The 121,896-nt window shown below is 41.2% G+C and overlaps 4 protein-coding genes across 8 annotated transcripts; all 4 read right to left on the bottom strand.

Moving 5' to 3' along the window:
• Window positions 1–15,789: 15,789 nt before the first annotated feature.
• ctnnbip1 (catenin, beta interacting protein 1) lies at window positions 15,790–41,322 on the bottom strand. 2 transcript variants are annotated; one of them, XM_030423517.1, is made up of 4 exons: window positions 41,164–41,322; window positions 31,378–31,492; window positions 29,078–29,168; window positions 15,790–18,643 (listed from the first exon to the last, which is right to left on the bottom strand). In XM_030423517.1, the coding sequence occupies exons 2-4, from the start codon at window positions 31,471–31,473 to the stop codon at window positions 18,585–18,587; spliced, it is 246 nt and encodes an 81-aa protein (XP_030279377.1). In that variant the 5' UTR covers window positions 31,474–31,492; window positions 41,164–41,322; the 3' UTR covers window positions 15,790–18,584. The 2 variants fall into 2 exon arrangements, with proteins under 2 accessions (XP_030279377.1, XP_030279376.1); XM_030423516.1 differs by having other exon boundaries at window positions 41,104–41,315.
• Window positions 41,323–42,427: 1,105 nt separating this feature from the next.
• On the bottom strand, window positions 42,428–65,905 carry pik3cd (phosphatidylinositol-4,5-bisphosphate 3-kinase, catalytic subunit delta). 3 transcript variants are annotated; one of them, XM_030423577.1, is made up of 23 exons: window positions 65,578–65,905; window positions 64,096–64,270; window positions 63,093–63,321; window positions 60,805–61,037; window positions 60,317–60,493; window positions 58,374–58,529; window positions 57,790–57,879; window positions 55,725–55,946; window positions 53,351–53,447; window positions 52,891–53,021; window positions 52,755–52,805; window positions 52,503–52,670; window positions 51,705–51,826; window positions 51,436–51,579; window positions 51,250–51,349; window positions 50,992–51,158; window positions 49,488–49,597; window positions 49,322–49,400; window positions 49,043–49,210; window positions 46,802–46,925; window positions 46,289–46,434; window positions 45,496–45,628; window positions 42,428–45,405 (listed from the first exon to the last, which is right to left on the bottom strand). In XM_030423577.1, exons 2-23 carry the CDS (start codon window positions 64,234–64,236, stop codon window positions 45,268–45,270), a joined length of 3,126 nt encoding a protein of 1,041 aa, XP_030279437.1. In that variant the 5' UTR covers window positions 64,237–64,270; window positions 65,578–65,905; the 3' UTR covers window positions 42,428–45,267. The 3 variants fall into 3 exon arrangements, with proteins under 3 accessions (XP_030279437.1, XP_030279436.1, XP_030279438.1); XM_030423576.1 differs by having other exon boundaries at window positions 65,602–65,905; XM_030423578.1 differs by having other exon boundaries at window positions 57,790–57,876; window positions 65,602–65,905.
• Window positions 65,906–72,847: 6,942 nt separating this feature from the next.
• Window positions 72,848–84,005, bottom strand: tmem201 (transmembrane protein 201). 2 transcript variants are annotated; one of them, XM_030423360.1, is made up of 11 exons: window positions 83,779–84,005; window positions 83,103–83,223; window positions 82,796–82,990; window positions 82,518–82,697; window positions 81,887–82,251; window positions 81,599–81,799; window positions 77,198–77,418; window positions 76,183–76,245; window positions 75,787–76,077; window positions 75,437–75,565; window positions 72,848–74,858 (listed from the first exon to the last, which is right to left on the bottom strand). In XM_030423360.1, exons 1-11 carry the CDS (start codon window positions 83,886–83,888, stop codon window positions 74,761–74,763), a joined length of 1,974 nt encoding a protein of 657 aa, XP_030279220.1. In that variant the 5' UTR covers window positions 83,889–84,005; the 3' UTR covers window positions 72,848–74,760. The 2 variants fall into 2 exon arrangements, with proteins under 2 accessions (XP_030279220.1, XP_030279221.1); XM_030423361.1 differs by lacking the exons at window positions 72,848–74,858; window positions 75,437–75,565; window positions 75,787–76,077; window positions 76,183–76,245; window positions 77,198–77,418 and having other exon boundaries at window positions 77,949–81,799.
• A 666-nt stretch (window positions 84,006–84,671) lies between these two features.
• foxl2l (forkhead box L2-like) lies at window positions 84,672–86,196 on the bottom strand. The gene has a single exon (XM_030423615.1). It carries the CDS (start codon window positions 86,069–86,071, stop codon window positions 85,301–85,303), a length of 771 nt encoding a protein of 256 aa, XP_030279475.1. The 5' UTR covers window positions 86,072–86,196; the 3' UTR covers window positions 84,672–85,300.
• Window positions 86,197–121,896: the final 35,700 nt, after the last annotated feature.

Below are 121,896 nucleotides of genomic sequence, written 5' to 3'. Positions count from 1 at the left end.
CAGCGCAGTGAGCAGTCTGCCTCCCTCATTACCCTTGAAGGAGGCTCATATGGCGAGTGGGTGATATTAAAGTGGAGGAGGTTCAAAATGGCTCGGAGCCAGTGTGTACTCCGCCGTCTCTCCGAGTGTGCAGCACATGGGAGCACGGTGACCCAGATGCTGAAACTGGCCCGGACGACAGAGATCTTGGTAGTGATGTGATAATAAATCTTATCTGAGCAAAATCCAATGCGGGTCAAACAGGCACATCACATCACTTTAAAGATTAACTTAAGCTCAACACATTTTCTTTCAACTCAAATGAGGTTTTGCACAAATGTCCTTCTTCCCCCAAATTTGTTGGAAGAGTTCACTTTCTCTACTGATGGTTATTATGTGTTCGACATCCGATCTCCTCGTGTGATACGAAGCCGCAGGTGAGAGCAAACTTACCTCCGGCCTGTGGGTGTGTTCCTGTTCATAGAAAAACTTAAATCTGGTGTTGAGATCACAAATAAAATCACAGGGTCTTATTAGGGTCGCTCCAGTCGGCTTGACTATACCGTAGCTGAGCTCCCATTATAGCGTTTATATCCTCATCCCTAGCTGCCTGTAATTATGTTGTTAGCCTGCCATTAACTGAGATCGGTGATTGTTAACTGACCAGGTCAGCCGCAGACTGTGGGAGCAAGTGAAGTACCTCTGGTCACACTCAGTTCCTGATCCCCCCCACAACAAAGTCTGAAGCAACCGGAGCTTTGATAAACCACGATCCTCAGGCTTGTCATGAGTATTTTAAAAAAAGCCTCTGACTAAGCTTATCAGGATCAACACATCAGTGCTGTGCGATGCTCAGGAAGGTGGAACGCTGCTCCTAATGCATCCATTTGGTTAATTATGTTCATTCATTATAGATTTTGTTGAGCTCGGGCTTTTCCCAACAAAAGTCTGACTCTTGTCCAAGTTGGGCAGACAGCTAGGGGATGCACTTACTGATTACACTGCCTGCCTAAATGCACAGCGGGGTAGTTGACTCATTGAATTTATCTGATAATTAACAAATGCGCCAACTCTGCACAATGTGTAACAAACGACACAAGAGCGTCAGATAAGGACGTAAACATTCAAAGGCAGAGTTTCTGGGCTCGCGTCTTCCATCTTTTCAAGGCCAGTTTGAATATTCGCTCTGATGTGATCAACTAGACTTGATTATTTTGTTTTGCTGCAGCTGAATATAGAAACGTAGCTTTAAAAATCAGACTAAGCCATGCATAAGATCTGATGAAAGCAATCCCAAATCAGTATCAACTATCAAGCTTTTTCAGAGTTTCAGTCGAGTCAGAAATCTCATAACTGTTCATCCATAGAACTTTTAGGATTGCTCATCCATGCTTGCTTGAATTAAATGAATGAACTTATGCTGTCACACTTCTATTTCCACGGTCAAGAAAGGACTTCCATGTTTTGCATAAATCAAGTTTTAATATTCTTATGGATTTGCTGTGAGTGACCTTAAAGAATGAGTCTGGTGTTTAATATTTATGTCTCATTTTCATCAAAGAGACCAAAACCAAGACCAAAACCAACAATGAAATGATTCTACTTTGCTGTTGCAAAAGACGCTATATAATGCACCAAATGTGCAATAATCCTGTAAACAATAGTCTGCAGCAAATACACTTTTTACTCATGTTTAGAGCTGTGTTTGCTAAAAACACAGAGCCCTGCTGAGTGCTGGCTGCTTCCAGTTTACTCCTGCTGTATAAGAGTCATGGATCCTCAGCTTTGCCAGTGTTGTACCAGGGGCATGGAATTACTGTACATGAGTCACATCCACAGAACAAATGTGCGTAAATGTGTCATTTTACATGTGTTTGTACTTGAAATAAATAACTGGATTTACTGTTTACTGCAGCCGTCCTGGTGAATAAAGTTCATCATCTTTTCTTACATCAAGCATGTTTTCATGTCAGGAAATGAATTCAAATGAGACAGTATAGGTTAATTAATTATTGTACATTATGACACTTTGGGCCTTATTGATTGAACATCATCCAGAGGACAAAGTCATCATCAAAATACGATAATTATCATGCATCTGACCACTCTGTTGATCCTCCGTGTGACCATTAAATAAAGACGGACTACCACTGACGCTCAGGTGGTCGTCACCTCCCTGCATTTGCATTTGCAAAATAAGAAATTCTTTATATATATATATATATATATATATATATATATATATATATATATATATATATATATATATATATATAATTATTATTATTTTTATTGATAGAATGGCTGAAGACTGAGCTAAACGGCGCCCTGCAAAATAAGAAATTCATTAAAATTTGTTGGCAATTGTGTGAAATTCACTGGCATCTCGTGGTGTGGTTTCAGATTGCCACCAACAAAATATCGCTCGCCTACAGCTACTGTAGAAACATGGTGGTAACATTTTGGTACGGTGATGGAGTCCCATTCATGCCTATGAGAGCTGCCGCTCAGTGGTGCACGAAAACTCCCTGGGGAGGAAAACACCTGAAGCATCTGCATTGACCGGCTTACAGAGGTTAACTTCCAGTTTAGCCCCCGGCCAACTTGAATCCCGTAGCTCTTTTGGACTTTCCAAATGTTTTTGGACTGAATGGAGCAGATTATGAAAGTGAAACGAGTCATGTTTCTAATAATGATTTTTGTATTCAATTTCTGACAAGGGATCTTCCAAATATCCCCTGAATCTTAAACACTGGACATTAAATCATTAAAGATTAGTTACATAGACCTATGTAAGTGGATGAAACATGCTGAATCAAACAAACCCTGTCTGGAATATATCTATAAATATAATCCAGCCTCCATCAGTATGTATCAGCCGCAGTCTACCTCAGTGTGTGTTTAATACAATGGATGTGTCATCTGATTGAAGCACACTCCAGGATATATTATTCAGCGATTACAGTGTATCACCGGCACGTATCATCTCAGAACACATTCAGTTTCTTTCATATAGCAGGACTGAAGTTTAGTATGACTAAATCCCAGGATGCATTAGTGCCACGATCCCCTGTGACCTCACATGATGAGGAAGCATGAGAATTTGGCAGCTGCATGTTAGTGGAGGATTAAGGTTCGGTTAAAGGGCCTTCTCTCTCTCTCTCTCTCTCTCTCTCTCTCTCTCTCTCTCCCCCCCTCTCTTTTTCCACATGACCTTTTAATTATTGATTTTCAACTGGCATGGCCTCATCTCTCCTCTCATCTCCATCCTTCCTCCCCTCTATCGCATTGCCGCTCCCTGTCTTTTTATCTTTCTGGCTCTTTTTCTTCCAACACAAAATCCCTCCCAGCAGCCGCATGCACACACAGACACAGACACACACACACACACACACACAGACACACGCACACACACACACACACACACACACACACACACACACACACACAGACACACACACACACACACACACAGACACACTCACAGACACACACTTCTTCTCATCTTTTCTCTGCCGCCCACCTCTTCCGCCTCTGTTTCTCCCTGACTTGTCTCCATATTAAAATGCATAGCTGCTGGCCGCTAGCTGCAGTGTCAGCAGGGGGGGAATGGGGAAGGTAATTCATACCCGGCTGTCACCCAGGCTGGAGGTGAGTGAGCATGCCTCCTCCCTAAGGAGACAGCCAGAAATGAGCCCAGCAGAGGAGCTCGGAGGCATCAATAATCCAGCACCTCTGGCTGTACTAACGACAGCCTCACGCAGTCTCATTAAGCACAGTGTGCTCCTCCTGCCGCCATATTTGTACAGTTGGAGCTCAGATCGAGATGAATGGAATATCTCTCTTCTTCATGTGTCACCCCTGCATTTAAAGGGTGCGGATGAATAGCATTATTCGGTCAAAACTGCATATTTCATTGTGGAGATAATGCAACAGTCCTCTTGATGAGATGCGATTCTTGCTCGGGGATGTCAGTGTGTGGAAAGCTCTCGACGTGTTTACACCCACGAGAGGTTTGGGTATATTTTCCATAGAGCAGAAGCCCAGCCCTGTGGGGTGCTTCTGTAAATAGGCTGTCACAGCTCTCACTGGGGCTCTATTAGGAAACGTAGGCACACACACACACACACACACACACACACACACAAACAGAAATACAGCTACACTCCCAGAGACAAGTACACAAACACACACAGATAATTGCACACAAACCAATCCACGGATAACGTAGCTTGATTTTTGGCCTGCTGGCAAGTATTTTAAATTCTCAAAATTGTTTTTGGGAAATGTTTATATAAACCCCAGATATGTAATTGGTTTTCAACCCCTGGTGAGGCATGTAAACTGTGATTAAAAACAGAACGGAATCGGTTACAAAATGCCCATATTTTAAGGGAGACCTATTATGATTTTAGTTCTTTTCCATTCCTTCAGTGTTTTGTATATATATGTTATATGTAATGTCATATGTAATATGTATGTGTGTTATATGTAATATATACACATATTCTTACATGTAAAATATCTTGAAATGTTAGAAAGTCAGCACCAACAGAAGCTTGCCTCTCCCACAGAAAACACTGCTCCAGAAATGCCTCACCAGAAGTCTCGCCTTAAATTCTGACTGTGACTGACTGTTCTAAATTCTGTCACTATGTCACTATTTAAAACATTTGTATAATTAATGTCTAGCAGCTAGTGTGGCATATAAGAACTGACTTAGTTCAGCTGCTCTGTTGTTGTGGTCTTGGCTCAGGCATGTGAGAGCTGACCAATCAGAGCAGACTGAGTTTTCAGGAGGGGGCCTTAAAGAGACAGGAGCTAAAAGAGAGTGTTTCAGACAGAGAGGGAATACAGTGCTGAAGTACTGAACAGTGAGAAAACTGATTCAACATTAAAGCATGTGAATCTATTCTTGTTGTAACCCAAAATGAAGTTATCACCCTGCTATATTTCTGCTTTGACACACAAACGGGTTCACATCATTTCCCCAGCCTCTAACCCATGATTTAAAGTGTATTCTAATTCTAAAGAGGCACATTGAGAGAAGAGGTCAAGTGCAATGCCCTCACTTTGGCAGATTTGATCAGCAGTATTCATGCCCGCCAGGCTGCCAGGGTCCTCACACAGTTCAAAATAGGCATTTATCCACCGCCCAAAATGGCTTCCAGCTCCATTCCTACTCCCTGCATCGCCTCAGGATAATTCTGTCCGGGGTATTCAAGGAATCTGTCTCAGGAAAAAATAATCCAGAGACAGCTGCGCTCTAATTTTAAGTGGAGGGCCCGAGGATACGGGTGTCATAGAGAGCGATGGGAGCCAGTGGATGTTAAAGTCAGTAAAGTCAGCGTTGCACGTGCAGGGCGGAATCTCTCATTTTATTGGCTCCTCTGACACACTATTCTCAAGGGCCCTGAAGAGGTCAGGATCTGATCTCGGGGCATAGAGTGAACCAGCGGTCAACCCATGATTCACTCTGAGAATTTCATCTATTGTTGCCACGGCAACAGCACCTGCAGACAGATGAAACCACAGGCAGCGTCACCTCAGAACAGCCTCCTCTGTATTGTGAGTGCATGATTGAAGAGCGATTGAAGGATTGAAACAGCATGTGAAGAGAGAAACACTTGCTTTTGTGTGTCTGTTTTTTGGTGTGGTTGTTTATGCATATGGTAAATAGTCATCATTCACTAATACGTGCATCATCATCTGATGATAACAGGTGCAGCTGGTTGGAGCTGCTGCTGTGTCAGCCATCAATTATAATGTTGCATAAGATCCAGTTGGTTGATTATCGTGCATCAGCATCAACCTACTGATGCTCTGAAACGCTTTAGCAGCTGCAGCAGCCGTTCTCTTCCATTCATGCCAATACAGCTTTCGGGGATAAGTATCGACATATGCATTTGCAAATTCTGACACAGAGGTCATGCACGCCACCACAGAGCAGCTCCAAAGGCTGCTGTGTAGATTCCTGTGTCTGCAAACAGCCGCCATGTTTAAAGGTCTTTAAACAAGAATCTGTAGGGTGCTGCTCTGTAAAGATGACCCTGACCTCTGCGGGCAAATGGGAGGAGATGTTGATATCAGCAAGAGCTCAAGAATAAAAACTGTGTTTATGTCCAGACAGAGAAAAGGCAGATGTAACAGTGCTGTATCATAACACACCTACAGGAGGTTGACACAGCAAACCTGTAAGATGTGACGCAACTAAATGCATCCATGCAATAAAATATGATGCTAGCAAAATGCTGCTGATGCTTTGACAAAGAGGTCAGCAGAGTGACCATATGCTGTAATGCTGTAGTCTTTGTATTTGGATCACATTTATTTGTACAGGTGTTTCTGTTATTTTCTTAATCTAGTGCATTTTAAGTTGGAAAGAGCAAGAGCCGACTCCACAGCCCATCTTCCCCCCATGTTTTTCAACTGGAGTTATTGTCAGTGGAGACTCTGGTTTCTCTTTCTCTTCATCAGTCGACTTCTCTCAGTTTAATTACTCATCATCAATGTAAAATGCTGAGAGATAGGAGCGTGTTTGCTAACAATTTGCCATGTCTGGGCAACTATGCACTGTCCCGGGGCCTCAAAGATCCCCAGATCATCATCTATGTTATTATTATCTTTTGTAGTAATTTGACTAATTTCAAACCTGTTCGTTAATATGTGCTACTAAAGCACAATGCAACCATCAGTTGCCCCTAATTTGGGAACACTGTGTGAAAAACCCCCCCAGAATGTAATAATTTGAAAACAAACTGTGTTGATTGTTGAACAGTTTCACAAAGTGTTCCCAAGCCTATACCAGTGTTTACACCAGGGCTGCCCAAAGAAGAGCCTGCAGGACAAAGTTGTCCCACCGTGAGATTTTATTAGTCAGTAATTTGAAATAAAATACAATGAATCTACAACCATGCAGCATCACTTACTTTTTATTATTCTTCATAATCTGAGAATGGTAAGCACCTTTGCTCAGAGAACTGAGGTCCATTGTACCTCTTAAAAATACAGTAAAATAGGTGTTTGGTTTTGGCCTGTTGTCCACCATTAAGTTTCAGTTTTGGCCCTCCAAGGATACATGACTGTATAAAGCAGGGCTTTATACAGTCATGTATCATTTCATGATACCTTGCACCATCCTTGCTGGAGAAAGACTGAGCCTTTCACAGATGCCCATTTCACACCCAATCATGACATTATCACACGTTACCAATCAACCTGTTTATCTGTAGAATGTTACGAACAGGTGTTTTTTTCACTGATGTTGATGAGGTAAAACATTAAATCATATAGAATTATATTTTGTACCGTTTCAGTAGTTTAAGTCAAAAAGGATGAGCATATTATAGTTTTCTTTTGTGTGTGTTTTAGACAGGCTCCCAGGCTTTTTCGGAACCTGGGTTGTAAGAACAGGTAGTCTTTGTGTCCAAGGTACATCAAAGGGCGAGCCGAAATGTCAGGGGACACCTGTACTTATATCAACGCAAAATAGACTCTTTAGAGTTTTATCTAATCACTTTGTTCATATTTATTTTCTCAATCCCTGGACAGTTTTTAGAGGATTTTCTATGGTATAGAATTTGTCTCTGTATTAGGAAATGAATGTGTACAAATTACTGATACGATACAATCAAAGATAATACATTACTTGCTGTATACTTGAATTTTGCAATAATAATCCAGGGTTGTAACAAACTCCATCATCTAGACTTTCCTCACAGAACATCATGTGGGAACTAAAAGGTTGTTCCTAAACTAAAATGATGAAAGCTGAAACTGTATCTTTTCTGTGGGCCTTCTCATACAGATTGGCCTTGTATCAAAATCTAAAGTAATGCATACTATTCTATCGTATTATGTTGGTTGATATCATGCTATCATGGAGGATTTTGTTTCAATATGCAACTGTTCTTACTTTATTGACAGCAAACCTGTGTTAAGGTAGAAGAGTGCTGGTTCCTTTCAGGGGCTGAAGGTAAAACATAATGAATCCGGCCTACAGCTCATGTCGGCCCCAGGGGCCGTGCAGCAGGTTAATCTTCAAGTCAGTGTTGTTTCAGACATAATCATGGTTTACATTTTGTCCACTTCCAATAATCACCTCTTCCTCCGCTGCTCGCCTCAGATTGGTTTGACCCCTGGGCTGAACAAGGTCAGTAACGTTTCCTCAGCAGCGCCTGTCAGCAGAGTCTGCTCTGTGAGCCAACAGCCACAATGTGAGAGCAGGCGTCAGGCTCCTATAGGCCGCCGACAAACTTTAGTAGTGGCGTGATGGACATCCACTCTGCCAACTCCTGCTGAGAACGCTGAGTCATTCTACGCATTCCCAGCATTCAGCAGGATGCTGCACTGGCTTCACTGCTCCAATTTTTTTCATCTGGGGGTCGAAGTCCCACAAATAGCTCAGCCCGCAGCGGGTCACAATGTGCTCCATCCTGAATCTTAACGGTCTGACTCGGTGGTTCATCTTGTGCACTTGAATCAACAGTTCATCCCTTAAATAACAAGAGTATCAGATAGAGGTCCGATAAGACCTGTAAGCCTCTTATAACATATCGAGGCGATCAGGTTTATGTTTTTGTGTTCCAGACTCCATCATCCGCTGAAAAGAAAACAGAGCAATAAATAGAGCTTTCATCTTGAGAGCGTGGGGTCTGTTTCATTAATCAATGCCAGGGGTGCTGCTGGCTGTGCATCTCTCTCTTCTCTCCCCAACCTCCTCAGGGAGGAGTTCATCACTATAAGGCTCTTTTTTGAGATTCCCCTGCCGCATCGGGTGATTTCAAACGAGAAGGGAAGAATTTTGTTTAGAGAAACTTTTTCAAAAGTCACATCGGACGAAGATCTGAATGATCCTTTCTACCTCACCTTCATGCTGCACTTGTCTGCAGCACTTGTGTCTGTCGTAGTTGGATCTTCTCTGAACGCTGGTCTAAGTATAAGCCGCTCCTGCAGCAACAGCCGTCACTCATGCTTATTTCAGTCAACATGATGCCTACTTCCAATCTGTTTGTTGTGACAGCCAGTAACAGGCCTGTCTTGATATTTTGAGACTGAAGCGAAAACGTGTGGATATATTCATAATCAGCAATCACATTTACAACATTTGGTGAGCTTATATTTCACATATTTGTAGCATTTCCAGAATGTCTAGATTGCTTATATTCATATTTCACATATTTGTAGCATTTCCAGAATGTCTAGATTGGTCTTTTCAACACCTGTTACGGATGGGAAACATAATGACACAATTTATATACATTTTCTGTATGAATCTGCATTATTAGAAAGTATAAGATCTTTTCAAATGTCACTGTAAGTCTGAGGAAATAGGAGTCAAAAGGAAGACATGATTTGTTATCTCAACACTTTTCCATCCTCTCCCACAGTGTTCTCCTCTTCTCATGTCTCATATCCAAAATCCAGAGATGACATCTCCATGCATTTTGCCCACACACTGTATCATGTACAGGAAATAAACCTCACACAATGAGAGCACAGTAGTGGGATTCCTGGGGGCGGACAGGTATGTTGAGAGCATTGTGGAAATAAGCTTCTGTCAAAGCAATGTCTCAGCTCTAAAGAGCTCGAGCAGATGGCTCAAGTCAGTACGCCTTCAGGGGAGCAGCGTGCCATAACACTCAGGTGGGAAACAGAGTGGAAGCTGCAAATCTTCATTCCAGCGGAGAGGGTCAGCGGTGGATGTGTTTAAAATAGGAGGCGTGTTTTTCTAATAGCAAATTTGGGATTGCTGTAACACAGGTGGTCCGCAGGAGCAAAGTGAAGACCCCGCAGCAGCTAAACACACACATGGTGGCCAGGTGCTAAGGGGAATCCGGTGGAGCTGATAAAATGCTTCTCATAACGAAGAGGGATCCCTTTTAAATGCAAGGTGGACTAAAACTTAGGCGGCGAAACGAAATGCTGCATTATGGGCTTTCAGAGGAAGCAGAAGAAGTTTCAAACCAAACTGTTCTGTCAGCAAAATATAGTTGGAGAGCATCCAAACCCTCTAAAAATACAGTGAGAGCATATTGTCTTCTTGTTGACCTCTTAAACTCAGCTGACCCGCCAAGGTCACCACGACATACTGTGCAGCCAAACATTGATCACGCTCACAGAGCTTTATTATGGATTCTAGTGTAAATTCAGAAGCTTCCATAAACAGTAAACATGTCAGGATGAATGTTAAGGAAATACAAGACATGGAGTGGTGCAACAAAAACAAAACAAAGAATGAGAATAAAAATAAAAATAAAAATAGATAAAACATATGGTCTTGCAAACAATAAAGCTTCAGTTAAATTGTTACAGAATAAATACAATATTGATTGACAGCTGGAAAGATTCTTTTAGGACCATGAGTAAGGAGAGAAATAAAAGAGGAAACTGCACATGAAGGAGTAAATTGTTGAACTACAACATGGCCGACGTTATAATGAGGACAGCCATGCTGGCGAGGCTGCACTCAGGTACAGCTGTGGTTTGAGCTTCATGCTAGCATGACGACATCACGTTGACATTGGTAACGTGCTGGCAGAGCGTTGCATTTACCTCAGAAGTCGGAGGACGGATTTGGGAATGACGCCATATCCATGCTGACCATATACCAGTTCAAGAAGTCGGAAAAACAATTCTTGCCTTTGTTAGCCGGTGTTAGCAGCATCCGGTGTTCCACTGTGCGGTATTTTGTGCATACAAACACCACAGCTGATGTGTGTGAGACTGATATAACGACACAGACAAGACAGAAAGGCTAATAAACGTTACATTCTACAGCTCTCTCAGCTGTGGTAGCACAGGGCATTCATCTTGGATTTTGAGGTGAGGTGCGCAAATCAACTTAAGGGGAGCATTCCAGTTGAAATTTCCAATAGGGAACTTGGAAAGTCCAACTTCCCAGTTCAAATCGAACACACCAGAAACATCCATTATATTTAGCAGGTATAATGTTCACTGTGTTCAACCTCTTCATTTAGATTGTTGGCATGCCAATATTTGCAAAACCCAAAGAGGAACTGAAGCTAATGGAACAGTGATGAACTAAGTATCGATCAACACAAACTGTTGAGAGGATGTTGCTACATGAAAAGTCCGGGGGGTCCCTGATCCTGACGAGGGCCGACAGGCTGCTGACACTGATATCACTCGATGCTAATAGCCTGGCTGAAACACACAGCCTATTTTGGGACCTCTCAGTCTCTGTAGTCTACAGCTGCTTTACATGAAGCATTGTTCATCATGTCATATATTTGCATCATACTGTTATCCTCAAACATTTGCAGGTTTTGCGTGTGGTGCATCGCTAATGATATAACTTGCCATGAGACTGAGCTGAACTACGCACTCTTGGACAGCACGACTCATCCGCCTGTGGTCTGTCCGGCATTATATTTATAAAATGATAAATTCAGGTATGTAACCGTCAGTCTTTGCTAAGGCGAGAGACCGGTGATAGTTGCGTCAGCTGGATTACAGATGAGAGAGGGATCCAAAGAAAAACAGAAAAAAGCTGAGCGCCTGATGCATGAAGGGATGTTTTCTGTCGGCGAAGCGAGCTTCAGACGCTGCAAGATGAAGGGAACTGAGAGCAAATCTCATCTATTAGTCATGAGGTTTAGTGTGGACTAGAGTGTATCTGCAGAGCTTTGTGTTGGGGCTGTGAGTGATTGTGCAGTGCTGCATTACTCCACAGCATGCGCCCTCCCCGCGCCTGCATGCCTCTCCCTCCTCTTCTCCAGGTTCATCCTGGCTTGGCTCGATAATGTTGAGTCACAAGGTGGGAGGGAGAGTCGCCTCCCTCGCTCCTGGAGCTTTGAAGATGAAAGGTGGAGCTGATCACATTTATTTTGGGCTGCGGAGTTATATCCTTCCTCTCAGATTTATGGGGTGGAGTTATATCAGAGCGAGGTCAGGAGAGTCATGTGGTTTCGGACCCTCTGTAATATGGGCCTCCCTTCCAATTATGTTGAGTCTAAACTCTTTCAAGATGTTAAGAGATACTGAGGCCGAAGTCCGAGCGCCCGATTCTCACAGGAAAATGTGGCCAGAAACCAGGAGTACTGAAAAATGTCTGGAAATGTTTTAACATTTCATTTGAAAACCACGTATCTGCAAGACATCGCCCTTTTCATGAGCAAAGAAACAGTCCTATTTTCAGCTTTGTGACAAAGCTTTCTTCCACATTATCCAGTGGGTATTGAATAGTTCATTCAGCCTGAGAAAGAGAAGAGTGCGAATATTTTATCTGAAGAATTCAAAACTGCCAAATTTGGAGATGCATGCATCTCTGCACACTGTCAGGAACACAGCTCTGATGGGGAAATAATGAATTCATTAATTTAAAATTTTCATTAACTGGCTTACAGGAAGTAAACTTGAAATACATTGAGACTAAACCATCCTGGAAATGGCCAGTGTGCAACACGACCTGCAAATGAAATCTTAACATCCTGTCTCACAGGCATAAAATGTAGCCAGGAGGTTGAATATCTCATTAACCTTTACACTGATGGAGCTGCTATAGCTGTATCTGTATGTTTAACTCCATGTATAGAGCTATTCTCTTATGAACTGGCAAACATTGCTCTGTATATAATAACAACTCCATTAAGTGGATAATTCACATTCATATAGTGCTTTTATACAAAGTGCTATAACAAGGTTCTTTGCTGCTCGATGTCTCTCCCAGGGACACTTCCACATTTTTTTCTTTCACTTGATAGTTATATTCAATTTATTTATTTGCTGTATTACGATCTTTGATAGACAGTGAATCGTTATGAATGGTTCGACGCGAGCGACAGCACTCTCCACCACCATCATCAAGACGTCAGAGGACTTACTGTATGTTTGCCTGATGATTATTCCCGTCCATTGGCAGGTGTGAATTGTTTTGGACGACTTGCCAGCAGGCTTGCATCCACTGTTTGTGGTGTCACGTCACTCATTCTGAGGCGCAGTCACTCGAATCCTCACTCGAATGATCTCCTCCCCTTTTATTTGTTTGTAAAATGTGACATTGTTGTGTTCCGAGGTCTATTAAAGCTGCATAGAGATAAAAGAAAATGATGAAATCACATTAACATGTCTATGCTACGACACGGTCAAAGGATATCTGGTGATATTAGGAGATAGCATCGCAATAACTGTCGTATTTTCTCCAACCAGCTCCAAAGATCTCTGCTCTCTGCAAGTGATCCATTGTGTGCAGTGCTATTTATGCCCAAGTATGGCACTGCAATGTGTGATGCTGTCACCCTCCACTGAGCTCCAAGGCTCTGTCGGAAGTCGCATGTTTGGTTATATTTAGACAAAATAACAGTTTGATGTATAGTGAACGGGTAAAGGAGAAGTAGATGATGCTACAGGAGAGGTTTGGGGTGGGTTTGATTATTTGTTCTAGTCTTCGTGAGAATCCATTGTCACTGAAAACACTTGAAGCAGCCCACAGGCACCATTGTGTGTGAGGGAGCAAACCTTTTCTTCTCGTCTGGAAGGAGTGTCTGATACTCAAAAGTACAGTGGCCCCCGAGGGTCGAAACACAACACAACAATGTTTATAAAAACACAATTCGGAAAAACACAAAAACATCTTGGGAAAACGAATGAATGTCCCACAAAACTCAAAATTTCACACAAAACTCGATGAGACTTTGGAAAAAGCAATTCAGCATTTCACAAACACATTTCATATAACACAACATTTTAGATCACTTGTCGTCTCTGATCGGACAGTCCCTCATGACGTATACATGCGCTCCTGTTTCTACCGTGTACAACTCTCCGTCCTGATTCCTCCAAGTGTGCTTTCACGGTTCCACGGGCCATTTTTAAAGGGACGGTTTGTATATTTTGGCTGGAGATCCACCTTGGACACCCATTGAAAGTGATCACGCTGTGTCCTCAGCGTGTGGACACTGGGCACGGAGCAGCCACAGTGTGCTGTCCAGGCACACTCACGCACACGCTGTTGCATAACGTGACGCGGTGGTGCCTGGGGGCAGTTATCGGCTGGCTGGTGCACAGACGCTGCTGCTGTGGCTCTGATCTGTCTGACATGGGATAAACACGGTGTCAAGCCTCACGTGTACAGTGAGAGAGGGAGCTTATGTGGTCGGGAGGAGAAAATGTGCTGCTGTCACATGCTGCATGTCTTTGTTTACATCTCAGCCAGCGGCACACAGATTGTGTGTGGCGACGGCTGGGCAGCATTGTTCCTCCATGTGCTCCAGAGCTTCTGTTAAAATAAAAGGAGTAATGAACGTTTATGCGCAAAAGAGATCTGTTTTGTGACGAGGAAGACGAGGTTGAAACGTGATCCTCGCACCAGGATCTAATGCCGGTGGTTAGAGTTCTGCTGCTCTGCAGGGTGTTCAACTTGTTATGGTGAGAAACAGAAGTTTTCATGTCGGTAAATGACAGCTACAGTCTGAAAGTCGTGCGCGAACACTTTGCCAGCAGCTGGCGTGTTATTCCCAGAGCTCGCTCCATTCTAAATCGCAGGATTCTCGTGCATCTGTGAGGAGACAGCGAGGGAACAGTGAGCAGATGCTGATCATTAGCACAAGAATAACATGGAGGCCCTGTTTCCACGTTGATGACCAGACAGCACCGAATCTAGACATCTGCCTGAACACCTGACAGGAGCGTGCACGAGGCGGTGGCTCGTCATAGTTATGTGACGAGGTAAACGTTTTTAAACCGACGTGTAGACTTACAGCAGTTAAGATGTCACAGTGCCACAGAGTGAGCTGCCAGTACTGTAACTGTCGGTCTGAGATAATGATGCCGAGTCTTTGAATGTGATGTGTTTGAATGTATAAGAGCTAACGTCGCGGAAATAGGATCATTAAATGACGACATTTTTATGGTGGTTTTCAAACCGGGGTCTGGGGACCAACTGAGACCCTTGAATGGGTTGTAATGGCTCCATAGCAGAAAGGAGGAATAGGATAGTTGAACTTTTATCACATTTTTTTCATAGTCTGATCACGGTTGACTACTTGAACGTTTTTTTTAAAACGTCTGAACATCAAAATGACACCGAGAGGATTCTTAAAGACATTATCATTTCAAAATTGAGTGGGGACATGAAAAAAGTTTGGAAACAACTTCCCCCAAAGGTCCGGTTACTTGCTATTGTTCCTCATCAGCAGATGTTTTGCTCAGTCGTCACTGAATTAGAAAGGTTCAAACGTATTGTAATTCTGAGGTGTTTTTTCGGCGGGGCCTCTAGAAAATGTCCAAGATTTCCTAACAACTGAGCCACATCAGCTCAGAACAAGCAACTGACTTTAATGAAGTGGCTTCTACAAGCCCCCCAAGAAGTTCTTGGGATAATAACCTTTCCGAAACCCCCCCCCCCCCTTTAAGAATCGGTCAGGTGAGAGCTGAGGTAACAGGAAAAACCCTGATTTCCAAAATTGGATTGACCTTGTATAAAATATACAATGGCTTTACTTGATTCATTGGCTTTAAATTGCTAATTTGGATTTTACTTTTAATCACCATTTGTGTAGATGGATTTAAAATAAAAGTTAATTAATGAGTATAGACTTGTCTTTGCATACAAACAGCATTTTTCACTTATCAGACTGAACAAAAGGATAATTTTCTTCTGTAGATGGAGATAAGAGGAACAAAGAAACCATGATTTCAGCCTTGTGATTTTGCTAAATTCTTTGTTTCACCCCACTGAGTGCCCAGCATGAGGCCGTGTCTGAAGACAAGCAGCTATTCTGAGTTTCTCATTTGTGAGCTCGTCTGTTTGAAGAATTCATTATGAAGAAAAGAAGAAAAAGCAGCGTGTCACTGTTTAAAATATCTTTAATGGTTCAGTTGGTATAGGATTTGGAAGCATTAAGTCAAGACATGGTCAGCAGCCATACAAAACGAAACCAACTAGTCGATGTCGACCGAGAGAAAAATAAAAATACAAAGGCAACACACAAAAAAAACTCAAAAAGAAAAAAAAAAGAAAAAATCAACAAAAAAGAACAATTAGGCAACGTCAGGTCATCACAGTAAAAAGATACATCGATCCTACTCAAACTCAACAGCATGCTGAAAATAAAACCGGTAGCATTTCCAATGATGATCACACACATGCGCGCACACACCCACACACACACACATTCATTCATCCACGACTTGAGCGAAGGCTGTAGAACAACCCTGATAGGTCAAATGTACAGTAAGACGCCTTTTAGAGGACAAAAAAAAAAATGCATAGACAAATAAAGAATGTTTTAAAACAAAAGTAAACATGAAAAGACAAACGTCTTCGTCAGCGTGACACACCTGTTGGCTGTTTACATTTGCGATGATTGCTGAGGACATTCAAATAGAAGTTATTGCCAACAAGATAAAAATGGATAACGGTTTACCCATTTGAAAAAAAACCAAAAGAAAAAGATTTGTATTTTTTTTTTCTGAAACATTTCAAAAGAGCTAGTAGCTTCCACGAACGTCAAGAATGTACAAACAATGGTCATTGTGGCGAGGCTTCAAAGATCCTCCACTCGAATGAACATTATAAACCACGAGGCAGACATGCTTGGCTTCAGAACATTACGTTACAATTATTTTAAGTTATACAAGTTAACAAACTGTACTTAAAACACATTAAATATTGAGCATGTCACTAGAAAAACATGTCGATTGTTAACAAATATTTCATTTGAGCTATTCCAGTTGAGTCAATTAACACAGAGAAGGTTTCTTTTTTCTTTTTTTTTAAGTCACAGAGGGAATAAAAACAGGGTTACAAAGGTTTCTTTTATCCATTGAAACAAACATAGAATCTCTGTGCTAAATATCAAAATGTATTTTTTGCAGATATCCCATTGATAATAGTGCAAGAGATACAGTACAGTCAGAAATAGCACACAGTTCTTATGTTTAGTTACAGGTAGAAAAAAATTAGAGTTTGTGTGTTTTAGTGTGAACAAAGAGCCGCTGATGACATGAAGGAGCGACTCATGTTAGGACTTCACTATCTACTGGTTCTCCATCTTTAATGATGCGTTGGAGGAACTGGGAGTCAATTCAGTAAACAATAAATTACAACTACAGCTCGTCTCTTATCAATTGTCTTGATCATTATGTTAATTTTATCTTACAGATAAAAAACAACAAAAGTACAATTGGCACAATCAATTCATTATTGTATTTTTCCAACTATCTGTACAATAATAATAATAGTAAAAAAAAAAAAAGGTTTTACATGTCACAATAACCCAAAACCAGTGTGTGTTTGGGGAGAATGTGTACACCTGTGTTTCATGTGATTATATCTGCTAGTGTCTTTTTAATTCTTGTGCTTTCTTCAGGAGAAAAGCACTGTTGCACTCAACAGCCTCAGGTTTTAAAATAAAGCAGCAGAAGAACAAACGAGGCCTCATTTATAAAAGTGTGCGTAGAAAGAAAAACTCAGAGCGCTCATCTTAACTTAGAAAATCACATCAGTCATGACACCAGCGTCATTATCCCGCCCTGTTAATTCATACAATTAAACATGAAGGATTAATGGCGGGCCTGTTGTGAGTGTTAATACACACATCAATCAGTACGACATTCTAGTGTTTGTACTTGAGAACAACACTGCAAATGCAGAGGGAGAAATAGAGAAAAAGTTGTTGAGTACTTTAAACTTTTCTCTTTTGCTGTTGTTTATATTTCTAGTATGCCTCATAAAAAGATGATCAGAAAGCCAAATGATTCTAAAATGAAATAGCAAGATTGATGCAGAAAAGAATATCTTGTAGCTGCAAACTGATTAAGAAAAACAGATCGATGTCACCGGAACGTCTGGCTTCTACAGCTGACTCTCTGCTGCACAAAGACAATTAGATAGACAGGCCAGAATTTGATCCAAAGTGAAAATAATTATCTGAGAGGAATCATTAACACATTGGCTTTTATTTGACTACTTTGCCTGTGTGGGAGACGTACGCTTCTTTTTATACACATGAAATGTTTATAAATGAGGCCTCTTGTGTGACAGAATACAAAAAGCCTTCATAACTAAACAGCTAAATCAAAAACAATTTCAGCCCCATTAGGGTAAGCAGAAATAATTAAAATCTCTCCCCTAACAATCATCACATTCGCTGCTTGACCAAAACTATATTTCTCTTTGCTTCAATCAGCTGCTGACTGGTCAATTCCTCCAGTGACCACAGCAGATATAACACGTAACACTGCCTAAAGTCTCAACACAGACGAAATAATACAAAAACCATCAAAAAGAAAAAAAACTACATTTGATATTCATCCACACAATCTGTGAGTGTTTTCACTGACTGCCTTGTTGCCAAGGCTTCAACCCACAGTGAAGCACTTGAGTGCATCTCAGGTAATGGTGTGCCAGCTTGTACGAGGAGGAGTCAGGGGGTGGGGAAAAGGTTGGGGGAGAGCGAGGCAGCTACCTCCTGGTGTCTCTTCCCCTCCTCTTCCGTCCCTCCCGGGTGCTCCTCTTCTCCTGAGCTCATCAGTGACGTGATTGTGGAGTTTGGGTTGTTGTGGATCACGTGCGGGGCGGGAGGGGGGGGGGGCGGGGCGAGATGCAGTGGGGTGGAATGAGAGGGAGGGGGGGCCGAGGGTCACTGGCGCCGATCCTCCGTCTCTGACCGTGAGAACGCCATCACCACGTCCTCTGCACCTGAGAAGTGACGGCAGAGGGACAGGTAAGTCCTCCAGACAAGTACAAACTACACGGATGGTGAATTTTATCTAACATGCTCTTCGACAAAGTGACAAAAACAGGCATAATTAAAAAAAACCAAGTACCATCTAGTTTTCTCTCACTGTTGTGGATGTTGTGAATGGAGTTTTAAACCTGCAGTGTGAAACCTCTGTCGCCCCCTTTGGCAGTGGGAGTAATTACACAAACACACATATTCCTATTTGCTGTAACCTGCTGTCACTATTGTTTGTCTCCCTTTCAGCTTTGGCAAACAAATCTTAGCTTCGTTGTGTGGGAATGTCGCCACAGACAGAAGCTCCATTATACATCGAAATACACACCGACTGATCTGGTGGTGATTGGCTTAATCAGCATTATGTGGACTTGTTGAACAAGGGCTCGCATTTAAAAGACGTATAGGGCCGTCCAAAAGATCACTTTTGATTTAATGCCTTACTTAAAATGTGATTTGACACAAGAGAAGAGCTACATTTCTTGCTCATTTTGGTGCAGCCAACGCAACGCCTCCTTCAAAAAACAAAACAAAAACAAAGCATTTGAAAACTGTTCTGGGACGTCGATCACCGTGGCAACGGTCGAAGCTTTGAAGCTTTGACGCATTAGGGTCAGGCCTCCGTTGGTTCATTTGTATATAAAAGTCTTGCACCAAAGATTTCCGGAGAATTAAGTGTTACAGTTGATTATCGAAGCCAAAATCTGTTTCATAATGTTTCCATCTCTACTTTCGTTTCAGTGCTATTGTAAAGTCATGCACATTCACAATTCTTATCCTTTTTATTTATCATCATTCTTTACAGTCTTTGTTCAGTTTTTTGTTGCCCTCGTTTCTAGCTGTGTGTCTGTTTCTGTGTTTACACTGAGAGGAAACTTTGATCCCAGTTGACTCAATAATTGTTCCTGATAAGTTCAGTTTAGTTTGAGATAAGGCCAATGTGTTGCTTGTCTAGCACAGACAAGTTATATTTACTTGAATGACTAACAGGAAATGTCTCATCTCTTTGCTTCACATCGATACTGGGTGTGACCTGTAATAGAGAGCTTCTCTCTGAATGTAGGACTACCAAGTGACTGACACACACACACACACACACACACACACACACACACACACACACACACACACACAGAAGAGAGATGTAATGTGCTGAAATGTATTGTAAGTAATCAGCTACGATCAGATTTTGCTTTTCTACTCATATTTATTGTCTGTATGACAAGTGCTATACAGAAGAGGACAGTGTGGGACATTTGCTGTGTACAAACAAGGCTGCTCAGTGTGATCATGGACGTATTTGCATTCAGAGCACCCTGCTTTTCTGTCTACAGGCATCCCAGACCTGTCTGAATTATCCACTGATCAACCCAAAACGAATTTTAGCTCAAAGTGTGAATCGAGCAGGGTTTTCTCCAAGTCTTTGGATCCTGTCAGTATCATGTAAATCCTGTCAGCTGTGACTCTAAAGCTGAGAGGGCATACACTGCCATGGAAATCCTTTTGGTGCATTCAGGTAATTTCATAGACTGGCATGTTCACCTGTTGTGGAGAAGCCATCGCCTGCCATTGCAGCATCCTGACAGGAGATACTGTAACACGCCGAGTGGCCTGCTGACGGCAGCATCCTGCTCTGCCATGATAACACTTAACAGATCTGAGGCTTCAATACTGTTCAGTCTCCTCTGCTGCTGCAGCTCAGCACCGTGAGGAGCAAGATTGTCTGTCTGATTTCTTTCTACTCCTTTAGTGCTTCTTTCACTTTTACCAAGTTAATGAGGACAAATCGATAATTACAGCCTATTCTGGGTTGAGTCAACTAATGGATCCTGCCTGCTACACAAATAAGACTTCGTCAGCTGGCTGTTGTTTAAAAAGGAATCGTTCGTTAGTCTTTTGCCAACTGTGATTCATCAAGTCATCTGGGGCTGCCAACACCTGCTGAGACAGTTTTTTTTTTTTTTGCACGAATATAGATTTTCCGATTCTATTTGAGTAACATGACACAAAATACACAGTGCTCTTTCAGGGCCCCATATTTCCAACTGTTCCTCTGTATAGACCTAATTATTTTGGCAAGGACTTATAATTTGAGCAAAGCGAAAGAGAGCTTAAAATGTGTCAGATAAAGTAGGAAGTATTAAAATCCCTCTTGCACTGTCATGCTTGGCAGCATGGTGAACTGCATTTGCTTCTTGGTAATGGAAACTGATTTGAATATACGAGAACACAGAGCACATACAGCAGAATTTCTCGTGCCCTCAAACCCTTAATTAAAAACGCATCTCTGACAGGAAAGAAGAGCAAATGACAACGAGGTGCAACAGCCGACGGTAAGCACGATCGTGTACTGCATTATAACATTTGACAAGCTATGATCACATAAAGATCATTAACACCACGTTCACACTTTTGCAGAAGGTTGAGAAGATTTCCGAACGGCGCCTTATGCATGTCAGCTATAAATTTTTTTTTTTGAAAACTCTTCATCACAGCCCTCAAGTGCTTGTTAGATTTAATTATTGTAGAGATATGAAAGTAGGCCAGGGACTGTATTTGGCACAAAGGGCGGACCCTCCACATCAGACAGCACAGACCCTCCAAACACTAAATTTTGCGCTTCATTTGGCTATCTCCGGGAGGAAGATAATAAGCGTGTTTCTATTCAGGTCGCCGAGAGCTTGCTGAGATCGAGGCTTTTTGGGGGGGAAGAGCGCTTTTTAATGGGAACTTTCATGTTTCTCTTCCCATGGGATCTTATTGGCTCACCAAATGAGGTTATGGCAAAGAGAAAGCCAATCGGTGAAAGTAGCACCGGGAGAAAAAAATAAGGCAGCGAGACACGCTGCTCGACTTCAGTTAATAACACAAATCTCATCTGCTGCGAGACAGCATGTACCGATAATGATGCTCGAACAAGAGACAATTATGTAATACAACACAATAGGGACTCAACCCAAACTGCGCCACAGCTGAGTAGCATGGCTGCTTGAGATGTTTTGGCGCATGAACTTGCAATAACACCCATTTATCACAATAACTGCCAGTCCAAATCATTTTGTGTGAAGGAGTTCACCCTTGTATAACGGGCAGTTCGGAGGAAGGACATGTCGGACTGTGTGTAACTGGAGCCCAGTGACCAGCAGAAACGCTCTCAAAATACATCCACAGAGCTGAAGATGGCAGGGCTATATATGTTTTACTTGAGCACTTTGCCTGAGAGTCATGTTTGGACCTCGCCCTGCCACACACACACGCATGCACACACACACACACACACACACACACACACATGCACACTCTAGCCAAAACGATGGAAACGCCAGGTCCCTCAAAGCAGTTGCCTAGCGACAGAAAAACATCTAATGTTGCTGCCTATGAGCAAAGATCATTTAGGTTGTTAAGATGCGGCTCTGGCCCCTCCCTCCACTGTGCACTGATCCCCTCCTCGCCCGGCCTGATGGGGGATAAACAGAGTGGCTCGGGATGGTGGATTACATAAAAACCAGCAACAACAGCCATGTCATCTGATTTGTCCTCCATAAATACTTTCAACGCAAGAAGAGCCCCCTGCTTCATTACAGAAATGGACTTTCTAGGAAAAGAAAGGTTAAAGTGTTTCATTGTAAAAGTGTTTGTGTGTAAGAAATAATACACAGTGGTTATAAATAGAAAGCAGAAAGAAACAGATCAAGTTTCTTTTCAGCTTTGTGCTTTATAATGATGAGGAACTCTCAGCAACATGAATCAGAGGACTACGTTACGATTATAAAACAATAACTGTCGCATCTCGATTCATCATAACTTTTTTTTTCTGTGTGACTATTTGGTGCATTTAAAATATTGAGTATTTTAAATTCATTTAAAATATTGAGTCTCTTAAATTATCCAAAATGTAAAAAATTTACTTGAATCATCTTTGCTCGAGCTCTGCCACCCTCACCAAAAACTGAGTCAACAGGACTCACACTTAACATTCGTTACATTTCGCCTTAGATTAATTCAGCCTTGAGGAATGGAAAGGCACCAAGTCTTAAACTGTTACAGTTGGTCATAATGTTAAGAATTAATTTATAAAAAGGAGACCTGCCTTTAATTTCATGACTTTGTTACATCGCACTACATCACAGAGTCACACATTTGCATTATTTGTGTCTAGTTATTGGTTTGGCCAGAACTGATTCAGCACAGCTGCCCTGTCGTTGTTAGCAGTACTGGTTCACGCGTGTGTGAGCTGACCAATTAAAAAGACAAATTTGGTGCTGTGGTCAGAAAAAACTATTTTCTGATATTAAGCAGACGTAACACTGAATTGATCCACTGCAATAATAATAATAATAATAATAATAATAATAATAATAATAATAAAAAAAATAAAAATAATAATAGCGATTAAAACGAAATGAATTATTAATTGCAGCCCTGGTTTCATCCCACCAAAAGCTGCCAGAAGCAGGAATATCCATCTATTCACCTGAACTAATTCACAAGGCAACAAAGTCTTTCTTCACACTTCTGAGGGACTTTAAATCAATATGTTGCAGAGAAAAGGTAGCCTGAAATTAATACATGAACACACAACGTTCCACTGAAACCTGTGAGGATAAGAGCTGTGAAATTAACCCAAAGGGAGTTTGTTTGAAGTTGGAGGCACCGTGCTTTACCCCTCGAGTCTCCTTAGTCTGAATAAGCAGAGAAGCTGCAGCCATATGATGACTCCAGTGTTGCAGTGATGAACCACTGAGTTATTAGTCAGAGCGGCAGCAGCATTTGAGGTCACAATCTGTGCAGGGTCAGCTGAGAGGATAAAGACGTGGGATCCTCCCCCCACATGACAACGACAGCAGGGGTGGGTTAAGAAGCACAACACACAACGGGGGAGTGTGTGTGGTCCAGCTCAACATGTCAACAAACACAGTGGATCTTCGTTTACACGGTGCATTTAAGGAATCATCTGCTATTTAAGAGTCACATAAATGACTACTGATGATTGGGGAATTAGCTCCATTCACCTCTTTCTTTTTAACACATTTTTGTAAGCATATGTTTTATTTTACATGCTTTTTTTCTTTATTTTTCACTTTATAATAACTGAACTATCTCAAGTTCAGTTATTATAAGTTCAGACATCTCCACTTCATGCGGCTGACTGATAATTTTTTTGATGGTATTTCAAACATCTACTTGGCCAGGTGGACGTTTTAAACTACATTATGTATTTCCAGACTTCCTGGTTTATTAAAAGTTAGAAAATAATTTAGATTCTAAGTCTAATTGTCTATTCTAGTTGCAGCCAAATGTTTGTCATGATTACATTTGATGACCAAAAAAGATGGCAACGACAGCGTATTCCATAAAATCTGTAAATAAAGAGAGAATGTGGACCTAAAAAAAAAAAAATCTAATTAAGTAGATAACTTATGCAAATGAATGACTCCATGGAGTCAGATTTGTGCAGAAGTTTCACTTCATTCTGATATTTCCGAGCTTTAATAAGCTCTGAAATTGGGTTTAAGCAGGACCAAACAGTTTTCTCTTCTAAATGGATTTAATTAATTTGACATTTTGGTGACCACATCAAGGGAGTACATTTGATTTTTAGGCAGCAGTTTTCATGGATGGAGCAAGTCCATAACTCAATCAGTTTTGTATAAAATTTTGGTTTGTGTTGCCAGTGGAGCAGAGAGAAAGTCGGCCAATTCTGCACATCAGAATAGGAAACAATCCTTTAGCATTTTGTATATACAACCAAATATATATTGACTCATTTGAGAGGGATAACAGTGTGCCTGTGTTTCAGTGTATGAGGTAGGTGTGAAGCTTCAAATCTCAGTCTCTGGCTCTGATTCATGCTGCAGTGAGGAACAGGATAAAGTCAGAATCGATACCACTCTGCCCTAGCCAAGTCGCCAAACAAAGATGGGTCCTTGTTCCGTGTCGCGTGGCTTTCACTTTTAAAAGGCAGGTATAAGCATTATAAGATACCGTGATTGTGACACAGACAAAAAGAAACAAGATTGTGTGTCGATTGCTCAGGGCTACAGTAAATATCTGAAACACGAGTGGCTGTATTTCTGTAAGAATTGATGGAACTGACGGAGAGAGACTGGAATGTCACACTCTGCCTGTGTAATTAGCACTCCAGCTTGCCTCCAGGCCCCCTAATGACACCTGCTCCAATCTACCGATGTAGCACGTCGCAACAACACCAAAGCCCACAGGGAAGGTTGGCTTTCCCGGGACAACTGAGGTTGCTATAGCAACGCCTCCTCATCTATCCTCTTTTGTTGAAGCCCTCAGACATCCTTCTGGGAGGAGTAAACTTTCCTCGCCAAATCAGACAGGATAACAAGTCCTGAGATGGCTGGCTTTATGTATGGCTCTGACAAACCGCATTGTTTAAAGTGACATGATGTCAGCAGTGGGGAATCTGTGAATAAGTTAAACGACGGGCAGAACAGCAGCCTGATTATAAAGACAAAACATCTGTACTCCACATATTATGCTGTAACTACTGTGCCAAAGAGCGACACAGTTATCATTCAGTATTACCCAAAGAGGACCAATTACAGTGAAACACGCTTCATGAAGCCAGGCTTCGCTAAACAAATTCACACTTCATTTCCAATCATAATAACAATATTTGATCACATCATACAGCATCCTGGTCGCCCACTGTCCTCCGCTCCTCCACAGCGCCAAAATTCAGCTACACCAAGACAGAAAGCTGAATGGGAAATATATATATATATATTCATATATATAGATACTTTCAGCTCCAGAGCCTTTGGCAGAGAATTCCTCTTTGGTCTGATTAAAATTGCAAAACAAAAATCTGAATTTGCATATATGGTAATCAGCCAATTAAAACATCTGAAATGCAAATTCAGTGACCCATAGACTTAAAAGAAATATGAGTGGCAAGCCCCGAGTTGGTTTTGTCTTGTTCCTTACAAGGAGGAACCAGATTTGGGGAATCATTTGTGTTTTCCAGTCAGTCTGATCAGATGTGAATGTGTTTCTTATCAGAATATGTTAATCTGACAGCAGCAGTGATGTTAAACAATTGACAGCTTAGCTTCTGGATGCTCTCACACCTACACTTTCTTTTTTTTTTTTTTTTTTTTTTTACATTTCCTGAATACAACCTGGCCTTGATTTAAACTAATCAATACGTGAGTGTGTCTTCACTCCACCACCGTGCCCGCCGCGCCCTCTAAGCGTGCAGCCACTGGATCGATGAGTCCATGTCTGACACGTGACACTAGCGCTGAGACCCTTGAGGCCGCTGGTATCAGAGCATCCTGCATCAGCATGTTTAAACTGTCCTCTGTGTGGCTGGATAGAAGCTGAAAAACATCTCTGGTTAGAGCCATCTGACCTTTAACAGTGACCCAGACACAGACAATCAAGCTTTGCTAGCTCGTCACAGAAAGTGTTTGTCTGGCTGCAGCACAGTGAGGGTCAACTATAAAGAAACACAGTGAACCACTGGATAGCATTCCTTTAACTGTCACTCAAAAATTTTAAAGATTTTTCACACTATCCTGTACAGGAAAAAAATAAAATCAAGCTCAGAGTGTGCTGCAGAAATCAACCAGGCCAGAATGAGGCCTGAAGGTGGACCTGCAGTGTGCCGACACATTAAGGATGCAGACACAAACAAACAACTGTCACTACACTTTGTGAGTGGCTGCCCAATCTGAGTGGGGCAAGCACGACATTTAGGTACAGCAACACCCAAAGAAAAAGCCAAATGTTAGTTTATCGTAATGACTATATTTGCTAATTATTACTTCGTATGGTGCTGTGTTGTTTCCTGTTGTACCATAGCATTTTTAAAATTCAGTTCAGATGAATTCACTAGGGGCTTTATTGACAGGGAAGTTGTAAGAATAATGTTGCCACTGGCAATTTGTCTAAACATTTATACACGATAACAATGCAACTACTACAAAAGAAGAAGTCGTATACATTTTTTCTTTTAAATGTTTTCGTATATTTGTTCATTAATTTGTTTAAAAAAATGTGTTTGTTAATTTGAAGAGCTGCAACTAATGATTATTTTCAATACTGATCAGAATTAGGAATACTTTATTGATCCTGTGTGGAAAATTGTGTGCCCATAACCTGCTGAATATTTTCTCGATTAATTGTTTAGTCTACAATATATCAAACCATTGTGAAAAATATTCATATCAATTTCCCTGAGCCCGAATTGGGCCAGAGAATTTTCCAACAGTCAACAATTCTGCCCTCCTTTTGTGTTTCGGTATGCATCGCTCCCTTTAATCAGTTTAGACGAACAGGTATATTTTACTGTTCTGTCCATTTAGAAAGGGAAAGAGCTGTTGGTAGACTGTACGGATAAAACCTAATTCTACTCAAGTAAATAACAATCACAACCAACCAACAAGCCAAAACCTCAAGACTCTTTATTTATTGTCATAAACAACATTAATTGCATTTAATTTATCATAATAGTTAGCAATTATCTTTCTTTCAATCGACTAGCCGAAAGATGAACTCATCATTGTAGCTCCATTAATTGGTTATTTGAGATATGTGCTTCAGAAGAATTATGTTTTAAAAGGCACACTGACTGTGTGCAAGTTGCTAGGTAATAAAATGTTTCCTTTCATCTACAATCCCCCCTATTACGAAGAGTAAATGAGATCAAAGTGGACTTCCCTCTTCACATAACTGAATCTCTTCACATCACCTCAAAAGGATCCCTGAATGTGCTGATACCTACAAACTGCTGTCCTTCAGTGCAGCGTTTAAAAGTGATTAACTTTCAGCTATCTCCAAGCTGCCTAATCACAGATAAGATGCAGACCACAAATTATTTATTGGCACACCGAGGAGGCGGCAGGCTGCCAAATGACACTAAATGTGTCTGTGATGTATAATGCATAGTCGGAGCACCTTTCACCAGGCATGTCGTCCATAATTAATGAGGCTCTTCTTAGAGGTATTGACATGGCATGGACATGGATTCCTGTATCGATTTAAGGGCAACGAAGGTAGAGAACGGAGGTATGCTGCACAAACTGACCATGAGGCTGCAGTTAGATCGAAAGACATCCTTTTTCAAAATTATGACTTCTACTCAGTGCTGATCTCACTTCTTAAAATGTGATCTTTCCTGTCTGATGCAACACCTGATGAATTAAAGCACTGCAAATAAAATTTCAATGATGCAATCCAATATTGCAGTTGAGTCAGAATATGACAATGCAGTTTAATTCCCTGCAGGTTAAAACAAAGATGATAATAGCGTCAGAGAAGGACAAAAAGACATAGTCATTATGCCTTTATGTGTCTCCTTAATACCCTATAACAGTAAACATAATCCTTCTCCAACAATGAAAACCCAGATTTATCAATTCAAACATTGCTGATTGTTTCCTTGCAACAGAAATGCATGCACAAGGAGACATAACACTCCACTGTAGTGGAGCAAACAATTTCCCCTGACTTAAGTTCCCCTGAGGGAACAATATCATGTGGGACTAAGTGAGACCCAGGGCCCAGCAGGTTTGCCACAGGAGGACAGCAGGGCTCCTATCTCACAGTGTGTTTAGGACAAGCCTGGAAAGCTGCTGATAAATTGACTAAGAAAAAATCATCTGGAACAATTTGCTGCCACTTTCTCAGGTAACTGCAGTGCTGCTGCACACACAGCATTTTGTTTACTGTGGCGCCCTCTTGTGGTTTAAAAACATAATATCTGTAGGGGAGATAAAATAAGCTCGACAGCACCCTCTGGTGCCTTGAAAAAAGCATGGCCATCATATTTAACGTTACAAAGCAAACAGATACTTATAGAGACACATATGAAATTAACTGTGATTGCTTCACCAAACACATACAGTAATATCTGGACTGTGTACTCTTTCTGTGCAACTATTCGTGAGAAGCAGTGGTGAAACTGGCGATGCGCTCATGCTGAGGATGAGTCACTCATTTCCAGTCAGTGACACTGTTTGCTGTGTGAGTAATCTCACAGTGCTGGTGGGCCGCTGAGTCGGCCCGGTGCACAGTCAGGGAATCCGTTGGGTGTGCTGGTGTAATGACTCCAGAGGAGCAGTGTGTGAGTATGTGTGTGTGTGTGCATGGAGGGATTTTCCCTTGTTTTCAGCACTTCTAAGACCTGCGAAGGTGGTGTTTTTATGAGCTACTGTAAAGTGTTTCATATATTAACCAACTATTATAACACCTCTTATCCTCATACCTTAAAAAATCAAAATATTACAGCTAAAACTATACAAACGTACACTATTACCCTGCATAGTAAATACAACTAACTCACAATTGACAATGAAACAATTTTGGTGTGTGTGTGTGTGTGTGTGCGCGTGCACGCGTGCTTGCGTTCGTGCGCACAGCCTTACCCTGGTCTATATTGTGCTGTGGTAGCTGGCTCATCTGACTGTGGACCACACCTGCGTAGTTCCGGAGAAAAGCCTCTTCACTTGGTGTAAGCTGAAGTGGAGTAAACAAGTTAAACATTTTTTAATTTGCATGAATAATCAAGAACGCTATTATCATGCTGATAAGTGCAATCAAATCTCAATTAAAATCAATTCTCCCAGAGGTAAACAGGTGACAGTTTGGATCCAAAATATTTGATCTTTTACATAAATTATTCACATTGTTATTTCTGCCCTCCTTTTGTGTTTTGGTAGGGTTAGGGGCACACATTGCTCTCAAATCATTTTAGACTTACAGGAATATTTACCTGTTCTATCTATTTAGAAAGGAAAAGAGTTGTTGGTAGACTGTATGGAGAAAACTGATTCTACTGCAGCAATAATAATCACAAAGTCTGTCACTGAAAGTAGAGCATCTTCTAATGTCGTCTCTTGGTGAAGTGTTTATAGCTTTGGGAACCATGTGGTTGTTGACTGGAAACCGAGACCTAATTGTATAAAAATCATAGCAACAAACCTTACACTTCTGTTTGGAATAGAAACATACTTGATGTACAGAAAGAATTGAGACTGGGTTATTCCACGCAAAATATTAATAATGATGCCAGCTTTTACCCATGTAATGTGAATTTATAATAACATCATTTATTTAAGACATTTTTCACCTGCAATTTACTATAACAGTCGGGCAATACTATCTTAAAGTGAAACTCTCGCCAAAAAGCAATCAAGGCTTTATTTGTGATTGAATATGAGTTAAACCTTCGTGTAAATGCATAATTACGACGAAAGAGGCACTTTTAAGTATCACCGTAGTTTCGTTTTCGGTCAAGCTAATTTTCAGTGGAGTGCAAGGGCACTCTGACGCTAGCATCAAAATCGCTATTTTAAAAACACTAAGAAGGCTCAACACAACATGAAACTTTGCTCGTAGTATCACCAGGGTCTCTACACATGAACACAAAGGTTTGACTCATATTCAATCACGAATAAAGCCTCGGTTGCTTTTTGGCGAGAGTTTCACTTTAAGGACTGCACACTGTCATGCTTACGATCAGGTAAACCGGGCAACAATGCCTCATTTCAAGGTTCTTATTTTAGCCGACTGTAGATGCCCAAATGACAAAATGGAACTCTTATCTGATGTCTGCATGAAGACTGTGGACTGTGTCTGCCTGTCTGTTGTTCAAAAAGACCAAAAGAGTGATGAGTATAAGGAGGGATGGCTCTCTGACTGTTTTGTCCTCCACACTGGTTTAAAAATAAAAACCCTACATATACAACTATTTAAATCAGCTTGTCATCTTTTTTTAAAAAAAAAAGGTTTGAAGGTTGGCAGGTTTGCATAACATCCTAGCTTCTGTAAACCTGCTGTCATTTAGAACGCAGTCAGGTTTTGTGTTCTCCTGAGGCTTTTAATTAGCTCATCTCTGCTCAATTCCTCCTGAGCTTAACAGAAAACACATCACTGGAGCTGCAATCTGCTCTGCCTTATGCAGACACACAAAATCAGGTGGCTGTATTTTCTCAGAGATGTTAGATTTGATAGCAAGTGTGTATCCCCTTAGGACTGCGGAGTGCTATACAGGACCATTCGGAGACTTTGACCGATCTAGATGGCATCCAACAAAACAAATTAGACACTCAATTCTAATACAATGTTGACGTGGTAATGATGGTTTCTGGTCTTGATGTCCAGGTTGGCATTAGGGTAAGGAGACTGGACAAATATATCTGCAACCAGCAATTGGCTGAATCCATCGCTGGTTGTTTTTTTATGAGATTTTAGGGCTATTTTTGTCATTTATTTTTGCTACTTTATTAGTGTGCCTCTAAGAAAGAGTTAAAGCCGATGACAGCTCCATACAGTGAGTTAACTCAATAGCCCACACAAACCAGCAACAGCAGAATGGGGCAGGGACAAACAATGTGTGAGGCCAAAAATGTACTTTTTAGTCCTAGAAGTTTTTTCCCTTGGGAGGGCCAAAACTGAAACTTGAAGGTGAGCCATGAGCCAAAAGCAAACACCTATTGTATTGCATTGCAAAATAATACCAGTTTCCCAAGTTCTCTTAATCGAAAGTGCAAAGTGTCACTCTGCCCGATGTGCTGAGATTATGAAAAATATTTAATGTTGTATTCTAACAGCGCAAAATTACAAAAAAAATGAATTAAGATGTGTTTTTCATTACCACATAATACACCTTAAGCTGTTTCCAGGCTATCTAATCTAACCATGTGAGTCAAGACGATGTACTTACATTTGATCCCATTTTCTTGAGCATGAGCAGGACCCGCACTTTCTGTTGAATGTACATGTCTTCAGGAGACTTCCCCGGGGCCTCCTCGCGGTTCATCCCCCCTGCTCCCGTGGCTCTGGACAAACAAACAAATCCACGTTACACAAGACCTGTGAAAAGTCACAGCTACTCAAACAGTCAGTGTTATTAGGAGTCAAAAATACTTTATACACTGGCTTGTTTCAGCCACATGATATGAGTGGGCATATTATGATAGAACCAGGCAGTTATAAAAGTGATTTCACTTGTTTTTTCTTGTTTCTTTTATATTTGTGTTCCTCAGTAAGACTATGGAATTATAAGAGTTCTTTACTGAATAGAACTTTGTCAAAAGCCTTTCAACCACAACATTTATAACCACTGTGTAAGTCATGTTATCTCGGTGCTTCAGCACACATGAGGCTCAGACTCGCACTCAGCTTTACTACCGTTATTATTATAAAAACATCATATAAGACTGACTGCATTTCAATAATCTAATGTTTTCAGACCTGACTTCTCAGACATACAGTCCTCTGTGATAAGCACTTCATTCATATGATCCAAACAGTGGTGATATCAAAAGTCTGGGGCCTTTTCTCCGTGTAGTCACAGAGCAGGTTTGGCATTTCACAGCGTGAATGGCTGTTATTAATATTGCATGGCAGTTTTCACACAGATCTCGCCCCTGCCTGCTCCTTCCCTCTCTTATTCTCTAACTAATGACCTATTTTCACTGTCAGTCTGCAGAGATGCAAAATATAGGCAAAGGCGGAGAAAAAAGGGGAGGGAAAAGAAGGCGATAAAAGGAGCCGCCAAAGCTAATGCGGATGACAGAAAAGAGATGGGTTCCGCTGTGATAGCACACACACACATCAAGGTCGCTTGTTGTCACATTAGATCTCTGCTGCTACGCACCAACAAGACAAGGCAGACTGTGTAGCTTGATATCCAGACTAAATTTGCTAATTGAAAAAGCTAAACATGCTGAAGAAATAATTCACAGAAGGAGCTAAATTAATCTTTAAAAGGAATAAATCTGGTGTCACAAAAATTAGATTTAATGGCGAGGATATCAGTATGCAAGTCAGGATTTGTTCTCCCCGAAGAATCTTTCATAAAAAGCCTACGGGAGCCACAGTGACTATGATAGTTCTGGCAATTTATTTTGGCCTCTTATCTATACAAAGGACCACTAATGCATGTTGACAGGCTGTTTGATGTGGGGTTATATTTAATTGAGGAGCTGGCTCGCCGTCCCCCCTTCTCAGAGCCCTGGGGAGGAGGGGGGGAAGATGAATGGGGCACCGTTGGCCATTGGCTTGCATTTGGGTGCCACTGTGAACTTGTGGATTCATCCAGATCAGAGCAGCTGGAGACCATGCTTCTGGCTATAGCCCTCATAATTACAGCCACCTTTTGGCTGTTTACTGCAAGCAACTAGCACTTGACTTTGTATATTTGTTTTCAGCCAAACAAAGTGGAAGCAAGCGAATACATTAGTTGGTCACTTCCACCTTCCACCTGAGTGGCAGATGTAGTTTAACTCAAGAGCCACTGAGGACTCGAGACAGACATTAAAAGATGGAGAGAGCTTGCCAGTTTAAGTTCCTCTGTGTGCCTTCAGGCTGGTGGTGTGTGAATGTATCTGGGCAGGGGTAGTGATGCTGAGGGGATGTTGGTGGAGAGGGTAGTGGTGTCTCCATATCAGCAGCAGTGACACGTTTGATCACGTCTCCAAGCTCCTCGCTTCAAACAAATGGAAGAGCTGAGACTCCAGGCAGAGAGACCCACCAGTGAGACGACACACAGAATGAATCAATCAACTCAGGAGCACTAGTCTGCCCGCCTCTGAGCCCCACTGGTAATGACACGGTCACTGCATATGAGTGGATGAAAAGGATGTAGAGAATAGAGCTGCAACGATACGTTGATCAATCGATCAGAAGAAAATTCATTGGCAGCTATTTTGATATTCACTTAAGTTCATTTTCACGCAAAAAAGTCAAAGACCTGCTGGTTCCACCTTCTTCAATGTTAAGATTTGCTGCTTTTCCTGGTCAGTTATGACAGTAAATAATGAATCCTTGGGTTTTTGTATGGTTTGTCAATTCTCATTGTCAATTAAGGCCATCGAAAGTGTCAATAATTTGAATTTTTTTTAAATAACAGGTTCAAAACGATACAATATCCGCGATTAAATTACTGATTAATCAATAAGTGATTAATAAAACAGTGAAAAACTTTGATCAGTTTTAACCGAAGCCAGAGATGGCATCCTCAAATTTCTTGTTTTGTCTACAAACCAAAGATGTTTTATAGAGGACGTAAGAAACCAGAAAATATTCACATTTAAGAAGATTGAATTCCTACTTCTTTTAATTAAAAATGACCAAAATCAATACATCAGTTAACAAAATAATTAATAATCATTCAATAGATGACAACTAATTCATTAATTGATTAATAGTTGTAGCTCTATCTGACAAAAGAGGTCAGGAAATTGTAATGAGCATTTTCAAAATTATTTGACGTTTATAGACTAAACAATTAATCGATCAATTGCAAAAATCATCAGCAGATTAATCGATAAGGAAAATAACCATTGGTTGCAGCAGCACAAGGAGCATAACTGACGGACAGGATTTACTCTCAGTGCCAAAAGGTGTCGTCCTGAGATTTTCAAAGACAAGGATGATAAAAACATTAATTAATATTCAGACTTATTTTGAGACTTGACAACTTAACGATTTTCATGTCTGCTACAGGACAAAAGGCCAGTATATTGCACATTCATCATGTGTATAAATAGGCCCACCACTTTCATGATTGAGGCGTTTCTGATCTTCTGATGTTCGCTTTTGAAGTTTGAAAACTGGCCATATTTAGAAACATCTCTGCCCAGGCTGCTGACTGCTTTGAGGGTTGTAATTTGTAATTTTACCGGCTAATCGCATCACACTTTCACAGCGGTATCTGCTTTAAGATTGAGTGACAGAAAAATGAATTTGTTGATGACTGATTTGACAGATGAATAACTACAGAACTAGAATCATTACAATTCTGGTACTCCATGAACCACAAGACAACATGTATAAAAGACTGTGCGTATGATTATGTAACCAGTAGTTCCATCCATGCAGTCCTGCTGAACAGAACAGCTTTCCAACCATGTTTATAATTCCAGCAATGCGGCAGATGGTACTCGGGTGCCTGGTGTGCAGCGCACTCATGGGCTTAACCTCAAAATAATGTCTTCCTGGGTATCACTGCTGGATTACAACATTTTGAACACATTGGGTCAGGGTAAAGTCCAGTGGAAGATGATTTTAAAGCCAAAAATGTCCTGAGAGTCAGGTGCAATATTTGACAACATGAATGCTGCAGCCATTTTTTGTTCTAATTTTGTACTTAACAAGTACAAACAACAGTTAAATATAATAAATGTGAATTTCCCAGACCCAAAGATGAGATTTAAATTAGCTGGGGGCTATGTGATAAAATCACGATTTTGGGGGCTGTATTAAAGAATATATATCTCGACATTTTGAAATCTCCGCAAAAGCACTTCATACATAGGCTGGGTGACAGAATTAAAAATATCATATATTTTGGACAAAATACCTGGATATTGACATTGCCACAGTACTGTAGGGATTGGTACTTTCATAGACATAATTGATTTAAAAAAAAGGTATAACGACTACGTTGCAATATTTAGAACAAGTAGAGCAGCCTAGTAGGAAGAGAAATGTATATAATTTTACTGTAATTCAACTCTTAAAATCAGGAAAAGACTACACTTTATAACGACATCACAATATAAAGATATCCACAATCTAAGATAATGTATAGTCTCGTATCCCAGTGACAATAGAACATGAAAATCAATATATTGACTAGCTCTGGTTCAAATAGCTTGTTTTGTCCAAGAAATAGTCCAAAAACTCTAGGGTGTCCAAGGTTAGCTCTTAGAATTGCTTGTTATATTAGACCAACATTTTCAAACCCCAAAATAACTCATTAAAGGTGACCTTGAGTGCCATGAAATAAAAAATGTATTATTAAAATTATTTTAAACATAGAAAATCAGCAAATCCCAACATTTGAAAAGCACTAGCCAGTAAATGTTTGTGAGATTTGCCAGGTTACAAAGTAAATTTAATAAAATGACAATTAATCAATCAGAAATGTTGTTGATCCATTTTTGTGACCTAGATTGTCCCTAAAATCATTTGCCTTTTCATTAGTAAGGATGCTAAGCGAACAATTATTTCCATTTTCAGTTACGCCGTTGATTAAACAACTGATCGCTGAAGCTCTGTTCCACAAAATGCAGACTGACCCATAAATTAATTTCAAGACGCTGACACGATTTGTCATACGTCTCTAAACATTTCATGCTGACTTCTGTTTAAAGTCCTCTGGGGGACATAAAACACAAACTCTTCTATTTATGGAGAGAAATGTCATGAATAAAATGCCTGCCACAAACAACCAAATCCATCTAGACTGCTCCTTGACAGTTTAGACTAAGATGATTTATTTGTCTTCTCCGACACATCCACCAAATCATTTTTTATTAAGACATCTCAGAGAACTGGAAAGCAATATATTTCATATAATAAAGATGTAAAATAGTTACAGATTAAAACTACACTAGGATTTTGTAAGAGAAACCTTCCTATGTAAAGTCTGCTAGCAGCATTAAACTGATGCTAACACTCTTCTGTGTGACATGTGTTACATCATTTCACAGACCACAATAAGGATCCTGTCAGGCTCTTTGTCTGGGCTTGAAGTTGGGTTCTAGAGGTGGGCTGGCTCAACACTAATCCCCCAGGGGATGCTCAGCCAGCGTCAGACGCATGCGGCTAATATTCCAGACGTAATCAAAGGCTTTCTTTAATGCTGATCTGGGCCTAATCCCCCCTCTCTGCCCATGTTGGGCTCTTGTCAGTGTTGTGATGTTGGGTTGAGCTGAGACATCGAGCTCTGTGAGGCCCTCCAGGCAGCCCAGTTAACCACAGCATCAACGACACTGAACTGAGAAATCAGAGAAAAAAAAACAACACGACACCCTGCTTAAATCCTCCGATCTGTGGCGAGACACATAACTGACATGGAAATGTATTGTGACGCTGCACTCATCTTAATAGTTCTGCTTTCTAGCAGCTGAGAATTGTCTCAATCATTTGGTCTCAATTCATGGCAATCAAGTGTATACACTGTATAAACACATAAAATAAAATGTACTTTGAACATATGTACTTTGATAAATACTGTCTCTCCCCTGTGTATATAATTACAGTATATTTAATCTTTTAAAAAATGATTTAATTCTGACATTTGAAAAATTATCTAACAATGTCATGGACAAATCATGGACAGCTGCTTTGGGATCAGTTGTGAATCGAAGAATGACCAGTTGAGTTGTTTAATTCATAAGTTGTCAACTAAACAATTAATGAACAACTACTTTGATACTAGTTAATTGGTTTCAGACAACTTTTAAGAAAAAGAAGTGGAATTCCTTTCTCTCTGCTTCTGAAATGTGAATATTTTCTGGTTTCTTTACTTCTCCATGGACAACCAAATCATTATTTTTGGGTTGTGCACAAAAAAAGACATTTGGGCATGTCCTCTTTGGCTTTGGGAAACATTGATTGATATTTCTTATCATGTTCTGACATTTTATGAAAACAATTATTTGATCAATCGAAAAAATAGTCTACATAAAAAAAATTGATTAATTGCAGCTTTCTTCAGGTGAATAAACTGCACAATTAAAAGTGTTTAAATAAAGCTTGAAAGCATACTTTGTAAATATGTACTTAATAAATAATAATAAATTTTGTTTCTAGGTTGAGTATTGAAATGACAGTATATTTCATTCCTTAAAGACACGTTTGACGTTTTTGCTTGAAATTATTGGTTATTGTATTGGCTGAGTCCATATCGTGCATCCCTCGATATCATTATGAATGTCTTCTTCAGATATGCATCTTGTTAAGTTAATTCTATGAGTGAGGAGAAAAGGCAGTGAACTGTGTTCCTCTGGTTTTCTGCATTCCAGAAATCTTGTGTACATTAATGTCTCTAAGAAACAAACCCATGTAGAAGACTTCTCATGATCATTTCAACACTGTGACAGGGCCACACAGTGCAGTGAGGCTACGCTGCCAGAGATTACAGTATGCAATGTGATAGGCCCTCACATTTGCTGAGGTCCATGAAGGGCAGAGGCTGCTACCACAGTGCACCGGCCAAGTCACACAGGGCCCGGTTCACTTGTCCAGCTTGTGATTGCCTCAAGAATCAGCTGCTTACATGAGTCACAATGTCTGATTGTTTTAAAAATCAAATTCCTGCAGCAAGCAGAAAAAACAAGAATGAGGTCTTAGGATTGATGGACAAATGTGTCTTAAAGTTGAGTTGAGTGCTGCTCACAGCCCCAACTCTTTAAGACCCTGAAAGGTCGACAGCCTCTATAGACAGGAAAAACTGAGAAGGAAAAATAACTCGAATTCAATCATGAGCTGCTCCAACATCTCAAGCAAATGTGTGAGAAACTTAAGAAGGCTAGGAGCCTGGTGTGGCTGCCAGCTGGGCTGCAAACAACCTGGCCTGGTTCTGTAGAGCAGCTGTGTCACTGCAGGTACACACACGTTCACGCACACATGCTCTCCTCTGCTCTCCTTAGCCTGGTCATGAAACCTAATTAAACTAGTAGTAGTCATGCTGAAATTAGGACAGAACACCACATTCAACACTGTAGTTCAGCATCAGTTGGACTGTTTATCTTGTTGGGCTCCAGTTTATTATGTTGATTTTCAACTTATATAATGATGGCAATAAAATGAGAGCAGTACTACATACTCACTTTCTAAATTTCAGAAGCTAGAACCAGTAACTTTTGCTGGATTTCTGCTTGATTTCTGGTGATTAATGATCATCAAACAATTGAAAAATGCATTGCTATAAAGAAAAAACAAATCCTTACACAGTTTTAGAGCTGCAACAAATGATTATTTTTGTCACTGCTTAATCTTAATCAGATTGTGTTCACATTTAATTGATTAAGTCTATAAAATGGAAAAAGAATAAAAATTGTGAAAAATGATTGTCACTCATTTCACAGTGCCCAAAGTGTCGCCTTCAAATTGCTTCTTTCTTCCAACCAACAGTCCAAAACCCAAAGACTCTTCATTCCCTATCATAAATGAGAAAGAAAAGCGGGAAATCCTTACATTTAAGAAGCTGCAATCAGCTTGAAATATGACCATAAAATGTATCCGATTATAAAAATAGCTGGTCTCAATTTTCTTTTATTGCTCGATCGATTAATCGTTGCAGCTCTAGACATTTTAATAATGATGTCAGTCTGATCACCTAACAGAGCAGTGCTTCTGCCCATCCAAACCTGCAGGAAACATAACAAAAACTATTTGACCTGCCGCACACCCAGCAGACTGACTCCCTCCAGGTCGGGGCACCATGGGGTCCTGAAACAGCATAGGCCAGACGAGCAGACATTGCAGGCCAGAAAGGCTCTGGCTTGGACTTAACTGGATGTTTGCATGCTGCCTTTGTGTGAAGCCATCTCCTCACATGTACAGTGCCCACAACAATGGCTACAGTATTTGGGGACAATGGTGATGAACTGGATTGTGAAAACATGATTGATAAATAGGTCATGTCTTGTTGTCACCACGTGAGGCATGAACTCAAACAATCCTGCTCAACTGCTTAGTTCATTGCTGGGTTTCTGGGTGTACTGTCCTTTGACTATTGCTGTAACAAATTTTAAGTTAATATTAGGACCTACAGAGAGTGAGTATAACATATTTATACGAGTCACTGGGAAATACAAGCTCTTCCTAGATAGTTAATAAATAGTTAAATGGTAAAAAAAAAATACTGCCTTCAGATTATGCCAACCTAATTTTGCAAATGTGTGATACAACAGGGTTTGTCACAGACCATGCTATATAAGGCCTAACATAATTAAATCTAGTGTATGATCTCTGAACATCTTAGCCCTCTCCTGAGGGTCCCTCGGAGGAATTGAAACAGAAGCTGCTGCCTTAAGCTGGTCCCTTGGGGGTGCGGCTGCAAGATTTCAAAGGCACCAGCGTCAAGGCAGAGCATAGAAATCTGAAAGTTATATGATCTGTGCTCTTGAAGGAATACAATGCGATGCAAATGCGCAGGATAACATGCACAACAGACAAAGAACTGCGGACAAGAAAGATTGCAATGCTTTCTTTAATACTGTTAAAAGGCCTGGGTGATGTTATTTGGACTGGGTGCATAAGCCACTCACGGCCGCGAGCAGCTCTACTATCAGCGTGTCACAACAGGCCACTACATGGGCTGTTAATAATGCTGACAGGCTGACAAGTTTCTGTGCCAAACGCAGAGCAAGAGGTTGTGAGATGAACCAGCCCACCCTCCCGAACTGCACTCGCAGGCAGCTGATGAGATCCCCTCGGGGATCAGGGGGGTTGAGCAGGCGCTGAAGAGCACCTGCCCCGAGTGTGAGGAGGCAAGGAGGGGTGTGAGGCAAGGCTGGGGGTCCTGATTTCTCTCCAAAAATCCATCCAGCTAGGGGAATGTGCATACTAAGGCGGGCTTGACATACTGTGGTTCATGACCAACTCTGCTAGTTGCCAGGAGGATCGGGAGCGCGTCCCTGTGGCCAAGCCTTGATACCCACTGGCTGCAGCAGTCATCAATGCCCTGCTGCCGGCAGGGTGCCAGCTTCACCATTCGGAGTGTTGTCAGCTATCTGACATGTGGGGGAAAGTAGACACTGTAAAAGGCAGGGTAGCACAATGCATCCATGGGTGGTGTGATCCAAAAATAGAAGACTAATGAAGGAGTTATGTGAAACGAAAACTTGAACATTAAAGCCAGTTTGAAAGAGAGTGACCACATGTACAGGAGCAACATTTTAAATGTTCTCTGAGTCTGAGCACTGCCTCGGCTGACTGTAGGTGTTGTGAGTGGGATAAATGGGTCTCTAATTTGTATTTACATGGAGGCTTGCTTCGTGTAGTCTGCTCATTTTCTTGTCAGCAGGAGACACAAGTGTTGTTATTAAGAAACGTTAAGTAGAAAAACGTTAACATCTTCACCGATGGTCGCCTACAAGTAACGTTAACACAACTGTAACGTTAACGCTAACGAGGTTCTGCACTAACGTTAGCTGAGATTTACAGTTTTTCACCGGCTCATTTTTCGATGGTCGTGCTTAACTTTAAAGACAAACTCGTAATGGAAATAAAGCACAGCTGATAGAAAACGAGTTGGGTTTTCTCAGACGGATACACATGACTGAACGGTTCCTGTTATCATGTTGCGGGACGCAGTCTGTTCAAACTGTAGCAGCGCTCTTGCTAGCAGGCAGCAAGCCTTCACCGCATTTTCGAATCGAATCTGAAGCAATTTCCGTCGTGGGAAAATGTTTGGACAGTGCTTTCACTGACTTGCACGTCGCATTCATTTTCACCCCCGACAAACATTTAATTTAGTCTCCACCAAACCAGCGCTACCTTTGGCTAATCAGCCAATGCTAACCAGCCGAGCTAGCTCGCTAGCATGCCCGAGACAAAAGCCTGTATGAAGTTCCTATGGGTGCAAACACCATCCAGGTGCCGCTGCGCTGCCAGAAGTGAAAAAACGCCGGAATTCAAACACACGTACCGTTTCAAGAATCCCCTGACAACGTGCAGCTCGTCGGGAAAATGAGACATATGAGCTTACCCCTCCTGGTCCAGCTTTTCTTTCTTCTGTGCTCTGTTTGAATGGTGTGTTGTTGTAGGAGGGCGTCCTGTTCCGGGGTCACATCCCTCCAGTCGGCAGAGCTACGGCGGACTGACTCAACGCAGCCGGAGTCCTGGTGGATGTGCAGTACCGCTGCTGACCACTGGGGCCGCCACCGGCCCAGTGTACACTGTACATACATGTAGTACAAAACTACACTGTCCTCTGTACACACATTAAGAAAAGACTAATACACACTGCTACTACTACTGCTAATACTACTACTACTACTACTACTAATAAAAATAATAATAATAATAATAATTATTATTATTATTATAACAATCATAATTATCATTATTATTATTATTATGAGTGTTGTTGTTATGATAATAATAATAATAATAATAGTAGAATATATATATTCTCTGATCCCCAAGCCATAGTTGTGAGATAACATGTTAAAATAAATGGTAAGAAAGTCAAAAATATGAGATAAAAAAGTTTAAATTAAGATACAATTTTTATTTATGAGATAAAACAGGCAAATGATATATTTTTACAAATTATATCAGAATCTTAACTTTGACATAGAAAAGCATAATTGTGAGTTAAAAAGTTGAAATTGCGAACTAAGAAACAAACATCTTAAGATAAACGTTGAATTTTTATCCCATATTTATATCATTTTACATTAGTTTTATTTAAATTAACTGGCTGAAATGGGCTTTGGCAGAGTTTCTTCTTTTCTATTTTATCTGTTTCCCACATTAATTGAAATGATCAGATATCATCAAGTACATAACATATACCTGTGCTCATGATTGCCATTTCAGCGTTGTTATATTATTGCCAAAACAATAAACCAACCAGAAACCCACCAGACAAACATTATCACATTATACCAAAAATCTGAAGTGAATTTAATTGCTGCAGCCCCAAATTAGGAAGAAACATTCAGTGTATTTGTTAAAAATAATAGGGGCTCAGACAGGATTACTGTTAATCGATTGATACATAAAATGAATAATTAATAAACCTTTCCTCTGCTCAGTCGTAAACAGACTGCACATCTGTCTGTTATACTCTAAAAAACTGGGTCGTCTGATTTTCTCAACTTTACCTGTGAACGGGAAAACACGTCTTTGTGAGGCATGCACTCCCACTGTCTCGTATACGAGACCACTGAAATGAAATGGAAGCTTCAAACAGGTAGAAAATAAAGATATGTATAACAGATATATTGGATCCTTGAAAGCATCAGTGCGCTCTGCTGTTGCAAAGTGTTTATTGAGTGCACGTTTCCCTCCCAACAGCAAGTGAAACAAAATATAAAAACAGGATGCAGATAAAGTACAAGTCAGGAGGATTTATCTGTCTTAGCTGCACACATGAGAATGAGGCCTGAATCTGAAGAGATTTGTAACATTTCACTGAATTCATGAATTACAATCAGCCCAAAAGGCAACAGCAGTACATTTTATTTTTACAACTTGCAAAAGTAGCTCAACTCCATATACCCACTCCTCACGGCTTAAAGCGGCTTAAAGCAGCAGTGTTTAGCTGAGCCCATACTGAGGGACAGTGATGACCCATGTTTAAAGTCTAGTCCACAGTGAATATTTGAGAAGCTTTTAAATCCTGCTCTTGCTATGCTGTAGGAGTCATCATCAAACAGAGACTCATACAAACGGTGCAGATCATTGACTGTCATGCCAAATGAGAAGGCTGTGAGAAGCCCATCGTCTTCCTCGCAGGACTGACGGCAAGACATACGGCACGTAAAATAATCTAAAAGCACCATAGAGTTGAATCGTACAGCTTGAACAGAAAAACACCATTTTGAACAGCATTAGATATGTCAAAACATGGAGGTGTTTGACACTACAAGCATGAAATGTCTTTCATGGCACCTGGCACATCAGCTCTAAAATGCAGTGGGAATTACACTGTATAACTTAAATATCAGAGAATAACACAGGCACACACACACACACACACACACACACACACACACACACACACACACACACACAAACACAGACAGTTTCATCTGAGAAAGTACACAAGGTTCAGATTTACACTTTCAAAAGGTCTGTGTGTAAAGTACCAGTATATGGCTTATATTAGTCCATAGATGATTTACCTATTTGGGTCTTAATGCCTCATGTATTCATTATCTTTGTGTGATCCTTTGACCAAACGTGTATATATCTTTGTCTGGTGCTTGAGAACATTTAGTTTTTCATTTGCTCATGATAGCTGTGATTAAAGGAATAGTCCTACATTTTGAAAAAATACACCTATTTGTCTTCTTGCGGAGAATTAGACGAGAGAAAGTGACACCACTCTCATGTCCATTAAATAGGAGACAGAGGAAAGAGAAGACAGGCCAGGAGACACTTAGCTTAGCTTAGCTAAAGATATTGAAACAGCGGGAATCCAGTAGCCTGGCTCTGTCACGGGCCTGGCAGGATTTAGACACATGCCTCGGGCCTCCTTGAAAACATTGGGCAGAGGGGAAAAGAACATCAACTGCCTGTAATAACGGTTTAATATGAAAGAATTGGTGTAAAAACATTTTTAAACCAACCAACAGAACTAACAGTCTATGTCTATGTTCTGTGTTGCAGAGATCTTTACTGAAGTCACCATGTTAACCAGCTAGCTCTGGCTCTGTCTCATAATACCACTGAGCCCTCAGTCTGTACTGCTAGCTGCACAGCTAGCTAAGCTAACTAAGTTAACTCGCTATTTGGCAGCTTCAGTTGGCAAGAGTTAGCAATTACTCTGGTGCTATGCTACCCCCATTTGTCTGGAAAGAGAAAGTCAATTATTGCACCTTTAAATAATGTTTAACATATAACATGTATTTTAAAATATGTAAAAAAACAAAACAAAACAAAACATAAAAATATTTCAGAATCTATGATTTAAAGTGTCGATGTTTATATATTTACTAATTTGTTAACATACACAACTATATTTTTCCAGTAAATATAAGATAAGCCAACTGTGCATGACTACAGAAATAAAACAGATCAGAGGAAATATTTATCTAACTAAATTAATAGGCATAATTATCAAAATGTGCATGTTGTGGGGGGCCAAAAAGTACGGCCTACCTAACGCATGAACATGAGAGTGATAATGAACTCTTCATCTAATTCTCAGCATATTTATCAAAATATCAAACTATTGCTTTGATACACAGTAGCTGTTTGGTAAGAGTCTGTTGGGACTCACAGGCTGGTACAAGGGGATGTTATTAAATCAAAGGTCCCATGTCAAGTTATTTTCTCACCTTACAATAATCTATATAACGTTACAATGCTTCCTGTCTACTGGCACTACGGAGGCGACATACTGTACTTCAAGGCAATATTACACATCAATAAGTGATACAGCAGTAAAACACATCTCCTTAAAATATCCTTCATGATTTTGTACAAGTACTGCAGAGTTACCAAATTAAATAAAATACCACAAAATAAAAATTAAAAATACAAGACACAATTGCAAGGAGGCAGTTGAAATGAGAGGAAATGACACAGCTATCAAGGGTTGTAAACCTTACAAAAGACTTGAGGTGAAACTGCCGCCCTGTTATTGTACTCCGAGACTAAAGTCGTCATAAAGATTTGTTTGCAGTTTGCTCCCTGCTGAGTAATGCAGTCGGTGAGATGAGCTTTCAGTTCAAGCTTCTGTTCCAGTGATTCATGACGCTTCTGCACGAGCAGGTGGATTTCAAGTAGCAATTTATAACACATCAAAAAAAGCATAGTTTATACGTATTTTGCTGATATGTTCTCCAGGCAAAGGCATTCCATTGTGTGATGGGAAAATGATGAGTGTGATGTATTTCCTTCACTGTGAAGATACCGGTTTGTTGAAAACAAGTTCCGTGGTCGTATCATTGTCTTTGGACGCCTCCACTTAGTCGTTATGTGCCACAGACAGGCCAGTAAGTTGTAAACAATTGCTGAGTGTCTTTGAATGCCATTAATAAAGTAACATATTCGATTGTGTTTTCATCCCTTTTGTCTCCATAAATTAAAATCCATAATTTTTGGTCTTTCTTCAGGTCCCTTGGTGCAGTGTTCTTCACGGTCGATTATCTTTGGCCAAGGAGTGCATCATCCAGTTGACCTTTGTCTTCCAACTCTCCCGCAGAGCTTCGTTGAACTTGACTTTGAAATTCTTCAGTGCCTCTTCCTCTGATTTTCCCAAAGCTAAAGAGTCCTTTTGAAAACAAATTAACAAAACATTGTCAATAACATTACCATTATTACCATCATTATCGTTAGCATTACCATCAGTGCTGCTGTGTACCTTCAGATACTGGATGTCTTTGAAGGAGGTGAGCTCTGGGAGTCCTGCTGCCTTCATCATTGCGAAGAGGTTGACAAACAGCGTCCCGTTCCGACACAGGATCTTATAGGCCCGCTCACAGTACTCCCTGAACCTGACAACATGGATGCAATAATCAGCCATTGGCTATACAATATATAGTTTTAAACTTTCCACGATGAGTCCAACTGTGAAGGCAACGCTATACAAGTGGAACTTTTGCTACTTAGTGACATCACTGGAGGCCATTTATCTGATTAAATTCAGCTTCCTCTGGAGCCACAAAAAGGGATATTCTATATTTTCACATAAACTCCCCATGCCCTGTATACACAATTTAATGTGTAAAATAGGCGACGTTATCACCACATTAAAAAAAATAATATTTTGGCTCTAACACTGTTACAGTTAATTAACTAAGTCACTTAAAAATGAGTCATTTTATGTTTTTGTATTCGCTTGGTGCTCGGTGCCCCATTAAGTCTGATGAATCACTTTATTCAAATTAAGAATGTTCTTTGTTTTTTCAGGTGTTGACGTCATCAGGACACACACTGTCCACTTCACTTGCAGTTAAGTTTAATGACAACAACGTTTTGGTACTTACTTCATCAGGTTATCTTACAAGACAAGGTGTCGATGTCATAAAATATGAAGACAGACATTCAAAGCTTTCCGTTCGAAAACCTTAATAGTTTCAAATGTTAAAAAATGACACTCTTTACAGGCCTTTAAATATAAAAGCAGGAAAAAGACAAATACAATAATATTGTACCTTTCAAACTTCTCACTGTTGTTCGTCCGCCCTTGCTGGATCACGTGGACAAAGTCGTACGTCAAGATGAAAGGCACGCGCTCCCTGTTGATGCCCAGTTTCCGCTTGAAGTTGCCCAGGAAATGCCCAAAGTCAATGTGGAAGAGCTGAGGAGCGAAGGTGAAAATGAACTTCTGGCTCTGAATCCCTCAGCACTGTCACATTTAGACACTTACTGAAAATAAAGACCACCTGCTAAGACAAAACACTCATTGGAAGTCACTGCTTCGTATCATTACTCCTTATTAAACCTTGACATACCAATCAATATCAAATCTAAAATAGAAGAATAATTTAAATCTGTTTTAAGTTTTATTCACAGTGAAAATGCTACACTTTTGATTTGGGCACTAAGTTTGCACATCATGAAGTAAAGTCAGGTTCAGCATGGGCTTAAAGGACCACCCACTCCCCTCTTCATGTCTAATTGCCCCTTGTGGTAGATTTCAGTGTCTTAATGAAATATCACAGTACCTGTCCAGTTTCCCTGATCATGATATTGTCATTGTGACGATCGCCAATGCCCAAGACATAAGTAGCTACACAGTAGCCAGCACAGGACAGCGTGAACTCTTCTATTGCCTGATCAAGTTTGTCCCTGGTGACAAAAGAAAAAGGAAAAGTGAAAAGAAGGAAGCAAAGCATGAGTAGGGTTTGTTCTTACAGTACATTTATAATTACAACACATACACACAAATAGACAAATAGTCATGAGGTGGAATTTCCTCACTGCTATAGGAAATATTCACAGAGGAGTTCCTGAGTCCTATTAATGATTGACCATCACTTCCTCTCACAGTCTAGACATGCAGGGGGCTCACCGTGTCAAGCTTTTACTAATTTTCTCCGCTCCATTTTGGGTGCTGCAGCATTTCAAACTAATTACCTTTCTGTTCTGTCTCGCAGTTAGCGGGGCCTGTCTTGCCAACGTGATGTACAAAAGGCTTATTCATTACATTGAATGGTTCTCTCTCTTCGAGGAGCTTTCAGAAAAGACAAGACCTTCAGACAGTCTGGCACCAAATAAAAATCTACTCGTTTAATGTTCCTGAAGCTGCAGCCTGCCCTTGCCCCTGCACTTTGTGTTGGTCTGTCACGGTTTGGAAACCCTGCACATGATAAACATTTTGAAGTAAACAATTTAAACCAAACGCGCAGACATCCAGAAAACATTTCACGAAGCATTAAACTTAAATGCTCCCAATATAGATATTAGAACAAGAATTTTGTTTATACTGTCAAGAAAGAACAGCAACATACTCTGCACCTGTGTGTCCATAAAGGAGGCCGATTGCATTTTTTCTTTTTTTCCTTTGCTTCAGTGTTTTATATACAGTGTGTTCTTGTGCAGGTAAAAGGTCTCGAAAGTCAGAAAGGTCAAAGTACGAACCAACAGAAGCTCCTCTCTCCCACAGAAAACACTGCTCCTGAAACACCTCGTCAGTAGTCCCGCCTTAAATTCAGGGACATTGTGACATCAAACTACGTCACCATGTCAACATTTGTATAATTTATGCACGTAAGAATTGATTTAGTTCAGCCGCTCTGTTGTTGTTAGCTTTGCTGGCTCAGGCATGTTTGAGCTGACCAATCAGAGGAGACTGGGTATTCAGGGGGGCAGGTCTTAAAGAGACAGGAGCTAAAACTGAGCGTTTCAGACAAAGGGTGAATACAGAGCTGCAGCACTGGACAATATGAGAAAACTGATGTGTTTTTCGAGCACTAAAACATGTAAATCTCTTCTTGTTGTAACCCAAAATAAAATCATGAACCTGAAAATGAGCATAACGTGTCTCCTTTAGGTGAAACATTATAATTTAACCAATCAAGTTTGTGTTACTGCATTGAGTTTTATTTAAAAAAATCAAAAATTGTAAAAGAATCTTGACTAGAATTGACAGTGTTTATGAATTTACAGTATTTGTTGATAATTGTAATGTCTCCTTTGAGGACGTATCTTATATAACTAAATTCCGTTGAACTGCATTATCATTCACTATCTGTTTTATCACAGATAAAGCTCTAGTTGTTGACAATTGAAATGTCCTTACATCTGCTTACAGACACCTTATTGTGTGTTAAAGACCATTTATTGCTTACATGCATTTTTAGAAGAGCAAAATAGGGGGAGGGTTTCAATAAAGTCTGACCAACAATACTAAAAATGTCTGTTCAAAACAGAGCCAGCGGATGTGACACATTTCACACCAAGACTGCATTTCAATTCCCTACAGCACAAAAAATACTTTCAATGTTATAGTTGGTGCACTTTCATGGCTGTTTTTTCACACATCTTGCAATGCACTCGGACAAATCTTCACAGAGGTTGTCTTATAAATAAAACCAATATACGACCCTATTGCAGGAAAAGGAAATGACACATATGTGTACTCATGGACGCCAGTGAAAACACTTTTGTTTGGAACTACATTCCACCACTATTTTTCTGTTGTGTATAACATTACATTACACGTAACAAAAAATCAAACAATTCTTTATGCTGGCATTTTCAAGCAAACTTGAGTTGCTCAGCCTGTTGTCACTGTGTGACCCCAATTATGATAAACAACTAGAAAACTGATGGTTGGATAAAGCACTGTGACTTTGAACAGTGCCTGTGTACATACATTTGGACCCCATGCTGGATTCCTGTGGTTAAAGAGCGTCATCATTAAAGAGGTCAATAAGATTATCAAAGGAAATCATCAAACTCACTCAGGATTCTTTGATTTGAGCCAGGTGAGCAGGGCGTCCTTGTTGAAGGCTGCAGTGGCTGCACTGTTACTGCTGTTACGCTGGATATTGGCGATGGTGTCTGAGTTCTTCACCACCTCAATAAGACCCATCTTGTTCCCAGTGGACAAGCAGCCATATGGGATCATCCTGTGAGTGTGTTCGGGTTGGAAAGAACAGCATCAGGCTGGTCCTGCAGAGGAGCTTAGTGCGCAAAAGTATCAACAGCTGCTGTAAACAACTGCTCTGACTGTTATGTACCTGAGATCCAGGCCTTCCTTTTTCCATAAATTCTCCATGAGTCGGATCATCTGGAGGGTCAACATGTCTTGCCGAAGATCTAAAGGTGGGGAGTGAAAGGTTGTATTGATATTTCATGCTTTAGACCCTGGTACCGAATGTGTGTGGCCCTGTACTCGTATCTCACCGTCTCCATTCTTGAAGATGATGCCCACCATGTCTCCTTGAGCACAGGTGTTCTTATACATCAGCCAGAGCGGCTTCATCTTGGAGTCCATGAACCTGCACTTGTCTGCACTGCAACGGCAAACACACTCATTATGAAACACATGATCGTTATAAGTGTGTCTGGCTCATAGACTGAGGACAAGCTCCACTTGAAAGTTCAGAAAAGTTTAGCATTTTTGGTTTTTAATCCTGGTGACATTTCACAATATAGTTTTCTTATATATATGTATGTATTAATGACTTCCCTTGTTGGCTACTGTAGGAAAATAGAACATTTTGTCCAGTACAAACAAGACAACATTATAAAAAAACACTGCCCAAGGGGATGAAGATAAACAGATTGGCGACAAATAGTACCAACTTTATCTGTAAGTAGGTTTGAGCTGTGAGTGTAAGTACTGTATGTGTAAGATGAGTGTTGGGGGGTGACTAGTTATGTATATGTAACAGCAATACTTCATTGAATTACTTAAGGGATGACATCTTAATATACTATTTATATTAAAAAGATTACATGTACAATATAACTATTACTCTGTTGATTTGCATCTTTTCCCCATGCAGGACTGTCTTTCTCTTTCAGGGGTCAGTAAAGCTGTTGGCACAGATTTGAGTGCATCACTATCAAGGGCAGGAGGGCTAACAGGAGGGCAGGAGGAGCTGTATATGTCCAGATAAGAATGCACTCAAATACTGAGCACTGCTTGTGTTTGGTTTGAATGTTCACCGTCTCTCATCAGCCAGTCAAGTCAAGGGGCACCGTTCTGAACAACCTCGGTCTGTCGTGCCCGCGACCAGCCGACCACATCAAGGCGTCTGTTCTTGAAATTATATTCAAGAGAGCCGTCTGATCGTAAATAATTGCCTGGAACACTCTCGGTGAAGGTTTAAGGGGAACCAAAAGGTTTGTATTATCAAAAAAATTGTGCTGCTGAGCAGGAGCGATGTGCAGGATTTTTTTTTCTTAAGACTGAAGTGGTCATTTCCAACACACATACATCTGAGTGTTGGATGTGCGACCATTGCCTTGAAAAAAATAAATGTGCATGAGATTTAACAATATTTTACTTATGAAATGAGAAAAAGGGGTCTAACTTTGCTGCTGAGTGTATATCTTGTTTACATAGACATAAAAAACACCTACATTACTTATTACATTTCTAACAGGAGAACTAGTAATCTAGTAACCTATTACATTTCAAAAGTAACCTTCCAAACACTGAAGATGGCATTTAGTATAATTTAAAATAAAGTCTAGGGTTCAATTGTCAATATTCTACATAAATGTATTATTTGGTAATCCAGTAAACCGAGAAAGGGACCAAATCTGCCCCTGGAAATCCAATTTAGCAATGCAATCTGTAGTGTGTGTTCGTGTGTGTGTGTGTGTGTGCGTGCGTGTGTGTGTGTGTGTGTGTGTGTGTGTGTGTGTGTGTGTGTGTGTGTGTGTGTGTGGCACTAACCAGATCTCAGTGAGGATGATGCTGGGGTTGAGTGGTGACAGCAGGTCTGACAGAGCCTCCAGGTAGGACTCCTGTCTGATACACAGCTTCAGGTCATCCACCGTCATCTTCTGGGAGCCCGACTTGACGAAGTCGCTCAGAGCCTTCATTTTGCCCAGAGCCTCGTTCTGTGCAGGAGATTTAAGACAGAGGCTCAAAAATCCACCCCACACATTTCAGAGCTTGAAGTTGGAGGTTGAAAGCGTGTGTGAGGTTTACCTGTTTGGTTAAGAGCTTGATGTGTTGGATGTTTCCCCTGCAGTAGGCCTCCAGAATCAGGCCAAAGCGCAAACTCACAGACGCCACGTGAATCTCCGACCTGCAATAGACGCAAATTCCTCGATCAAACAAAAGGCTGCAGATACACACGATCTTGATTTTTTTGACTGCTGGACTGCATCTCACCTGAGATGCCAGAACAGAAAGTGTCCTATCCTCCTGTTGGACAGAGCCCTCTCTAACAGGAAAGTGGCGAGGTCACAGTCTAGATAGGACTCGTACTTCAAGACCTGGACCAGCTGGATTAAGTACTGCAGCAATTCGTCATCACTGCGCGCACAGAAAAATGTTCCATTAACGATCATTTTGGAACACAATGAATACAACACCATCTGGGGTAGAAGCAGCCTCTACTGCCTCTGAATATGAGCAAAAACATGACAGTAAATGTGTACCTGAGCTTCCTGAGGCATCTGATAGTGAAAGAACGGACTGCTGGGTCAGGGAAACTGTAGTCTAAGAGCTCCAAGGCGTGGATGGCAGGGAGGTCCGGCCAGTTCCTCAGTAAACTCACCATCTGAGGAGAGTCAAAACTCTTATGTGTCTGATGACAGACTTAACTTAGTGTACTGCCTTTCTACTTTAAATACATTTTCATACCTTTGCTGGTTTGCAGGTAGTCCTGCAAAGTTTAATCAATTTACCATTGTATTATTTCAACTACTTCTTTACTTTCCAATTTCTATTTACGTTACTATATTTTTAGATGTAATTACTTTTTTCTATATTTATTTCTGTATTATATTCATTTTATTTGGGGGCATTTAATAGATTATTCATGTATTGAGCAATTTATATATTTATTTCTGATCCTCTGGTCCGTACAGTAAACTATCGTCCTCAGTGGAAGAATCCTACTGACAAAATGAGCATTTCTGCACATAATGATGGGTTAAAGGTAGTTGCAGTATTTTTAAACTTGGGCCGTATGAGGGGATCCATACAGAGATAATTAGTCCAGAATGTCCCACAATAACAGGAACAAATGGAACAATCAAGGCAGCAGTAGACCACCAACTCCCATGTTCTCTGAGGTAAAATGTTTTTTTATCAATGGAGACTGGTGGCTTTTAACGGAGCAATTTTAACGGTAGTTTTTGCTTAAACGAAAAGGATCTTACTCTTTACGGAAAGGTTTTTGTACCACAAAATATATTCATTCATTTAAAAAATAATTCTCTCTCCATTTATACCTGAACTACGTCCTCACGCTTGTTCCACTTGGTGATGAGGAGCAGCTTGGACAGACTCTCAGGGTAACGGTCGCGGACCTCTGTACGAAGCTTCCACAGGAGCTCCTTCTCGTCTTCGAAGAACTCTGTGTAGTTTTTGTTGTCCATGATTTCCTTTAGCTTCATGTACTGCGAGAGAGCAACAACAACAACATGAAAAACAAGCAGGAGGCCGCTTCTGCTACGTGTGAGAATTAGAAAATATGAGATCACCTCTTCTTTAGTGGCGATAGCTGCATCACCATTCCTCTCCACGTCACTTATCTGAAAACAGATGAGGATTTTCTTTGACTAATGCATATTCAAATATCAGTTTATATCCTGAAAAAAAACCTTTGAGAATAAGCACCTTGTCAAGTGGAGGGTAATAGAGAGGATGTGGCCGGATGTTGCTGAAGCGAATGAGAAGCCCGGCAGCGCTGTCCACATTGGGGTTCTTCTCGACTGTTCCCATTGGGTTCAACAGGTCGCCTTTGTCATCTGTGATATAAATGTCAGATATAAAATGTTTTATTTAGAAGATTTGAATCCATTTAGTGAGCACAATTTTTATTATCAAGTGACTTTTGTACGTCTAAAGTGCCAAAGACAGTACAAAGCGCTAATATACAGTCATTTCCAAAACTTAAAAAGGCCGTCTTGTGCATCGGCAAACACATAATGAGTGAATATGTGGGGTTTTGGTAGCGCCACATGTCACTTTGGGTATTTCAGCCCTCACTGTGTGCTGCCAGGCGCTGTGGAGGAGGCTGTTAACGTGTGAGATGCTTTTGAAGAGGAGGAGACATAAGAGGAGGCTGCAAAAGTACCAGGAACAGATGGCCAAGTGGACAAGAGGAACTCCCCGGTCTTCAGCTGGTCCTTGTAGTCGAACACCATGGTGTTCACCCAGGCTATGGGACAGTCCTGAGGAGAGGGACAACGAGGATTAGGCTGGTTGATTGGCTCTGAAGACCATCTGCAAGCAGTCACGGCAAAAGAAAGCGAAAGTGACCAAGAGTACTCTCGTTTTTAATCACGATTGTGTTGAGGTTTGATCAATAGTGACAAAATCCACTCATTTAGTAACAAAAAAAAACCAAAATAATAAAAAGATTGTGTGTTTTGTTGTTAAGATTCATATAAAAGTTAGTATCTTATGGGATATAAAGATCTCTATCTATTTTACCATCTATCTGCTCTTTTCAACTAAATCATTTTCCGTGACACCCAAAAGACACTTTTAAGATTCTTTAGAAATAAAACCTTTTCATCAGTTAATCCAAAACGCATTGAATTATTAAATATCTCTTGGATAACATCGGCTTTATTTCAGACGTCTTGACCTAACATCAAATAACATGAGAGAACATTAATACTTTGATGAAGCACGTCATTATGGCAACTTTTACTTCATAATTCATTGTGTTAAATCATAAAATGTGAAACAAAGGACTTTACAGCTTTGAGTCAAAAAATGTTCTTGACAGCGACGTTATATTTATAAAGTCTCAAGAACGTGAAGCAGCAAAAATGGAAATAAGTTCCTGGCAGAGGTCAGCTGAACAATAACACGTCATAAACACATTCAGGTTGAAAATGTACCCGGCTAAAAAAAGAGACAGTGAACAGAAATAAGAGCGGCTACAATAGCTCAACTTCTGTCTGTCTGCCTGACTGCAGGACTTCTCTTCCGGGCAAAAGAAGAGAGAAGTGGCTCAGAAAGCGGAAGTGGCCTCAAAGTCCAGAAACCCCACCTGGGCGACTTGTTTAAACAAACATGTTGCCCACAGCTGCAGAAAAAAGAGGAATTTGCTGTTGTTTACTGTACATGTCAGCGTACAGTGTGTGGGTTTTGTGGAGGCTGTTTCCAGTGCAGTCTGTCAGTGTAGTACTACTGCTGTATGTGTATGTAGGTCCGTGTACAAGACAGGCTTAAACAATAAGTATATAGTGAGAAGGAGGTAAGAACTTAACCTTACTCTGCCACGTGTGGCATTTTATTTACGTTACTAACAGTACAATAAAGCATCAAGAACTGAAACTTTAAAAATTAAAACAAAAGAACAAAACTCAGTGAAACCAACTGCAAGTGTTCAGAGCTCATCGCCTCAAATCATCCACTATAATTTATATAGATTATACTATTCTAACACGAACGTACGTAATTTATACTGATGACACATTCTTGTATATTAAGTGTAAAATCGGCATGTCTTTATACAAAAAATTCATTTCACTTCATGCTATTTAGAAGAAATCCACAGCTGTTGGGCGGTAGCATCACAGCAAAAGAAAATAAAAAATGAAATGTATTTTGGGTGAACTGTTGCTTTAAGAAGAATGACACTTTTCCACTGAACTAGCTTCACGTGCTTAATTACCTGGTTACTTACTGTTTACAACGCTAATATTTGCACTGCTATATACATATATATTCTACCACCTGTTTATCCATCAAAATATATATTTTGATTTATTTACCATATTCATTGAATGTATCTTACTATTAGCTTTCCCAAAAAGCACTACATTGATTTTATATATCATATTTGATTCTGGTATTTTAACTTCAGCCCTCGTATATCTTTATGTGCCAAATTCTAATTTTATGAATGTTATTTTCTTTGTTAATATATAAACATTTAACATATAGTGTTGTTGGAGGTAGCCCCAAAACGACTGCTTCTCTGTCACTGGTGTGCTTATGATGACAATAACAATAACTGTGAAAATAACTGTGAAACTTGAGTAGCAGAGGATTGCTTTGCACAGTTTTAAGGCCCCTACTCTAAACCGTCTCCAGGTTTGGCCTTAAAGATGAGAAGTCAATTAAAAGGAAAAATGCTCAGCGAGTGGCAGTGCTGTAAAATATGAAGTGCATCTGCACGGATGAATTCAAAATTCCTTGAAAATGTTTGGCAATTCCTTCCTTCCTTGGTGTGATGTACAGATAAAAGAGCTGCAGCGGATGAAATGTTAACCGCAGCCTTGCCACTGAACACCCTTGCACAACCAGACGCAGCAGCAAAACACACCCACACAGCTACACACACTGACTGTGCACACCACACACCGGAGAGGAAACAGATCTGTTTGTGCTTGCTAACAAATTCACACCCACCAGCCCAAACACTCGCCTACTCAATCACAAGCCGTACACTGAGGCCCCGAAAAAACGCCATGAGCCTCTGACGGACTCACCGCTTTCTTATTCTTCTTTTTTGTGCCTCGGGGCTTCTTGGCTTTCTCTATGACAGCGTAGAGAGCAAAGCACAGGCGGCTCATGCGAGGCAGGTCGGCCACGTTGATGTCGAACTCCAGCTTCTGATCCCACAGCGGCTCAGAGCTCACGGTCACCTCCGAGCTCGTCACCACCTTACAGAGCAGCTCGCTGCCGTGGAACAGACCGGCCTGCACCACCAGCTGGATGGACACACACGTACACACACACACGCGCGCGCGTGCACACACACACACACACACACACACACACAGGAGTGATTAGGTGGAGACATGCGGTTTGTGAGCTGAACAGTTTAGCACTTTGGTGAGGGAGATTGTTTGTGGAAGATTGACAGACTTCACCAGATGATTCAGAGTTTCCTGTGTAGCTCAGGCTATGAGTCAATGGGTCTACACACATTCAGAATGTAAGCAGGTGGCATGCAGAGTCAGTCGAATGTGATAAACAACCAGCCGGACTCAAAATCCAATATTCTGCGACCATTAAGCTCCTGCCTTTTGGCAAATCAAGATATTCTGAATCTATAGTTACAAAATCTACGAGTGGCTATTCTCCCCCAGGCTGTGTTTTCAAGCCTCCGTCTGCCAACTGCAGACATGACTGATAATTATGTGACAGGACAAATTTGCCATCATTCATGATGTGCTCTGAGGCAGCAGCCGGAAGTGCACTTACACTTAATAACCCATCCAAACAGTAACACGGTTATGAAACTGAATCACAAACACACAGACACACATTAACAGACTGCCCTGCGTGTGTCCTCGCTCTCGTCTCTTTCTTTTCTTGCTTGTCAAAAACTCTCTTTGCGAAACGCTGCAACTCTATTGCCATTATTAATTCATCTTACTTTTACGATTAATTACAGTCAATTAAATGTAAAAAAAAAAAAAAGTGTTAAACAATGTTTCCTCGAGCCCAAAATGACCTCACGTTGCTTCTTTTGTCCAACTGACAATCCATAATCCAAAGACTTTTCATTCATGAATGGCAAAAAAAAGCAACAAGTCTTACATTCAAGAAGCTGGAACCTGTTTGTAAGAATGACTTAAAGGACCAGTTCACCAAAAAACAAAAACTCTGGCTTCACAAGACTTGTCCAGCGTCACCGAAGTCCGGAAGCCCCGAGATCCCAAATTGATTTGAAAAGATGTTATCCACATCCTTGATGTGCGGTTGAGCTTTTGCATCAGCGAAAGACGGGGTGCGCGCTAATGCTTTTAGCTCAGCAGCAGCAGTGAAGATTTTCGGCATAAAAAAGGATCAAAATTACGTCTCTTCAAACTAATTTGGGATCTTGGGATTCTGCCGAGGCGAGCTGTATGGAGCCATTTTATTTTTTTTCCGGTTTTTAAAACAAGTCCCCATCCACTTAAATTGTTCAGGAGATGCTGTTTTGCTCCAGAATTGTTTTGTGGCCAATGAAGCTTCACCTGATTTTCCATCATCATGACGGTGAGCAGATAAAGAATAATAACAATACATTAGAAATCTTTGGTGAACCTTTCCTTTAAACGATTATCGAAGTAATTGGCAATTACTTTGCATACATTTTCTTTCAATTGACTAACTGATTAATCATCTACTCTTTGCTGCTCTGCCTTTGACATTTGCAGGGGAACATCTTGAATTGACCGACGGCGACGACTTTGTACAAATTTCGACATCGCTCCGCGCCTGTCTGCAATAGTAACAACGTGCATGCATAGGCTTCAAAAAAAGAAGTGCACTGAAAGCGAGAGAGGGAGAGACACCATGAAGTCTGCCTTTTTTCTTAGAATCTAGGCCTCAGAGTGAGACGTAAAAATCAGATAGGCCCTCCCCACTTCCTGTTTTGAAGTTTAACCAACCGCCTTGATGAATTATGGGAAACGTGTGGTCTGCACCATGTGACCCCCCCTGTCATTTACATGTCAACCTCCCGCCGTTTGTACAACTGAAATAGAGATATTGGTAAACAAGTGAATGCCACACTTCATTGAGCAGCAAAGTGAGAGAAAACCCACACAAAACCACACCGACCTTCATTCCTTCATCTGCGTTGACTCGGCTGCCCTGCAGCAGGTGAATGTAGAAAGGCTCATTGATGGACCAAAGAGAGGAGGTGTTCTGCTGTAGGACGAGAGGACATTTCATTTTTCCCTCCCAATCTTTGTATTCTGAGCTACATTCATGCCATTCGCTGAATCTTGAGTCATGAAGCTGTTGCTACATTTTCCTGTTTGGCAAAAGATAGTAACAACAAAGCAGACTTTCAAAAGAGAGTTAAAAAAAGGGAACAAACTTTAAAACTAGGAGACACTTACAAAAACGTATCCAAGCTACTTTAATTAAGTCTGAAAAACAGTCAAATTTTCTTGTTCGTTACTGCTAATAGTTTTTTTTGTTTTCTTTCTGTGAATCATGTTAGATAAAAGCTAACAAAGTAGGTAACACTGCAAAAGGAGCTACAGTAAATGCAAGCAGAGGTGTAAATTATCAACACTGTGTTTCACAGCATGTGTTCAAAGTCCACGGTCCAGTTGAGGAGCAACATCGACGGACACAGAGAAAGAACGAGTGCCGCTCTGTTAATGAAAGGCGACATCCGTCCGCTGACCTCTCACCTTCTTCAGGGGCAGTGGAGGAGGTCTGGACAGGGAGCGACTCTTGAATACCTGGCTGCACATCCGGCCCTGCTCCTCCTGATATTTGCTGATGGTGGAGTGGTGCACCATGGTGAGATGAGGGTTTTGGCCATTTCGCAAACATGAGAAAATGTACTGAAAGACAGCAGAGGGGACATATGAGGAGATTTTGCTGTTTACTGCTACAGCCATCAGTCAGTTCACCCACAGATATTTCCCAGTGTTCTGATAGCACTGGTTAACTCCTGCAGGCAGTTCATTTGCTGTAGGTTAATGCAGCCCAAATCTCATTATGTGTGGATGGATGCAGTTCCTTTTCTGCAGGGCTGCTAGACAGATATGAGTCACCCCTGCAGGTAGCTGCAGTTTGAAAATCAACACTGAGAGGGGTCTCCTGCCACCAAAACCTCAGCTCACCCTGCTCGTCATTTGGCAATCATTTCAGCTATTATAAGGCTGATCGCTGCTGCGCAGGGAAAAACTCACCGAAAAAGACATCCAGTGAGAAAATTACAGCTCGAGAGCTGACAGAAAGTGACCACTACTGTTGTGCTTCTTCATGTTTAATCGTGTAGACATTTTGACACAGACCGACATGTACGGACTATTTAATGCAATTAAATAGTCAAGTGACAGGTTAAAGGTGCACTGTGTAGTTTGGGGAATACATCAGGAGTGAAAGATTGTGGAGTGTGGCGGACCCTGCCACCTTTTTAGCTTTAAATAGTGTTCTGGGGAACGTCATGGTAAAAAAACGTAACGTTCTGAGTTTGTATTATTACCACTAAAAATTGTAATAGAGAAGTTATGAGTTGGAAGATCTTCTCCAAAACTACAAAGTGCATATTTAATGTTTTTAAAAAGATTCACTGTTTGGTCAGTTTCTGAGGGAAAAACAACATGTTGGTGACAAATTGTGATTTTAAGCAAATCTACTGTAGGACTATTGAAAAATACCAACCAGGGGAAGGACTTGTGTTTTCTCAATACGTATCAGTTCTGAATATTTTGAAATATTTTCATTACTCATTTTCAACGGTTTTGATCCACCGGCAGCAGCTGCACTCTCCAGAAAAGTTTATGCCCTCAGTGTTGCGTCAATTTTCCCCATGATATTGAAAACGGTATCAAATACCAATGTTTTTCAAGATATTCCAGTATTGAGAACACCAGGGAGGACACAAGAAAATGTCCAAGGCACTTAATATTCCTCACTTAGGTCAATGACAAAATAATAGTACATGTAGTAGTATTAGTAGTAGTATGAGAAGACCATTAATGATGGAGCCCATGAGAAGCCAGCCGCAGCTCATCAAGTTACCCAATTGCTTGAAAGCAGCAGCTTTATGGTTAAAGCAGTTGAATGTTGGAGAACATTTACATAATATCTGGACTCATGTTTGCCTAGAAGAATTTATGGTCTGATGAGACCAGAATTTAGCTTTTTGCTCGTAGTAATCGCTGTTTGGAATAACACACCATCATGACTACGCAGCACTGTGTTGTGAAGATGCTTTTCTGTAGAAAGAATCATGGTGGTCAGGTTTACCACCATGATTCTTCAGTCTGAACGAGAACTGAGTCTCTTCGAAAAAGATATTTTCCTGTATCAATCCCAACCATGAAGGCATGGCAACACAGGATGTGCTTGAAAACAACAATGGTAATGTCCAATTCCCGCAAATCCAACATTTGTTGTCACTTTCACTTTCTCTGCATTTAACTTTCTCCCCACATAACAATGTGGCAAAACTGTAGCGTCTTAATGTGCAAAAGCTGATATAGACATATAATTCACAGAGTCAAGGTTTTAATCGCAACTCTACTTCATGTTGCCATGAAGGAGGTGAATAAATGTGAAAAGGAATACAATTTTAATAAAATCTGAAAAGGGGCAGCTGTATTTCCACTCAAAGACTCACTTTGAACTGGCACATGGGGTGGTTCCCATAGATGAACTCCCAACTCCCGTTGACCTGTAGGGTGTAGTCCTCAGGCTCCTGTCTCACAGAGCGAAAGACGGTGGCCTTCTTCTTCAGGGCACTCCTCATCAGAGCCACCGGGAGGTCCTGAGGGTCCTGCTGCAGCATGAAGCTCTCCTGTAGGGGCCACAGACAAGTTCATCAAAATAAAGTTGCCAGGTTAACAGTAAATCAGACCAGATGTAGCTTTCATGTCTGTGGATGTTGTTCCCGAGTGATGTTTTGAAGGTTGTGCTGTGGGAGGGGGATTTCCAAAGGTGCTCACACTTACTTAAAAATCGTCCTCCTCGCCATTTGTTGACACAAGGTGGAACTACAGTTTTTCCAATCAAAGCCGTTGAGCTCTCTATATGTGCTGCCCCATCATACCTCGATATTTTCACACACACTGTGTGACTCATAAAAACTACAACAGCAGATCGACTCACATCGCAAGCCTCAAACTTGACGTTGATGAAAATCTTCTTGGTGTTCTTTGACTTGACGCTCCCACACACCGGCGGAGAGCTGCATGGCTCCAGGTCACACGGGAAGCTGTACTCCATCCACTGCTGCCACGGCAACGCCTGCCGCTCCTGAGCCTTCACTTCGCAAAAGGTGCGCATCTTCGTCCGAAACTCATTCACCTCGTGGTTCTTCTGGGCCTCGAACTCATGCAGACCTGAGAAATCATAATTGAAGGTGTAATGCATAAGATTTAGTCACCTATTCGATTCATATTCCAAATAGCATATCACCAGAGTGACTGCTAACTGTTGCTAACAATAGTTGCTGTTAGCTAGTTAGCCAAAGCCCTCTTAGCTGAATCTGCCTGGACTGGGAGCTCAGAGGACAGGGGGAGGGTTGGTGTTTCCAATGCTAGCTGGTGAGTATGCTAACTTGACATAACATCACAAGTATAATTTCTCATTTTGTTGGTCATCTTTGCTCATTTTTTAAATATTTCCAACTTTAATTTTCAGAACAATTTTGGTATGCAAACATTTACTAGATCTGCCTGAGAGCTTTATTCAATCAAACCCAAATGAAATCCATAAAAACACCTATAGCAAAACATATTACCGTATGAAGACATGATGAAGTCAAAATTTTACTAACTGGAGTGAAAAATGTTATTTAGCATTAGCTAGCCAAGCTGCTCTCCAATTTCGAGCTAAATTAGCTCACAGCTAACCAGTAACTTGTGGATCTTTCAGGATATTTCTTTTTTTTCACCTCAGTAACATACCTCAAAATTGAAATCAAATTCTGGCACACTGTGAATATTCTATTCTGGAAAATGTATATGCCCACTGTATGTCTGTATATGTTGTGTTTATTTGTTTATATCTGTGTGCACTATTATGTTTATGTTGTGTTTATGTAGTGTGTTAAAATATTACTTGCACATTTGAAGTATGGAGAAATGCAGTTTCAATCCTCTGTGTAATTACTTGCACTAATTGCATGGTCTGATTGACAAAGTTCACTTTGACTTTGACTTTGACAAAGCAAAACAAAGAAGAAACTGAGTTCCTTCTTTTTCACTCAAGTGTCTGTTTGCCAGCTTTGCTAACTGGTAAGAAAAATGGGGCCATTTGGTTCCACCAATAAAGTTTTTAACACTGCCTACGGGAACTTTTTTGCCTCCAGAGCAGCTCCAACCAGACCTCTGAATCACTGTCATATTCATGTTTGTCCATTCTACGAGCGCTGCCATTGAGCTTGTTGCAACTGCTGTTTCTCTGCTCTTAACAAACAACCGAGCCAATCAGTTCTGTATGCGGGATGGGTCACCCTCCGGTGCCACCCAACAATAAAATTCCAGTAATCCCTACAATATTATGTTGGTATTTGGTACATATTTCTGTATTTGATATTGTCGCCCAGTTCAGAGCATTTATGAAGTGATTTTGAGGAGATTTAAAAATATTGTGATATATATTGTATATCGCGATATAGCCTATAATATTATCTTTAAGCCATATCATCATACCCTGAATACCTTCGTGCAGGTTGTTGAATGCTGAATTACAGAAATAACAATTATCAGAACAACATATTTCTTCAATTAACGTCAAAAACATTAACTGCTTCAAGCAGCCACTACTGAAGCTACCTTATTACCTGAAAATGATGATGACATATGCGTCACTGTGAGTCGGCACTGATGGCTTAGTGGCAAACAGTCAGACTTAAAGGGGCAATGTGTACGAATCTTAGCTGAATACATTCAAGAGTTAACTACAATAATAATCCGAATATGAATAAATAGCAGTTTTGGCATCACAGCGTCTTGATACTGTTTATATTTACCATTTAGAACCGACCCGTCCCGGTCCAAAACTCCTGTGCTACAGTAAGAGGTTACTCTGGTCATACGTTGCCGCCTATTTGTTTAGAGTATGAAGGTGACAGGTGACAAATTCTTACATATTGCATCTTTAACAATGAAGTGATGCTAAATGGCGATTCAGTCTGAAATTGCCACTTTAGTTCACTTCTTTATTGTATTCCATATATTGATCAATTATTCTGGTCGCTTGGCTGAAGAAAAAAGAAACGTGTCCAGTGATTCTGACAGGTTGAACCAGGCACGTGCAAAAGACCTACATCACAAACACTCTCAAAGACTTTTAGACGCTGACAGAGGTCTGCTTCTTATCTCGCACTGAACATCTGCACAACAACACCACCAACCACTAACAGCCTCAACAAACAGGAGGATGCTGCCGACCTTTTCCAATCAACAGGCTGATTTGTGTGTTGGTGAGCTTCTCCACTCGGTCGCCCTCCCTCGCCACCAGCCTCAGGACGCACATGAAGGGCCGCACGTCGCTTATGCGCCTGGATTCCTCCTCCAGCTCCTCCCTCTCTGCTGTCTGGTTGATGCAGGTGAAGACGTATGCGTCGGGATCACCCAGTGCACTGAACAGCGCCTCGCTTCTGGCATTTTTCCAAACCATCTGAAACAAGAGACAGAAGCGATGCAGGAGGTTGAGGGCGCAGTGTTCATCAGTGTACAGGGTGCTCTCTGTGCGTGTGAGACATATGCTCCGGGGGGTCTCACGCGCACACCTCGTGCTGCATCTTTGCTATTTTGGGAAGCAAAAGAAATCACGCTGTTGTGGAACAACATGTTTGCCTCTAATGAGCTACAATGACAAGTTACTGTGCATAAAAAAAAATGACCCCGGCAGTTTTTGAACATTTCTAGAATTCCTTGTGAATTACGCACGATTGGAAAGACATTTAATCTCTTAATCATCTTAACAGCTTCCAAGAGTATCATTACTTAACACAGCTAAATCAAACAGCCTGAAGTGGCAGAACTGTTGGCATAGAAACGGGCACATTCACATTTAACAGCAGATCTGCCTCAGCAGAGAGCTGGCCGTGTATACCAAGGAGGAGAGAAAACTGTGGCTCCGTCTCTTTCTCACAGTTGCATCAAAACTTCAAGATGGATCAGGAGCAGCAGAAAGCGTTGTTTGGATTCTAATTAGTTTAATGTCTGGAGGAGATATTAAGGCGACCAATTTGCTTGAAAGCATATTGAGTAAATATTGTAAATAACAACAGCATTTTGCAATCGAGCTCGTCAAAGCTGCAGCACAGCAACAGACATGATGCAATAACACCGTATATCATCTATCAGCGGTGGAAATGATTCTATCAGGGTTTTACTCGTCTCCAAAAACAGTGACTGATGATTGAATTAAGATTTGAGGTGGCCGTACTTTTTTGATGCTCTTGATGGTGTCGTGTCGAGACACAGGGAATTTGAGGAAGATCCCAGTAGGCAGCAGGAAGTCCATCACGATCCCCTGGTCCCCCTCCTTCTCCCATTCCTCCTGCATCCCATACTTCCCCGGGGGCATGGTGACGGCCTCTCATTTACCGTCAGCTCCTCTGCTGCTCACCGGAACACACACGCACACACAGACACACACACACAATCATGCACACGCACACACATAAATCATGCACACACACACACACAGAGGAAACACAGCTTGAGTTAATAAGTCCACTATTAACATGTGTGTTACTGTACGTGTGCAGTGTGTTAGGTGCTTTAACACTGCTGCTTCTTGCTAAAGCCCAAGCACAGAGAGTGTGTACGACGTGAACTGACACTGATAAACAGGAGAGTGCAGTTGAACAGCCTTGTGTGCACCTGATCCCTTCATTCATCATCTCAGTGCAGTTTAAAGGTGTATTATGTAGCGTAGGGAAGAAATATTAACCAGAAGACAAAGATCTTCACTGACGTTTTTTTATTTTTTCGTGCCTCCGTTTTCATGACTGAATAAACTGAATAGACAAACTGACCTTAAAGGACAACACATTTCTGATGTTGCACTTTGCTTACATTTGGCGTACCCCACCACCTTTGTCACTTTAAACCTTATCGTCCTCTGAGAGCAGCTTGTTTATTAAGCTATAGGAAAAATAAATATTGACGGGTTTGTATTATTACCTCATTAGTATTGTAAATATTTAAATTGTGACTTTGAATGTCATCTCCAAAAACAACATAGTGCCCCTTTAATGCATGAATACTAATATATGGTATAAAATAGTAAACCGAAGCGATTTTAACGTGTGTTTCTCAAGCGCTGCTGTCAGTTTATGATCTGCAGTTCGTTACACAGACGTATCCATGAATTCATGCGCCTCCACCCTCACACACTGAATATTCTGACAGAAAGAAGCATCCGGGGGTCAAATGAGGTGAAGATACACTATAAGGAAACTTAAATTGACTGAATAACCATGCACCACAAAAAAAAAACAACTCACACACAGATAATATGGGACATTTTGACGCCCTGTTTCATGTCAGCCTATTCAAATGACTGCGCAGACAGAACAGAGTGTATGTTGAATGCAATCTCCAGTAGTTTGCCATAAAGTAATTCTACACTATTGATTTCAGTAAGAGGAAACTTGTGTTGTGTTGGGCTGCAGTGGCTGCCAGATGTAGGGCTGACTTACCATCCCATAAATAAAAATGCATCCGAGTGAAATTTTTTAACACCTAAAGTGTGCGTATACTGATAATAGGCTGACATATTATGTAGGATACATGAGAAACATCTTTTCCAAATCAGCAAGGAAACACGAATCGTGCAACCAAATTCCGTTCATAAAACGTGGCATTTAAGCCTCCTGGTTATGAACTAACACATGTATCATAAGCGAGAGGCTTTTCCAACCTGTTAGCGCAGACAGACACTTGCCTCAGGGCTCTACACGCCGGTCATCTCTTCATGCTCCTTATTACAGCGAAGATGGAGGCTGGAACATCACGGGGACATGTCTCTCTCTCTCGGTGGGAGAAGCGAGGTGAAGGTGAGGGGTGTTTTAAATCCAACTCAGACAGAAGAAGCGCCGGCTCGGCTCATGTGAAGCGGTGGAGGGTTTCCCTGCGTCGTCATTCACACAGCGGTGTCGTCGCACTGAGCTGGACTGTGACTGAGCGGCTGCGCTCTGCTGCCTCTCCGGCTCCTCGCAGCGCCAAGGGACCGTCCACCAAAACTTTAGTTCTCGCGAAGTGAAAGTAACGTTTTCTCTCTCTCTCTCTCTCTCTCTCTCTCTCTCTCTCTCTCTCTTCAACTTCCGCCCTCTGTCCCTCCGAAATACATGCGTGTTGGTAATCATTAATGTGTTTTCTTTTTTTCTTCTTTTCGGTCTATTATCTGAAGCACTAGTCAATTAATCGGTTAGTTGATTGAAAAGAAAACCTTCTTGGCGTTTCTTTTCAAGCAATTTGTCAAAATGTTTGCCACATACTCAGATGCGAATTTTCAGTTTTTATTTTTTTTCTCCCAGAGTATTCATAATAAATATATATTTTTTGAATTTATAAGTTTTCACATCCTGTAGCCTAAGTTAAATGGGCACTATAGTTTCGGAGAAGAAGTTCTAACTCAGAATTTAATATTTACAATACGTAATGAGGTGATAATACAGCGAAGAGAAACATTTTTATTTATTTATTTTTTTTACCATAAGTGAATAAAGAAGCTGTTCTCAGAGGAAAAATAACGTCTACAGAACACTGTTTGAAGCTAGAAAGGTGGCAGGGTCCGCCATGTGTATACAAAGTAAAACAGTATCAAATGGTGTTGTCCTTTAAGGTCAGTTTGTTTATTCAGTTTATTCATTTATGAAAATGAAGCGAGTTTCTTTATTTAGTTTGTTTAGGATTAAAAAAGATCTTTTAGTCCTGATTAAGATTTCTTCCCCTAAACTAAGCAGTGCACCTTTAACCTGTCACTTGATAGTATTTTCGGTGCGTCATAGTGAGCAAATACGATCAATTAATTGTACCTGATATCGTTACATTTCTAGAGATTTTTTCACCATCACACAAAGAAGATCGTAATCGTCCGGTTTTGTTTAGAGCCTATTTGGCGGACCCTGCCACCTCTCTAGCTTCAATACAATTTGACATGGACCTTATCAGTTATGGAAAAAAACTCAATATATTTCTCTGTCTGATTTTGTATTATTACCTTCAGTAATGTAAATATTACCTTTCTGAGTTATGAATTTCCTAGTGCTGCTTTAAATAAAAGTATAGAAGTATTATGATCAGGGTTCGTACGGGTGCTTGAAATCCTTGAAAGTACTTGCATTTCAATGTTGTGTTTTCAAGGTCTGAAAAGTGCTTGGATTTTAGTTTAAGTGCTTATAAGTGCTTGACATTATAACTGTGTCATGGCAACATTGGGATCAGACTGGATAGTTTGCTTATTACAAGGAGAAATAAAACCAGTGTGTGTGTGTGTGTGTGTGTATCATCACACATGCAGCCTGGCAGCAATAGAGAAGGATGGCTGAGGAGAAGGTGAATTTGATGCAATTTGGACTGATGACACGTTCAATATTAATAAACTTTGATGAATAAGCAAACAGCTTATAAAAGTTTATGTCAAAAAAGAAAATTACAGGGTGATCTCAGGTCTCTCTTTGTCTCGCTGCAAGTGTACCTGAAGAACGCCAAGTGGCTTCCCTGTTTTTGGATAAACTTTGTGTTCTCCTTTAATTTCTAAAGCATTTTACAGCATAATACAATGTACATAATTGTGATAAAGAGTGAAAATAAATAATCATGAGTATATATATTCCTGTAGATATGTATTTTACCCCAGCGATAAGGTGCTGGAAAATTCTGTAAATGACCCTTAAAAGTGCTTGAAAAGTGCTTGAATTTGACCTTGAAAAATGTGTACGAACCCTGTATGATCAACAATCACAAGGGACTCAGTGCAGAGAGCCTGGACCCCTGTGAGTGTTGGAGCCTACGTATTTATATATAACCTACTATTACTGCTATATTAATGTGTAATTGACATTTTACGGTCATAGTTGGTCTATGTGATGTTACTTTTCATCCGTTTTATACAGTGGTGGAATGTAACTAAGTACATTTACTCAAATACTATGCTTAAAAACTGAACTTTGAGGTACTTGTACTTTGTACTTCTATTTTCTAGTACTGTATATAACCACTCCACACCTACACACAAATATTGTGCTTTTTACCGGCTAAATTAATTTGAGAACTTTAGTTACTTGTACTTTTGATACAACATTTTTTTTTTTTGCTGGACACAACATTTAATATAAAATTATTTTACTTAACAGTGTGACTCTTGGATACTTCACTGATTTTATAGATATGTCACAAAGAGATCACACGTTCTGTATATAAAAGTGACTAATCACTGACGATTGAATTTAAGGAGTAAAAAGTATAACATTTCTCTGACATGTGGTGGAACAGAAGTATAAACTGACATCAAATGGAGATACGCTAGTAAAGTTCTAGTACATAAAAGTTTGACAACAGTACTTCAGTAAATGTGTTTGGTTCCTCCACTGAATTGGACTGTTGGTTGGAAAGAACAAGCCATTCGAATATGTTTTAATTATCATTGTGACTTTATAAAAAATAATGAATCAATGAATCAAGAAAAACAGTGAGCTGATTAATCATTAATAAATCATCTCTAGTCAATGATTATCATAGAAGAACATTTGTTGAATTGGTTAAATGAGAATATTTGGTATGTAAAGAGTACAGTAGGTACTTTCTCCCCTTGTCTTCCTTCCACTATTGCAAGTTTCACATGTCTAACACGCTCCGACTCAAAATAGACCAGAGGTGTCTCCTAGTTTTCAGAGTTCTTGTAAGTTAGATGGAGGCTAAGTAAATTTCCTGGTACTGTAGTGTCACTTCAGAGAGTCCAGCCTGCTGCAGTTTGTCTATTTTGGTTTAAAAGGAAGTTAAATTGTGCATATGAACCTCCTGCAAATGTGCATTAAAGAATATGCAACCCTTCATAAACCTTTCATAAAAGAAGATGGTGCATTGTATTTATGTATGAATTCCAAAATGTACATAAATAAACATGAAGAGATAATAAATATACCATTTTCAAAAAAAGTTCAACTTTTTCACAAATAAAACCGATATTGATCTAAAATATACGACATGCTGTGTGAGTCAAAGTCTTCACCATCATCCACAGTGAGCTTTACTGTTGATATCAGTCAATAGTTATTTTAAAGAGTCTTACGTCTGTATTTTAGCTGAAACTCTGGTGGGGAACCAGGCTTCCTTTCTCATATCTCCATACAGAAGCCATGAGACTTGTGATCATTTCAGGTTTGAAACAATACTGAACAATGAGACCACTCTACTAGAAGTGGAACACAAACCACAGTAGCACTCCTGTGAAAAGGGGAAATTGAGGGGCCACCAGCAGCAGCACTATATTACAGCTGCTTACTCTCAGCTATGTCACGCATAAAGACTTGATACCTTTTGCCAGATTATATCTCGGTAAGACACGTCACAGGTGGATAAAAACATACTACATATATTTATCTGTGAGCTGTTTGTATGTTAGTTTGGTTTGCAGGTGTTAATCCTCCATACGCTCTCTGAGTCTTGGTGGTCTAAACCTCTGAAAACTCTGGTTTCCTGTTGAATGCCGTCTTAGAGGCTACTGCCATGAGCACATTATATCTGGCAGTCTCAGCTCATGTATTTTGAAAAACACAGCGCGTGTGTTTGTGAGTGCACTCTAGACCAGCTGGTGAAAACAGGAAGTGATTGTGCAGAAGAGAAACTTTTGGCCAGAGCTGCAGACTCTGAAAGTACGAACCTGCTTCCCACCCTTCTCCCCTGAACAGTCAGCCGACTGCACAGAAAACAACCGAGACAGTAAACAAGTTACAGTTGAACCGTTCGTCTGTTGGTTCTCTATCTGCCGACGATTGGAACTGTTGATAGGAGCTCCAACGACCAAGAGCCCAAAAACAGTGAGGGTCACAGAGTTTAGATCACTTGAACTGGGGGTTTAAATGAAACTGCAGGTACAACTTAACTAATTTACTGGTATCTAACAGCCTAACTGGAAACCAGTGGTTCTATAACACACAGAAATACACACACAACTACAGCCATCACCAGAGGTGGTAATGTTTTTCAGTGCAACTAAACACCAAACACTCAAATATCAAGATATACCCTGACAATGAGTGAACACATTATTATTAGGTTGATTATGGTTTCGGATGTGTGACCTGTTTACTGTCACTTACCTGCGGTTCTGTCGGGGACTAACACGGGGGTCTTGGCTTCCTGGAGAAGCAATGCTTTAGACAATAGACAAAGGTTAATTTAAACTCTGCGCTACGCTTTTCAGATGCATTTGCCTTTGTGTTGATTTGGATAAAACGGGGTAGAAATGCCCAAGATAGTAAAAAAAAATGGAAAAAACAACGCTTCACAATGACGTACAACACAAAAACAAACATAAAGGCGAATGACAGAACTGCGAATAGATATTTTTACGCTTAGTTTTGTAAATCATCCCTCCAGACATCATTTTTGTGTCTGTGTCAATTGTAAAACAAATCACTCTACAGCAACATTAAAAGAGTTACAGTCAAATATGCATATTTTAACAGCAAAGTGCCTCACAACATCACCGACAGTGAGAAGAAAATTAATATGAATACACAAAAGTAGAAGTGAGGCACAGCTCAGTTCATGAGTTTTTTCTAAACAGAGCTATACTGGAAGGTATGAGGGATCTGTGGTTACAATGTCACATTAGAATGTATTATTGTACTACTGATTTATTTAAACCTATACTGTATTTTGACATTCATAACCTCTAAATCTAGGCATATGAAATGTACAATGTGCTCCTTGTTGTCACACACACCGCACCATTATTTACAGCAGTTATTGTGTAAGTTCAGTCCGGCTGCAGCGATAAGTCCTTCCATGTAAGCAGCAAGGAAGCCTGATGTAGCCTCTACTCATCTGGAACATTCAGTTCTCTACCTACGAACAGGAAAGCAAATGTCCAGTAACAGATAAACGCCTACACTGTGATATGTTGATCTGCAAGATTCTCCTCTGTATAGAAACTCAGTTAAAACATGGAGCACACTGTACACTTCACGTCTTACATCAGAGGTTACAAAAGTTACTATATGATTCTCAATAAATGATTATCAAACGAATCATTTCAAAGAGGAGAGAGTGTGATAACTCATTAAGGATTGCCCGTTCTTTTCCTGCCAGTTTGCTTTTTGTATGAATGAAACAAATGATGTGTCAGTCACTGAGGTCTTCATGTGGAGACAGAGCCAGGCGAGCTGAATCTGAGCTGATCTTAACCAACCGGCTGCTGTTTCAGCTTCACACTGAACAGACAGTTATGAAACATATCTTCTAATCTGATCCCTTTAGCTTTGTCACTGTTTGCATGTTAGCTCAAAGCACCACTGTGTCTAATCGTGCGTACCTCCTGTGCCATCACTCATTTTTAAACAGAGGCGTAGAGTAATTCAACACCTGATGACAAGACAGAGAATCATATGCAGAAAGCAAGTTTTCAGTTTCATAGGCGCTGGCTCTGACACGCAGACACGAGTTTGAAGGTCAGCTTTAGAAAAATGAATTTGGAAAATAGTTCATAGGTTTTAGATAAGAGTTGAGATTGGAGCTGTTGGAAGGGTGTGACAACAAAAACGATCATTCGAAAAGGATCTTTGGTGTAAAGTACAGTTATGTGAGACTTTTTGCATGTCCCTGGTTTTTTTCAACAGTTGTCATTTATTCTTCTTGTAGACTCCTTTCCATCCTTGGTAGAGGCTTAGTGGTTGAATGTAAGGCTTGGGCTCTCTCCTTTAGAGAGGGAAATACTGGTCAAGCTTTGCAAAGGGGAAAGGTGATCTGATGGTCACAGAGGAGGGGAGGCTCTTATTGAACAAGCAAATAGGGAACCTGCAACAGTAACTGAGAACTAGTTTAATACGGACAACCACAAGAGCTCCGTTTAGGGTGACAGATAGAAATGTAGGTTATTAAACACAACTTAAGTAGAAAGCCATTTCATCATTTTCAAGAACAGAATAATTCATACAAAGACCTGGTATTTGTATATCGGACCACCAGCAAAAGGTTTGATGAAAATAACAAAATGTTCTCTTGAGGTGCAATATGTAAGAGTTTTTACTTAAAACAGAACAGTTATGACGTCTGTGTAGTTTGTTGCAGAGCCATCTACTGAAGTTTGCATGTTAACCAGCTAGCACTGAACCGTCCATTCCAACGTTACTGGCGTTGTAAACACCAACACTCCATGGTCCTTCTCTGAACTCATAGTCTGGACTGCTAGCTGCACGGTTAACTGAGCCACCTCGCTAATAGCAGCTACTGTTAGCAGCAGTTAGCAGTTACTCTAGCAATTGAAATCACAGTCCATTTATTATAAATGTTTATTTTGTATTATTTCATGAGTTTGCAGGGATGTACACACAACTTACAAAACTGAAAAGGGGATAAAATTACTGTTAGTAGTCATGTGATCACTTTACTGACGTGCACAAGTGGATTGTATTGTTGAGGGGGGAAATAAATACACATTCTTACTTTTACAGCAGCCACATATAAATGTTTCCCAGCTTTAAGTTTGCACTATAAACTGGACTGTGTTGAGTTTGACAGTATCGGTGATGTGGGGAAGGATATTAGTGGGTATAAACAGTGAGCCTCTACACCTATCTCAACAAACTAATGATTGCGTTATTTATCCAAATCCATAGAAGCTTCTTTTGTTCGCCCTTGACTGCTTTGTCAATAATGCACTTCTACTTGCTGCCTCATTCACCTTGTCAAATTCAGTCTTTCATTGCTATGGCAACAGTTCAGATGTCTGACTTCCCTCAAGGCTTCAATGTACACTGGGTGATGAAGTTTACCGAGCCAGACAGCATTCTGGAAGACTCATCTTCAGACTGAAGAAAAGCCTCAAGAGGGAAAAAGCTGCGGGAGATAAATTGCAGGTGCCATCAGCTCCAGAGGGGGGCGAACTAAACAAAGCTTTAGGCTAACACCTCATCTAGAAAACCGAGAGAAGAGAGAAGCTTCTTAATAAATTACAAAAAAATAAATAGATTAGGAGAAAAAATACTTTATTAAAAAAGTATGGGTCCAGATGAAACAAGGCAATGTTGTTTCTTACAATCACACAGACCAAACAGCTTTTGCAGACAAACATTTGCATTGCAGAACACAGTGGCATAACAACCCTTCAAACAATCAGTGAAAAGATTTAACAGAATATAAATTAATTCTTCTAGTCAGAGACTCATGGTGATGTGAAGTCCAGAGGAAAAAGGACAATATTCTTCAACTCCACTTTGAATTTAAATTCAGAAATAAATTAAATTCATCTTTAACTGAAAAAAAACATTCAGGTTCGTCTCATTCGGGAAAATTCAACATGTGCATTATTCCTCAAAGACACCAGGTTACACATCAAGTACAAAAAAGTCTATACAGTATGTTAGAGGTCACAATAGTATTCAATAACTATTATTCATAATTGTCTTCTGATAGTTTTCTAAACTATCACTGGACAATTCCCAGTCATTTAGATTTTTTTCAGTAGCAAGTTTCAGTTTTCTCAGAAATTCTCTTTTACATTAGTTTCATTAATTATTACTTTGGCTCAAAATAACTTCAAAAATGCAAATGCATTTTAAATGAATACCAATTAAAATTTGCATTTGGTGTGTGACAAAACCACATGACCCAGTGCACGTTCAGTCAACAATTTGAAAATTGACATCCAAACGATTAACATGTGACTTTTAAACAAAAAAGCAAAACAAGCCAATTGTAAACCGTTTACACATATCTTACACATGACCAAAATGTACAACTTTGTTACTTTCATGTTCAACATATACGCACAATAATCAAAAATCTGTGCTCTTCATCTACAATAGAACAATTCAAAAATACAACACAACCAAACACAAAGGAAAGGACAAGTGCAAAATCATTTTAATTTAATATGCAGGTGTTTGACTAAAAGTTATACAGGAAAAATGTGTTCACAGCCCAGTTAGAAGTAAATCTATCAGAAGCCTTTCTTTTGTAAATATCATATAAATATGAACATTTCTTGTTAAAAATTGGAAGCAACAACTTTTTATATTGCACTTAGCTTAGGAGTTCTACCCCTAACAAACGAGCTGTGAACAAGATATCTATAAGATATAACAGAACATTAAACAGTTTATTTCTGTAGTGAGTGACTGCAACATGTGTCATTTGTTATGAGATATATATGACCTTAATATTAAAAATGTTGGCTTGAAACTGTGTAACAAAACATCAGGACAGAGTTTGACAAACCACTTTGTCCCATCTGAATATACATAGAAAAGGCAATGGAAAACACCAGCGCTGTGAAAATGTGACACTACAAAGAAACTGTACAAATTTCAAAACTGCATCAATACAGCACAGGCTTAACTTGCTCCTCTATGTCCTCAAATTTTTGACTAACAAAAAAGTATTCTCCACTGGGGAGATTCGATGTACGCTACACAGTCACAGTAAGTAGATAAGACATGGCCCTCTGTGTCTGAGCAGCATCGACTGAACAGTACATGACAATTGCACATTTCACAGACCAGTATTTAAAATGCCAACAAGCATCAGTACAACACTTGAGCCTTTTAAATCAATTACACATGCACCTGTGTTCATAGAGGAGCAGTGACAAACCAAGGCAAAACAATGCCATGCCACAGAAGCCAAAATATTTTTTCAAGCCGTCATGAATCACTTGATATTCATTTTTACCATACTGTCTTCTTGAAACTCCAATCGCATGGAGGTACGGTGCTGAAAATCTGTCAGCTGACATCTGTGCTCTCCCTAAGACGTAACCAACTGCCAGAAAGATGATGTTTTCTGGTGTTGCTGAGTGACCTTCAGGTCAATGGACTCGACAGAGGCCAACTCACTCTGCAGATCACAAGAGAACAGCAGCAGGAGACTCGTGAACCTTTCATCCCCAGTTGTGGTAGACGTAGAGGCCGGCAAACAGCAGGTTTGAAGCCAGGCTCATCAGTAAAAGTCCCGGCCAGATGAGACGCCTCACAAAACCTGCAGATTTCACAAAAAAGCTGATTAAAGTCATCGTTCATAACAGATTTGTCTTCACTTTTATTTGGGAACACTTTATAATAACTATATTTAGTAAATGCTTTACTTAGTCAATTAAAGTGTAGTTAGTTGTTTTCCTGTTAACAAACAATGAATTGCTTTAAAACCATCTGTTAAGCAATTGTTTGGCTTAAAGTTGCAACTGACGTTAACAATTTGTAAAAGGTTAAATACTGCACAGCTCATCCACCAACATTTGGATTCTGACTATAATACTATAAACTATAGGGCATTAGAATTGCTCAATAACATATAGTGTTAACAGTTCAATTACTATTTACTCAGGTTTACTTAAATAAACATTTACCATTTACTAATGATTGTAATTGTAAAGTGTTACAGACTGTTTTATTGGTTTCTTGGCAAAATTTCCCTCCAAAAGGTATTGATTAAACAACAAACAAACAAATAAAGCCCCGGGACCAAGATGATGTTACATTAGACAAAAGTCATGCCACCAATATTTAACACAATTTAGGACAAAGGGTCCTCCGGTCATGTTAAAATCAGACCGTTACCTTTCGGAGGAGGGGTGCTCTCTAGCCCCTGTGTAGTTGTACCAACCAGGCATGCTGAGGACTCTGAGGAGCTGCCCCGCCTCTCGTCCTCTTCAATCACTGTGCCGTCTCTCAACAAAGAACTCAAATCTGCAAAGAGATGAAACCAGTAAATCATTATGGCATAGATAAAAACGCCTAAACATGAAGTTATTAATGAATGTGAAATCTTTTCTCCCCATTACTGTAGGACTTGAGAATGTTTTACTTTGCCATCTGGTGGTGGTATTATGAATGACACAACAATGCATTTTATTACAACCACCTAACAAACATTTTACTTTTAACAGTGTAGCTGTAGCTGTACGTACCATTTTGGCTTTGGAAGGGTGATATGTCATGTGAAAAGCAGCCGCTGTAGATGGAAGAGCTCTGCTCCACGAGGAAGTGTGACGGAGACACAGGTGGGGACATGAGCGTGGGTTCTGGCTCTGCTGAAAAAAGCCGGAGCCTCTGGCCACTGATGTTGAGGCGTGCAGGGCTGATGAGGGGGCGCCGATGTCTGGCAGAACCTGAACTGGATGTAACCGACCCAGCTACTGAAGGAGTTGGAGAGGGGCCCGGGGATGATGGGCGGCTCCCAGACTTCAGCGAGAAGTAGTCTGGGCCAAGAAAAGCAGTGAAATGTCAAACAAGTACTCTAGAAGTGTTAGTGGAGTTGTGAACACAGGGATGAGTTGAGATCACAAAACGATCGGAATAAATACCTGAAGAGGGGGAGTCTTTGTACTGTGAAGCTGGTCTGCTTCCGCTAAACAAGTAACCGGAATCTGAAAAAAAGAAATACAATTCAGCACAACAACATTCCAAGACCTTCCTTAAACAAATATTAGTCAGTCAGTCAGAAACTGAACTCCAGATAAGGCTGAGCTCAACCTACTTAAACCTAAACATAGGCAGCGTCATGTTGACACGACAACTTAAAAGGTTAGGGGTGACCTCTTAGGGTCGTCTGTAATATCATTATTTTCATTATAAATGTTAAAACGCACTTTTTCCATTATGCAACATGCAATCCTTAAACTCAAGGACCAAACATAATATTGTTTGAGACACAGAGCTAATTACTGTTACAACGCTGAGAATTTCCTGTTGGGCTTTACAGAGCCTCCGGGTTAACAACTGAATCAAAGGACTCCAAATGTTATTCTCGTACAAAATGCATTAATTCAAGCACTTTCAATGAGCCATTTCTATTTGTCAAAATGTTGTCTATTTATGTGCAAAAACTCTCAGAAACTTGGGAATGCTGACATACAGATAAGTAGAGAAATTGCAGTGTGTTAGAAACTTAATGAAGCTTCCACTTTTTTAATGAAGATTTTATGTTTTTTAAAGAAACAAAAATGAAAAAAAAAACCCAGCATAAGCACATAGGAGCCAGAAAGAAAAGCAAAGCTAGTGAATCTTATCAAAAATAAATCATGTCAGTATGCAAGAAACCACACTGGACAAACAACTCAAGATAGAACATGTCTGAGCAGCTGTGGGAAGTCATGCAACAAAGACAATAGGCAGAAGAGGGCTGGATATTCCCATCTGTGATGAGCGACTTGGGGGAGGGGGGGGGTTGAGCACAAAATGACATGGCATACAGTTCTAATAAACAAATCACAATGCATAGACAGATTGGAACATCAGAAGAAAGAATGCATAGATCTGCCAGCATCAAATTACTAACATTTCATTCACTCCAACTGAAGAAAACAATTCTAGAGTTACCTGTCCTGCTGAGGGAGGGGATCGTGCCGAGGCTGAGGGCTCTGTTGAGGCGCCCAGGCAAAGAGGAGGGGGATGCCTTGCGCTCGTGAGAAGTCTGTTGGCGGTTGATAAGCTGTGAGAGGTTGGGGGGCGGGGCGGGGATGAAGGAGTCTGCCAGGTCAGGAGACAGGAAAGGAGACTGGCTGCTGAACGGGGGGGCTGCAGAGCTACCTGCAAGGTATCTGCAACACAAGAGCAATGAACGGTCTACTACCCAAATCAAATTTCAATTTGTGATTTTATGTATAAAGTATCTACTCATCTGCTCCACACAACTGTTGATATCTGAAATCAAATCAATACACAAACTAAGAAGCGTACAGCTCTGACAACAATTTAATGCAAGCACTTATCAAACGACAGCAGCTACAGCAAGGCTGTTGGAGAAATCTTGCTGCAGCTGTCGGGACACACGCAGCAGCTGACAGTGCCTGCAGTCAGAAAGCTCCAGGAGAAATGCTGCCCAGCAATACAGCTCAACGCTCTCACATTTTCATAACAAACAGACATGGTTTAGTAGTTTCTATTCAGTGCAGATCAAGCTTCATAATTCTAGGGGAAGAAAAGAATCACAGCAGCCCTTACTAACAAGCTGAGTTTTCCGTGAACTTCAATGCTGTGTGGAAAAGTCAACTCTGTCTGAAACTGAAGAGAAACCTTCACAGGTAGATCCGATGGTGTGTTTGTGTCGAAAACAAACAGAGAAGTCATATCCGTTTACTAGTAGTTTATTAAATTCCATGTACAGCAAGCATTCCTACAAAGTGTTTAAATTGAAGCCTCACATTCAAAGCAAGACACTCAATTTCAGCACTCAACAGACAGCATGTTTTATTGGGTATGTTGCAGGAAACCTTTCCACATGGACGGACCTCCAGGCTGCTACAGAATTCATACAAACACAGTTACTGATCAAACTGTGATATATTTAATTAGCTTATTCATACTTTGACGGGCAAATTGCTGCTTGAAATGTCTAAAAAACTACTCAAATTTGGCAGAGTAAACTTTCAAAGTATTGAGTTTTTAGTGTTTCTGCAACACACGTCTAAAACGCACACACACTTCTAAAACACTTAGGTGTGACACGATCACATTTGTTAGCTACATATTGGATATCATTGATAACACAGTGCGGTAAAAACAGTAACATTCACAGCTCTATTAGTAAAAAGGTTCTACAGCGATCACTAAAACACTACAAATATGTTTTTAAATGGCACCTTAAACTTATGGTTAACATACAAGTTTGAATGTAGTGCTTCTCGAGCTAAATGCTTGACACAAATCAAGGTCAATAGTCAGACAGCTCATCAGGTAAATACAGGAATTCTCTAAAACACACACACACACACATATATGTAGGCAGGTACTCTGGCTAAATATTATGCATATTTCAAAGCATAATAAACATGAACACTGAAGGTTTATAGCAAACAAACTCATTAGCACAGCATGTCAAACTTTGGCAAAGATAACACTTTTAAAAATGTACCTTACATAAAACCAAAAAATATCATGGCCACACAATGAGATGCCGACGGGCTTGAGCTTCAACACAAGTCCATCAAAATTTAAATACACACAACTATTCTCCAGTATGGTGGGCTTTATTGACCTCCATCAGGGAGGATGAAGGCAAGAGAGAATAAAGCATTGGTACTAGAGAACAGTTGTAAAGCGCGTTTTAAATTTGATTAAATATGATCTTTGTTAAGAGATTAAGATGCAGCTTTTAACATGGTGCGATTTATAAAATGATAAAAAAAGACGGCGATTCCGAGTCATTATTGGTTGATACTACAGGACTATGAAGCACTGCAAAGCTTTCATCAGATGTTGTTATAACCTACAAACAGCATCTTTAGTATATTACATTTGGCAACACTCTTGCTGAAAAAGAAAAAAAAAATAATCATAATTTAAAGCTTTGACACTACTGCACCAAAGGCAGTGGTATGAGAATATAACCATCTACAGGACAGCATGAAATGCAGTTTAACTGCTATAGTACTCTACCCACTAATACAATCTACAAACAGTCTACAGCCATTAGTTTGTAATACCTTTTCACATTACAGTATAAATATCCCCCTGTACTCACTACATTTTAATTAAGTAAAACAAAAGAAGAAATATTTTGGCAGGGTGTTAGGGCATGCAACAAGTACGTCCAGTGTTTTCAGTACATCAACAGGTTAGAATATTAGCAAAGGTGAGTTCAGTACAACTGGAAGTAAGCGACAAAAGAGATAAACAGGTCTAATATTTTTAGCTGCAAATTTCAACCAGGGCAAATTTGTTTTCAAATTGAATATGAAAAATACGACGGACCTTGAAACTGTACAAATGTGAGAAAGAAAGACATCTTTATCCACTGTTTCTGAGTTTGTAGTGGCTTATCTCTCATGAGCACAACATGTTAGGGGAACAACTTATATATATCACACCTTAAATTAAACAGACTCTTGGATGCTCATGCTGCAATCTACTGAACTCTGAACTATTGACCTAAAAATGAAAAAGTGCAGAGGAATGGACATCCAAGTACAGCATGGTGCACAGTGATCAATTACCTTTTAAACTTTCATCATTATTTTTCTCTGTCGTGTTTGTGCTATATGCTGTCACACCAACTTTGTCGTCCCCATTTGCATTTCTATTCAGTTGACTTATGCTTGACAGACATCTTTGAACGCATGCTGTACAAGCCTACTCCTCCGGCCTCTTTTTTAGTGGCCCAATATGTTAAACCAGCTTTTCAGCATTTAGATTTGAAGTTGGGAATACTAACTTGGAAATAACGACTTCCAGCTCGCAATGGATTACCCACATTAGACTCAAAATAATACTTGCATGACCTACATGCGACCAGCCAATAACCATATCTAGTTGCAGTGTTGAGCACTTTTTAATGTTTGCATATTCAAGCCCTGGTATAAGGCCACGGGAAACTACTACTGAGACATGATTACCTCAAGCAAATGTCACCTGGTGGTACCACTTTTAGGCATCAGCTTACAGCACAGAGGGGAGCAACAGACACATAATACAAGTGCAGTATAAAAAGTAAAAATGTTTTGCAGGGATCACTGGCTTACAGTGAAAGGCCTGCATCATGTCGAAGCAGAGGGAAAAAAAATTAAGCATGATCCAATAGAACTGACAGAGGCACAAGACCACAATACTGGCAACAGGAGCAGAGCTGCAAACAACAAAACCTCTGAACTATTTTTAGAAATACATTGATAAACTAGTGAGTGCTTCCCCGGGCAGCTAAGTGTTTGGGTTTTCAAATGGCAATTAGCACATGGACCAGTCCCCGCACACTTCTGTATTTTAACATTCATGTAGTTTTTTTGTTAAAAAAGAAAAAAGGATCTGTTACAACTATTTATCATGACTACCAGAGTCTGTACTTAGTGGGCTGTCCGGATAAAAATGCAATGGCAGCCACTACACTACAAACGTTACCACTTCACACATGTAAAAAGACTTTCCAGCTGTGCTTTAGGAATCGATCAGCTGCTTCAATACTGATGTTGTATTCCTAAAAGATTCCTTACAGACAGTTATAAATAGTCACTTCAGAGGACTGATGAAATATCCAGGGTCACTCTTCGTACACAAATGAAAGATGATGCAGGAGGGAGGCATGTGACTGTTGAATATTAGACAAATCACATCTCGAGTATTATTTCATGCAGCTGTAGTTAGTGAGATAGGTAGTAAATAATTTTAAACCTACAGCTACAAGAGCATATTAATAAATAAATGAATACAATCAAAAGGCTGTTATACATTCCAGTACAGTCAAGAATACAGAGTTTAGTACTTGTTAGGTGCTTTAATATTTATCTCTCACTATGTTGTTTATTACTGTTGGGTTCTTTACGATCACATGATTCCTGACAGATTCCCTGCCAGGTCCAAAAATAGGATATCTTTCATTGACACCTTCATATCATTCAATCTTATTTCTGTGCAATAATACCCCCAACTACAAAATTACTTAAACCTCTAAGAAATTAAATACACCAGGCATCTGTAGCCCATGAGTGTGAGAACTGGAAGGGGAGGTTTTGATGTGATTGAGCAAGCAGTCTTTTGTTCGTATCATGGACAACACACACAGTCCTATGCTTTAAGTTTGCCATTGACATGTCACAACCTCACAGTCATTCGCACACAGCCGTAACAGAGGGAAGTAAAAACAGACAGTGAATTAAAAACAGCATGCTCTTTGTACAGTTGTACTTCGACATTGGCAACACTTGGTGATGAATGTGTTTTGATCTGGTTTGAAATGTAAAAAATCCCATGTTTCAAACACAATTATAACATTACCGCTCAAATTCTGACCTTCGATATCGGGCTCTTCTTGGACCCAGCGGTTTGCGAGTTGCCACAGCAGCGGCAAAGCTGACGAGGCAGCAGAGGGACAAGGCGCTGAGCTTGGCTGTGTCCATCCAGTCCAAGGCAGCAGTAAAGTAGCTCTCAGCCAGGTAGAGGCACAGGATAATGAACCACAGGACAGAGGCCACCGCATCAATTCTCCTCAACCTGAAAATGCAGCGACAGATGAGCCTGCAGAGTTTGTCTGACGACCCTTGGAAAGGAAAGGAAATTACAGAGGTGGTGACTGCTTACCTCACAGGCCCTGCAAAGAAGATAGCAGTGAGACAAGTCAACAGGCCAACAGAGACTACAGCCAGCTGGTTGTCTCTTCCGAACTTCCACAACAGCTTGGCATTTTCTTGAGCCTTGTCTGGGATCAGCTCCAGCAGACTCTGCCACACAGGCACGCCTCCACTACTTTCCTTGTCGGGGGAGGATTCGTTGGAGGGTTTGGGCTTTGGCGGAATGACCCCACCACTTAGTGTCTGCGGGCCACTGGTTGAAGTACGCTGGTCCGGCAATTCACCGAAAAATGTGGAAACAAGGAAAGCACATATCAGGAAGCCGAGGACCCGCAAGAGGATGACCCCCATGGGAGAAGAAGTAGAATAGGAGCTCTGTGGGCGAGATAATGTTTTTTTAATTGAGACCCTTGATATTTTTATGACACATGAAATTCTACAAGCTGCACAAAAATTAATGTGACATGTCATATTTCGAAAAAGGCAAAAATACTTATTGGGAAAGTAAAGCAGATATGCATTCTCACTTAAACTGTCTCAAAACAAGATATGCATTTCAGACTATACTTACTACTGATGTAGGGGAAGAATATCACAATCTTTTCTGTGCTTCGTGTAAATTTGACTTTGAGTGCACTGACCTTTACAAAGCCCTTGTCGGATTCCCGGCTGCGTCGAAGCTGATGGTTTAGAAGCACTGTTCGAAGTTGCCTGTTTTGATATTTGATGTAGTACTCCACAGCTGTCTGACATGGCCTGCATAACTTATAGGTCTGCTCAAGGTGGTGCTTGTAAGCCTCAATTTCCTCATCGTAGTTCTCCTACAGAACAAACAATGATACATTTCGTGTTTAGTGTTGTAAGTCATGGTAGCAATAAAGATGGTGTCATAGTGAAAAGAAAGGAGCACAGTACTTACATCGTCCCTCGGGATAAATGAGGCCAACTGCTTGATCTTTACAGACTGGTTGGTATTGCACTTCCTGCAGAGCAGCATCTGACAGTTGACAAACTGCAGTGTCTTGGGTGTCTCAGATGAGGGGAGGCCACCAGATACTCCATGGTTCAGGTGCTCCATGTACTGAGCTGGGATGGGTTTGTTGTAATCCCCATTCTGAAAACAAGACAGATCAACACAAGATTGATATAAAGACTTAAACCCTACTGCACTTGCATCAAGAAAAAAAGTGTATGGATATGCAAAGACTTCAACCTTAGAAACTCACCTCCTGGAAGCCATTATACTGGTCACAGTTGGGACAGTCCCAGCAGTTCCTGTTCCCATAGGGCACCACTGTGTTCTGATTACAGAACCAGCAGTTCACATTTGCATGAATCGGCTTCTTCCTATAAAAAAAGTGGAGTTCTTACACGATGCAACATAACACTGTTAATTAAACCGAAAGGTGCATTTGTGACGTGCAGATATTTCCCACAATATGTGCCGCTGAGGTGGATAATGAGTAAGTTGAGTGGACTGGCTAAGTTAAATCATGGCAATCTGGAAAAAGTTTGCGGTGTTATTTCGGTAATGCGTAGACACAAAACAATACAATGCGGTTATATGTCATACACTTTGTACACAGCACACAACAAACCGTTAAAATACGTGCATACCCACTGTCAAAACAATTTGTCGCAACGTGAGTGGCACAAAACTATCTACTATCAAGTTAGTTAGCACCACGGCTAGCAAAGTTAGCAGTCGTGCTAGCATATACAAACGGACGACTCCTACAGCGTAGGGAATGTATTTGTACGTTTACTGTTTGCAAAATTATGTCTTGATTGTCACATTTATGAACCCGCGCAGTTAATTTCAAACACTGTTTGGTACCTTGCAGGACCCATAACGTGGATTTAGCTGAAAACATACGCCGCGGTACAAAACCTTCAACTTACCTGGTGGCAATCTTGTATATCAGCGCTCCGCCTGCGACGACCGCCGTAGCGCCGACTCCGCTGTACATTAGCTCAGGATACTCCAACAGAAGTTGGTTAAACGCCTCCATTTCCACCGAAATTAGCAGTAAATAAACTAGCAAAACATGAGAAATGTAGTGTAACTGTACCGCTAAACACGGCGCGAGAGCGCACGCGGCAAGAGGATCCCCTTTTGTTAACGCCCATGTAACGGAAGCGGAACACACGTCATCGCTTGGACGCGTCCCAATATGTTTTTTATTCTTTCTTTTCGACTTTACTGTTCACTAAAATCACTCATTATTAAATTGTGTCATATAAAATATACATCTTAACCATAATATGACTGTTTGGGTACATTGCTTTATTCTAAATAGATATCCACCACATTGTTTTTTTGTTTCTAAGCAACACGTAGTGTGGTAGACGGGGGGGGGGGGGGGGGGGGGGGGGGTATGATAGTGTTGGAACGTGGCAGGGGACCGTTCCTGTCATATTTTCCCTCGCTTGCTTTAAAATCCTGATACGGGATTTAAAAAAAATCAATTAAATTATTATTTTCAATTGTAATTACGCTCGGAGACATTAGTTAAAGATGTATTTTCATTCTATCAATGTGGTATAACAGAAATTTTATCTAATGTCATGACAAAAACACTGACATGACTGACATTAATATCCTCAAGTCAGACAGAATGCTTGATCTTTAATGCTAGACCTGCTCTGTGTAAAATAAATCTATTTAAAAGTGTCAAGAGTTAACTTTTATCGTGATTTGGAGTTGTAATAAAAATACAATGGATTGGGCTTAATGGAAAATGGAGATTAAAAAGAGAAAACAAGAAAAACATTAATAACAATAACAATAATTCCAATGAGAGTATTTCATGAAAAAATAGCATTTTATTTTTAACAAACATGACGTCTTTTCACATCAGGTAAACATTCAAATAACACGGAAACTGATCAGTGCTTCACTGTCACAAACTATTGCATAGCAGCTCGGAGAAAAGAATAAAACCAGAGAAAAGAAATAAATAACATAAAAATACGAACATAAAGGCCTGCAAAAATTATTGACAAATATATATAAATATTAAAACAATCAAATGTAAAAAAAAAAAGAAGAAGAAAAAGTATAAGAAAAAATTAAGTAAAGTTTGCTTAACATAGGGGGCATCAGCTAAGCCTCAGACTTAAACCAGCTGTCTTCCAGCAGTTCAGACTTGGTATGTGACATTTCTGAAGCATAATACAGAGCGCTGACAATAATTAATCTGCATATGAAGCAGTAACTTACCAGGAACAAATTCATGACCAGCTCATTTAACCATTTCAAAAAAAAATAAAAATAAAAAATTAACAGTGAGGACATTGAAAACTCGTCAAACTACCCAATAATTAACTTTACCTGACACATGAATGACAGCCGAACTGAAATGATGAAACAGGTGAACTTTGAGTCAATGATGGCTGTCAGCGGCTCAAACAAATCAAAACCTCACAGGTCGAACGGGTGAGGGAGCGGCGCCTCCGCCTGCCTCGCGTAGGAGGTGAACTGCTGGTAGTTGCACGGCACGGAGACGGTGCCTCCATCCGGGCTCATCGGCTGGGTCACTCCGCCGTAGGGACACCCGTTGTGGGGGACCAGCACGGGCGGGTGGCGGTGGTAAGCGGAGTAGGCGGTGTGGTGGAAGTGGGCTGGCGGGCAGTAGGAGCTCACCGGGGGGCTGGGGGACATGCTGCGGGGTGCTGGGTATCCGGTCTGGGACAGACCCCAGGAGCTCACGTAGGGCTGCAGGTAGAGATGCTCGGGGTACTCCGCGGGGCTCCCGCTCAGGTAAGGCACGCTCGCGGGTCTGAAGGGCTTCCTCACCCTCCTCCTCCGCCGGTAGTTCCCCTTCTCGAACATGTCCTCAAACGCGGGGTCCAGCATCCAGAAGTTGCCCTTCCTATCCGCTCCGCTCTCCCTGGGCACCTTCAGAAAACACTCATTTAATGATAAATTATGTCTTATGCTGTTTTGCCACCCTTTTTTATTTCTCTCAAAGTACGGAAACTTTTCGACGATGAAGTCGTAAATCCCGGCCAGGGTCAGCCTCTTGTCCCGGCTCTCCTTGATGGCCATGGCGATGAGAGCCACGTAGGAGTACGGCGGCTTCTCCGTCTGCTCGGAGTCCTGCGCACCTTCGGGCTCAGGTGGGGGTGAGTTAGAGCTGATGTCCAGGAGCTGCACGCCCTGGTCGGCTAGGGGTTTCTCCTCTGCGTCCATGGCTCAGTTGTCCGCTTGTGCTGGGGCAAAAAAAGAAGAAGCTGCAGTGTGCCGCTCAGCAAGGCGGCGCAGTGAGTGTCCGCAGGTGCACACACTCCTCCCACAGGTGCAGAGCGCAGCACCCAGCTCCTGCTTTCATCTCGCCGATTTCTCACACTGTTGATGCCACTGTGAGAGACTACTGAGCAGCATGTTTATGCTGAAGAACCGTGTTGTAACATTAATTCAAATATTCCCACTCTGGAGTGAACCCATCAAAGATTACCCCGCCCAGAGCCTTGTTAACATTATTGCAACATTTGCCCCCGAGGTCAAATGCTGTCTCTTATTAACAGCATTTAAAATGACAGTTATGTTCAACTTGCAGTTTTATAATCGATTTTACAGACAATTTGACGTTTAGAGATTTGATCATTTAATTCTTGACAGTTTGTACATTTTTGTGATCTCCAAGCAGACATGTGACTCAAATCAATTAGTCCAAGTCTCTTGTCGGCCCATTTTGTCTTGGACAAGAATCCTCATTCTTCTGCAGTATCCAGTCTTTATAAAGACAAAAGGGAAAGATAATGATGTCATCGACCAATTTATCCCCCCAAAATACAAAGATGAATTGAATTTCTTCATTGAGATTCAGAGAAATAAATGTTATTAAACAATCAAAAAAATATTCCCTAACATCTCCTTTACAGTTTCTATTTATGAGTAAAGTAGATTTTTGAGTCTCATTTGCAAAAGAAACTGATGCTTTGGGGTTGTAGAACGAGTCGGCTGCCTTCCAAGTTGAAATTGAGTCACAAGTCATTTTTTTTGTTATTTCAAGTTGCAAATCAGTAAAACTGTGGCTTGAGTTGACTTAAATCCAAGTCATGATGTCCAAAGTGAGGCACATTATGTGCTTTTCATGATTATCATTTAAAATCTAAACCCTTAGAAAGATAAACACTCAAAAAGCTTGTTTATATGTTAACATCAGGAACATCAGCCTGACAGGAAACAATGTTTAATCATTAGTGAACGAACAAGTCTTGATTTTTGTTTTTGACCAGTTATTGAATTTCTTCAAGCTGCAGCTGCATTCATTTTCGTATAGATTAACCAAGACGCCTGTTTTAAAGTACAGTATATTTGATGCACTTTGTCCTATAAGCTTCCAAACGGAGAACACTTAAAAAAATCTGAAATCAACAAACCGTGCCTTATATTTTAGGCTATGTTTGCATTTACAAAGATTTTCTTAAAGCTGTTTTCGTGAGATGTTTTTCCCAATGGTGAACTAAAACAACCCACTGAGCAAAAAATTGAAAAGAAATCAATTCAGTGTTTTTGTCAAACATTCAGAAGACACCTATTGAGGAGTCAGAGTGAAAGTTTTAGTGACGTGTTTCTTAGATTATTCTCTTTTGAACCCTTGTAATCTCTATTGACGTCCGAGTGACAACCCTTGCAGGGTTCAAAGTGAACTCTTTTAATCATTTAAGACATCTTTTCAACTTCTCAAAATGAAAGCTTTATGATGTCTTTCTTGGACTCACTTTAGCAAAAGTCACAGAGTAGAATCAAACCTCCAGCCTCAGCCTCAGTATATGGGGCAGACACTCAACAAGGTGAGCTACCAGGGCATCCTCCACCTTCACTTCTGAAATGATGCCATAAAAACTTTCATTTTTGAGCTCTGTCAGGGAGTCACCTGGATGTTAGTGAAGATTAAAAAGACATCTTGAAAAGACATCACAGAAACTTTCTGGCTCCTCAATCAAACTTGTAACACTCTTTCTTGTATTACAACTGAGGAGTCCACTGAAATTTGTTTCTGAAACATTCAAAGTGAGAAATAGGCAATACAGTAAAAGAGTCTTGATTTATTTGATCAGCACTGCTGAGTTTCACAGTTTGATCTGAGTTTCATGAGCTGGTGCTTTGCTCAGTCTCGAGTCATTTGAATATCATGTTTATGCAAAATATGGACACATTGAACGGTCCGTTACCTTGGACTGGGTCACTCTCTGTCTCGCTTTTAAATTAAAGGTCTTATTGATAGCATTTTGACAAACGCTTTTCATAAGAGACTCAAAATACTGCATGTCTAATGAGTTGGAGTTTTTTTTATATACAAAATAACAAACATGATTGTAAATATATAGATAATGTGAAAAAAATACATAAATTCAAGGTTTCAGTAGCTATCCTGTTTGAGGAAATTTCTTGTTTAATTTCTTTGAAATATAAAGAAAATTAAATATTTAAATATATAAAAGATATAAAGATATTCAAAAATTTAATTATATATCCAGAAAATTATATTGATGATATTATATTCATATTTGGTAAGTAAAAAATGCTCGTAAAATAACAATCTTCATAGGAAAGGGAAAATGTATCACTAATATCGTTTTGGTAAATACATTTACAGACATTTTGCCAAGAACACAAGAATGGGGACAAGACCAAAATAAATGGAATAAAGCAGCAGTCCACATTAGTGTCCTCTTATATCTTTGTAGAAACATCCTATCAGCAAGGAATCATTTTAAAAGTTACTTCTTTAACCAGGTTTACAGTATAGTCAGATATCCAGAAGGTAGACGGTCCTGCTTTCCATAGAAAATGAAAATTATCCGTCTGTTATTCAGAAGTATTGAGGCTTGCAGGTCATAGCCCAGCATACCACCCACATACAGTGAGGCATGAACAGCCGGTCTGTCTCTCCGCTGAAGATGGAAGATAATGATCACCTGCTCTCACCAGACAGTCTGTCTCCCGTCAACTGATAGGGAAACACAGATCTTAAAAAGAGAGCAACCAGTCGAGAGGCAACTTTAGCACAAACTATGGGGCATTTTGAGCAGACCATTGATATCACTATAAGGGTTTTTATTTAAAGTTACACTGAATATTTTTCTTAAACAAGGTTCAAACTTATGAACCTCCCTCTCTGATTTCTCGCTTTTTAAATTAACTTAAAAATTCTTTATGACAAAAGAAAAGAGGAAAGCCTGCTGTCCTTTTGCTCAAAGCTACATTTACCTCCTAATGACATATGAGTGGTCAAGCTCAGGCTAAACACAATCTGTGTAGATTAATCTGAACCTTAAGAAGAATGCAGCCAGAACTAGTAGGCCTATATCCTCAAACAGCCCTTGAGTCTGACACAGAACAAAACAAGGTTTTCAGGGTTGTATCCAAGTGCTCAGGCTGTGTTTTCAAGTGATACACAGCCTTCACATTTAAAGTGATGAACTTGAGCGTACTATGAATTACAATCGGTCCAGTGTGTTCAGAACATACAGAATTTTTAAAGAAGTAGTTTAATGGATCATGTATAGCACTCTCTGATCGCAAAGACATGCTTTGATTGATGGGGAAGAGAGAGACAAACAGTTTTAAGGGTCCTTGTGTGTCCTTGAATGCTCTCTGGTTATTTCTTACTCATGGGGAGACACAGTTGACACGCCGTTGCTTTTGCCTGGGTGGGCGAAAGATCTGGAAAATATATCGCAAATACCAATGAAACATAACTCGATGATGTGCGCTTGTGTTATCACCTAATTCAAAAATATGCAAATGTTAATAACTGGTCGAGGATTGAAAAGCTATGTGTTAGATAAGAACTTGACAGAGCCGATAAAGATGTGCAGCTCTGTGGTTTTATGTGCAGCTCATTGCAAAATGCCTTACGTGTTATTGTGGTCTAGCAGTCAAAATGTAAACCACCTGCAAAAAAAGTACAGTCCGTACAGTCTGCTCATCATTTAACGTAACAACTTTCCAGTAAACCATGAATGTACAGTAAACTTTAAGTAAACAGAGTAACTCTTGTTATTTATGAATTATAAACTATTAATCCTTAAAACGATTTTTTCCTGTAAACCTGATAGTGATAATAAGAGGTCTGTATAACAGCTGTGAGGATTTTTTAGCTATATCATGTTGGAGGACAATTATCATTATTCAATTAAATTACAATACATGATATGATACGAAACAATACAACGCGATAAGATACGATACAACAAGGCACAATACGGCACAACATGATACGATATGATACAACTCATAGGAGCCGTTCTTTTAAAAATGTACTTTAATTTGTAGACTGGAGTCTGCTGCTAATATGTCAAATAAGTGAGTAAGTAATTCCATGTCATCAACAAAACTTTATTTATACAGCACTTTTTGAAACAAAGCTGAACATTGCTTGAACAGTTTCTACTTGTACTGGAGTGTTTCTTCACTTTGTTCAACAGCTTTTGTTCAGAGCAGTTTTGCCTGCACAAGTTTTTGGCAAGTAACCAGCAGTCAGGATGAGCACTTGAGAGAGAACAATGACTTTCAAACTGCTACACTCGTCTCTGAAGTCATACCCCAAATACCTTTTATGCACAGGTGGTGACTACATAGCTGCACTCGGCCAGAACACTGACTCGTCTTAACAGATCAGGTGGCTCAACACCTCCGCTTCTCTCCTTTCTGCAGGTTGACATGGGTGCAAAAGGTTGAAGGGTGTGTGTGTGTGTGTGTGTGTGTGTGTGTGTGTGTGTGTGTGTGTGTGTGTGTGTGTGTGTTCCCCACAGCCGTAAATGGCTGTGGGGAACACTGTTGAGATTTAGGCAACGGGATACCCTGATGTTTGCAAGTGAGATGAGTGATGTCCAGCTGCAGACATTTTCTCAGCTCAGGTGTAACTTACAAAAATTAACCATGGCTCGGCTGTATGCAGGTGTCCCAGTGAACCCTGACAACGAGAATTCAGCCATCACTGATTTGGAAATTCAAACCCGTGCTTTTCCTTAAAAAAGAGTTTATATTTCAAAATCGCAGCTCGGTTTGAGTCATGTCCCTCCGGTGGTGTTTAAAATGTTTCAGCAGGAACTGATTACATATTTACACGTGTGGTTGTACCGCAGTGGTGAGAACAGGTATGAAATCTGACTCATAGGACACCTGCAAAGCTGTGATCAGTGATAAAAGGAAATGACAGTACGTGTTGTGGCTTCTGTCTAAACACAAGTGCGTGTGGCAGACCACAGCCGACTCCTCAATTTACAGTAGTCATTTCAGGCACCACTCCCAGGCCTCCCCTAATCCCTGGATTACAAGAAACCTGACTTCCCCCTGTCAGTGAGAGACCAGTCAACACACTTGATTCGAGTCGATGGCCAAAACAAGAATGGCTGAGTGAGGAGTTTCGAGGCACGAACGCTGCCACATTTCACACGTCCACCAACCAGGAAAACGGTGTATATGTATGGATATTTCACAGGTGATAGATGGGTTCATTTCCTTCTCTCCCCCGACACAGCTCGTTGGCCAGATTCCCATGTGAGGTGCGGCTCTCACGCAGGCGATGAGATACAGGTTCCCTGTTCAGTTCACGACGCCACTGAACCATGCCTCCTCCCACAATGCAACCCTTTGCAGGGTTCTACATGACAGCCTGTCAGCCAGTTCTGTGCCAGTTTGGCCCTGCAGCCCACATCTCTAGGCAGCCACTCCCAACTCCGACCTACACTTCTCTTTGTCCATACAAGCTGCCTAAACTGAGACTACCACACTAAATCAAAGGTCATAGAAGATGATACATGTTAGTGTGTGATTGGAGTTTTTCAATGAAAAAAAAGTTCTTTGCTGTTTCACATAGATCCACTCACGTAGTTCACAACAAGATGTTCTCTGGATAAGTCTCTTGTAACAGCTGTTATCAATCAAAACTTGTCTTCACGGTGGCGACTAAATGTCTCATTCGAAGGTTTAAGGTAGAAATAACACTGTTCCACTCTCCTGTCAATTACCTAAATACAATCTCCGCCAAGATAAAGTCAGTGAGGATTCCTCAGTGACAGATTGCATGCTGACGGTAGCAGGTGAAAAATCTCCCAGTGACACAGATAGTGTTTTATCACGTAGTGTATCTGCGGAAGCACTTTAGAACATTAGAAGGACTTTAATGATGTTCTTATCATATCGAATTATTGCTGGACACCATCAAGCCAACAAGCTTCCTGTTTGACTTGTTTCCTCGATCCAGATCAGCCTGTGCCACATGCGCCTGCGCCCTTTGTTTTGAAACAGTTATGCAAAGTCTTGTTACAGTCTTGCCTTTTTCCACAGAACAGCTGAAAGTGCCAATGCATGATCTAAGATACCCAGGAAGTTTGTGACATCTTGTTGACAAATGATTTCTATCGAACTCAGCTAAGCCTCTCCCAGTTACATGCCTGAGGTTGGATCACATTAATATGACAACGACACTGGAAAATGCCAGCCCATCTTGAATACTATGCATGTTCCAACATGAGGATACTTTTTTTTATTTTTCATGTGGCAGAGCAATCTTTTCTGCTCCTCCTTGCACCTTGTTACTTTTATTACAATGTTTAAAAATAGATTGCAGGAAGCTAGGATATCATTTCTTCTACTCTTTTCAGTTCCCCTGTAGATATAAACTCTGGTACAAGTCAGTCAGGTAAACAATGTGTGAACATAAGCAGGCAGACAGAAAAAAGGCGGCTCCACCTACAATGAGATCACATGATACAATAAAACACTAACTATCCCGAAACAATTTACTAAACTCATAATTCTCTAGAGAAAAGGACTCCTGTCCATACACAAAAATTTTATATACATTTTTCTTCCCCCGTTGTCATATTTTCTTCTTACAATAAACATTATTCGAAAAGAGAGAAATAGCCTCCTGTCCTTTCTGCAACAAAGTTGGGTGGCATGCAGACGCTTCACACCTTCTCTGTTTGTCCAGTGTTGTCTTTTATCTATAGAAGGCAGTAAGTAATTGTCCATTTGTTTCTCTCCTGTGCCATCTTGTGGAGGTGACTGGAAAACACAACTACAACTCACCAATTGAGTTAATCTCTGTGCCATGGGGTAATGGAAGGTCAGTGAAGGCCGCAGCCTCGACACTAACTATTACATCCATTCGACAAACTGGTAAAAAAAAATAAATAAGTACATCAAAATTCTATTATTGATTAAACATAAAAAGGACTTGTATAGGACTATACAAAAAGCAATTCAAGCCACAACGTTGAACAACATTGTTGCATTAGAAATACAGAAATAAAATGAATGAATATGAATAATGCAAAAGAAGATAATTTGGGGGTAGGAGCAAAATTGTCCTAGAAAATGCACATAATCACATCAGTTTAAGAGGAACTTTAAAGTGGCCCACGGACGATCACCAGCAAAATGACTCTGTGCTATTCATCAGTGATCATGTGTAGTCCTCTATAACTGTTAACCAGATCGCTCATGGATTTTCATTTGAACTTATATCAATAGTGCAGTGCTGTCTTAAGCGGTTGTGTGATTAGTAGCAGTAAGAAAAGCACAGCATAGTACATTAAACACCACACTGTGTACTAGTATACTGTGAGAGAGGATCACATTAAATATTTTAATACAGTTGTTATACTGTAATACTCTCATCTGCAAAGTCACTTGCAGAAATATCTTATCTGGCTAATAAAATGTAATTTAAATAGTTTGTGTGTTAATACCAGTTAATCAAAGTTGAGTTTACACATGCAAAACATGAGGAAATTCTCTGCCTTGGTGCTGTTCAGCATTCTTGCAGCAGAGGGCAGCAGACTGACACTCTTCAGGGCCCCAGAGCATTTCATGAATCTTTTTCTCAGTTTTTTGCAGAACCTGTTGATATGTTGATGAATGTGAGGATGTTTCCATGCTACCATGTCTAAAATCTCTGTTGTAGTGTAAAGCATTAACTTTGTGTCCTGACTCCAATCTCGCAAAAAGCTAAAAAAAAAAAAAAATGTAAAAAAAAATTTTGATTGTAAAATGCTAACTAAAACATTCAGGAGCCTCATTATTCAGATGCATTTTGTTATTACAGGTTTGGTTTATCCTGAACAAGTGAATGTAGAAGAACAGACGTACTGTCAAAAGGGCAGATTTTCAACGTACATTTTTATGCCTTCTTAACTCCATAACATGGCCCCGGACATCTTCTTTTCTTTGTGACTTGGGATGTAGGCAGGACAATCCTTTATGTGTTGATACACTGTGGAATGTAACACATAAATTAAAGGATCTTTAAAACAAAGGGGCCTTGGTATAACCCAAACAGAAGTAGGAAGAATGTTTGCCCATTACATGGTTTCCAACCCCTAAAAAAACACTTCAATGCTTGAAAAATGTTTTGTGTTCCGCCCCGCGGTGACTCCATAGTTTTAACGCTCTGTGACTCTGTGAGAAGGTTGGTAAACAACATCCAATGTTGGACCTGGTGACCCTTCAGAGTCATCATTCCGACACGTCCCGTTCCAGATAACTTTGAAGTCAAAGACAAAAAGAGGAAAATGTATCCCCGGGGTCTTTGGAATTCATGCGAGGAACCACAAAAACAACACTTCATCAGGGGCACCATTCAGAGTGGTGATCAGCAATATATGGGCGAATTCAAATGAGAAGCATTGTGTGAGGGAAAAAGCCAAAGAGATTTGTCTCGTCCCTGGCCCCTTCCTCCTTTCTAACCATCCTCTCATGAGTGACTTTGATGTGGACAAGATGATTGAAAAACAAAGCGCCGTGGCTCGATTTAATCCCAGTGGAGAATAGGTTAGTGGGATGAGTGGGTGGGGAAGGGGGAGGCGAGGGGGGAGAACGCAGTTTCATAAGGGGAGACAGAAGAAAATCACATTTCAGCCAGTGTATCAATCTGCCAAGGAAAGGAGAGGAGGGGAGGACGGAGGAGAGAGGGAGGGCGAGGAGGAGATCCAGAGCAGGGTAAAGTGAGCGGGGTGTGAGAAAAGGAGCTCCAGTTGATCGCTCTTTAGAAAAGGCCCCCCACTCTCCTGCTGGGTCCTGCTCAGCTCTTGTCCTCCTGGTACAATGCTGGTGGAGCAGCTGCCCCCCACCACCACCACCCAAGAACACCCCCGCCACCCCCCACGTGCCCCCCAACTGCCCTCCATGTGCTGGAGCTCTGCTGACAGCCTGGACCCCAGACCCCGGCATATGGAGGCCAGAGCCAGAGGCCTTGCTCTCCAATGTGCTCCACAGCTGGGGCTCTGCTGGAGTGGGCAGCGCGGCTTCATGCAGCCACACGCTCCCTGCTGACTCCCTGCACCCACATGTTACACTTCTTGATTGGTGTGGACAGGCTGAAAATGGGCAGAAGTACGAGGTCAGGAGAAGTAAAACATGGGTTCTCATTTATGTCTGGTGATATCGAGCCAAGCAGATGCTGCTGGCTTGGCTACTCGAACAGGTTTTAAGAGATCCGTCTTTGGGATTTCTGCCACAAATCTCTATCATAATGGATCATATCAGTCCAGTTATTCCCCCTTCACAGCGAGCATTTTCACTTCTTATAGCGGGAGAAGTGCAGGTGTATCTAAAAACATACCAAAAAAAACACATTTTAGATTCTGGTCCCATGATCCAAAGGTTTATACAGAAGGCACAATATGTCATGCTTTACTATAGGGAGCTGTGGCTAATCAGAGCTGTTGTGAAGTCTTGAGTCTCAACGCTACAAGTCTTCAATCTTCAGTAAATTCAGAATTAAAATAAACTTTTATGGCCGACACACACAGTATGACTCCCATTCTTAGTAGCTCCGATATACTTAAACACAGTGCAGAGAAAGTTGTACAACATAATACAGATACAGCCATGCAACTGAACAAATATAACCAGCTAATTAAAATACATGAAAACTTTGACATAGCATACAGCACTTATCTATGACAAGAGATGGAAGTGTATACCATCTGTACAGGGCATAGATGCCATCTGATGCAGAGAAGGCTGCAGCATCCCTGAAAATTAAGCTATTACATAGAGTGAATTTACAAGAAAGCCCAAAATATTGTTATTTGTTCTTGACAGTGTTTCACAAAGTTTATGGGGTTTCTATTAACTTAACTCAAAAAACTGTCTTCTTTCTTCATGTAGTCTTTCTCTCACTCTTCACTCCTTGCTGTTGCTGACTGTGGTTGATGAGGCTGCTTTGACTCTTGATATTGTGATGCAGTCCAACATGTTCTGAAAATGTTTTAAAATATTGTTAATAACAGTCAGGCACATGTCACCCTGGAAATTCAAATTAATACAAAAAACATGAATATTGCGCACCTTTTACAATGACTTATAATAGGTTGACCCCTCAGCACCCCCAGCTGTGACTGACTTCTCGTGTCCCTGACGCAGGTTTGTAGCACAGGTAGAGAGACGCAGTTTCAGCGTGGAGGGAAGAAAGTTCAAAGCGAGACAAGAGCGAGGCTTCCAGATCTCTTAATGCTGAACATTAAAACGAGAGCGTTTGAGCGGTCTTCCTTTCATAGCTGTATCAGAAGTCATTTCAGTGTGTGGGGCCTTATGATTAAATATGCAGCCTGTGTGGCTGTGCAGGACCTGTCCGTCACTGTCGTATTGCATCAGGGTTTGCCAGGTCAGAAGTTGAAACTCGAGTGTTGTTGCTTTCAAGTCCAAAAATGACTTTCTTTTTTCTGACATAAGTCTGACTTGAGTTCAAATGGTGACCGCATATCATATGCGCGTATCCGCCCTGCAAGACTCTTGCATGAGATTTTATATACCATGTTTTAGCGCAGCCACAGAAAAAAACAACTTTAATTCCAACATTTTGCTTAGGAAAATATTAGTAATATTAGTTTTCAAGAAGTTAAATATGAACAAAAAAAAAAAACAGATCAATATCATCTTTCAAGGGAAAATGGATTTAATGTCACCCTCACTGATACAACCACTGAAAAACCTCAGCCGACCAACAAGCTGAGCTCCAGTAACTCTCTTGATCACACTTTACACACTTTGTACAATTATCATCTTGACCCCACAGATCAAACTATGAAGCGAGTACACTTGTTGGTTGCAGAGAGAGCTTTAGTTTTGTGGCCCCAGCTCAACCCCTCAATTCTGACATGAACTAATGTTGACTCATGGCAGGAATATGTGGCCATTCTGATGCTAATGTCAGCTTTAACCACCTACTTAACCACACAGCCCTCGCTCCCCATACAGCTCCACTCAACCTGATCCCACTGTGTCTGTGTGCCAGTCTGTGTGTGTGTGTGTGTGTGTGTGTGTGTGTGTCGGTGTGTGTGTGTGTGTGTGTGTGTGACAGAGAGAGAGAGAAAAAATAAGAAGGAAAAGGGACAAAACTAGTATGCTGGGTGGAAACACTTGTTAACTTTTCAGTATAATGCTACAGTGCATGAGGGCTAAGGAGAGGGAGCATTATGAGCTTTATACACATAAGCATTTTATCAAAGGCAAGCCAAAGCTCATCATGTTCATCATCCAGCATCTTAAAGGAAAATCAAGAATACAGAATTTTCCTTTTACCTGTTGTACTTTTATCTATTTAGATTGTTTTGGTGTGAGTTTCCTAGTTTTGAAAATATTGGCGGTAGATATGTTGGCCGTTTGCCTAATACAATGGAACTAGATGGCAGTCAGCTTCTGGTGCTCAAAGCAGGAACAAAATAAAAACATTTTAAAACTGCCTGTTTACAGAAATCCTGACCCGGTTACTCAAGGTAATCCACAGACTCTGTTGTCAGAACTTTCACTTAGGATCTATTTTTTTTCTAACAAGCTTTATCCGCCAACTATTTCAACGTGCAGTTGGACGCATATATCTACTCACATAATACAGTCTAGCTAGCTAAGCTAGCTAACGTTACAGCTCAGCAGAGGAGGATGTCCACTGAGGATTTTCCACATTCGCATTTTCCATTACAACACAGCTAACTACTCGAAGGTGTGTCTTCAACTGATTGCCCACTTGTCTTACAAAGAATAGCTGCTAACAAAGCTCAGCTCACCTCAGTTATTTAAAAGCTTTTATTATGAAGCAGCACAATCAGAAAATGTTCAAAACTTAAAGTGACTTCCAGAATCAGCTAAAAGTGACCACGCTGGAACAGAGATGCAGCAGATGTCTGAAGGTACAAACAGGGATGCTTGAGGGAAACTGAACTTTGGACCAAAATGATTCAGATGGAAGCTACAAAAGTAAAGTAAAACAAACAAAACACCTCCTTAAGTTGAGTATCACACACAGGCCTGTTTGAGGGCCAGACGGGGGCTTATCCTTTGCGGACTGCAGTCATGACACGTCACTGCAGTCTGCTTGGAGGCGGTTTGGCTCCACTCTGGAGAAGATCCATCTTGGACCTGGCATAGTTTGACGCAGCTCAGCCAAAAGGAATGGAAAAGCCTCACATTTGTGGATGCATGTTTCCCTCTGCCTGGTGATACGGTTAGCAGGTGAAGTTTGGTGAAGAGAAAATAATTCCTGCATGAAACACGGTGGGCTGATGTGCCAAGTCAAACCGGCTCAGGTCGAGCTGGCCTGTCATCTGTAAGCAGATGGATGCTTCCTTCTGTGCGGTGATGCAGTTGGAGGGTGTTGTGTGTCAGAAAGAAAAAGGTAATGCCAACAAGGTATGTGGACCTTTTTGAGTTGCGATTGCTGCTGTTGAGTTTTCAAAACTGCTTTGAGCACATCAAACCGAATGCATCCAGTTTCATTATCTTTGAGAGACTTCAGGTAAGGGGAACATTTGTATTTTTGATATTAGGTTGAACTGTCCCAGTAAGGCTTTGTTTTTGTTAAGGTTAAGTCCGGGCTGATTAACGATCGGACGGATTGCGCTCGTTACCTGTCTGGGTGGCGGTGGCTGTCGGGCCTGTGTTGGTGGAGACAAGGGTCACCAGTTAGCGATCTGACCCTTTAATACCAGGGGGATGCTTGCTGCTTGGCCTGGCATGGCACAATACAGTGCTGCAGCAAAGACAGGTGGTCATTAAAACTGCTGTAATCCCCTCCATGAATAGCTCATGGGCAGCAACAGAGAGAGAGAGCGAAGGATGGAGAGATAGGGAGAGAAAGACAAAGAGAAAGAGACAGACAAGGGCAGCAGGGGGAGCGAGAGGTGAGGGTGGGGAGCGTTTGATGCTCGGACCGCGGGGCTCTTTAGCACAGTCTGCGGGCCGTGCTTCAGAGCGGATGTGTTAACAGTTTCAGGCTCAATGGAGGGAGAAATCCCCACAAAGGGAGGTGTACAAATATTGTGGGAAATCCGTCCGCTCTTTAATATTTCATGAAGGCCCACAATCTATTCATGGGACTCCATTCCTTTGGAGGGGCCCACATTCAGGCTCACTCCGCAGGCTCAATGGGTAGCCCTTAATTGAGTGCCCGCTCATTCTTCATCTCCCTGGCAGATTGTTCCCCATGAAAGCCCCTGCCTCTTCATCCTCCTCTTCTTCTCCCTGAGAGTGGCCAAAGAAAAGGGGGCATGCCTTGCTGGTGGTGCATGTGGGAGGGTGAATAAGTAAAAGCGGGAGGGGGGGGCGTAGGGGTAGTTGTGGATCAAATATGATAATAGGGCAAGAGGAGATGGTAGGGTGCAGGCAGGTGGGGGTAGGGGACTAATCCTTGGGGTGGGCGATGGAGAGAGGGCGTGAAGGAGGGGGTTGCATTCCCCTAGATGGCAGGAGTGTGTGTGGTGGCGTCTCAGTGGGTGTATGTCTATGGGGAAAGGTTGTAAAGGTCTCAGACAAGAAGCTCGGGAGCGATTCGAAGAGGGAAAGGAATGACGTGTCAGGGTCGGATCCAAACCACAGGACCAAGAATGTGCCGGTTGTGAAAAAGCAGCATTCGCAAATAATCTACATCTGACATTTTTCTTTTATTAGATTAACAGCAGCAACGGCCCGCTTGGGTGTTCTGCCTTCTATGAGTAAAGTCCAAGGCTGCAGTCCGTTGCATGTTGAAAGTCGTTGTTATTCAACCCTCCCTCAAATCTAGATGAGTCCCAGTGCATCTGCTTGGGAAATCAGCTCAACACTACAGCAGCTGATTTAACGTACTGACGCTCCTGAGGGCTTCTATCACGCATGAAGATAACTACCGAGTTGCAACACCACGTCTCACAACACAAAGTAATAACTGAAACCACTTCATTCTGCTTACAATTAACTGTATCGCTCCGAGGTCAGGTGTGTTTACGTCGGCGACTCGGCCTGGATGGATCTTCCCCAGGTATCCCACTCGGATTTTCAACTCGAACAAGACCGGATCGCAACATTTGAGAGAGAAACGACACACAATAACTATTAAAAATTACAATGACTTTACTTGCATACAATTTAACCGTCCACTGTGTTTTAATATTCATCTTGAAGTGTTACAACTACGACTTCAAATGACGACGGAAAAACAGATAGAAAGGTAGAAAACTGGCTCTCTAGTTGAAGTGTTGAGATATGTGAATTCTGCACACATCTCGCCATTGCAAACAGACGGCCAGTTTTCTACCTGGAAGTAACTGCTGTTGTCAAGGTGTCGCTGTGATTCCATCTATTCCACGGACAGAGGTTTTTTCAGTCTCCTAAGTACAGCGGATTGCACATTATGAAAGATGCTAGTGAGTTGTATCAAGAGAGACGCAGGATCTATTTTGTTTGGAGCTCTACTAGAGCTAAAGGCTAAAACTCTGGATATCTTGGCCTCTGCTGTAGAGATTTTGACAACGCTCTTAAAAATATTTATTTTCTGAGTGCCTCGACTCTATGGAGGTGTAACAAAATGTGTGAGTGCACAGCCCAAGTGTTGAGAATCCAGCGCTGACTGGAAGTGCCAAATATCTCGGCGTCCAAGGAGCAGAGCGCTCACAATCTCATTCCTTCCATTTTAAACTCATCACTCCGATTCATCCAACCGTCTTGGCACCACCTTCAGTCCTTGTAACAATGAAAGCAAGTTCACCCAAAAGTTTTTCACTCAATCACAGCCAGAATATTTGATGTATTGCTTTTGATCTTCCATTGTGATAAGTTGGGTAAGTTGAGTATGAGGAGTCGCAAATCCAATAAAACCCTCATGTGTGAGCGCGGTTTGGCTGCGATGCAGATGAATCTGATCTCGGCTATCAAACCTGTGTCCTTGGATGTTATTCAGACCGTGCGGATGAAGATCTTGCAGATCAATGTTAAGACTTCATCATAAATGTACACCTCATGCCTGCACTGAGCGCATCATCCGGCCTAAGGCTGCCTCCGTGTCCTGCCTCAAGGTGGATGGCCAGCTGGGAGTGTGACCTGAGGGCTCTGGTATAATCAGGGTTCCTGTGGGCCTCCAGCTGCAGTCCAGGCTCCTGATCCCTGATTAAAGGTCATCCTGCTCCTTCTAAGGGCCTGTAAGACCCTGGGAGCCTGGCTCACTCCCAGTGACTCCCCTTCACCCCTCCGATGTGTGTCCAACAGGCTTATGCTAGCTCGTGAGGGACGGAGAGAGCCTGCAGAGAGGAGTCCCAGAAAGGGGAAAATCCTCTAAGGCTCACATTCACACACACAGAAAACACAAGCAAGGATGTACACACACAAACAGTGGCTGCATAACTTATCCCTGTGGTACCACGCCTGGTATCCAGCCCCAGCAACCCCCTGGTGGAGTGTGGCAGAGCCATGCTAAATGGATTCTGCAGAGGAAGAGATTTAAAGCTTTCATGGCGCTCAGTGTGTTCCAGGCGACCGCATCTCAGGGCTTTGATGGATTGTTCTCAGGTTCATTTCTGGACTTTCTGAGAGATTCTGCTGCGGTGACCCTGCTATGACTCAGCCCTGCCATGGTTTAGCGGGATTTGTATGAACACGGGATGCAATTTTGTTTAAGGAGGGAATGTCCTGTATGTTATTTGTATAGCCACACTTGTGGTTGTGGAGTTTTGTGTAAGTTTTGGCCTTTTAAGATCGCTTTTCTCCCAGCCCGGTGCTCAGAATAAAATGTTTGCATTGCATGTTTCTGAAAACCACGGATGTTAAATTTGTACATTTCATACATCAACATCTCTACATACACATCATGTCACGTTCAGAGTGCATGCATATAAGCTTAGTTTCATGTCACAAAGTGGAGAAGATGGCGGTGGCATGACAGCTGGTAAGTGAGAGACCACTCCAGAAGATAGTTTGGACAGTTGCAAACATGAAACCACTAGAAATCTTTGAAGAGACGACAGGACATGTCCAAACGCTGTTTGTGGTGACGACACCAGATATTTTAAACCAAAACAGGATCTTTTCCTTACCCTAACCAAGTGGTTTTGCCTATACAGACCATGCTGCAACATTTAGTCTTGGGATTGGGTGGTTTGCCAGAATAAGGCAATGCAAACTCAGTGAATTTCACCTGTACTGAGAAACTCTTGCTTTTGCAAAAGTTGCTTTTGTGAGATCCTGCAAGACAACCCCAAAATATCTGGATAAACATAACATTTCTTAGGTGAAGGACATGTACGCAGAAAGTATAGCTAACACTGTGATCCTCAGGACTAAGTCTGGCACTCGCTGTTGTGCGGGAGCCCGAACAATGAAAGGACTTTGCCTGAATCCTGTAATATGATTGTACTTTGCTTGTTAACCTAACAAGTGCAGATGATTAAATTCGCTGACATAATCCTCGGCGAGCCCATGGGCTCAGGAGGAAGTGGTTCAGGAACAGTCTAATCCAGGCCTGTCCGGATATGGGACGCCCTCACCACGCCGCTCCACTGGGCCTTTGTATCAGCAGGTATTAACACCACAAGTGCCGCCTGAGACTGAGATGGGCACACGATTAGAAGACCTACTGGCCGGCTCGGCTGAAAGGGGAGTTGCTGGCGGGTTTATTCGTCAGTGCATAGCTTTGCACAACTTCGGTTCTTTCCTTGAATGCATCCCAAAATACATTTTAGCTGATTAAAGCAGTACTTTATATTTCATTTCACCTCCTAACGCCTGATTTTGCTCAGCCTTTTCATTTAACGCTCCATCTTGTAAGTGTTAAAAAGCTTGACCCGCCGCCGCCGCCCTGGTCTATAAATTAATTCCGCTAAGTGGCAGCACACAAGCCCCCGAATTATTTATACTTTTACTATTGGTCAGGGTGTCACTTAGATAAACACAGCGGAGGTTCATCTCATCTGATCCACAAAAGCCAGAGTGTGCCGCTACCAATGGCTCCGCTGAACTCTGACCCCGGTGGGTCACAGAGAGCATTTGTCCCTCAGTAATTGGACAGAAGGGCCCTTTCGCTCTTCATTTAACCTCTGGGGTCCGAATCTTTATTCCCCGACTACCATAGAGCCCCCGGTCCTGACCCAGTGTTTTCAGGCCTATCTTTCCACCCCCATCATAGGCCTTTGAAAGCTGGAGAAAAGCTGGAGTGTGCTCGCCCTGTCAGAGACAATGGCAGAGTTAGTGACCCCTGACCTGGCAGGCTGGGGCCATTCTTCCTGGATCAGGCACTGCCTTTCGCTACGGTAGGTTATTGCTCCACAGCTTGGCAACAGAAAGAGGGTAAACACTTGTTAAGATTCTTCTTCTCCCGGCTCACCCCCAGCTTCTTTTCTCTCGCGGTCGCCAGGCTTATATTTTTTTCTCTTTTGGGGGGTTTGTGGTTCTGTTTAAGGATGGACAGGAGTTGAGGCAGGTCCCTTGTTTGAAATTCAGGCAGCAGCTTCATAATCCATCATCCTGACAGCTCTTTGTCAGCAGTCCAAAGGGGACAGGAGTCACAGTTGCTCTGAGCACATAGGAAAATACACTAGCTAAAGTAATGTAAATGGTTTAGACATGCATCTGCTTGTGTTTAGAAGCATTTGGACATTTCTTGAAAAAAAAGAAGCTTTTTCGGGCAAAAGCTGTTGTATAAGTATGTGCTTGGCAGTCTGTCCGATTTTGTAAAAAAATGTCCATGAAGAAAAAGTGAGTGAGTGAGAAACATTATTGTTCTCAAGCTGGAAAATGATCTTTAAAGGGGCAGTCTGTAGTGTAGAGAAGACATTCAAACTCAGATTTTTTAAAGATGTATAATATTAATGAGGTAATAATACAAACTCCATGATACATAACTAAATAAACAAGCTGTTCTCAGAGGAAAATAAGATTCCCAGAACACTGGTCGAAGCTAGAAAGTTGGCAGGGTCCGCCACATATAAACAAAGTAAAACAGTATGAAACTGTATTGTCAGTTTGTTTATTAGGTCAGGAAAACAAAGAGTGTTTGTTTGTTTAGTTTCTTTGGGCATAAAAAAGTGAATGAAGATCTCTCTCTTCTGATTAAAGTTTCCTCCCCAAAATAACATAGTGCACCTTTATTATTAAATATTACAGTGTTAACTTCTGTAACTTCACATTATATTTCAGCTAATGCAGCATTGTCCTCTGCACTCTAGAAAAAAGACACTTTCTACAAAGGTTTGTTTGGATGTATTTGTGAGCCTCTTTTGAATAAACCATGCCTGATATCTGCATGGGGCTGTGCTGTTGGACTCTAAATCCAACAAAATTGGGATTTCACTCCATCCAGAAGTACTTCCTTTCCTTAATCTCTTGAGTGCTGCCCTGAATCCTTGTGTGTCGCTACAGTGTCACCATGGAGACCCTGCAGTGGTCACTGAGGAGAGACGGTGTACCTCATGTGTCCAGATGCTGAGCATGCGGCCACGGCATGAGGAGCATCCTGTGAGGCTGCCGCAACCATATGGGCTGAAAGGGAGGACTCCTCTGGAGCTGCTGGCCTTCTCCTCGGGGACAGAAGTCCATTGTCCCGGCCCTGCCCTCCATGCCACTTAATGGTGCAGAACAGCACTGTACAGGATTGTAAACTGCTCTCTGCTCCTTTTGCCCTGTCGGGCCCTCAATAGCAGGGCCCTCTCCCTCTTTCCCTCTCACTCAGTAGGGGTTTTAGTGCCCTCTTCTTTCATCCCTTTCTTCGGCTGCCTCCTCCCTTTGCCACTTTTGCAGGGTTGCTCAATGTTCGCTTGAGTGATGGTCTAATTGTCATGGAACAATTAAGCCATCTGATTTCTCCCCTCTCCTCTTGTCATGTCCGCTTTGTTTTAGAAGGGGCCTGCCCGAGTACAGGAAAGGGCTGGAGGTCACTTCAATATCTGTCTGGGCTTAAATGTAAAGCCCTCCACCATGTGGTCCTCAATTACTTCCAAGATAGAGGCGCGTCTTTGATAAGGCATGAGACTAAACCACTTCATTCATCCTCGCTATTAAATTATTCATCTGCTTATTTATCAGATTCACCTTCCATACGCTGAAACTCATATTGATATCTCTCCTGATTTATCAACAAGCCTGTGGAGGAGTCAGACCTCCCAAAACAAGAGGAAAAGTGATTTATTGGCCCTTGTCTAATAATCAGCCCACTTTAAGGCCTATCCCTTGTAGGCCCAATAAATCTGTCTCTCCTTCTGTAGACACCAAGAAATATGTTCCCTTTTAATAGACAGGTGAACCAAACAGCTGGGAGACAGCTTTGCCCAAGATGGGATGTCTGCACACTTTTACCCCCGCCGCTCCCATTGTTGGTGTAATGTCACATCTGTGACCCTGTCTGCTCCCTTCTCCCGTTCGGTCTTTCATCCTCTTCTCTGCTCATACCTTCCGCTCCATTTCATACCGTCTAGGTTCCTCCCTACACGTGGAGGCGAGACTCTTGCAGCGTCGCGCGGCAATAAGATGACCAGACCCTCATGTCTAATCCTGTTTTAATTTGACCCTCCTTCACAGACCTGCGGCCAATTCTCAGACGTTTTGTTGGAGGCTGTCTGGAACACACTTTCTTACCATTGTTTGGATCCCGAAGCTTCAGTGACACGTATGCAAAGCTATTGATAATGTGATCACAGTCTATCACAATCTCTGCACTTAAGTCTAGACTGAAGTCGGCACAGATAAAACTTTGTTACTCACTTACCAGTCTGCAGTGTCGTCTCTTGTCTTCAGAGCAGCACTGATAAAAACATGATGAATTAGATTTACAACAAGAATTACTCAGAGGGGAAATAATGCATTAGGAGTTTTGAGTCCTTGTTGATCCCAGGTGTAATATTGGATCACAATTTTACATTTTATCTTCTGCAGTCACATAATTCAGCTCTGTGAATCTGGTGTTTTGCTTTCAGTTTGGATTTTTGTGCAAGAACGGGAACTCTTTCCTGACCCGCAGCATGCTGAATTTACAGTAATCTGATATGACAGCCAACATCAGATGTCGTCCACACACCGAATTGAAACAACTCTATACTATTCAATCAGTGATGTCATATCTGCACGCCAGTCATTTAAGACATTCTTGATTTTGCCCTGTACATATTTCTATTGTACAGCACATTGTTACTTCTTGTCACGTCTTTGTATCTTCACTTGACATCAGCATGCTCATGGCCATTTCGTTATAAGTGAGGACAAATATTTTAAGTAGAAAATCATGGAAATGTAAAGAATTTGGAGGTTTATACATCTATGCCAGCTTCACATTTTGTCTGTAAATGCTCTGGCTTAACTGTAAAAAAAAAAAAAAAAAAAAAAAAAGATGAACTGCCTCTGTAATAGTCATCATGGAAGGGAAAGTGTAAGTAAGCTACTTTCTGTATTACTTGTACAGATGCAGAACCTGCTGACCTTCGGATCAGTACATTTTCCCCACCTGTAGGCAACCACCAAATAAAAAGATTTGCATTTACACAGCTTTTTTGGGGATCAGGCTTGTAGAAAAGTCTTCAGTGATGACAGCAGTCTTGAAACTGCTTCCTAAATCATGCAGCTTGTGACTTCATCTGTGAATAACTGTATGCATATCATTTTATGCAGAAACAAAAATGAGTTACACATTTAGATATAAATCCATATTACAGTTTTGTACACACTACACAGTGCTGGAGAAAGTGATGTTTATCGTCAAGTCGAGCTTTTTTTGTGTATTTCTCCCTCTCTCTCTTTTCGGGGGCTGGTGCCTTGCTCAGCAGCAGCGATCACAGTAGCTCAAACTAAAAAATGCGGCCTGATAAGCTGAGAAAACGTTCCTTTTTTCTTCTGTTTTTTTATTGTCGGGCTGCATATTTTTCACCTCACAGCTAGTGGTTAATGATCTGCCTGTGAGAGCTCGCTGTGTGACAGCAGTGCAGGGCACTGTGGTGCTAATGAGAGAAGAGGACGGCCAGGCCTCCCCTACCACACATACAGCCTTTTGTCTCTCCCTCTGCCCCCCATCATTAGCTTAATGTGGCCCTCTCCCTCAGCTAAAAGAGTTGCTGCCAGTTTGGCAATGGGTTCACAGATGCAAATCACTGCCCAGTGCTAATGGAGGTAAATGAAAATTAATTGATTCTCATTCATAGGCCCTTTTAGTCGCCCGCTCTCCCTCCGTGTTTTCTTAATATGCAGACCTTGGCCCTTCAACAATACGCGCTTGCCCCTCCACCTCAACAATTCAAACATATTGCAATTTACTTGCCATTGCTATGCAGAGTGGTCGACACAAAGGCGAGCAAGGGAGCACATCGTCCTGACACCTCGGTATGTATGAGATGTGTACCTTTGCTCTTTGACCCGGACCACGGCCTGGGGTGTGGCCCTCTCGTTACACAGCTAAATGGCTGAGCTCAAATTTAAGTTTTTCACTTAGCTGCAAAGGAATGGTGTTAAACAGGAATAAAGACAGTGCTATATGAAATCCGCAGAATTCAGAACTATTTCATTACGTAGATACTGAACTGAATGCTACATTTTAAATTGGGCCAAGATGTTATCCATGTTAAAGAATTTGATTAAGCTCAGGTTTTGAATTGGCATTTTCTGTAAAATAGCACATGGAAGGTGACTGATGCATCTACCACAGACAGCTCTCATTTGGTCATTTGGATTTTGGATTTGTAACTTTCATCTTACAGTATCTACCAGTATCATACCTGAGAATGGCTTGTAGCAGCACTTAAAACAGCAAATACTAATCAAAGTCTTGGATGGGTTGAATTAGAGGTGTGGGACTGGAAAGATTTAGGCATGAATGGGTTCAATTAAAGGTGCTGTCCAGCTGCATTATGTAAAATGAAGGAACCAACACTTAAATCAAGTTAAAGACTACAGGTCTGGTTAAAGTGACCTCTGCTGCTCTGATTTTGACCAACGTCTTGTGATGACCACAACTATATGGACATGGAATACTAATTTATTTGAGTATCCCTTAAAACCATCTCCTGTGTGTAGTTGTGCTGCATCTGGCTGTTTAACCCAGTACGGAAGCAGTTCCTGAAAATGTGCTGAAATGTCATCTGTAGGATTTGTGTACACAGGCACAAACTGTCCATTTCTTTTAGACACTCAGTAAACAAAATGTTAATTTGTGATGTGTGTTCATGAATCACAAGGGCCACATAACTAAAGTCATGATTGCTCCCTAACATTAAAGGAACTGTTCACCCAAAAATGAAAATTCACACATTATCTACTCACTTCCATGCCAATGGAGTACATCAGGACTTGTTTTAAGGATGTGAAACAAAAAACACAAAAACAAGAACAAACATAAAAGAGGTTCCATACAGGTTGTCTGGCCCAGAGCTCTGAACCTGCGAGCTTGACAGCTATTATATATTATCAATGGACATTTTGGACTCATTTAGTCTGGATTAACTAACGTATGCTAACGTTAGCTGTTGTCTAACTGTCGCTAAAACCGAATAGATAAACACCCATATTTGATAACACATTACCTACATTTAGACGAAAGCTAATTATAGCATACATTAGCTAATGTTACATAAATGAGCTATCATTTAATGTAAAGCAGCACCTGAAATGCTTTGTGGAACACGAAATCTTACCACACCTTCCATTGACATTCAGTAGGTAAATAACAATTTTCATTATGTGGTGAAATATTCCCTGAATTGAAGTGAATCTTATAGATTACATTTTGTGTGGAAGTCACAAGCTGAAAACATCTTTTGACTTTAATCAAAATGATTTTCTCTGCTTAAGCCCAACAACAGACTGGATTGTGGTGTGACTCCACAGGACTTCATTCGGACTCCATCCACCCTGACCTGCAACACCAACACGGCCCTTGGAATGTAGTGCTGAGAGTCACGGAAAAAAACAGTTCTACTTTTTGTGTCAATGCGCACAAGTCCTATTGGTTACATTTTGAGACTATTACACAAACTGCAGTGACGCTTATTTGACAAACGTGCATAAGACGATAGAACAGATAAAACCCTCTTTCACACTTCATGGTTGCGACAAGGCTGAAAACTCTTTCCTTGTTTTGTAATTGAGATTTGAAAGCAGGTGATCAGCTCCATCAGCACCTTCTGATACGACTATGATAATGAGGCATGATGGATGGAGATGTCACATGAGGAAGATAAGGAGGCTCGGCTCCCCGGGTCCCTTCTGCTCTGCCGCTGCCTGTCCGACCTGTTTGTTTACCAATCAATCGATCACCCCTCTGTTTTCCTTTTGTGATTAACCAAGCCTCCTCTGCCTCTCCTTTTCCTTCCCCCCCCTCTCTTGCAGGAAGAAACGGAGGACCAGTGAAACATTAACCAGACGGAGGAGAAGTGACAGTGATGAAATGAGCCCGGAGGGATGATGCCGTTGTTATCTAGCAATGGGACGATTGTTCCTGAGCCTGTAAAGTGCTGCCCGGGGTCAGCGGAGGGGTCACAGTGGACTTTCAGCCAGGCTTTATCTTCTGGATGAGACAGGGGCTCATTATGCTGATATACAAGAGCATATTAGACAACTATACGACTTGGACAAAAGTAAATGCAGGGGATTTTATGCCTTTTCCGAACAAACAGGATGTTACACTTGAGACAGGATATATAGCCGCTGTAACTGTGTGAAAGCCTCATTGCTGTGTGCGCAGCTGAATTTATGGAAAGCTGTGAAAATTGCGCACATGGTGTTTATCTCACCAAGTGAAAAACATCACGACCTCCCAGGAAGTGCCATTCATATAAAACTGAATCACATTCACCGGCTTTGGCCAATGACAGATAGCTTTACATCATTCCGCGGACCATACCGTGAGACCACAGCGCCCATCAATTTAACAAGCAAAAATGTACAAAAATACCCCCCACCCACCCACCCACACCCCCCTGAACACCATCACCACCACCACCACCACTGCCAACACACACCCACACACTCCCCCCCGCCCTCCTCCAAAGTTCACACACACAAAATCGCACAAAAACCAACACGTTTCAGAATCTCAAACCAATCAAACCCAATAAAACTAACAAAGCTGGGCAAGTTTTTTGAGTAGGGTATGAAAGAGAACGAGAGATGGCCCTACAATGAAAGCCAGTGAAAGGAGGGCCATTTGCTAAGCTATCATTCATGAGGTATGGGTCCCATGCCTGTACAAGCTTGCTCCCAGCTCTACACACTTGTTGCCATTGTGACACGCTGGCAGAGAGAAGCCTCTGTAGTCCCGGGGATCAATTCAAACCCTGACAACACCACACTGAACCAGGGTGCCATTTGTTCAGAGGAACCCCCCAAAAACCCCTCTCCCCATCTGTCAGGGGGCCTCCGAGGCACTTTGTGTCCATGTGTATGTGTGAATGTGAGTGGGTGGGAAAGGGGGAGTGGGAGAGGAGGTTAATCAAGATTTGGATGCGGATGGGAGAAGGAGGAGTGTGTGTATGTGTGCGTGAGAGAGTGAATGTGTGGTAGGGGAGCACGGTCATTATGCTGATTTCCCTTTTTTCTTTCAAGACGTTTAGAAGAATACTTTCTTTTTACGTCCCCTTTTTCCCTTCAGCCGGGCAGTCTTATGCCACCTATGCTGCCCACTTTTATCCTACGGCAAGGGTGGTCAGAGGGACAGAAATCTGGGAATCAGGTCAATTATGGATGGTGGCTTGCTGATAAGAGTGAAAGAAAGCGAGCAGGAGAAAGCGGTAGAGGGAGCGAGACTGCTGTTTTTTCTTCTTTTTTTTTTTTTATCATCCGGTTGAATGCTGCTGGGTCGCTGCAGCAAGTCTGGCCTGACCTGGCCGTCTGTTTTGTCAGATCTGTTGTGACGCTCCTAACTAGATCTGTTCTCACACAGACCTCCCTCTTGAGAGCCACATAAACTTGATTTTTTTTTTTTACCCCCTCCCGCACGATGCTTCCTCCCTCCAGCAGCTTCACACGCATCCGTGCACACCTGCAAATTCTCCAACCGCAGCTTTGTTTTCTATTTGTGTGCATGCCATTGACGATGCAGAAAAGACGCGACAAAGCAGGACAACTATTTGTTCTTCACTTAATTAAGAAACCGAGAGAGTCCCTTTCAAACGCTTCCGTGCGGCAAGCGGCCTCAAAGCACAACTCCTGTTCAGTTCACACATCCGTGGCCCTAAAAACCAACCGGGCACTGTTTCCCGCTGACCGCAGTGTTGGATTGGGGTTCATGTTGGTTCTAGCTCACAATGGGACAAGTGCTGACCTCTGGCCTTGGAACTGACCCCCTCTCTTCCAGGGGTTAGGTGCTGAGACAGATGTGGGTAAACTTCCCCAATGCGAACAAGAGAACAGGGGCCCTCTTGTTAAAGGAGTCTGTTTTCTCCCTCGTCTTGGAGTAAGTAAACCTCAAAGTGGAAGGTGGGTCTAATTGGGAAAGGTCTGGATATGGGGTTCAAATAGCAGTGGACCAGCTGAAGAGTACAATGGATATCAGTGAGGAAACGGGAGACTTATGAAAAGGTTTTTGGTGTGTCTGTGCTCCTAATTGGTAGCGAAGGTGTAATGAGCATCAAAATAGGGGCCTTTTTACTAATTGGTACAATAATTACACCTCTATTATTTTGTTAAAAAGCAGCATTTGAAAGGGAAATTCTCAACTGCAAAATAAGGTGAACCGGTAAACATGATCAACATGACAAAGAAATGTAAACTGCAGAACGGAAAAGAACAAACCAAAACCAAAAGAAACGTTCTTATATTCTTGTATCTGATATCCTGAAATGGTACTTTATATGATGACCCTCTGCTGCCGAAAGATTTCCCTGCTGTTCCGACATGTCACCAGTAGGTGGCACTCCAAGGCTGAAGGCGATGAGGTGACATGAGTGAGCGTCACAGCACAGGAGCCCACAGAGATGAGCGATGAGACTCAAGAATACAATATAGAAATCATGCTTGAAGTTGTCTCCAGCTCGCTGGAACACTAATTATAGTTTCTTCACTCTTTTGCATGCTTGTTGTATCATTCTCAATAAATTTAAAACTCTGGAACACAGCAGGGAATACAGATACACTGATGTTAGCAAATTAGCTGTGATGGGTCAGTATCTCCCCTGTTTCAGCTTAAGTTTCAGTAAGTGAATAAAAAAATATCATAGTTTACGTTATGCAAGAAGTTTGGTTGAAAATGTAAAAAAAAAACAAAAACACTGAAATTATGCAGTGTGAAGAAATAGCAGTTTTGACATTACGATGTTGTTGTATTGTGATGTAGATATATGCGATGAAGTTAGCATGCCGAACCAGCCCTTCCCAATCCAAAGCACCTGTGCTAGCAGTGTAAACACCAACACTCCCCTGGTATGCCAGCTCCCAGTTCTAACTTCTAGCTGCACAGCTAACTGAGCTAAAAATCGTTAAGGGCAGCTACAGTTAGCAGGATTAGTTTTTCACTCTCGTGACATGCTGCCTCCTTGGTTTTGAGTATGAATTTGACAGGTGGCCAGTTCTTTCATCCTGCACTTCAAATTAGCCCAACAATGTGGATTCATTACATAAAATCTATCCTGCTTATTATTAATCAAGTTATATCACACTGCCATTGATCATTCTTCAAAGTTACGGCCTTTAACTTTGGTAAAAGTACTAATGCCATGATTTAAAACCCTTTGTTACAAGTAAAAGTGTGTAAGTACAAGGTGGATTGAAAACATAAGAACAAAAGTGCTTACTACACAGTCAAAATCATCTTTTTAGTTGCTGTTATAACATAAATCTAATATTCACGTGCAAGTTGCATTTCAATTTTAGCTGGCTGCAATAATGAATAATGATAATTTAACTGAATTTAATACTGTTGAGTGATTTAATTTTTTTTTTTTAGCAAAGCAATGCATTTCATAAACTCATTTTTAAATCTTCATCTGTAAAATTAATGGCTACTCAAGGCATCAAATAAATGTTCAGTCTGATGAACTATTGTTTCTTTGTTTGTTTCACATGTGTGCTCTCTCTCATTCTTAGCCATCCTGTATTAAAATAGTCTTTTATTTTGGAGTTAAACTATAAATTAATTACAGGGAGCCCTATTCTTATATCTTTCCACAACACTTTTGTGCTGTGTGAATGTTATTTTTCTCCTGATTGATAACACCAATTATTATTAGTATATAAACTAAGTTCAGTTTATATTATTAATTTATAAACAGAGTTTGTGTCTAAATTTGCCACAGTTTGGTTGCCGGGGTTATCGGTAGTAATGTTTACATGCCAGTGAAAATACCAGGCCAGGTTTCTGCTGGCTCCTGTCTAATGAGTGCTGGTGAAACTAATAATTAAAAGCATCATCAGACTGGGATACCAGTAGAGAGACAATTGCTGAGAAAGGTAATAACAGGCCATTTAAATCACCCTAAATGGGACAGCCTGGTTGGATTCAGGGGAGACCTTTTCTTCAGCCTTTCAGACGCGGCCCAGAAATGTGAGCAGTGTCTGCCCGGAGCAGCATCTCTCCCGGTGTGTCAGTGGGAGGACGAGAACCATGAGTGTCCTGAGTGTGAACCTTTCATTTTTTCCGCAGCCGAAGAGTCATAAATGTCTTGTTCCTATTGTGTGGGAACTCATCTTGGACATTGTCCCTGTGGCTCTGCCCACCAGTAGCCAATAAGTGGAACATGGTCTCCTATCGAGCAGCAGTCTAGCATTCCTGGCATTTCCAGTCGGCTGTCTGGCATAAGGTCGGAAGAGACACCGTCAAGCCGAGATTCCTTGTTTTGGTCCCTTTTTCCTGGTGAGGAGGTCTTGGTTGTCTCCAGACAAGAATGCCATTGTCTTCAGCGTGTTTGCAGCGCAGAACCAAAACAGACTCTGTTTGACCCGATGATACAACCAACATCTGAAGTACTTCAGTACCACGAAGACCAAAGACAAATCTGACACAACCTGCTGCTCACACTTGTGACACTTTTGATCAGTGTTGGACAAGTTACTTTGAAAGTGCAATATATGACATACCAGTAGTTACCTTCATTTTTAAATAATATGTTATGTCTGCGTAGAGTACTATATAACTTATTACATTACTTTTGAGTAACTTTCAACAAAATCCCTAAATAACCTCTATAGAACAGTTAAATAACCTTTATCATGGAGGAGGCTGAGCAGGCAGACAGGACGGAGCAAAGTCTGATATATTATGAGGTTGAAATAAATACTTTAAACTGTAAGCTCAGTAATATGAAATTAAAGATACCTATACCTTCTATGATGTCTCCTATAATGTCATGACAAGACATGTGTGAACAAGGAATGCATATGTGATTCAAGAATCTAAAGTGCACTCGGAGGATTAGGCTTCATAACTAGGCTCATTTCAGTCACACAGAGACTTAACAAAGAACTTATAGGCTTGGCTTTATTAAACACAAAGACTCTGTATTAATACGGTCATGATGGTGTGGATGGGTTCTTTAAAAAACAACAATAAACAGGCACTCAAGCATTTACCTATAAAGAAAAATACTGACTTGGAAGAACAAGTGGAAGGAGTCATTTCTGTAGCACTCTGTAGGGACACCACAAATGGGCTGCAAGAGCCAGCTGGATAACTCGGCCTTCAGAGCTCTAGAAATTATTCAAACAGAATGCACTGCAAGAAGGGACAGCAACTCTTTGGTTAACTGCTAAATGTTTAACAAGAGGTTGTACAAACGCATGTCATCAGTTCACTACCAACCAAGAACCCCAAGAATGACCTCAATGCTGCAGAGGCTCTCAGATGTGAGTTCAAGGCGGATTTCCAATTCAAAGCTGCTCCTCGCAATCTAATATCTTCCGTCACTGGGGTTCCTTCCTGCGTCCGCTGCTTCAGCTCCAAATTAAATGAGGAGAGAGGAGAGAGGGTGCAGCATCCCGGGCCGTGTGGGGGTCGGCCATGAATTACAGCAAATTAATAAATTGAGTCCCTGGAGGGCAGGAGACGGGCCTGACGCTCGGCCCTGTAGCCCAGTGAAGGCATCTGTTTAATCAACTCTGCAGTGGGAGTCCGTCATTATGAACTAAACAGTACTTCTCAAGAAAGGTAACCAGGGGCTCTCTTGTCCTGAGTTGGGTATTGATAACTTTAACAATGGTGTCACTTTACTGAAAATATGTTACTTTTGTCCTTTGCAGCACTGTTAAAGGATAAAAACATATGTCTGATATGATATCAATAAAATATTTATCTCTTACTTCAACATTCCAAACACACCTCAAAAAGTTACAGACTCAGCTGTGGTAGTAACTACTTTAGAAGTTTATTAAAAAAATATATATATTTTTTTATTTTTTTTTACTATTTTAGTTTAGTTGTTAAAAACATACTTCATGTCCAAAGCCATACTAGCTGCTACCCTTGGTATAAGTCTTGTTCACCATTGTTGTTTAGTGTGTTAGCATGCTAACATCTAGTCGGCTGAAATCAGCACAAAGAAAGTTCGACTGATACTGATGGTATTGTCAGTGCTGAACACATTACCTGACATTGACCTTGAATAACTTTTCCAATAATTCAATCCAATAATTGATATTTCACTGTTAACTACAAATATCAGCCTGTACAATCATGCTAGCAGCAAGTTTATTTGCTGAAATCTGAACCACAGCTGACCGCTGGTCAAGTCTGCTGAGAGATTGACTATGTGGATAATTATGGACGCACTCACTTTCAGTTTAATCTCCAAATAAAGTGCTGTGGATACACTGGCTAAACCATTTAGCTACAACCTTCCTTGTGTTTGCTTGTGTAGCCAGGTTTAGCAACTATGGCTACCGCTAGCAGCCCTGCTACTGAGCAAAGCATAAAACAACTGAAAGAATCCCAATTGACCTAGAAACACTGATTTCTGTGGATGAAAAGAGAGAGTGAAACACCCCTTTGTATTAATAAGTAGGCAGGTTTTGTCACTTACTTATTTAGTAGAGGGAACACTGGTTTTGAACTGTCTTGAGTCGAGGTGGTAAGGGAGAACACATTAGCAGGGGAACAGACTTTCACAGAGCACTGTAGTGCGCTCTTTCGACTGATGCTCGCCCGTTCCCTCGTGTTTTACCTTGGCTTCTATCACTCTCCCGTTTTTCCTCCTCCATCATTGAGGTTCTTTTTCCTTTGCAGTTTCCAGAGTTATTCCAGTTGTTCCACCATTGCTTAGGGGTTGGGGACCGGGGAAAACAATGCCTCTTCCTGTTTTGGATGCGCCAGGCAGACTGGTTTCCTTTGTGCCGTAATGCGACCTTCATATTTGCGGGAAATATAAATCCCAGTGAGCAGGCTGAAGAGTGTGATGAAAGCGTGGTTTATAAGGACCCGATCTAATCTATATGCAAATGGTTCATTTTTTTCTATATCGTCATTACACTCTGCAATCAGAACCTTAGAATGAAGTAGAAGCAAAAAAGTGTTCTGCTGACAGTTTTTTTAAATGTCAAGACTACAAAATGTTAATATTTCAGGTATCAAAGTGCATCGACAACATATATTTATTTTCCACCAAAGTATCAGATCTTGTCATACAATATGTGTTATAGAGCATTATCTAAGTTTGTGTGTTTATGGTTATGGATAATGAAAGATTGTGTACTAGGTTGCTTAATTTGGTGACTACAATTTTATTACTACCATTAGGAATGCTATCTTAACTACTCAAGTCTTGAATTGGAATTAAATAGATTTTTCCTTTAATCTCACATCCTCATGAATGTAAACTCTACATATTCTGCCACCTGTAGTTTGGTCCTCTAGCACCAGTGTGCACATATGAACATTTTCAAGTTACCACCATTTAATCCGTCCAAGTTGCATTGGAAAACTCTCAGGGGAAAGTTGATGAGGAGCATTAACTCTTACTTGCCGTCATAAAATAAAGTGTTAAAGGGAAAACAGCATTCACTGTGTGTCAGCGAACCCTGAGGCCCAGTGCTTTACCGCTCTGGATTTAAAGTCTCGTTACTGGGAGATTATTAGACTTAATCTAGTAAAGAGGAGCGTGAAGATCCGATCACCCTGAAGGCCTCCAAGATTCTTTTGAAACAGTAGGGGAATTCATTCGAGTCCGCCATATGCTGCCTCCCTCATGCCTCTGCTCGGAGGGGGGAGATGTGTGGTTAATTCTTCAGTGAAGCCCATTCAAACATCACCTGAGGCACTTAGCTGGCAGGTAGCGCCACAGTCAGCGGTCAGAGCAGCTCTGCCTGTCATGAATGTGCAGGGAGGTTGCTGATGGAGCACCGGGTCACCCGCGGAGTGGAGGAGGGTGAGCTTTGCCTCAGGGCGGGTGGTGGCTGGATAGAAGTGGAGCGGTGAGGTGCAGAGGGTGACCATCATGGGAGCCCTTTGAACTGCAGGCTGCAGGTGGAATGTGCTTAGTCAGCAGGTCACTGTTTTCATCCTGCTTAAGGGGTGAGCCTGGAGAGTCAAGCTAATGCTAATTGTCCTTGATGTGATGACTGAGATTTACCAGTCATCATGACCAATCCATTGTCCAGATTCACCAGCAGCAGCAGCAGCAGCAGCAGCAGCACAGACTTGTCTTCACTGATCCGATGAACCAAACGATCACTTATTAGAAATTAAGTAAAGAGATCTCAAATCAGAATCAAGCTCTGCAACCAGGACTCCTGCCTCTACCGATTCTGTTGTTGGATATAACTTAATGCATAGGTCCCAGCGATGACCCTCTGGGGTTTCCTCACCTGACACAGAGTGTGCCCAGGATGATGATCTGAAGGAGGGGAGAGCCTGAGGGCCACAGCTGCTGTTTTTACAGGCTGAATCAAACCATGATGTCCTCCCCACTGTGACATGATCCTCAATGGAAACACATTTTGCAAAGCAAATGAAAGATACATGCACTGATGCATGATAAATCACCTTGCCTTCATGCTTTTTGAATACACAGAACCATTACACAGTATAGGTATAACGAAGACAACAATCTTCCTTCTTGCAGAGCAGCTGCTGAGGACGACTTTGATTCTTCTTTGTCTTCAATTTAAGAAATACAGCCAAGTCCAGTAAAATGTTTGATTAATGCATTTGTAGACACTCAAAATGACACAGACAGAGAGAAACAGTGATGTATAGTCTATGAATATCATTTTTAAGATATAGAAGGACTGACCTGGATATGTTTAGCATACATCCAAACCAAAGGGAAAAGAAAGAAACACAGAGTGAAGCAGACTCCGAAAGAACCACATACATAACAAAAACAAGGAAAACCTTAATGCTGCTTTTTTTATGAGGCCATTTTTATTTTGCAAAGTATTTTTGGAAAGAGCATGACAGCTGTGAAAAAGTACCCTATATCCTTGATTATATGACATCTCTGTTATGTGAATGCAAACAGGAGACTTGGAAATAAAGATAGCTGACAAAAAATCTTATGATGCTTGTAATAACAAAAGCTTAATGTGGACAAAAATACCTTCACAATCAAAGATGTGTGGCTGCCACATGGTTTAGCTGTAGAGTGTATGCAGGGCAAGACGGAACTTTTTTAGCTTGTAAACATTATAAAACAGTTTTTTTTAATTGATATGATTTTAAAATAACCCTGTTATCATAGTGTTATTTTCTCACATTTTGCAATCGTTATCTCTCTTCAGTTAATCAGGACAAATGATGATTTTCATTATCGGCTAGTCTGCCGACTTTCACGATTAATTCAAAGTTACAAAAGATTTTCAAAAATGCTTATTTGAATTTCCCAGAGACTAAAGTGACGTCTTCAAATTGCTCCATTCGTCTTTCCAACAGTCCAAAAATCCAAAAGCTGTACATTTACTGTCATAAATGACACCCCCACATTTAAGAAGTTGGTGTTTTTCTTGAAAAATCATGGACACAATCGATTACTTAATTATCAAAATAGTTGAAATAATTTCTTTCAGCCTAATTGATGAATCACAGAGGAGGCAGGAGACGCAACCAGCCAAATGTTTGAGGACCCTTAAAGAAATTTGGGGAAAGGGGCCCCTGATGGCAGCTACTGTATAAACCCCCATAAAGCTCCCATAAAGGCATCAAGCTGTGCAGCGCTGCGGCCTCAGAATGCTTTATGTGTTGATTATCACTGAAGTTCTCAGTTATTCATTTAGGTTTTAATTGATCTGTTTTTTAGTGTTATTCGTATTTGAAAATTCTACTGATGTGAAAATTGGGAATTTAAAAAAAGAAAGGTTTGGATTTTGTACACTTTTCGTTGCCTTTGGCACCAACAGACTCAGGAATCACTTCGGATTAATTGATTATATTATGTATTATATTGTTTAAAAGGATCAAATATAGTCAGTAAATTGGGTCACGTGATCCTCGGCAGGACAACAGAATGTGTTTTTCCAGCATCATGCCAAAAGAAATCATCCTTCTTGATACTTATCCCCATTGAAATGTTGTTTTTCTGCATTTCGTGATGACATCTGATGAAGGCCACAGTGTGAAACATGTCGGTCTCACACCGACGTTGCTCTGTAAACTACAAGCGTCTCTGGACTTTTGACCTCTTGGGACTTGTTTCCCTCCTCTGTGAACCTTGGGAGAAGGGACCCTTTTCTGTTTCCAACAGCATGATGTGAAACTATTTGAAACATTCGCTGAACATATGTACACATCTCCAGAGCTAAATTCCATTGGAAAGGTTGTTGTCGAGATGTCTGCTTGACCGGAGCCACATGACTCAGGAGCCTTGCCATTTCTTCAGTGGAATCCCTTTGTGTGTCCCCAGACCCAGGGCATCTGACCACAGGGGCTCCAGACCATCGGAGTATTACACACAGACGCACCAGCATACCTCGGCCTCAACCCCCGTGCCAGTAAACACTGATTCACAAGCAAACAAGGGTGTGATTTGTTAGTCAGGAGATGTCGAATTTGCATGAGGTGGCTCCACTTTAAAAACACCAAAGGGCGCTTGTTTCTTTAATTGTTTTACAGACTGCTTCTGCTGCGCTGATAGCATCAACACAAACAGTTATAAACTCTGTCTGACTTTTATGAGAGGGAACCGGCGAAAGCGGGCGTCCTGGTGGGTTAACAGAACGAGGTGTGCCTTCACTCAGGGAACAATTAAACAGATTAGGCTTGATCGGCTCAGGGCTGTTGGAGCATATACTGTATATCTGGTGGTGCTCGGAGCTGTGTACCGCGCTGTCCCCGCTGTGTGTCACACCGCTGCTCACAGCCAACAGATCAAGGCCTTGGCCCCTCGTGGTCCCCTGTTAGCCCCCAGCCAGCCTCCAGGTGGGCGCTGCTAATGAGCCCCAGTCGTAGCTCCGGCGTGGGCCTCTTCTTCCCAGGATTGGAGGGGGGCCGCGGAGGGGGCAGAGGGGGTCTGCTGGCTGGGTCAGCACCAGGCAGGGGGCTGGGGATGGGACAAGGAAGAGAAACACAAGAGGGAGAGCTGAAATCACACTTTTCAGACCTTATTAATGGTGAGTTTGTATATGAGTGTGGGAAGATCGAGCGTGAGGGCCGTGTAAGGAAAAAAGGTTGTGCCACATGGTGCTTTATGAAACGGGAGTCCATTCTGCGCTCTTTGATCTGTGCTTATTGTAATTGACTGCACAGTAGTCCACTTGTTTCCGCGCTGGTTGAATGGGCCAGGCGGTAGGTTCTCTTTGCCTTTACAGTGTGAGATATTCCAGAGTAAACAACCCCTCCTTGAGCCGCGATGAGATCCACGTGAAAGAGAGTGCAGTGACTAATGGGAGTGTTTGTCTGATGCTGCCAGCCTCCGCTTTTGTTTCCCCGGGCTTTTGATGTGATTGATACATGGTGTTTTCAGAGACACAAATCGTCTCCTACGCAATGTTTGGCCCAAAATAAAAAGTTAAAGGGAGGGTATGCGCTGTGAAGTGTGTGAATCTCCACATCAGAGGGGCAGAGGAAGGGCGGCGGTGTTTGGGGTTTAGAGGGGACTTTGATGATGGGATGATGATCGAGGTGACCGCAAACATGGAAACGCTGTAAACCCCTGGCCCTTGGTTCAGCCATTGTGTGTGCCGGTCATTGCTGCATTGAGGTGGTTTCGGCGATGACTAACGCGCACAAAAGTTTTCTTTGCCATTTTACTCTGGACATAAAAGAATCCAGCAAACTTGTCCTGCGAGTCTGTGTCCTTTGTTTTACCTCTGGCCTTGTGCAGGAATGTGCTGAGCTCAGCCTCGGTAAGAAAACTGCAACATAAAGGATCGAGTCAAGGATCGGTACTCCGCCAGCATCCTGCAAAGTCAGCGAGTGGTGGAGAGTGATTTGTCTGTAGTTAGACAGCAGACGGTCTTCTTCATTTTCTTATGTTAATAAGGGAAACTGTGGAGGGCTGTGTGGAAGACAGTACAGTCAAAGCTCAATCAACCTTTTGTTTTTCACCTAACCTCGAGAACAGCTGGAGGCCCCTTTGGACATTAGGCTTGGATTTGTCAAATACACAACAATTACAGTCATGGCAGTCGGTCCTGACAATGAAATGCTTTGGATTCAAGCTCTCTTAACAGTGACAAAAGATTTGAAACAAATTATTAGGTACTGAAAAATAAAAATCAAACAACAAAAACATATTAAAGTGAATGAAATATAGAAATGAGTTCTGTTTCACACTCTGGCTCTAGCCTATTTGAGCTCCTCAATCTGAATAATAGTTTTTTTTACAATATATTGTTAAAGAAGATCTACTGATACACTTGGGGATATGAGAAAATGCATTGTCTTGTTCGGTGGTTAAAGCAACAAACTGTTACCTCCTGGA

Source organism: Sparus aurata, chromosome 7 (assembly GCF_900880675.1).
Source record: "Sparus aurata chromosome 7, fSpaAur1.1, whole genome shotgun sequence".
Lineage (NCBI taxonomy): Eukaryota > Metazoa > Chordata > Actinopteri > Spariformes > Sparidae > Sparus > Sparus aurata.
This window is presented reverse-complemented; position numbering and strand designations above follow the sequence as displayed.

Bases quoted from the DNA above. Each gene is read 5' to 3' on its own strand.
- ctnnbip1 (XM_030423516.1), bottom strand. From the start codon at position 41,153: ATGTCTCATTTTCCCGACGAGCTGCACGTTGTCAGGGGATTCTTGAAA. The intron at 31,493-41,103 runs GTACGTGTGTTT...TTGTTTGTCCAG, and splicing joins GTCAGGGGATTCTTGAAACG to AGCCACGGGAGCAGGGGGGA. The intron at 18,644-29,077 runs GTAAGGCTGTGC...GTCACTTCTCAG, and splicing joins ACAGCACAATATAGACCAGG to GTGCAGAGGACGTGGTGATG.
- pik3cd (XM_030423577.1), bottom strand. From the start codon at position 64,236: ATGCCCCCGGGGAAGTATGGGATGCAGGAGGAATGGGAGAAGGAGGGG. The intron at 58,530-60,316 runs GTGAGTCTTTGA...GCTGTCTTTCAG, and splicing joins ACCCCATGTGCCAGTTCAAA to TACATTTTCTCATGTTTGCG. The intron at 51,159-51,249 runs GTAAACCTCACA...TCTCCTGCACAG, and splicing joins TCAAGCTCTTAACCAAACAG to AACGAGGCTCTGGGCAAAAT.
- tmem201 (XM_030423360.1), bottom strand. From the start codon at position 83,888: ATGGAGGCGTTTAACCAACTTCTGTTGGAGTATCCTGAGCTAATGTAC. The intron at 81,800-81,886 runs GTAAGCAGTCAC...CTGCATTTTCAG, and splicing joins TTCTTTGCAGGGCCTGTGAG to GTTGAGGAGAATTGATGCGG. The intron at 75,566-75,786 runs GTACGTACAGCT...ATCTCTTTGCAG, and splicing joins ACCCTTCCAAAGCCAAAATG to ATTTGAGTTCTTTGTTGAGA.
- foxl2l (XM_030423615.1), bottom strand. From the start codon at position 86,071: ATGGACGCAGAGGAGAAACCCCTAGCCGACCAGGGCGTGCAGCTCCTG.